Here is a 144,179-nt window from a genome sequence, read left to right as displayed (position 1 = left end):
TCCCTCTGCTCCAGAACATCTTGCCACCTTCCCTGGGGAAGCCTATTAATTTTCCAAAGGAGGGTGCCAAAAGGTGCCTTCACTGCAGCCTCCCTGGGGAGCGAGCACTGCCTGCTCAAAGGCTCTTTAGTCTGCCAGGGAAGCACGCGAAAACAAGCAGTGGGAGAAGAAAACCCAGATTAATTCAAAGTAGGAATAAGGCATAGTTACCCCAGGAGGGTGTTCTAGCCCACTGTTTGTCTCTGGCTGCTTGGGAAAGCCTTGTCAACTAGGATAAATATCCAACTTTTAAGCAGCTGATGTTTGGGATTCCATTAAATAGGGAGTGAGAAGATGCCGAAACAAAGCCCAGGGTCACAGTCTGGTGGGGGAATCCTTTGGCTAGTGCTGTGCTGGAGAGCAGTCTAAATGTTTGTTACAGCCCCTCAGTCCTTCTCTGAACTGCAGTTTCCTTTCTCTTACCCATCACTGCACCCTGAGCCTTCCTCTGTACCTATGACCGGCAAAATAAATCAATGCAAAGCAAGAATTGGTATGTGCCCAGTATGGTCTGATCTTGTATAAGGGGATCAGGGCCACTGAAATAGGAATAAAATCAGAGCTGGGTATTTCAGCCTTAGCACTGACTTCTGCACCTTTCCAATGGGAGAAGCAGGTCTCCATCCCAGCAAAACTGTGATCTGTCCCAATGGTTGGGCAGTGTTCTGTGGTGGGATCATTGCTTCTAGCAGGTTGGCTGAAATGTTTTTTTCTTGGTGGTGGGAACTCAAAACTTGGAAGTCAGGTATGTGAACTTCTGCTCAAAAGCTTAAACCCCACCAGAGCGAGATGGTGGCCAACAGCTGGAATGGCTTTGCTAACAGCCTCATGGACACATCTGATTTTTCCTGTACCAGTTTTCTGGAGGACAAGTAAACTCTTGCAAAACAGCTGTCTGATCACTACTCCTGCACAGCAGGGATTTCCAAGGGAAGACTTTTCCTAACTTAATGCTGACTTTTGCCCTTTTAACAGCAGGTTACAATTCATACTGGGGATTTCAAGCTGGAACAAGAGGTTAGATTAAACCTTCCCAGCAGCTCCAGCCAAAAAAGTTTTTTTTTTAAAAGCGTACATCTACATGGTGATGGAATTCCCTTGGCTTTTTGATAAATGCTTTGAACTTCCAGCTGTTCTTGGGAAGAGAAGGAACATCAAAGACATGTCTACAAAGTCTGTGTACCTGAGTGGATCAGAGCTCTGTTCTTCTCCTGGGGTGTCTTTATGAGACTCTGTAGGGGGACCGTAAAGGGCAAGAGTTTGTTAATGAGATATAAAAATCAATCACAGGGAACCCTACCAAAAAAGCCAGATACACCCAAGCAGCTTCATATAATGAAATACCAGTTTACATATTAAGAAGGCAATGTTGTTTCTGGGATTGCACAAAGCTACCTAGGAGCTCTTAACCCCCTTGGAACTGGGGTGCCAGTTTCATCCTAGAATTTATAGATTTTTGTTTGAAGCAATCATTTAGGCTAATAGGGAAAACCACGATCTCTCCTGAACTTTTCTTGTGGTAGATGGTGTGTTTTGGCCTTCCTGTGTTTGGTTGAAATCCAGTGTGCAGGGCATCACACAAGGAAACCTCATGGTCTTTTTTTGGTTTTGAATTCCTGTACATTTATGAAGTGCTAAAGAAAATTAATATCCTTGCTTGTAAGTGCTTGCATATAAGACACTTCTTTGGGCCAATTTGGATCCTAATTGTCCTAACAGGGCTGAATTATACATTTGTAAGTAAGTGCTTTTTAAGGATTTTTAGAAATGTGAGCAATTATCTGATTTACGTGGTGAATACATGGTGAAACAAGTGAATAGGGAATATTGGTTTGGGCCCCTAAGTTGTGTCTTTCTTGTGGGCATCAAGGTTGGCCATTAGCTGTTGGAAAAGAAAGGAAGGGAGAAAAAGAGAGAGAGAGAAGAAGAAAGCAAGAAGTCAAGACAGAAGAAGAAAAAACTAAGATGACACCTGGCAAAGCGACACAAGGAGCATTGGGCTTTGCAAACAGCTGCAAGTATTAGGAGATGCTCAGAAAACCCCAAGGGATAGCAATATGGTAGAAATCCAGCTGCAGGATGGAACAGGGCTGGTGTGGCTTCTCTTGGGAATTCAGAGGTTGCTGTTCTTCAAGGTCCCACATCATCTCAGTACTGGTTGCCTCCCAGCCATATGCAGGGACATTTCACTGTGCAAGGTCTTTTGCTATGTCCTTCCACAAGTGCTTGAACAGTCTTACTACAATTAATGTTTCAAAATATCAAACAGCAACCATTTAATTGCTGAGAAAGATAAGCAAAGGATGGCTCTGAGGTTGGGGAGCTACCTGTGGGTGCGAGAGATTGGTGAAGAGACTCTCATGCCACTGATTTCTTGGTTGACCTTGGGTGACCCACTTACCCTCAGTTGGCATCTTGGTTTTAAAAATAGAGCTAGTATTGCTTCCTCACCTTAGAAAGATTGAATGAAGATGACCAGATGAGCCAGTAAGGCTCAGAGAGGGAGGGTGGAAGGGCTGTGCAGGGACTTGGTGCCAGCAAGAAGCCACCTCACCTGGTGGGTCGCTGAGTGAAGACAGTGTTCCCCCTGCAGGGAGCTTGCTGCAGCTCCAGAGCCTTCAGTGCCTGTGGTTTTGGGGAGAGGCAAAATTGTTTAGGCAGCCAGGAAAGCAGAAGTGTGTGATTTATCACGCAGAATATGCACAACTTCTCCTGTTGTTCCTTAAATAATTGCTAAGGCTGTTGTGGCATAAGGTAGGAATGACTTAGAAAGCAGCACCTATTTCTTTTGAAATCAGAGCTTCAGTAAAAACTTCCTGCATGTTGGGACTGGGGAAATGAGCTGCTCTTTTGCATTTTTGGTTGTTTTTGTTTCCTCGTTGTTTTTTTTTTTCTCATCTTGGTTTCCTGAGAAGAAAGTCTTGCTTGCAAACAATCAATAGAAACAAAACCAAGGGATTTGAAAGTTAGAGGATCTGATTGTGCAGACTGATTGCTTTCCAGTTCCAGACCTGAAGTGATTGGGGAAGGGGAAAGGAGGAGCAAACATGTGGGGCTTATTGAGGGAGGGAGGATGTTCATTTCAGAACCATTTTAATGTCTCCTGCCTCTCTTTCTGTGCTTTTGTGTCCAATTTTAGGGAGGGGAGCACTCAGTGGAGCTGGGTAAAAGCACAGCCTGGAACCAGGGTCTTGAGGAAAGCTTGGGATGTGCTGAATTATTTTGCCCCTTTTCATAGGAAATAGGAGACAGAATAATTGCAAATGAGGATGGAAGAACAGCAACCATCGTGTGAATATTGGAAAAGGCTCAAAGACCAAAAAAAACGGAAAACTAAAAACCAAACCAGAAAAACCCCACATTAAATACTTTGACCTGAGAAGGGTTTGAGGACAGGAACAGAGAGGAAAGGACGAGTGAGAGGCTGGTGAACCAGGCACTTGGCAGGCCTTTCCAAAGCCCCAGTGACTTCTAGGATGTGGGAAGGATCTGCAGATCATGAAGGACGACCTTGACTTTTCCCTGGAAGACAAACCAGGGGTACATTTTGTGTACTTAGGACCTGCAAGTACATCTTATCATAGAATCACAGATGCTAGATTAGAATGGACCTTAAGGATCATCTGGTCCAATCTTTCTAGGCACCGCAGCATGACCTGGACTAGGTATCCCAACACATTGTCCAGCTGAAAGAGCATTATTTTCTTTACATGCTCTTTATGCTCTCTATATATGCTAAAGAGCATTCAGTTTTGAATCAAAGTTCAAGGTTCAGCCTAAATCTACAGTACAGTGGATGGGGAAGGACATGGAAGAAGGGATATCTAAATTACTTAAGATGCCTAGATCTTCTTACTGAACACAGGGAGGGCCTAGGCGGATCCAGGAGTCTGGATCTTAGATGATAGATGCTGGTTAGACTCTGTGCAAGAGCAAGCAAACCAGTTGGAAACTTGATGCGTTAAGGTGAAACATAGAGAATTTTCTTCATGTAGCAAATGTCCACCCCCAAAATAAATGAAAGAACATAAAAAGGGCTGTGGCACTGTGAAAATAAAAAATTACGTTCTTAATCAACTAAATGAGTGGAAAGAAAATGTCTCTGAACTGATGAAGATGAATTTGGTTCAATTTTTTCATTAATTTTGAATCTTCATTAAAAAAAAACTTTAAACCTGTTAAAAAGATTTTTAGTAACAAAACTGGCATTGACATGTTGAAGACCAGAAACCATACCTCTTCCTTTAGAAATGCTGAAATGAAACATTTCCATTTCCCTATGATTGTCCACAGACAGACTTTTTTACCTGCAAAACAAAATGAAAGAAAACCAAACCCACCAGTTAAACCACCCAATCTTGCAATGCATTTTAGAACCAGGGATACAGGGCAAAAGAAAGATGACGGCTAAAAAAAAGTAACTTTGCCAGGCTCTTGTTTTAACTGCAAGAATTCCCCAACCTGAGCTTTTCTGCGGGAAAGCAAGAGGAATTTTACTACAAAACTTGTGCGTTTGGGTTTGCTTTATCTGGGACCATACATCTGGGATGCCGCAGCCAGCTGCTGCCCACAGCCTCTACACGATGTTGCGATGCTCACCAACATCAAAGGCCAAATTATTCAACCTGGAGTGTGACACATCCCCAGCTTGGGAAAACAGCTCTAATAGCCCTGACCGCAGTGGCAGGGAAGTATAGATATGCAGGAACGCCATCCCTCTGGCTGTTTGCCTTGGCAGGGGGAGAGCAGCGTTATGGCCATGGGGTTTTGTGCACGGGATGCGTCGAAGGGAGCTGATTGCTCTGAAAGCCACCCCCAATCCTTTTATATGGTCATTAGGGGATCTGAATGGGGGAGGACTTCTCACGCCTCCAGCCCAATCCAGCCAGCAGCCCCTCTCTCAAGTACCTGCTAACAGGTCGACTTGCCTTTGGTCTCAGTCAGGTCTCAGTGGAGACCGAGCACCATTTCCTAAGCTAATAGGTGTGAGGGGAGCCAAGAATTTCACTCTTTTTTTTAGGTCTTTTCAAGGCAGGCTATAAACCTCTTGTTTTCCTCCTCCTTCTCTGGGTTTGTTGCTCTCCTTCCTTCCCCCCTCCCCAGCCCCAGGTGGTGTTAAAAGTCAACAAGCCCCTTTATCTCAGGGCTGGCCTTTTTCCTGGGGGTGCTGGATCAAATCCACATTGCTGAGGAGGTGGCAGTCCCACATCCTTTCAGTCTTTTCAGGTCCTCATGGGGACTTTCCCCACCTTTTGCTGTGGCAGATGATATCCAGGCTTGGAGCAGGGTCCTCATTAAGCAGATTTCAGCTAGACAGGGCTGGTAATCCTCATCTTCTTTCGGTTTGCATTGGTGTAGCTCAAGAAATACTGCATAAGGAGCTGCAGCACTGCTGACCTGAGGACAACCTCTCTGTGAGCACTCAGGGGCCAGCAGCTGGGTCTCCCTCTCCTGACCTGACTTACTATTGGACCATTGGAGGTACAACTGAAGGGATCCCAGTTTTCCTTGTAGCTCCTGAATCACCATAGAATCCAGTGCACTAGGATCTTGGTCAACAGCCTGGCACAGGGCTGATTCCGCTCTTCGTCTCCTTGTTCCTACTGGAGCAAAGTGGCTGTGAGCTGCTTTCCCAGTGCAGCAGGAGCAATTGAGGGATCAGGCCCAAATGTGAGGCTGATTCAGTGTTTTTGGCTCAGATCATGGGTATGGCTCCCGCCACCAACATTTTCTTTTTTTTTTTAATTTGAATAGCCCAGATCTGGAACATGTTTTCCTTCCCTCTCAGAGTGTTGACATTGGAGCGCATATCCTTTATTGTTACTTTTTCCCTATTGGAATTGTTCAATGGTGTTGAGAAAAAGTAGTTGGTATTTCCTAACCAGCTTTGCAAAGACCTTCTTCTTTAAAGAAGGTCATCTGGGCTGTGCTCTCTAAAGACCTGATTTCAACGCTATGGCTGCTAGAAAGCAGTAGGGCTGCTCTGCCTCTTTGCTCTTCTCCAGACAATGGAGAGATATAGCTCTGATGTCCTACTGAGTCCTTACCCCTGGCCTTCATGGGAAGGAAGGATTTGATGGTCCACATACTGGGATAAATGCCTTGATTTCTCCAACCACAACAGTACAAAAGATATTTAGCAGCAGCTCCTCAAGTCACCAGGTGGAGGGTGATTTAGAAGAGTATATGTGAGCCATCAGATCTGTGTGCCATGCAGTTCATCCAGTGTTTTCCTCTAGCAAGTCTCCCTGCCTCAGTTTCTCCACTGGCAAAACAGGGATGGTGAGGCACAGCTCTGAGTTGAGCTTTGTGAGCTGCAATGCAGCTTTGTTTGAAAGGGCTTTAAGTTCTCTCCCCTCCTGCATTACACTGTCTTTTTTTACCCTACTGCAGGAGAGGAATCAGGCCTCAAGACATTTTCTATTTCATTGTGGTTTTTTTTCATTGCAGACTTGACTTTTAACTCTTCCATATGCTGTTTTTAATACTGGGAGGGGGAATGACAGGATGGCATCCAGAGGTCTCTTCCAACCACTATCTCCAGGGCTCTTTCTGGTTCTCACCTTTTCCCTTCTTGACAGCACCATTCACCCTCCTGACCCTCGTGCAGATTGAAACACTGAAGCCCCTTGCAGTGGTTGACAGGGAAAAAAAAATCCCCTGTGATGCTTAGAAAACTCCCATCAAAATGTCCTCCACCTGGAGACCATTTAGGCTGGAAAACCCTCCAGATAGCTTAGATGCTTCCTATTGAGTGCCATGCAAGATAATCGTAGAATCACAGAATGGTTTGGGTTGGAAAGGACCTTGAAGCTCATCCAGTTCCAACCCCCTGCCACAGGCAGGGGCACCTTCCACTAGACCAGGTTGCTCAAAGCCCTGTCCAACCCAGCCTTGAACACTTACTGGGATGTGGTATTAATACCTTTGTGGACATGAAGCCAGGGACGCTGTCACTTAAAAGCCTTGAAAAAATGAGGATGAACTCCTAATGGGATCTCTAAATTTCCATGTCCAGCAGAGATGAATGGTCTTTCTTGACTGTTGCCTGGAGTGCAGCAGATCTCTAATGCATTTTTTGGCCTGTGGGCTGGATTTTGGTCACCACTGTGGAGTTGGTGGGAATGGATGGGGACTTGGGGTTTTTTTGGGAAGTACAGCCCAGAGCGCAGCATGCGGAGGGTTAATTGTATTAGAGCAAATACCTGGGGAATTAATAATGATTTGCTGCTCATCAGGCAGCCTTCCTTGAGAAATGTAACGCAAGAAAAAACACGTTAGGAAATGCCAGAAAAATGCAGCAAAAAAAAAGAAATTGTGGGTGTGTGGGGGTGGTGGTGTGAAGAAGCAGTCTGGGACCTCAGCTGGGCTCAGGCCAGGAGTCACTTAAGACATTTGACTACCTTTTGGACAGGGCCATCCAGCAGCCCCGGGGCCAATTCTACCAGCTTCCTGGAAACTAAAGGGTTGGGGGGGCTTCCAGAAAGGGCATGACCTGGCTTGCTGCAGTGCTGCAGCTCTGTAAAAGGAGCTTGTAGAAAGCATCTCTCTGCGCTGGGAAGGAGAAGTGCAACTGACAAGCATTCATGCCAAGGATGGATCACCTGGATTCTCATCAGAGTGAAAGCAAGGGATACAAGCCCAAAGCAAGCCATGCACAGCCATCATGTAGTGTGCCCATCTGGAGAACTCCTTGCTGTAGAACACTACTGTGCTATCATAAAGAAGAAAGGAAAAAAAAAAAAAGAAGAAAAAGAAAGAGAAGTAAAGTGATTTAGAGGAGTTATAAAAGCATCTGAAGGTCTGTTTGGACCTCTGAGGGCTTAAAAATGCTCCTCTTTCAGGGTATAGGGAGGTGAAGTAGGAGAGTTTAACAACTAACCCTGATTTTGCACATCAAGGAAAATGTAGACAGCCACCTTGGCATGGGAGTGTCCCTGAAGCTTGAATGTCCCTACCACCATAGGGATGTCCTTGGAGTGATGGCAGTGTTGTCAACCCTATTGCATGGAGAGGGGAGCCGAGGTGCAGGGAGATGGCTGAGTGATTTGGCATGACACATGCAGATAGTCTGCATCCACTCCAGGCCTGAACCACATCTACACAATAGCCCCTTTATTCCCTCTCCAGGCACTTTTCCAATTTGCCACAATGATGCCCTGCCAGTGAAGTTGGGTGTCAGAGGGTGGTGGGGACTGGGCAACATGAAACATTCCTGCTTGGTGTCTCATCCCCTGTAGGGGCTGTCCAGAGTCCCCCGTTGCTTCTCTTTGCAGAGTGAAACCCTTTAGTTTACATCAGTCCCACACTGTCCTCCTTGTTCTCATTGGTCCCCACTGCTGGCTTTCCCTAAGGTGGGGCTGGTGTTAGCTTGGGGTCTGCTTGCTGATGGATATTTTGGCAGCAAAAGACAAGAGACTTGTCATGTATTTCCCAATGGGCAGCAGGTAATGGGGGGGACATCCAGAAATCATTAGGTCCGAGGATTTTTTCCTCCCTTATTAGAGTCTTTTGGGGTACTTACCCTAATTATTCGGAAAGCCAACAATGTCAACACAATCTGCTGCCTGTGTCCTGCTTTCTCTCCCATCCTCTTCCCCCTGAAGTGCAAGATCTGTCCTTGGCGGATTGGAAACAGCCCTGGCTATATGTCAGGTCTGCTATCAGAGAACTGACACAGCCATTTTCAGTGTTGTGTTTTTTTAATAGCCAAGGTGCTGCTTCCAACTTCCTCATCTGTCACTCACTTGGAGGAGGAAGCCACCTTGTGTGTTCGATTTGGAGCCATGCAGTTGATGGAGCGATGCTGTTTTCGTGTCGAGCTGGAAGCTTGTGCCTCTGCCAAACAGCTGATGAGCCTCTTCACAGCCATCTCTTTCTATGTCTTTTGCTAGGCATGGTTTTTGTCTTGATACTGGAGAGACATTGGAGTGCGGGGGATGCCTGATTTTGAAAAGAAATTTGCAATTGTCCTGTGTCCAAAAAACATGCAATATAAAGAAAATATCTGGTTACTTCCCAGACATCTATTTCATCGATATTGGTGAATATCAGAATCAACTTAATTAACGTCCAAGAACCTGCATTGGCCTTAGAATGCAAAGATTGGACCCTGGCCCTCAGATTTGCAGGGCTGATAAAATCCTTCCTATATGACTTTTTCTGAAACTACCATCCCTGTGAAGACAGTAGGAGAAAAACATCAGGACAATTTGTGGCCATTTACAGATCTGTGTTTGAACACCCCAGCTCATTTTCTCCTTTCTAATTGCTGCTTTCTTCTCTTCTCAGGCTCCTTTGTTTCTCTCTGCAAGCAGCCACATCTTTCAGATGTTTTAGGGTCATTCCTCCATGTGCTGCAATGCTAATTATTTCTTCTGCCCTAATTCAGTTTTACATATCACTCCCAGCCACAGCAGTCACATAGCACACACAAGCATGCTCTCTGCATTCACATAATAAAACCTCCCTGCAGACACACAAAGCCATAGGATCCCGACACTGGAGAGCAAACCACAGTTTCTGTTGTGCTGCCGTCACTTCGTAATCATGCCATCTCAATTAGAGGGTTTCCGAAGCTAGAAATCTGGTGCAGCCGTGTACCAAATTTGCTCCACTAATACTTTGAAGCTGTGAAAATAGCATTGATAATAATTGCCAAGATTCCCTTTCTTTATGTTTATTACAGCCTATCCACAGCATCCAAAATATGTTAAGTGGAAACTACTCAAAAAACTTTCCAGTTAATGAATGATTTGTGAAAAGCTCTGTCTTCCAGAAATGACCAATATTAGAATGGGTGCTGATGTCATGTAACAGCTCCCATTCAGAAAAGCAACTGAAAACAGTCCAAATTCCTCAGAACTGTTAAATCTCTTTCAATTTTTCCTCTTTGTGTACTTATAAAGCTGTGGGGGTTTTGTTTGTTTGTTTATTTCCTTCTTGTGAAGAGTAAGTTTTAATTTAATTTGCATGTTGGGTTTGTGTTGCATTTAATATATTCAGAGTATTTGGGGAGCCTGAGGTCTGGAGGCAGTGGAAAGTGAGATTGTTTCTATTGATGAATGTGGCTTTCAGAAAAGAAACTTAAAAGTTGGGGAAAATAAAATCCATGAGTGGCAGCATGGGCAAGGAAATGGAGGATTTTTTCCCTTGCAATTTTCCAAGGCGAAATTAGCAAAAAGCCTGTCCTTCCTCCTTTTGTTTTTTAATGGTATCTGCTTTAACAGAAATAATTGCAGTGATGGCAACCCAAAAAACAACCCTAGGCAGGGATTGAGGTAGGTAGGTCCAAGGGAAAGATTAATCAGAAGAATGCATGGAGACAGGCAGCTCCCATCCAAAAATGTACTGCAAAATTAATATAGAGAAGCTACTGCAGAAGTCTCCATGCACAGCGTTGGGTCTTGCATGTTTGCACAGTGTTTTGCAACCTGAGGGCTGTTTCTGGGGATGAGGGTGCCTGGGATGAGGATGCATTGACGTAGCATGTTTTCTGGTGTAGCCACTCTTCCTTCCAGATCACCTCTTCCCTCTCCCCTCCCCTCCTCAAACTGGCTTATTTTCAAAATGGCATTTCTAATTTCATGTTTTAAAGCCTGAAATGAGCAATGTGTTACAAGGAGGAGGTTTCCTCCAGGCTAAAGATGGAGGTGATAATGCTGAGGACTCCTTGCTCAGGACACTTGTCTCTCCTAAAGGAAGATTTAGTATTTTTCAACGGGAAAAAAGAAGCAGCTGTAGGAAGGCTTGTCCATAGGCAGGAAAGGACTATGTGACCTAATCAGATTTTGGCATCCTGAGCTGCTGAGGTTTTATGTGTTCAAAAGACATACCATGCACCCAGAATCAACCTTGCAGATGTGCTCTTGGGAGCCTTTGAAATGGTCTTTGGGGTTGTGTGGCCAAATTCAGACTTGCCTTTCAAAACCAAAGATGAAGGTCCCTAAAAGGCGAAAATGTTTCTTCTTCTCTTCCCTCCCCCAGAATTTAGAAAGTGTATCTGTCACCTGCCCAGGGGATGCATCTGGGGAATGTGAAGAGCAGGGAGAAGTGATGCTCGGCGATGCCCAGATGAGGGTCAAATGTCTGCATTTCCCACTTAATGCCGGAGACTCGTCACTATTCCAACATGAATTCCTGGAGACAATGTGAGCTGCCCCCAGCCGATGAAAGGCTCCCGTCCTACTGGGTCTTCAGGGAGATAACCCCGACAAAACCCCTGCAAGCCTCTGCTGAGCGCCTCCAACCCTTCCCCCTGGGGAACCCGGAGGATTGTATCCCCCGTGTTTGCAATTTGTGTGTGTGGCACCATTAAGAATTGATATGCTCGATATGAATGGCGATACTTCAAAACGCCTGAATAGACCTCAAGCTCCCTCCCATCCCCCCAAAAAAACCCAACATTGTTGAAAAAGTCCCCTACTCAGCCTGGGAGGGAAAGTTTGTGTATCAATCTAGTTTTATAATAGTGTAATTTAGTGTCTAGGCCTGGGCTCTGGTGGTGATATTGTACTGCAATGAATGAAACAGAGGACTCCAGGCTGAGCAAGAGCTCGAGGACCCGGCTGGCTCTATTCAGGCCAAACTAATCGGCTTCAGCTCAGCTCTCCGCCAAAGCTCCCCTCTCAGTAGTGGGTTTTTCTCTGGGTTTTTGTTACTGTTTCTTAAAGAGCTCAGCTGGCTGCTGAGGCTGAAAAGAATCAAATTATTAAAGATTTTGTGGAAAATCCAGTGAGAATGGGCCCATGCAAGAATAATAGCATTGTGCCACCGTGGGCCATTCCCAGCTTCCAGTCGGGAGAAATTGTCAACTCTGTCTTTGTTTTCTTAACCCTTTCAATGGAAACAAAATAATATTTAGCTCAGCACAAAATACCTTCTTTTTAATTTCTAATCCTTTCAGGTTCTATTTTTTTTTTTTTTTTTTACCCCTTCTCCTCCTCCTCTTCTTCCCTCTCTCTCTCTTTCTCTCTCCCCCTCTCCCTTTTTTTGTTGGCTGTCCTCTGAAATACATTTATATACCTCATACATTCCCTTTTTCCTTGCCAGTTGGCCAGAGGGGCATCTGTTATCAGGAAAGCCCCTTCTTTTTTAAACAGGATGTAAAATGGGTGATTAAATCCTTTATTAACAATCATCACCAGAAAAGGGAAGAGGAAAAAGAAATGTTTTCTTTCAAGCTTCTATTTTATTAACATATAACATTATATTAACATTATAACATTTATTATCAGCTAATAAATCATTAGCATGTTGTTCAATGGGCTGGCTATATAATGTGTCATGTTTTTAAATGTTTGCAATTTTAAATTTAATAAAGTATTTAATTGGTGCATTGTAATGTCATTAAAGAACAAAAAGGAAATGTCTGCCTGTCTGTCCATCCTTAATGCATCAGGGTAGATACAGACAATCACTTTCCTCCTCTTTTATTTAGGGACTAAGTAGCTTTCCGTTTGTGAGCTGTATCTTTTCTCAGCTCTTTCTCTGCTGCATGCACCAATCCTCAACGCATTGAGGAGCAGCATTGTCTCGGTGGTGGGAGGAAAATGCCCCTAGTCACAGTGTGGACCTTGAGCCTAGCTGGGCTGCAGGTCTTTCCAGGTTGCAGAGCAATTAGGTATGGAGAGCTTGGCTGCACCTCATCATTTCAGGGGGGCTGAAAATTCATGGCCATGGCTCCTTTGTGTGGCGAAGGCAAAGCTGCTGCCACCTTTTTGGGGATTTCTCTGGAATGGATGAGAAAAAGAAGAAGGGATAAAATAAAAAATAAAAAATTTGCCATAACAATCCCCTCTCCATACCAACTGACCAGGTCCAGGGATGGGGTGACAAAGTGTGATACCAGATCTGCTCCTGGTGTAAACTTGATGCCAGAAGAAATAGGCAGACGTAAACCTGATGAGCCTGTAACTCGCCAAGTTATAATGTTGATAGCAAGCCTGGTATTAGGGTATGGGGGTGAAAATTATGGGACAAAAGGCTACTCACTGTCCCATTGTGGGAGATCCCTCTAATCAGGATATTCTCCCTCAACTTTGCTCCGCTCTAACCTATTGACAACAGAACTAGGTCATCTTGGTGAATAGAGTAGATTTTCTGCCGCCTCAGTGTCTTTGAGGCTGGAAGGGATTGTGTGTTCAGTGTTACAAACAGACCTTCTGTCTTTATTTCCCAACCAGCAGCGCGCCGCTTAACAAGGAGAACTGGACCAGCCATTTTTCCCGTAACAAATGGAGGGTCTCATCCAAGCCGTCCTTGCCAGTTGGCTTTCAGACAGGGGAAGCTTATTCATGTTTTTAGACCTCAGCCAAATTCAGTCAGGAAGCCTGAGATGTTTTAAACTGGGGGGAAGGCGCGGGTATGCAGGGCTGCCTTGCCGGCTAGGAGGAGGGAGGTGTTGCGTTATTTCGGTATTTTCTTGAGTTGTGTCTTTTTTTTTTTGTGCACTCCCAAAGATAGAGTTGTCTCTCTATATCCCTGGCATAATGCTGGCTCGAGAGGGAGGTGTGCAAGGACTTAATTTGTTCTCCTGGTACTCCTCAAGAGGACAAGTCCACCTCTGCTTGCTTGGATCACCTACAATGGTGGGAGAAGAACAGAGGATGATGTGCGCTGAGGTTACTAGTGGTGAGGGATCTCACAGGTGAGTCACTGGCAGTGTAGGTGGATATTACACTACAACCCAAGACAACAAAATGTCTTGTGATGAGCCAGACACAGAGAAACTGTTGATTATCTTCCTTTGGGGAGGATGTTTATTCCCCATCCCACCTTAGGATGTTTTCTCTTCAGCTGTCTGCTTTGGGGAAGGACAGAGCATCATCATGGTTTCTATCTGAGATCATGGTGCAATGTCCCAGAAAAACACTTGCACCACCTTTGTGTAATGTTGCTCCTGGCCCTTTTCAGGTGTAAAAACATCCTCGTATCTTTCAAGGTAGATGATAAGAATATTCCCTTCTAAGGGATAGCATTACCCTGTCCTAGAGATCACATAGACATTAGCTCATGACCTTACACTCATTTTCCTAGTTAGCCAAACCTCATGTCAATTACTATGAATGAGTGGCTGGTGTCCTGGATCCTTCTTTGCCCATTTTAAGGCATCATACAGAGATGCCACCTATACCTCGCTGAACAGCCACGTCCTGTGAATGTGTGGGAGAGAGCGCCATGCCCTGTTCATCAGGTGCTCCGTGACTTTCCCACTGTGATCCCAACTCCAGACTCCACAGCTACTCCTCAACATCCCATTTTGGGACATGTGAGATCAGAATGAAGGTGGAATATCTGGATGGCACTAAGCAGGGGTGACTGACCTGTGTTTGGTGGAGCAAAACCTTCTCAAGGACATGCCTCATCCTCTTCACAAGCTTGGAGATTAGACAAGGAGGGTCAGCAAGAGAGGAGATCCTTCTCAAACTGTCCTGTTTCTTGTGGTCATCTCTGACTGTCCTCTTTTGTCTGGTCTTGCAGACAAGTTTTGGGGCTCAGGGGACTTTTTGGTCAAATCCATTAGAGCTGTTCTCGAGCTGTACGATGCTGCTATAACTGTTACAGCCAGTGCTGAAGATATTGTAATACAGGAGACAATGTGTCCTAAACTTGGCTATATGCCTGGATTAGAAATTAAAGGCAAATAAGGCAACTGAAGCTCTGGAACTGCATCAAAGGCAAATCCAGGCTAAATGGGAAGGATCCAATTTCACAGTTAAGTTTGTTAAATAGGTGGGTGGTGGTTGCTGGTGGTGTACACGTCCCTTTATTAACAATTTAAAAATGAAAGGTCCCTGCCTGGAGATGATAGCTGGAGGATCAGACCTTTTTCTGGCTGTCTTGACACAAGTAATCCTTACTTGTGCTAGGTTCCTGCTAGAATTGACACAGCTACTCGCATACACAAGGACCGTCCTGGATAAACAGAATATAATGACAAAGACAATGTGAAAGTTGTGAGGACAGTAAGACATGTTTGGCAGATTCAGCACAGCAGAAAACAATCCAACAAATCTATCTTTTTGTTTTTCACTTGTGAGCAGTCTGCAAGCAAGTAATTCCCAGCCAGAAATTACTCAGCTGTTCATTCATGCAAACATGTTTTTCATTTTGGATGGCTTCTGAATTTTTCTGTAATAAATTACACTTCATCATGTGCCCTTTGCACAGAGCCTCTGACTGCTCTCCCTGAAGTACTCACTGGTTAAGTATGACAATTTGCAGAAGAGAATTTGACAGATGGTGGGGTTTTTTGCACAAATCATAATGGCATCATAATGGGTAATCATTAAAGTGAGAGTTTGTAGAGCTTTCACTGGCACTGTTATGATGCATATTTCATTTACAGATTGCTCTTTGCAATGTAAAAAAAAGGCTCTGTATAACCTTAGACAAAGTTTGATAGTTTAATTCAAAGACTTTGGCATATATTTGTTTGCAGTGTTCACTGGACATGACTTACAAAAGGTGCCTCCTCTACCTACATCAACATCAGGATGGACAAATATGATTATGAATAAGTCACTTTTGCCACCTTTTCTATGTATATCTTTGTTGTTTCTATATGTCTTCTATATATGATGTTGAATTATTACTACCTTTTGGCTGATTATTATTATTTTTTTGTTGCTTATGGTAATTTATGATTATACTGCAGACCTTTTATATCTGGACTTTTCCTGGTGTTTTCATGCTCAGTCATGTGATAAATGAGTTGAAAAGAAACAAAACCTCTTCTCTGGATTTTTAGTACTCAGAACAAAGTTTGAGAAAAATCCCCAAAAGGACTCAGGAATCAGAAAATATATGACGCAAATCCAGCATGAATCATTTCTAAGATGACATGATTTTTAAACAGATCTCATAATTTTAGCGGGAAATGACTGGAGAGGTTGGGCTGCTTTGCAAGGGCAGTGCTGTGGTATGCTATATGAAATGGCCCTGTAAACAGAAGGAGGTAATTAAAATATACTTGCCAGAAAAAAGCCCAGATTTCCCATGCAATATGCACTACTATCTACACAGCAGAGCTTTTCCTTTCTGCGCTCCCCTCAGCTCCTTGGTTTTATCATCTCTCAGTCACAGGCAAGCAAGACAATAGACATTCTTTGAGAAATTCACTACAGGGGATACGAAGCTAAGATCTGAGGTGCCAGTTTTACATCTCCTTAGGACTTGCCTTCATGGCAAATGTGACCAGAATAGCTATTTTAGAATTAGCTTTCTATGACGCCACTGTTCCAGAGGAAAGAGATTTTATTCCAGATGAATTACCCTGTTTAGAGAAGCACTTGCTATTTTGCAACTAAAACACATGTGTGTAGAACAGCACATGATGATAATGTACAGAGATACCTGATTGATATAAGGAGAGTCAGAAGCAATGTGGCCACATTAATGCCATGCTCAGATCACGCTTTTATCTGCAGCATTGTGTAGTTACATGTACCCAACAAAAATAGGGTATTCCTCATTAAACTGTAGTTGCCTAAAATATGTTGTCCAGTGTGAGCTGGCCACCTTGTCTCTCTCTACAGTTAATGGGGTGAGAGGATCCTCTGGAAGCCTCTTGGTCTCAGCTGTCTTAGGTATGTTTGGGCAAACTGCTTTGTGTAAACATTTGCTGATTAGAAATGAAGCCAAAATTCAGTTTAATCTAGATTTGCAGGAGCAGTGATGAAACAAACCCTTCTTCAGGTGACTTCTGTTCTCAGGTGGTGGGACTCATCCTACCGGTTCAGATCAGAATACACATTTGCTTTTTCAGGGGTGAACACACCTAACATAAAAGTTGTGCTGTCTCCATGATAAAGGTTTAAGATGCCAGTGGGTCATCTGTAGCCAAAACCTTTGCATCTGAGTTCATTTGTACATCTGGGCTTCTTAGAAGTTACCACCTTCTCAAGAATTTCCCCACACCATTATCTCTTGCCAAACAATATCTTTTGTGTGGCTCAGCTCCCACCACCTGCATATTCTGTCCTGTTTTTAAAGTGTTTTAGTGAATCGATTGGGCCTTGGCTTCAGCTGGGAAACTGGCTTCTACTACCAGGTAGTGATCTGCCTGCAGAGGCATCCCTGTTGGCCATGGTGGAAGTGATGCTTCTGTTTTGTTAACCATGTAATACTATGGGGAATGATAAAATAAAATAACATGTCATGTTCAGGCAGCATCAGAAAGCATCTCTGAGTCACACGGTTCCCAGGCTAGCTACCCCAGGGGAGATGCCTGCATGGATTCTACCACTCTGATGATAGAAAATGAATAATCTTAGCAGCTTTTGGAGTAAAGAATAGTATCAGGATGTTCTCCTCTAGTCAAGTTTTGCTGGGGAAATCAGTCAGGCCCTCAATCTTGTGGTGACAGATGCTCTATAAATGCTGGGAAAATCAATGCTAAAATGGATATAGGCCACTCAGAGTTTGTGGAGAGAGGGAATATCTTTCATAAGGCCATCTGATACAGCTGGAGCAGAGATACATGCTTCCAGGTGCACAAGATCTTCTTCTCATCTAGATTAGTCAAAATTAGGAGAGATCAGACAAATGAAGTAGGTAGATTAGATTGTGCCCTGTGGTGGTAAAGGGTTTTCAGCATCTTAGCTGTGACGTAGGCTGAGTCTTATCTCATCAAGCTATGCTCAGAATTAACCTCAAGGGCCTTTTCCAGCTACAATCATTTGCACAGATTGGCCTTATGTGAGAGACAGTTCCTAAGTATGTCAGTGGACAGCTCTGGAGAGCATGGGCTGCAAGGTCAGTGTGTTGCAAGACTGATTCCCTACTCAATATATGAATCAAATACTTTTTCTTGTTGCCAAAAGGCATCTTACAATGGTTAGGTTGAAAGACTGGCCCTTGGGATGAACGGATTCAAGCTCTGTGGTGCAAGTGCAACACCAGGGAAGTTGTTTGATGTGGGACCCATCTAACATGATCTATCAAAAGTTAATGTCTAATAGAAGCTAGACTTTCACCTTCTACAGTTAATTAAAGAGATCTGGTTGTCTAGAAAGTGGTTTATCCCATCCATGTCAGGGGCAGAGCAAGACTGAAAGCTCAAGGCGTGGCAAATCAAAGTCTTATTTCAGCAGGCTTTGCAGAATGAGACATGCCCATCTGTCTCTCCTGAGGGCAGCAGGAGACTTGACACCTAAATTTGAGAAGACCAAAGTCAGGTGAAATGACTCCTCTTTTGGTTTCCGTGTGCTTCTGCTCCTCATTTGTAAAACAAAGATAAGTGCACTCTACTTCATCACAGAGAAGGTGCAGACAGAAGTACATTAAAGACCATGAGGTGTTTGTATGTTGTGGTCCCAAAGCTGGATGTGGGAGTGTAGGTTAATTATCCTGATATCTGCTATCTTCTGTTTTGATGGACAGTGGGTGAAGGCATGCAGTTCAGAAAAGGCAACCTACACAGTAAACTTCATTCGTATTTCTGTATGCTCAGTAACTGAAATCAAATGCCACCACTGGGAGGCATCACTGGCAGGAAGTTCAGTTACACTCCTGAGTTTGGACTACACTTAGTGAAGAAACAGCCTGGTCCTGGCATGAGGAAGTGATCCAACTTGCCTTAAGCAAAATTGACTCAGGGAATTTTTGTAGGTGTTGATTCACTATCAAAAGAAATAGTGGTGGAAAACCATAGAAAACTGTTGTCATGGTTTTACTGTTGATGCCTAGTGTGACCTCATGAGTAGGTTGGTCCATCATTGTGCTGTCACTTTTGGCCTCCTGAACTTGACTGAAGTGCTGATCTAAAAAGCTTGTGCAATACAGATGAGCAAAGAGAATATGTCACTATAGGAACACTTTAGGTGATGGGTACTTTACAGCTTACAACAGCTATTACAGTTCCATGCACCTTAGCGAATCCCATAGCAAAATAGGGATAGTGATAGTCAACCAGCTCTGTGCTATACTTCAGTTCTTAGGGTGCCAAGAACCATGAGAAAACTATGTGAGTGAAGCTCATTTTGGTCATTTTTAGCTTGCCTTTTATTTCATCCCATGAGTAGAAAATTCCAGAATAAATTCCTATACTGGTGACTCTCCAGGTTTAGTCTGGAGAGATTAACAACCACTGAAGGTATGTCCTCTCCATCAGTGCCTCAGGTCTAACACCTAAAGATCTTGAGAAGGTTTCTACGCTAGTCATGAAGTTGAGGATTAGGAGGAATTATTGACAGTGCCTCTATACGATTACTTTCCAGCTGCTGGTTTAAATGCTGTAACTGTTCGCTCTAGTCAGATTTTGCTTTGGAGGACTGCAGTGATTAACAAGCCCTCTGCTCAACCTGAACCTCTGCTGCCAAATGAAGAAGAGCTTCTTATGAAGCCTGGTGGGAGAAAAATGTCTTTCTGCCAATGTTTTGTTGGAGAAAAGGAGAAATCAAGACCTGTTTGATCACTACCCTTTGGATGTCCTCTGAGGTGAAATAAGAGAGGGCTGGGATAAGTAAGGGATTGAAGCCAGGAGTGGAATTAATAAGATCTTGTTTGGATTGACAGTTTCTTTGCAACCCCCCTCTGAGATATTTTTATTTTTCTGTAAATAGGTTTCACATTATTTATCCTTACTATCTATTTTTAACATCTATGGGGCACAGAATGCTTGTCATGATGTACATGCACAGGAGCCAACCTTTGGCTGTGCCATAATAGAAATAAAAAAAAAAGAGTTTTCTTGTGAGCATTCTGGCAGAAAGATTCCTTAGCACCAACTACATTGAACACCTTTGCTGTGCTAAGACTGTGCAACATACCTCTGAGGTCTGAATCTTTTTGTGTTTGTATAGCCCCTAGCACAATGGAGACAATATAATTGTGGCATTCAGGCTCTCTTTGGACATAATAGCTGAACACTGTGACTGTGGAATTGCAGTGCAGGAGACAATATGCACCTGCTGGCCATCGTCCTCTACCAGGACAATGATCATGTAACTGCTCATGTACATTCCACAGGGTATTGACTGTTGAGTTAAAATGGTAGGCAATAGAATTTTTAAAGCAAAATGAATTTCATATGTCGGTTACCAGAGGCTGCTTATACAAATGTTAGAGACCTAGACTTGCCCCGTTCAAATCTGCAGCCATTCTCAATATTAGTGTCTCAGTTGAGTAAGAGGTGAGAACTATAAGAACTATGACCAGTTCATTTCTCTTCTGTCAGCAGCTTCCATGAAATGTTTTGGCATCAAGACTTGTTGTCTCAGCAGACATATTGTTGGCACATTTTTTGCCCCAATGAGCAGATGGCAGATTTGTTATTGAAGTGGGAGATACAGTGGTGCTTCAAGTGAACGGAACAGCATGGTGTCTCTGAAGATAAGAAATTTTTCTTGAGACATCCCCTAGCAAAGATACATCCAGTAATGTGTTTGCTTGCAGGGAATTATTTTAGCCACCAGATGTCTCTCCATGCTCCCCTGGCGAATGAGGAAGACAATTCTGGAACAAAAGTCATAAGGAAAGATGCTCATTTACAGTTTGTAACTCTTGTCTTTATTAATCTTCTACCTGGAGTTCGCTTTACACCATGTCAAGAGATACTCTGCCTCAGGGATGGCTTTTGATGCATCTCCTTGGGTTGAGTAGGTTGGAATAAATATTCTCTGGAGCTTTGTAAATCAAATGTTTTTGTCTGCCGATGGCTATAGATGACAGCACTGTTGACAGGTTAGTACTCTGAAGGTCACTTAGGAGGTCAGAAGCGCTTTATGGCAGAGACGGCCTTTAATAAAGGGGTTTCAAAATGGAGAGTAGGAGTGGAGTGGAGTGGAGTGGATGGAGAGGAGTAGTCAAAGAAGAACATTGAACCATTCTGTTTTAGAGTCTTTAGAACAAGTCTATAGAGGACTCATTTCCAATACGCATTGTTTCTCCACACTGCTGATTCTCAAGCTTTTCATCTTTCAGATTCTCTATATTCAAGCAATCTGGAGTCTGAAGCAACTTTTGCTTCCTACTTGTTTTGAGAAGTTTACAATTAGAGACCATTGTGTCAGCCTGACATTTTAGAGTATACCAATCAAAAGGGGAAATTGCACATTTCTGACACCAAGAGATCATGGACCTGGAATAGGTAAGCGCACCTTCCTCTGTATTCACAAATTGTGATTGTCTTTGGTTCCCAGTGGGATGGATCATGCTATTCTCCTTCCTATTCAGTCTACAGCAGTTTAGAAATTAAATATCCCAAAGCATTTTCTCTCTTTTCCCACAGGACATTTTCCTTTAAAAACTGCAGTATTAATCAAGCATGTGGCACTTGTGGAGTTACGGCCCCTTAAATTTACTCTTCAAAGACACCCCCAGTTTGGATTTACAACCAGCTCCTGAACCTGACAGGAAGCCCATCTTTTGTGGAAGTGAAAAGATAGCAGCTATTATGACTTTGGATCTCAAAGAAGAGTCCATTCACCACTGCTGGCATACCCTGAAAGACTTCTTGCTAAGGAAGGCTTAGGAAGATGAGAGCTAGGTTTGAACTACCTAGATTCATTGCAACCACAGAGTCAAAATCCGGCTGACTCAACTCAAACCTTTTGCTTCTTCAGCATCCAGGTGGAGTTTGTTAAGATTAATCTCATTAAGGATATACTGTTTCATGGCCTGGACATGCATTAAGGCCATTTTTTGGTCAGAAATTAAATTTACTTTGGTGTCTTCAGCTACAAGTTTCTCCCTAGTTAGTAGTGGCCTTCGCTTTTCAGGTCCTGTGATTATCGTGAGCTTTTTCTTCTTATGAAAAGCATTGCAAACTCATCCTTGGCAGTGTTCAAGGCCAGGCTGGATGAGGCTCTGGGCAGCATGGTCTAGTGGAAGGTGTCCCTCCCATGGCAGGGAGTTGGAACTAGATGGTCTTTAAGGTCCCTTCCAACCCAAACCAGCCTGTGACTCTATGATTCTAGGAACTTTTTTTTGGGCCAGGAGCTGGCATATAAACCTGAGGGGTTCAAAGGAGATTTTAGTGCCAAAATTTAGTTAGCCCATACAAAACAAATTTGAAATATATGTGCATTTTCTTTAGTGCTTAATACTTTTTTCTTAGTACTTTTTCTATGTTTTATCTCACAGTTGTAATTCCTGCAAATTTGTAGTGAGGCTTGCAATTTTGGGAGGGTTTCATCAGCCCTAATTTACAACTCTAAAGGTTAGATGCTCAGGTCCAAGTTAGTCAGCCCAGGCTTGCTTTGTAGTCAAGGGAGAGGAGAGTCATCCCTAGGGGGAGGTTCATCTTTTAAAACAGACAACCAAGGTTGGTCATGCAAATCACTTGCTGGACATGTCCCATTCTCTTTCTTGGCTGTAAAGATGTCAGACTTTTAACCTTTTTAAAGTTAGGTGAAATGACCGTTGTCTTCAGGGATTTTTTAGCCAAACTGAAAGAATAAATCACCTTTTTCCTGAAAGTGATTCTCCCTGAAGTATAGAAAGAATATTAGTCTCTCCCAAGTTTGTTTCATGGGCATTTACATGTCGATGAATATACGATCAGCTGTGCTGGATCAGAAAGTAGGTTGTCTTGGCCCTGTCTCCTGTCTCTGTCAGAGGCCAAAAGTATGTGCCTGGGAAAGAGCAGAACAGGACAAACACAGGGTGATACTTCCACTGGCGTATGCCCAACTCCCAGCCACCGCTGTCTGGGATTTCTGATTGAGGATTTGAATCTTTGAGTGTAAAAACTTCTTGTGCATTTTGCTTCACTGAGTGTGGTCTAGTTGCCTTTTAAACTTGGGTAAATTTAAATACTGTGGCAGAGATTTTTACTGCCAAACCATGTCTCATGCGAAGACACACTGTCCGCTGTTTTCAACCTGCTAATTACAGTGGATGTCTCCTAGATTCAATACTCTGAGAAATGGTGGATATTTGTTCTGCTCACCTCTCAGCCCTCTTGTCTCCCCAGGCCTGACAGCTCCAAGGTTTTCTTTTGCAGATCATGCCAGCTTCCACCCTATGGCCTCTGCTTACAGAGCAGTTCCCACCTGCTTTATGCCAGCAAGGTATAACCACATGCTTGGTGAGCTAGCAGAATTGTAACTTTTTAATTGGCTTGTACTAATTGCAAGCCACAAGTGAAAAAAGTAATTTCCTTCGCATGACACGTTTGATAAATGATGCTAAAAGGTGGACTTCACTTTTTGTTAGTTAAGCCGGACATTGTTACTAACTTGATGTTATATTTGTGTTCATATGACTTGCAAGACATCTGTGTGATACGTACAACTTTATGGCCTCTTTGAGTGTGGTTGTTGTGTCTACAGGCAAACTGGCTGTACAACAATGGCTATGAGCTATTTTTATTTATCAGCACCACTGATGGATGTAAACAGAGTTAGGTAAAACCAGATCACTTGGACTGGAATTTCTTTAGGACAGGATCTGCTACCTTGTTCTGTATTTGTGCATCACCTAGTATTAGGGATGGTCTTCAGCTGTGATGAGCCCAGAGACACTGTCGCAAGACAAGGAGTCCTTAATTGAGACTATCATAATAACAATGACACCTGGGTCTCATTGTATTCTTCAGATATTGAAACATCCCAGTTTCAAAGAAAAAATTCAACCAAGTCGTGCAGCCAGCCTTTTGGTTGCATTTTATTCCATTAGAATTTGGAGTGTCTGCTGCCTTTTAATGTGTAACCTTTCTCTCCCCTGCAGGAACATCTGCTGCTAAGGCGAGGTGTGTTGAGCGGTCCCTGCCAGCCTGTAATAGCAGCTGGGCAGCCGGGTAACTTATTCAGAGCTCTTGAGGACCACTCAATTATCATTCATTAACAAGTCTAAAGGATAGCTCCTTGACTGCCCTCCATGTGCCAAACTCCTGTGTGACTGCTGTGCTTGGGGGATGGTGTTCCCACTTCATGGTTGAGCCAGTAACAAGTGTGCTTATTGATTTAGCTGTTAATGTCAGCCTAAGTCCTTCCCTTACCCACTTCGGGACTATTTACTTTTCCTGCCCTCTCCACTGCATTGAGACACTCTACTGTCCCAACTGACACTGTGGAAATCTTGCCTGAGAGAAATCTCTTGCAAAGTCTGGTCTGCTATTCTGGCCCAGGTTAGCAATGTGGAAGATAAGTCTTCATAGCCAGGCTGGATGGGGCTTTGAAAAACCTGGTCTAGTGGAAGGTGTCCCTGCCCATGGCAGGGGGTTGGAACTAGATGAGCTTTAAGGTCCCTTCCAACCCAAACCGTTCTATGATTCTACGATTCTGTGATTCTATGATAAAACCAGCTGTTAAATGTTTGGAGGGGCTGTCTCTCATCACAGTCTATGTGCAAAGGGGTAAGTTTTTGTCAAAAAAACCTCATTCATCTTCATTAATATTGAACAACCAAATGCTACTGTGTAGTCTCCACAGTGAATGTGGATCTAAAGAGTGGGTGGGACCCAAGTTACTTCTTTATATATGAGAGCACTTGGAATTTGGGTGTATTGCTTGTGAGAGACCAGTATGAGGAAAAGAGAGGGAGCAGCAATTTCAGAGGAAGCATTTTGACCTCTGGAAAGCAGCACTTTGTTGAAACCAGAATTCCAGTGAGGTTGCTCAAGACTAGGCTGGAGCTATCAGTCATTCAGAAAGGGCTGGTGACTCAGCGAAGGTATTGGCTGTAGGTTCAAGTCTCTGTCTGATAGGAAGGGGAGGCTTGCACTTGGATTTCCATATGCTTCCAGTTGTCCTTGCTGTGTGGCTGCTCTGGGATACTTTTCTCACTGAAGCTATCCTGTTTTGCATAAAGACCTTGATATTCCTGGGATGAAAGACACTGCCTGCATAAACCAGCTGCATTGATTAGGACAGAAAAAACAGGTTCAAGACTCCCTTTGGATGCCTGCATGAAAGAAATTCTCACTATAACAAGTTGGCACCCCACCATTGGCACCACTGTTTCACACACACACCAATGCTGCAAGAATTGAGAATGACCACGGCCTCACATATCCCAGGAAAATATATCACGGAGATGCTTTATTTCTCAGAGCATGAGTGCTTGGTGAGACATACACAACACAGCCTTGCTGTACGTCCTCTTCGACAAATGAGCAGATAAAATTTAAAGTGTTGGGATGTGCACAAACCAGGGAGAATGGAACAAGGTTTCAAAGGGTCAGGTCCAGAGCACAGATCTGTTTTAGATCACTGTTAAAGTCTGTTTAACCTTGCTGTCCTTGCACAAAACCAACTTGCAGAGAAACTGAGCTGACCTCACCTTAACACTACCATCAAGTTCATTAGTGAACACTTCACCTGTTGACACTCGCAGGCAAATCCCAGACCGGATTGTAGCCCTGTGGAATGCAAACCTGGCTATGTGCCTCCAAATGACTGTATGATGGGGAAAAAAAAATCCACACCTGCAAATAAAAGAGATCATTAAGCAAATTCCAAAGACAGGCTGGGTAGCAATGAGATGGCAAATCTTTCAAAGTATATTGGGTCACAGCTTACTTCTTTATGGCCTGGTTAGCTGCTGGTCAGGAATTGCTTTCAGCTGGTTTTTGAAGCTTCAAAAGGTGGTGTATTGGACTGATTGCTCAAGATGGATTCAACTTGCAGATTAAGAGATCCAAATTTAGGCAGCAATATGTAGTGTGCTCCTACATGTGATCTGAGAGTCCAAGCTTCCACTATAGCCAGTGGAGATTGAATTTTCAATGTGCTTGCCTAAACACAGGAGTCCAGCACTATCTATGGTATCTTAGGGTAATTAGTCATCAGCGTAATTAGTGTAATTCCTCTGTGTATCCCCCTGCCAATCCAGATGAACATGGGTCTCCTAAAGCATCTGTAGCATTATATGTACTAAGCCCATATGATATTGCAGATGTTCAATGTGATATAAGGCAGCACTCAGACTGTATGGTGAAGTGAATCCCTCGTTAGACTTCACTAACAATAACGGGAATTTGAAAGTCAGACCTCAATTTCAAGCAAATTGGGCTCAATTCATTTGACTAAAGCATCTAGTGCCTTTTGACATGTCTTGGGGTATCTGAGACATCTTTTTGAAGCTGCCAGACATGACACAGACCTGCAGAAGACCCATGGTGGTTCTGGAACAGCACCTGAGGACAGGCAGAATACTCCAGATCAAAATGCCTTGAGGACACCAATATGCCTATTTGTGGTTCTGTGTGTTTCAATTTGTGTGTTTCAATCTATGAGCTGAATCCCACTCTTTGTAATCAGTGAAGCCTGTGTGGCAAGTCTGCAAGTTTGTGGAGGCTTCGGATGCCTTGTTCACATGCAGATTTGTCTGACTATGGGTGGTTTGTTTCCACCAGACTGGTGCACAAGGGCTCTGGGGGCTCTCAGAAGCCTTGGGCTCACCAATCTGCACATCTACTATGAATGTGACACATCCCAGACTGCTTTGAGTTACTGTTCATATGTGTCTGGGAAACCTGTGCATGAAAAACAGTCAGAAGAGATGATGTAGTACTACCAGCAATGTGGCCAAGTGAACTTGGCTATGATTTTGCTTAGGAGTAATGCAGTTAGTACTGGTTTTTTGCTGGGAACCAAACCTTCGGCCAAGTTCACTGCATTTTTTCTCAAAGAAACATGGAGCTCTCAACTCTACTGATTACATGGAAGTTAGGTGTCTAATTATGTCTCTACATCAAGGTATGTGTGCACATCAATCCTTAAACTGTGCTTGGCAATTAGGTTAGACCCTTGGCTCTGTGTATCACATAGCTGCTGCTTGGTAGTGGAACAGTTTTAGGTGACTTTATGACCTAGGTTGTCATGTCATGTATGAATGTGACCATAGTTAGGCTGTGCTGCTCACCCACAGAGAGGGAAAGAAATGTGCTGCAAAAGAGAGGACTTAAACAGTTTCCCTCATCATGAGAAGTCCAGGTCATGAGGCAGAAATGAGTTGTCAACACCAGATTTTCTTTATTTATGTGGGTTAATAGCATGTATAAGGTAAAAGTGACTAAGATGTCTGCTCATTTCTTAGTTTTTCCTATTTAAGTGAGAAAATAAAGTCTCTTGCTCAAAGCTGGTGAACCAGGCAACACAGCTTAACAAATAAGTTTATCTCAAGTGCTCTCTAATAAGAATGTTTATAATTTGTTTCTGGAAAGTATGCTGGGTCCGGTATGCTGAAAGCTCTCTGTGGTGTTTGACCTGTGTTCAAATCAAGGCATGGTTGTGTGTTGGGAGGGGTTGGGGGATATTTTGTCTGGGGCATCGCAGTATGCTACTTGCTTCCCAGTCCTTTCTCATAGGATAGGTGCTTTTTTTTTTGTTTATTGATATGTTCATTTATAGTCTGTGTAGGAAAACAGATGTCTCTGGAGAGTGATTTATACCAGTTAAGGTCCATGTTTTAAGTAAGTGGGATAAATCTCTAGATTGCTAAAATCCCTCTACTGGCTAAAGGAGCCACCAAGGATGAGTTTAGAGGAGATACCTGGTCTATGAAGGATAACTCTGGGTGGCTTGAATCTCTCCTAAGTGAATGGTGAAGGCCACAAGAAGACCTGTGGGATCCGAGCTGTCTCTGTATGAATGAGGTGGGAGGTGAACAGGCAGAGTCCCTGGAAATGCTGCCTGGTCTGCAGCTGCTCCTTTTGCAGCAAACCCATCACATCTGCAGCAAACCCATCACCTCTGCAACCAACCCATCACCTCTGCAGCCAACCCAGTCAAGTGAAAGTGTCGAAGGGTAGCTGTGCTGCTTTCTGAACCAAGTGAGCCCATTTCATGAGGATGCCTTTCCTCACTAAGGACAGAGGAATAGGAAAGACTGTTACAGGGCTTCTTTTGGGAGCAGATTTCTCTGTACACAGTCCATGCTAGCCACGGTAGGTGCAATAGAAGGCCAGACATAGTAGGTTTCAACATGGGTTCCCTCATCTCACCTGTCAGCAGTGTCTGCCACTAATTGCATCCTAATGCTCAGTCCCTGCAATCTATTCACTTTTGCAGCACGATTGCAGCCTTGGTTGTTGCATGACTATGTGTAGCAGGCTCCCAACCTAATGTACTAACAGAGGAAGAAAATGTCAGGAAATGGCAAAACCAACACAGAATTTCTTAGCATCTTCTAGGGACATTGTTCAAAGTGATGTGTCACTTGCCTGTATCAGGCTTTTCTTACTCTGGAGAAAGTATACTTATAGCAGTCACAGGCCAAGGTGGTAGTGGCTCACCATGTACCAGCTCTAGGCCACGAGTAGCTGTGTGATTGGTCTTTGTCCTCCCCATGTTTGAAGCAAGATGCATGTCTTCTGGCTACCTTTCTTCACATTGCAGCTAGGCTCTTGGAGGAAAATTGGGTCCCTGTCCTGGTGATGCTCAGCCAAGAAATGGGCTTGTGGCACTTTAAGTGCCCATGTTTTACTCATAATTGGATGTCACATACCAGCTGGCATAGGTTAAATGGTGCCAACTCTGGTGGCATCTCTTCTTCCAAAGCACACAACTTCTGTCCTACAAGAGGAAGACATATTTGTTCCCTCCTTCTCCCCAGCTGTATTTCAGCCCATGATATGAAATACCATCCCATCAAACTGTGAGATGGTCAGAAAAAATATCCAAACACAGGTTAAAATTAATGCTTTTTTTTTTTTTTAATTTTCATTATAAAGTTAACACATCTATCAAACTTAACTGGTAACAAAAAACAGTTACAAGACATCGCTAGTGTGCTGTCAGTAGAAAATAAGGTAAAAGCCAATGAGGTCACAAGCACAACAGCAAAGCAACAACACTGTCCCGATGAGTTATTTCTGCAAATATATACTCTTACTAATATATACATTTATTCATAAAATAAATAATCATAAAAAATCATCAGACTTAACAAAATACTGAGGGGGAAAAAAGGTGACAATCCTACTTTGTACAATAGCTTTGGAATTTCAGGCTGTATCATACATGCAATCTGTATAAAGAGGTGCTCAGGTCGGGTGAGGGCAGGGGCAGGCTGGGGAAGGGTAAGAGACAGTGATGTAGCTTTGAAGAAGGTGATGCAATCAGGCAGACAATCTGTGGGAAGGGAAAGCAATAGTGAAAAAAACCACCCAGAAGCAGATACTTGTCCTTCACTGCTGGACAAGCATGTTTTGTATCATGGGGAATCCCCAGGATGCTACAGGCTTGTGTTTTATGTCTTCCACGCTGCTCGTGGGCTCACCAGATAATCCAAAGATACGATAGGTCTTGTTTGGGCAGGTTTTGTCCTGCAAGTGACAGAAAGTGTTGCCGAAGGAGATGATAGATTGAGTGGGTATTCACCGAGATTAAGAGGCATAAGGCTGAGCTGCAGTCAGTCAGGGACTGGTGGGCAGTGGGGTAACCAGGTCTGGAGGAATGTACACCAGTAGGAACCTGGGTTTCAGTGGGAAGGATTTCATCACACATGGGAGGATTTTTGAGATTTTGGGAGCCTGCCTTGGAAAGACTCAGGCCTCTTGTGCTTTCCAAGTGGTAGCAGCGGGTGGCAAGTACATGTTGGGAAAGAGCTCTGACAAGATGGTGCCGTTCCTTGAAAACATGGGTGATACTTGCCTGCTTGCCAGCCTATGTCTGTAGCAGGCATGCCTTCAGGACTTTTGGTGGAGTGGAATGCATGGTGAGAAATAAATAAATACTAATAAATAATAATAAGAAACTTGGAAAAGAAAGGAAAATGAGGAAAGCATGTCCTCACACCTTCCCCACTCTCCACTTCCATGAAGGGCTGTCCAAGACCTCCCATTGGTCCACAGAACATATGTAAGAAAAGAAAAGTCTATAGAGACAGAGGAGGAGACCAAGTCATGTAGGGAAGACCCTTGTGACCGTTGTGCTTCAGGAGCTTTCTCTATCTTTATGGTATTCATATAACAGTAGGATTTTTGCCTGTAGCTGACTTGGTAGGACTTGTCCATTTTCATTACGTGCTCACCAACAGGAAGGGGAGAGATGCTCCAACCCATTACATACCGGTCAACAAACTGGATTCAAATAATTATTCTTACATAACAGGTCCACCCTCTGCTTCCTTTGGTAATCTTGTAATCTGTGAATTATAGAAATGATGCCTCCTGATTTATACTAGTTCAAGTGAGAGCAGAATTGAGCTCATACACAGTTTTACACCTTAAAGTCTCTAAAGACATGAGAGTTAGGAATCTAGAGTGGGATTGACTAGGAGTTCGAATGAGTTGCTCATGCACAGGCATCTATTGCTAACTGAGATGCCCTGGGGTTTCTGAATCATCTTCATGGAGCCAGCAGATATGCTGTGGGACTTAAGAGAAGCCCACACTTTTCCACAGTAGCTTCTAGAAGCCAGTGGGGTACCCTGGGGCATCCCAAATGGCTCTAGACACCTATTTTCAATAATTCAGTTCAGCCCTAGATGCTACATTTAGGCAAATGGAACCCATAATTGGGATTGTATGGGAGTTTAAGCATCTAGCTTGCATGTAGATACCTGCATTTAAACATCTCACTTTGTATCCTGAATCCCACCCTAGGTTCCACTGCCTGGGATTTGACTCCTGGCTTCTCATTTGTGCTTGAGAAAATCTCCTCCTCAAAGGTAGCACCAAAGATACCTCTGGAAAGTGCAGCAAAGTGGGAGCAGAATGACTTCGCAAATCCATAAAAACGCTGGTGTTCAGGTTTTTGAGAAAGTGGCCTTTCTCAAAATGAAGGCCACAGGAGCCTGTTTCCCACCAAATGGAAATATCTGCAACCTGCAGCTGTTAACTGCTGAGGCGGGAGGGTCCTGTCCCCTTGCTGAGTAGTGATGAACTGCAGATCAGTAGCTGCTATTGGAGCACACAAGAGATGGCAGGAAACATGAGTGCGGGGAGCTAAGCCATGAAGAAAAGAATTCAGAAAAAAGAAAGCCAAATCCCGCTGCTGTGGCCCAGCCAAGATTGAGTTTGGAGGGAGGTAGAAAATAGGATACATAGCTAAGAAGAAGAGACAAGATCTCCTCCTGCCCAGTCCACCTTCTTTCCCGTTGTTTAACACTCTCTCTAGATCTCTCATCCAAGCAGCTTCTTGGGCACATGACTGACAGATCTGAACAAACATTCCATTCACTCACTATGCCACAAACAGCAGAGTGTTGCCTTCACAGCAACCTCAGCTCTGGAGCAGGTCTCTGGAAGAGCCAGGAGTCATTTTCCTATGGGTAGCCTATTTAACCATGTGCAATGGCTGGTGTCTGGAGGGCAGTTTGATTCAGCATCTTTTCATGGCCCTGTCTTATCTTTCCAAAGTAATATCATTAAGGCATCAAGGGAACCCTGGAGTAATTTCCATACTGCAGAACCTAAGACTGGATTCACAACTCCTAGCTCCTGCAGAGTGCTCATGCTGTAACCCTGAATATCTCCAAGAACACCTAGACCCAGATTTTCAGCACTGAAACCTCTCTTTGAAGCTAAAAAAGTAACCCAAAGCTCAGGGTTTCTCCAAAGCTCATAATATTACTCTTGTATTTGAATTTAAGGATAGGGGCATGACAAGCATACGGACACACGTGACAAATGTATTATAATCCGTGGACATCTCTGAGGCAATAGATATGAATGCACTGAAAACTCTAAAAACATTTTAGATGGAGTGGCAGAAGAAATCTGTTCTCTCAGGTTTGCTAATACGGAAATCCTGCAGCACTCCGTCAAGACTACAGCACTTCTGTCTGCAGGGCTGATGTGCTTGGTGCTGACTCGGAGGTTTCTGCATCATGCTGCATTTTGAGGTGTGGTTATTTCTGCAGTCCCCTCCCAAGATTAAATCCTGACGGCTTTAGTTCTGTACACAAAGCCCCTCGTAAGGAACGGAAAAAATCTGAAGACTTCAAAATGCTTTGGAGAAAATTGTCAGTGATGAGTATGACACTTAGCCAAAAGAAATACATTGGGGGTCAAGTAATAGAAAATATCATGCATTTCCCTCCCCATGTTTTACTTTTCTCTGAGAAAGAGAAGCCCCCTAGTTCTAAAACTAAACCAAAGCAAGAAAAAAAAAAATCCTAAGCTTTCCATTTCTTTCATAGAAAGAAAAGAGATGAGGCCAAATTCACCCCTTGCAGGTAACTCCACTGTCTTTCATGAGGTTGGATGTGGAACTGATGGGCCCTGTCAAACCCATCTGTTCAGCTAAAGGAAAAGTTGGATAGCAGCATGTAAGAGGATGGAGTTATTTTTCTTTTTTATTTGTATTTTTTCATCTGTGTTACTTGGTTGGATGATATCTTCTCCCTTTTCCCTGGTACTACAGACACATCCCTGATACAAACCATCTGCCTGAAGACAAACCTCACCAGAAGTGAAGACTGAAGAGAAGGGCACCATGGATCATGGAGGTTGAGTTGGTCAGCTCCAATTTGTTGGATATTAATGTTCTTTTCCTTTTGACTATAGACTGGTGAGTTACCCAGCTCAGCTGAGGTGGAAGGGAAGTTTTGACTGAACACCATTTCCAGACAAATGCACAATTCAACCATCTACACTTAAGCATCTCATGTCATTTTGCACACCCTACAGTCTTTGACATATCTGTCCAGATTTAAGACTTGTGGGAGTCCTATGCCATTGAAACAAAGACTGGATCCCAATGGGATATTGTAGGGCACTTAAAATGCCACAGATGCTTATATTATTGAATGAAACCCTAAGATCCCTCCTTAAGGAAGTTCCTACCATTTTCACAGAATGGAAGAACCTGAGGCAGAAGGCAGCTCTGGGTTTAATTTAAACCATCTCCTGAATGAGACCCAGTGCAGGCATGATGATGTGTAGGGAAGAATGGCATCTCACTCGTCACAGACTCAGTCTTTCATACCAGTACAGTGGCAACCCTGACTTGAGACATTTAGTGTAAGCAGTGGAATGGCATCTTACTTTTCCAAAGACACTTCCTGAATTCACGGGTACTAAGGAGTGATGGCCCAAGACCATTCTCCAAAGCCATGGGGTCAGACGCAAGCCTAGCATGTGCACTCAGCATGCTCCCAGACCCCTAGCAGGCTCTTCCTCTTCTCTCCTCATAGGTGGGCAGAGCCAGATCAAGGACTAGGAGCCTCAGATGCACTTGGGATGATAAACCAAATTCACGCAGGCATTTTTCATTGACTTTAGTAGCAGCTGCTCAACCCCTTACATTATATCATCACAGTGGATAACTAAGTACATAATAAAACCTAATAATTATGCATAGGCTTCATTAAAAATCCCTTGAATGGGGTGGAAGTCCCCAACCATTGAGCTGTTTTGAGCCTGACCCCAGCTTTGAATGAAGGAGTACAACTTCCAGCCCACCTCAGCTGATGATCAGATTGTAGCTTCACCTCCTTGACTCATGGTGGACTTCACATCATCAGACTGTACCCATCTAAGAGCTCATCATCTAGTATGAGCTCATCAGCTAAAGTCAGAGGAAAGACAGAAGTACACCCAGTGGGCAATTTACCACACATAGCTTAGATACCATCCTAGGCTATAATGAATCAACTTCTGGACTTGTTTGTTTCTTGCCATTTATCCTAGCAGAAAACTAGATAAATAGCTTAGACTAGATGACATAGTCAGATGAGATAAATTCCAGTGCTGCAGTCAAAATCTGTTTAACTTAAAAGGCAATTGCTCAGCAAATGCCTAGTCCATTTTTGTTGGGTTTTTTCCTCCCCATGCTTCCCAAAGAGCTTCACCTGCTAGTGATGTTGGGCTTGGTTCTGGTGCAAAAGCAGAAACAGTGGATGTTAGCATGCTGTGGATGGGCTGTGGTCAGGGTCCAGCTCTCATGTGCGGAAGCCAAATCCTTCAACCTGTTTCTTCACTGGTCTGGTATAAAAGAAAGAGTTTGAAACCACCTTGCTTAAAAACATTAGGGTAAATTAGTTGTGGGTGTGACCCTTCTGAAGCCAATCAATTGTCAGGGACCATGACCTGCAATGATTTGCATCTTCACTGTTGGGGCACCATTCACTGACAGAAGTACCTGGTGGGACATGTCTAACATCTCTCGCTGTGACTGCTAGCACTGCAGCACATTAAGTAAATGAGATGAATCTTTCCTTGTCCCATCTTTTCCAATTCATCAATGTCTTCTATTGCATATATGGTTTTCTTCAGCGTTTGCTTTCTTGACAGCTTGTGTTTGAATACTGGTTATTGTGGCAATTTCCCGCTCCAGCGGCTTTGCTCTCTGTTTGCCTTAATTATCAGGTTTTCCTTTTCTCACAGTCTATATTACAAAAATCAGTCATACATCCACTAGTTGGTCCATCTTTCTCCCAGTTTTTAGTGTTTTATTACTTTCTACCAGTTGGCGTGTACCATCCATTGGGTGCGACGTTTCCATATACAAATATGATTGATTTTCTCCCCATTTTTTTCTTGCCTCTCTTGATCTCTTTCATCCTCCTTCCTTCCTTTCTGTATCTCTGCTCTCATTTCATTCCATCTTTTTTTGCAGAGCATTGGTAGAAGTGCCTCCATCAATAAGCAAAGCTGGCTTGTGCCCTTGGGCACAGCCCTGAGACAAATGGGTAATGCATAAACTACACCAGCCTAGGAGTAGTCCCAGGAGACGCTGTGACTCAGAGTCAGCCCTTGGAGGCATAATTTGTTCCTGTTTTCTCTCTGATGGGATTAAGCTCTGTTTGTTCCCTGCCTCTTCTGCATAATCCCTTCTTTGATTCCCTGGAATAAGCTGGCATGCAGGAAGAGAAGAACTCTCTGATTTTATTACATAGATGTGCAGGTGTGAACTAAACAACAGCCATTACAATATCGTGATGTAAAGACTCTTATGGGTCACTGGCTGTTAGTTCATGCCCCATTTCCTTTCCTGTACGAAGAGGAAGAAAAAATGCCAATCCATTGTCCTTTTCCCAAGGTAGGAACCCAAAGGTATGGGTAAGGCAAAGAGAATGCAGGACAAGTGCATCTGAGGCTAAACAGGCAACGACTTTTTGTTTGATTCACGATGATTCATTTATGCCAGTATTGACCAGGAATAACTCCAGGAGAGTTACAGTGCTGTAAATGCCAAGGTGGTGGGATGACATTCATGCCTGATACCCACGTGGCTGAAGGAAACCCTGATGCCCATGGAGGAGGCGAGAGCTGTTTCTGTAAACTGGCAATCCTGATATGAAATCAGAAGTAGAGCAGCATTTAAAGGCAGGCAGGCAGAGGTGAACAGCAGAGATAGGCCAGAGCTGCAAAGCTGGGATTTGTGTCTGTATCCAAACTCACCCGAACTCCAGGCTGCTTCAGAGTCTGGGGTTTGTGCGTTTTAGTCTGTGCCACTTTTAGAGATGTGAATGGCTGTAGAAATTATGTGTGGAACAAAATCTGGCTCAAGTCTGAACCTGTTCCAGCTGGTGGGGTGTGGTGGTGGTGGGTGGGTTCACCATCATGTAAATTAGCAGGTGACAAGCAGTCCTTCAGAGTCTTGTTCCCGACAGATTTGTGGTCTAAGGCTTTTTCTAAGTGCCCAAAGGGAAGTCTTCATGAGGTGCAGAGAGAGGATGGACTAAGTGCACTTTCCACTATTGGTGGCAGCATTCTCTAATGAGGTGGGAGGGGTCAACACTTTCCCTTTCCTCCTCTACAGAAACAAGCTGGGATGCTGAGGAGCTGGATATCCTATGCCCAGCAGCGAGTGTCCAACCCCGGGAGTCTTGCTCTGCACTGCATGTTTCCAAGGAAGACTCATTGACTGAGCCACATACCAGGCCACAGCTGGATCAACATCTCTGTTTGTGGGGCTGTCTCCTTCTCAATACACATAGTGAGTCCTTTTCACTTCACAAGTCAGGCAATGAACTTTTCCGTACCGTACACATTACCTGTGTGCCAGCAGGGCATTTGAAGGAAACCATCAGCAGTTCTCTCTCTTTCTTTCCTTCTCCTTCTTCCTCTCCTTCTCTTTACAGGTGTCACTGAATCCTATGTCAAATCTGACAGAAACTACTATGCTAAAAAGTTCACGTGAAAAGCCTGTCCACTCTACAGCTCTAATGTATTTGTAGACTTTTCTGGTTCCAGGGCAAAGGAGTATTTGCCTTTTTTTTTTTTTTTTAAATAATGAATTTATCTGCTTTTAGTTCTTTTGCTGCTGTTGTTGTCGCTCATATTGTACACAGAGTCTATGTAGATAGATCTCAGAAAGCTTAGAGCTGCTGTCCAACACAGCCTCTGTCTGGCTGAGGGAAAAGGAGATACTTTGGAAGATGCAAGCCTTTCAAAGGACACTTAATCACACGAGTCACTTCAGGTGGGTGAGAGCAGAGCAAATCCATACCTTTGCTAATGCTCTTCTTTCCAGCTCTGTGTTGTCGACTGGTTGAAAAACCACTGTCTCCTACAGGAGGCATTGTTGGGGCGTAACTTGTGTGACTGCCAGATGTACCTCAGGATAGACCAGAAGTCATTAGACCTATTCTATCCAACCAGTTTTAGCCTTTTTAAAAGTTTTTATTCTTTTAATATCAAAAAAGTAGACTTCTCTCATGTATGCAACCTCAGAGGATGTAAGCTCAAATCCGTTTCTCCACTTGGAGCCCAGCAAAGGGTTTTGCCTGCTTTATTTGCAGGTGTGGACATCATAGACTCGTATGCACTCCTGGCAGCGTACGTAGCAGCACCAGTGGAAGATACAGTGGCACTTCTCTTTCCGTTTCTCAGTCCTTGTGTTGTGCCCACGGCCGCAGCACAAAAGGTCACAACCATCAATCCCATGGGAAGTGACATTACAGATCCTGTCACGGGTCCCAAAGGAGCCTGTCTCAGGGTTGGGCTCACAAAAGTTTGGTGAGTTCTCGTAGTAAACCAGGTCCTTCTCAGTTGGAGCCTTGAAGAAGTTGTATTTGGGTCTGAGTGTCTCGACCCAGCCACGGGATTCTCGATGTTTTTCCACCACCATTTCAGAAGCGCTGTCGTACTTGTCCTTGAGGTAGTCACCGATGACCCTGAAGTCTGGCTGAGACCACCAGCAGGTCTTCACTTCGCAGCTGCCTGAGAGGCCATGACATTTGCACTTAAGATGCATGAGTTCAATAATAGACTGAAAAAGAGGAGAGGAAAAACAAAGAAGAAGTAAAACATTAGCCCGTAATCAAAACATATATTACATTCTGTTATTTAGCCAGGATTTCCCAAAGAATTGCAGTGTTTTCTTAGATATATTTACACACTTGTGAACAAAAATCACTGTATCCTCCTGTCAATGCCCTGCACAGATGCTGGCTCGAAGGCAGGTAAAACCTCTGCAACTTTATTTTTCTCACTGACTATCTCTGATTCCCATCCCAAATTTAAGCATCTACCAAGTGCTTTCACTAAGGGCTGAAGAGATTTCTCTGCATACTAACTTCTATCTTATCAATATTCATGTGTGATATTGCAGCACAGTCACCCAAGAACACAACTTAGACAATCTACCAGAGAAGCGGAGAACACACAAACTTACTAAAACAATGTCTTCATAAATGAAATATACAGCTATTCCACTGGAAATTAAAGAAATATGAAATGTCCTAACCATCTAGCACAGAATTCCATCTTTTACATGTGTTTGATGTTTTCTTAAGCAAACATGATTCTAGCTTTGTTGCAGCTATGCTCAGAAACCTGAAAAGTAATGTATTTTTATTTTTAAGCCATGCTTATGATTTTTCTAAAACCATATTAAAGGAAAAAAAAAGAAATAGAAGCCCAACTTTTGGTTTTGAAGGGCTCAGACTTCAACATAAAACATTGTCCTGGAATAAATGGGAAGGTGACTATTGATCCCAGAAGTTTGCTATTACCTCTTATGAAATTAGTCTGAAGGTTTCTAGAGGTGTTGCCCTACAGTATTCTGAGGTGGGAGACAGCCTTATGCAACTTACTTGATAATCTGAATTTTCAGACTGATCAGCAAATTTCCAGGTACATGAACAGACTAGTGCCAGCCTGAGTCCAAAAGATTTGCCATGAATCAGCACCTTGGTGTTCACCAGGTGCTTTCCTGTGTTATTTACGGAGTATCACCCGCCGCAAAGGAGGTTGTAATTAGTGATGAGAGAGAACCACAAAATGTTTGGTTCATACAATCATGCCGAACTTAATCAAAGCTTCTGGCATAGTGGTAGGGTTTGCGTTTATATGGGAACTAATATGAAACACTGCCTATGGCTCAGTTTTAGCTGGAAACACTTGAGTATGGAGGCCTAGAAAAGCTACCCCGTGAGAGCTACCATGGTGAGAATGGAAAACACTGTTGCTTTATAAAACAATAGGATTTCAGATAATGATGTGACATCTCTCTAACCTTTGACATCTGTAAAATGTTCCAAAATAACTCAGTGTTGAGTAACAAGACTTACAGTAAGAAAGACCTTTACAGGTATGTGTTCACATGGATGTTTACTTAAAGCTCAGATTTTCCAAGGCCTCTCATTTTAAGGCAAATCCATCCTTTCCACTCTATCCACCTTCTCCACAGTCCTATTTGTCTCATTATCTATTCCAGCAACGCACGATACCTTGGGCTACCTGGGATAATTTGGGCCAGTGCTGGAGGAAACCACTCATTGCTGGTAGTTACCTACATTGCAGACAATTTTTGTTTCTGGTGGTATTTAATTTTGAAATTAAATTTGAAATGTATTTCTTATTTCAGACCAGCTCTCCTGTGGCGTGAGGTGGGGTAACTCCACCAGGGTTTGACAGTGCCCACTTGAGGAGCTCACACCAAAGCCCTAGCCTGCCTGAGAACAGTTGTTCACATGCATCTATTGCCATTTGTGAGCTGCAGGCATGTCTAAGGTATCTGTCCTGAGATGGCAGAGGCCCTGCAGGACACACATAGTCTTTCCTGTAACAGCCCAAGGAAACGCTGGATACTTCAGGATATCTCAGTTTATACTAAAATGCATTTACTTAAGCACCTGAATCCTCCCCATAAACCTCAGTCCATCATATTTAACTTGAGATGTCTACAGAACAGACATCTCTGGCTGTACAGCTCACCTTCCTACAGCCAGTGGAGGAGAACAGGCACAGTTTGGGCATCATTAACTAATCTATTTCAACTGTCTTCTTCAAGTTGGGATGAAATCACATCCTATACCTGTTTGTCTTCAACCATTCTCTGTAAAAGAGGTCTGGACAACTGACTCCAAGGTAGACATTTACATCTGGGTGGGTGAATTTACTTATGGCTTTCATAGACCAGGGACATCGGTCACCTCCCTCGCAAGAACTATCATAGGGCAGGTGTCATAGAATCATAGAGTGGTTTGGGTTGGAAGGGACCTTAAAGCTCATCCAACCCCTTGCCATGGGCAGGGACACTTTCCACTAGATCAGCTTGCTCAAAGCCCCGTCCAACCTGGCCTTGAACACCGCCAGGGACGGGGCAGCCACAGCTTCTCTGGGCAACCTGTGCCAGTGCCTCACCACCCTCGCAGGGAAGAACTTCTTCTTTGTATCTCATCTAAATCTCCCTTCTTTCAGTTTAAAGCCTTTCCCTCTTGTTCTATCACTACATCATCATTTCATGGTGTAAAACTGCTCAGATTTATGTCTGGTTATTCCCCTCAATTCCCTCCCCATGTTCATTATGGCAGGTAAGAAAAGATTAATGGGAGATTGAGAAAGGTGAAACTAAATATCCTTACGGTCCTTCCAGCTTCATTGTTGTGCCTGTTCATGGCTGACCGAGCGTCTGGTCTGTTTTCTCGGGCATCCGCAAACTCCCGTGACACCATGCTCCCAAACTCCACGTCCTCGCTGCAGCCCCCCCATTTCCAGCCTTCCCCTGGAGAGCCCTTGTGGCGGGTGTCACAGCCGCAGATGGTGGCCGAGCCCTCAGCGCAGGATCTGGTCACCGCAAAAGCCACTCCAGCAGAGGCAATGGCATGGACAAAGGCTGATTCCCTGGTAGCTGTGAAAGAGAGAAATCAATGAATAGTGGCCATTGAAGGGACCACGCATGGCTTTGATCAGCCCTATGAACTCCTTCCCTTGAGGGCATGGCAGAAGGCCAGGAAACTCACCTTTTTCCTGTGGTCCGGCTTGGACCTACTCCAAATACTCCAAACACGTTTTCGTATACTAGGAAATAAGCTCCTGTGTACACAAGACCAGGCTTGATTCAAGGCCACTGAGGTCAGCCAAGAAGTTTTGACCAAAGTCATCCTAAGGTCTTAGGATAGGGCCATGGCAAAAGAAAAACCAGTGCAAACCTGAATCTCAGGGGCATGTAGAATATGCTATATTGTACTTTGCAGGCAATGCATCATGTAGCCGTATCCTGAGCTGTAGTCTTGGCTTCAGATACACAGATTCTGGGCTATGTTCCTGTAACATGGAAAATGCAGGTCTGCACTTATTTACAGTCTTCATTGTTAGTGGTGGGATCTGAAACAGGTAAAGCACCTTCTCCTCCCCAACTAAGAGAGATGCTGATGGCTGGAAGGTAGGAAAATGCCAGGATGGCCAGATACTCCCCAATTCTTACTATGTAAACTAAACATTGTCCCCACGCTCCATCCTGAGGACACCTTCTTTTTCCTAGGCTGTCTAGCTCACTTACAAACAGTGTTTAATATGTGGCATCTTGCATCTATCTAAAGTTTTGGTCACTTGCCTAATTAAGGCCCCTACCAAGGGGACTGGAAATGAGCTTTCCTTTTCTGCCCATTGCCTCGGGATGGTGGGTGGGATCAGCTAAAAGATGTTCTGTTAGGGAATGAGGAGCCTTAATGTCTGTGGAGACTTTCCTTCACAGCCTTTCATCCTACCTGGAGCTGGGTCAGGAAGGACAGCTCAGCATTAGCCTGGCTTTCCTGGATACCAGCGCCTTTTCTACACTGTGCCAAAATGAAAACCAAACATTTTGAACTGCTTTGTAAGTAGGGAATATACCAAAATATCAGGTTTATTCCCCTTCAGTTTTGGTCTCAGTATGTTTCTTCACTCACTAGAAATGACAGTTCCACACCATGCCTCAGAAAACACCACTGTAATGCTTCCTGGGTTCAGCAAAATGGCTGAACAGGGCTATTCTCAAACCCTTGAGGCAATTCTAAGAGGACACAATGATTCTGGTAACTGACCTCCCTTAACCTCCTATACGGTTTCCCACATGAGCTCACCTTGCACCTATAGACTAGTTAGCAAGAAAGCATGTTGTCAGTGACACCTTTCAGATGATTGATCTAGGACAGTGCTGAAATATGAATGGATCCATAAAGGGAAAATGTCAGATTTTCAGTTGATGCAGCTTCACCAGCTTCTACTGAGCTTTGCATCAGCTGACAAGGTGCCTACTCAAAACCACTCAAACCTTCTCTGCTCTATATTTTGCTGATCTGAACTTTCTCTGGACATTTTGCCTTAATCTTTACCATCTAGATGCTTCCAGGCTTTACTAACGTGAAGACAATTTAATACGCCAAGCCTAAAAGCCAACATGTTCTTGGGGAGAAATCAAAACTGCATGCTTGCAGAGCAGCCCCGGCTGGATTGAAGGCTTGAGCAAGAACTTGCGTGGCACCGCTTAGCTTTGGGAAGAGAACCAAATACAACAATATGCAAATCAAATAATGTGCATGAACATACAAGCCAAAGGTATGAGCAATGTCCTGGAACATGTTGCCAATGCACATCATGAGGTTAGTAAGACACTGAGGGCTAGAACCAAAAAAGGAAAATGCAGGAACCCTCAATTCCAAAACGTGATTTTGAAAAGCCCTTGTTCAGCACCTGTCCAGCCTGAAGGATCCCAGCTTCCTGCAAATGGTGATGCAGTTCATGAGCTGTGTGAAAGCTCAGCTTTTGAGCATGAATAGATGAGTCCAGTTTTAACAGGACTGGCATCTTGCACTTACCTAAGCACAGCTGGGATGCAGAAACCAAATCTTGGGGGTGGGGAGTTTTGTATGATGTCTCCAAGGACATTGATGACCAGCCCTAGGGTCTGTGAAGGCAAAGGCTTCTTGTAGAAGCCAGTCAGATAAGCTAGTGGGATGAATGCCATGACCCACTGGTAGGTAGGTAGAGGGTATAGTGCCTGATGAGAGAATAGCTGACATGCCTTCCACCTCCTTTCTTAAATAATCTTGAAACCTTTTAATAGAATCACAGAATGGTTTGAGTTGGAAGATACCTTAAAGATCAACTAGTTCAATCCCAGCTCTAGGACAGGGACACCTTCCACTAGACCAGGTTGCTCCAAGCCCCATCCAACATGGCTTTGAACACTGCCAGGGATGGGGAAGCCACAGCTTCTCTGGGCAACCTGTGCCAGGGCCTCACCACCCTCACAGAGAAGAACTTCTTCCTCAGATCTCATCTAAATGTCCCCTCTGACAGTTTAAAGCCATTCCTGCTTGTCCTGTCCCAACCTGCCCTTGTCAAAAGCCCCTCTCCAGCTCTCTTGTCGGCCGCTTTAGACACTTGAAGCTGCTCTAAGGTCTCCCTGAAGCCTTCTCCATGCTGCACAAGCCCAGCTCTCTCAGCCTGTCTCCATAGCAGAGGTGCTCCAGCCCTCAGAGCATCTTCATGGCCTCCTCTGGACTTGCTCCAACAGCTCCAACTCCACATCAACCAACCCCCCAAGTCCTTCTCCTCAGGGCTGTTCTCAATCCAGTCTCCCCCAGCCTATGTTTGTGCTTGGGATTGCCCTGACCCAGGTGCAGGACCTTGCACTTGACCTTCTTGAACTTCATGATGTTGGCACTGTCACCCCTCTCCAGACTGTCCAGGCCCTTCTGGGTGACATCCATTCCCTCCAGTGTGCTGACTGCACCACACAGCTCTGTGTCATTAGAAATTTGCTGAGGGTGCTCAATCCCATTGTGCATGTCACTGACAAAGATGTTGAACAGTGCCAGTCCCAATACTGACCCCTGGGGAATGCCCCTTGACACTGGTCTCTACTTGAACATTGCGCCAACAGCAACAGCAACAGCCAACGTTCACAGCAACTCTTTGAGAGAGACCATCCAGCCAGTGTCCACTGAGTGGTCTGTCTGTCAAATCTACGTATCTCCAATTTACAGACAAGGATGTCTTGCAGGACATTGTCAAATGCTTTGCACAAGTCCAAGTAGATGATTTCACTTGCTTTTATATATTCTTCTTTTTATAGAATCTTTTCCCATTGCCCTTGATGTCCCTGGACAGATTTAATTCTATCTTGTCTTCAGCTTTCCTAACCTGTTCCCTGGCTGCTCATATAATTTTTCTGTATTCCTCTCAGGCTACCTGTCCTTGCTTCCACCCTCTGTAGGCTTCCTTTTTTTACTGGAGTTTGTCCAGGAGCTCCTCGTTCATTAATGCAGGATATCCTGACTCATAAGCTGTCTGTTGGCTCCTCATCCATCCCCAGGCAAAGCTCCATGCACTCCAGCTGGTCAATGACATAGAGGTAGACACCCCCTTCTTGTCTCCCCTGCCTGTCCTTCCTGAAGAGCCTGTACCCTTCCATTCCAACACTCCAGTCACAGGAGCCATCCCACCACTTTTCCATGATGCAAATAAAATCACAGCAGGCGTTGCACATTTCTGTCTCCTCTTGTTTATTCCCCATGCTATGTGTGTTTGCATAAAGACATTTAATTTGGGTCCTGGTGAAATTGAGTTACTGAAGCTGATTTTTGATACCCTTTTATACCATGGACAGGAGAAGAAGATGATAATTCTTCTTCTTACTGTGAGAATGGGGAGGCCCTGGCACAGGTTGCCTAAGGAAATTGTGAATGCTCCATCCCTAAGGTGTTCAAGGCCAGGTTGGATGGCGCCTTGAGCAACCTGGTCTAATGGAAAGTGTCCCTGCCCATGGCAGGGGGGTTGGAACTGTATGGTCTAAAGGTCCTTTCCAACCCAAACCATTCTATGATTCTATGATTCTGTGATTCTATTATTCTATGACTCTTTTTCTCCCTTCTATCTGACAGGCGTAGTGGCTAAAGCACATTGCCTGGGTAGGTTAGCTCTCATCTCTTGGGAATCACCCCTTCCTCTGCTCAGGAGGAGACACCTTTGGCTCTTTGGGAAGGTGCTGTAGGTGCTGAATAGATGTTTACAAGTGCCATGGAGAGCCCCTGTGCCTTGCCATGCTAGGACTGAAAAGACAGCATCTACAGGCACGGTGTTTGTGCAGAAAACCTTCTCCTGTTTAGGTATGAAATGGGTAGCCTTGGCTTAGAAGTCCACAGGTCACGGATTACACCTGGGCTTCAGCAGGAGCCATTAGCTCAGAACAAGGTGGTTTTCTGTGCATACAGGTGCAGAGCTCTCCGAAGACCAGGGAGCTTCAGACAACACAGCCAAAGGGTCTGCAGAATTTCTGCATTTGCCAGGACTTGGAAGCTGAACAAGAAGTTCTTGGAGGACAGCTTCGGTTGTAGACACCCAATCCTAAACCCCAAGTTCGTTATTTAAACTCTCCAATGTTGCTAGCCGGTCCTGAGAGTCTACAGCTCCAGGTGGGTATTGATAGGATTTACCTTAAGAAGCACCAATTATACTCAGTTCTTCTCTTCCCAGAAAGAACCCAATGCCTTTTACAGCCTGTATATGCTGTAATCATTCCCCTGCTTTTGAAATGCAGCCACCGCTGGGGTGGAGTGCAGCCACCACTTAACAGCACACAACAGGAAGCAAATAGCATTGTATCTGATCGTAACTACCTGGGGAATGTAGGCAGGCAGAGCAAAGAAACTGAGATCTGGCCTCGGGCACTGAGGTTAGGAGTTTGTCTCTTGAGAAAGTTGCAGCCGATCTCTTAATGACTCCACGAAATTAGGACACTAGATTTACATCTCCTACCCCTAACTTAAGGCACTGAGTTCAATATTGACACAGATGGAAGAGCGCCATCGCGTGAATCATGTCCTGCCACCTCCTAAGTTATAGGACTGTCCTCCGATTACTAAGCAGACCTGACCCTGCTGAGCTCCGAAGAGCTCCCCAGGTTGTAGCCGGAGGCGGTGTGGCTGCAGGAATGGAGGAGAGTATAGAGATACAGATAAGCAGAAGGAAAGCATGCACTTGTAATGGAAATGAGGGGTTATTAAGGTGCCATATAAAAATGCAAGAGACTTAGCAAAGATAACAAGAAAGTGCAGTATATTTGTCAGGTCACTTCATTCCTCTCTGGGTGGTTCTGGTAGCAGGAGACAAGCAGCTGTTATGACTTGAAGAGAGCTTCTGGAAAGTCATCTGGCAAGAGGAGGTTAATAGGGACTAATACCTCATGGGGATGTTGACTTAAGAGCATATTAACCACTTTGTTGTCAGTGCAACACAAGGTCACCAAAGCTCTAGCTTCAGCTTGTTTAATTTCTGCCTAGTCCCAAGTTTCCTTGCAGGGCTCAGAGGCTTGGATGGCTGGTGCTTCAAGGTACCCTTTTCTGGACCTTTTTGAGGAGGTTGGCTATTAGTGGAAAAGGTGCTGAGACATACAGAGGACCTCTAAGAATGCTTTGTAGCCACCTCCTAATGCAGAGGTCTTCAAGTCACTGGTCACTTCTGGAAACTGTTTCTTAAGGAGCCTGGTCTGTGAAGCTGAGCGCCTGAATCATAGAATCCTAGAAGAATTTGAGTTGGAAGGGACCTTCAAAGGTCATCTGTCCAACCCCCCTGCCATGAGCAGGGACATCTTCAACAAGATCAGGTTGCCCAGGACAACATCCAGCCCGGCCTTGAATTTCTCCAGGGATGTCCTGTGCAGAACATCTCTGACCACCTTGCCCCAGCAGCAGAAAGATCTTGGAATGCAAAAACACGTGGCCGAGCAGTATTGATATGAGAATTCAAAAGGCTGAGGATGAGGTGACCTAAGATTTGATTTCCTGCTTTCACAGAGATTTTTTACGTGACTTTGGTCAAATCTGTCTGTCTGCGCTTCTGCTTCCTTTTCCATACACCTGAGGGCAATCCTGCTTATCTCCTCAGGAGCCTGCAATGTTGAATCTGCAATTCAGTGATGTCTTCAGAATTGTGGGCAGAAGTTGCTGGAGATGAACAGACGGTTATCAAGTTGTGGGAAGAGGAAGGCAAATGAATAACCACATAAATATCTCAACTGTCTAGTATATGAAACCTGCTCTCATGTGTTTTTCTGCCCAGACAGTGACTTATTTTCCCCGAATCTTTCTCTGAGTGACTAAATGATTAACCCCAGGCCAGGTAGATGTCCCAGGTATGTGGGAGGAAGGACTACGGTGATGTAGAAGGATGAACAGAATGGTTTATATTGGTCTTAAAAAGCTACAGTCCCTTTTTACCACCTTTGTGCCATAGTACTGAGTCCTGTTGTCCCTGTTCTTGACACCCTAAATCTTCCCTTCCTCCCTGCACAGTGGCCTGGTGGTAACAGCAGGCTCCTGGAGCATGGCAACACAACTCACCTTCAGGTGTGTTGGGAGTTGAAGCTGCAAGTCCTGTGTCCTGGACTACAGCTCGAAGAACTACGTGGTATTTTAGAAAGGGAGAATCACTGTTTCCACTGACTGCTCTTTAAAAGAAAGCTCTAAGGGGTTTCCTTAAACATGCCATTTTCCTAGATGGTCCTCCTGAAGGTGCAGAAGCTCCTTTGCAAAGGGAACCTTAATGTTTCCAGGACATATCTGACCTTGTTCTGTGGAGACAAGCTTCCCTTGCCAACAACCCTTTACTGCCCCGGAACTTGTTACCATTCTTTTTGAAACATAACCCTTGGAGTGAAACACTGGAGATGTATGACAGTGAAGGAAAGAGTTCCCATGTCTTTGCCACTCCTCCCAGCCATCATTAGCATGTCTGCTCTTGAATAGAGGATCCTACTCCCTGTTCCACACTAGGAAAGGCACAGCAATAGTGCGGCTGCAAGCCTTGGATTTCTGGCACCACAGACTTCTTGAGGGCTGTTGGAAGAGTCACTTGGCAAGTGAGGCAAAACAAGGAAAATATATCTGCTTGTCAGGACTGCAGGAAGCAGACATGCTGTTTTCTTTGAGGTTCGTTTTTTAAAGCTAAAAGAGAAGAGAAAGCTACCTCTTGTGTCAGCTACTTCGGACACCCAGACATCCATCTTTGCGAGGTGGAAAGTCTTTCCAACATTTGTCTGGTAGGGCATGTACCCAGGGATTGTCAGGAATGGTTTCGATTCCCTGCTTGGCTCAAGGGGATACAAACCCATAGCTGTCATGTTAGAATTTGAACAACAGTTGACACCACATTGAATCTAGATTAAAAAAAAAAAAATCTAAATAAACCCCAAGAACCAAGAAACTGGAAATAAAACTGAGGGCACAGTAGCGCTGCTGGTATTTGGAGCCAGCACAGCCCTGCCTCTTAACACTGGGGGGCTGTCCTAACAGCTCAGTTCCCCTCTAATTACTGTGGTAGGAGTTCTATTTATAGGTTAGACATCATGGAGGTTGCAAGGGAGGAAGGCGTTGTTCAATGAAGGAAGGTGATGAGGAGTTAGTGAAATGAGCTTTGAGAGTTTTGGAAGCTCAGTCTTTGTCTCAAGTGAGGTTGAATTTTGTTTTCAACTGTAGTATGAAACTCAGCTGCTACCAGCTCGCTCATTCAAGGTTTCCTCCTTGAATCCATTAGGAGACCCACTTTACCGAGATGTGGGAGGAAAGCTTCTCTTTGTGGAGAAGGCCACCCATAAACACCTTCATGGTGAAAGCTAAACCAGAAGGTCTTTGAATGAAATGCCGTGTTGTACCAGTTTGAATGAAAAAGATGGGTGCCATATAAAATTAATGTCCAATGCTCCTCATCATGGATGCAGAAGCTGAAGCACTGATGGTATGAAAGTCAGTGATTGTGTAAGTCAGTGCCTGTCCTTATTTGCAACTGCACTGAAGCGGAGGCTGGAGGAAGGTCTCAGTTCTGAAGTGTACCTTTCGGAGTGAACTTGAGCCAAAGCCTCAACAGTTGTTAAGAAGATGGTGACCCCCAGGAGAAATGGGTTTCTTTAGGCTCACACTGACAGCCTTGCAGGCACAGCTACTTTCTGAATAGCAGAAGTGAAATCCAATGGGACTGATAAGTCAGAGCTCACAGGAGCTGTAAAAACATATGCAGACATCACTATTGGATTACACTAACGTGAACGGCATTGCCTGCTGGCCCTGAAATCTGCATGCAGGAGAAGTAAGGACCACCTGGAGCAACATAGCCTTCCTTGTCCCAGATACCAGCAGAAGATACTCCAGTCCATCAGCCCAGCTGGCCTCTGCACTAAACTTGCTGACCAGCAGATACCTCAGAGCCAAGAAACGAGAGTTCAGGACATGGAGATGATGTCCTCCACCTTACAATGCAATTTGCACTAAAGGGGGCTTATTAGAAAGATGGGGACAGACCTTTTAGTGGTACCTGTACTGATAGGACAAGGAGTAACGGTTTTAAACTAAAAGAGGTTAGATTTAGACTAGATATAATGACGAAATTTTTTACAGTGAGGGTAGTGAGGCACTAGCACAGGTTGCTCAGAGAGGTGGTAGATGCCCCATCCCTGGCGGTGTTCAAGGCCAGGTTGGACAGTGCTCTGACCAACTTGGTCTAGTTGAAGATGTCCCTGCTCATTGCGGGGGAGTTGGACTAGAGGACCTTCCAACCCAAACCATTCTATGGTTTTATGAAATGACGGGTCACATCTCAGAACATGGGACATATTTCTCTGCAGGGGGAAGGCGGGGAAAAACATTAAAAAGGCTTTTTTTTTTTTTTTTTAATCACAAAGAAGCAAATCGTTTGCCAATCAGAACTATTAAATATTGGCACGGCACCAGGTGAAGACAGAGAACAGGGAACCCCTTGGCATATACCAGTTGACAGATCTATCATGCTGCAGAGACATTGCCCATGTGCTGGAGAGGAACAAGTGTTGTTCCCATCATAGAGGAGGACGAAAAGGAGGATCACAGAGGTGTCACCGCTGCTATGAGGCTGACATTGCTTCTGGGGAAAATACTGGGAACATTGGAAGCCAAATATTGGCTCTGGCGGCCTCGGAGGCAGGCGAGCTTCAGTTTCACCACATTCCTCTTGATTGTAGCAACAGAGGATCCCATATCAGATAAACCAACTGAAAGGGTTTTACATAAGCTCTCTGGCTCAGCCTCAAGCTTCTTTCAGCTCCTCTAAGGAGAGGACCCTGTCTCCATTGTTCATATTTCCCCTGACTCATCCTCACCAACCTCAACATGTTAGTCACCTGCAGCATCTCCTGGCCTGGCATCAAAGATTCCTTAATTTCTCCCTTACCCCTTTTAAAGGGGGATCGTTGTACCACACTTGCTGTTTTTTCAGTGGTGTAACTTCTATTCATTAGGAAAGGTGGAGAGGTGCAAGTTGTGGCACTGAGTCCATTCCTTAAAGATTTCTCTGTAAGACCACAAGTCTCAGTGTAGATTTACACACTGTTCCGAATTATCTGGAGCCATATAAGTGTGAAACCCAAATGCCTGCTCCTGTTGTTTGGTGTGTAGGCTTGTCTCAGGTCCCCTAGTTTTTAGCAGCATTTTCCAAGTGAGTTAATCTGTAAGTCTGGGGAAGCCTGCTTTGCAAAAACAGCTGTCCTTGGGGACTGCAGGTAATCAAGGCTTTCAGGTCTAACCCTGAAATGGAGAGGGGGTGGCTCCAAGAGCAAGCTTCGGAGCACCCACACTGCAGCAAGTGATGTTAGCCAGGAGCTGCTCTGTGGATCCATGCCAGGCTCTGTGTGACGCCTCAGCCTGTGTCCTTCTTCACAGAAAGCCATGCCAACTCCATGCCCAGCTGATTCTGCACTGTTTCTCACCAAAATCCAGCTCCAGGGTTTGTTTGACTTTTTTATCCTTTTAAAAATCAGGCCCCTAAATGCAAAGACTTATGCAAATGCAAAGCATAATAACAAGAAGCTAACCACACTTTTGCATATCTTAAAGGAAAGGTTAGGTTTGGGTCCCATCTGTGTTTTGAACGAAGTTCTGATTGAGTTCTTGTTTCCTCTGAACCAGCATGCTAGTGTCAACACATTCCTGGGAAGATGAAAGGCCCTAAAAAGACATTTGATCAGATTAGCTGTGATTCAGATCATTGGAGGGAAATTATTAAATGGGCAATTCCTGCCAGAGAACATGAAGGTGATACAGATAAGAGGGAATGTTGGATTGAAGGAGGTTGGATTAATACAGCTTGTAAAATCCTGAAGGCCAAGTTTCCCCGAAACATGTGAATGATGTTTTTTTAATTTTTCTTTTCCCCCACTTTTTTTCTGCTGGTTGCTTATGGTTATTGTTACACCCACAGAGCTGCAACAGAGCTGTAACCTGCAGAACTGCAACCTCCAGAGCTGCAACCTCCAGAGTGGTGCTTGCAATTCCAAACCTTTCAGGCTCTACCTGTTTCAGGTAGAGCCAGATTGTCAGACACTGGAGCAGCCCGGGAGCCTTGTGCATGGTGCTGGGAGTGGGGCCTGTGCTCCCTGCTGCCCTCCAAGCCCTCCTGTGAGCTGAGGGTGGGTCAAGGGCTGGAATGCTCTTGCTAATTACCTACTTTCAAAATAACCCCAGGTGATCGCAGGTAACCAGACCCCCAGGATAGGCAAATCAGCAGGACGGTCTGGTATCAGTAACCCAAGTCTGATACCTGCAAAGCAAACATCCCTCTATCTCTCTCTATCCCTCTATCTCTCTGTCTATCTAATCATTACCATGTATGTCTCCCTACCTACCCTGCTTAATGCAAGCACGTTTTATCAGTCTTTCTGTTGGCTTGGTCATGTGTGAAACACTGGGCATCGGATCCCCCCGCCCACCCTCCTGTAAATGCCTTCTTCTGAATATTTCATAGCTGTCTTGGGTCCTGAAACAGCATGGTCCTCTCAGCCCTTCGAACCACCCCAAATTACCCCCAACCTCTCGTCTCCCCAATGGCCTGATATCCCTGGGAGGCTCTAGACAAAAGGAAGCTGTGTGCCAATTGGGGGTTATTAGCAGAGATACAGCATGCTCATTGTGGCAGGACCAAGTCCTTAATGAAAGGGGAAGGTAGAAAAGGAGGGGGAAGGGCTGGGATGAAATTCTCCGGGGCGCATTCCAGGTTAAAGGATCAATGGGGTCCCTTCTGTCCTTGAAAAAAAAAAGCAAGCTAAAAAAAAAGGCAAACCCCAAAGACTGCTATGCAAAATAGCCCCACTGGTCAATAAGATACAGGGAAGGGAAAAAAAAAGAATATAATTGTATTCTGTTATCAGAAGCAACATGGTCTAACAAAAGGATCGCCTTCGCCCACCTGAGAATGGAATGCGAGGCTCCATTTCGCTGCTCTGATCGTATTTGACAGCCCCCCTCGAGACTGCCTGGTTGGTATGGCAAATCGTCCTTATTACCTGCTGGGGTGAATGAATCCCCCTTTGTGCTGGCACTGTCACGCTGCATTAGGTTGACAATGGCCCAAGATATTTTATATGAAATTTGCCCTCACTTGTGATTAGCCAGCACCAACTAAGTCATAGCAACCTAGAACTATGCATTGGCCGGGCCCCGTTGTCGGCCGAAAGGGAAATCCCTATTCAAATGGTTTAATAAAACAATCTAAAGGGCGTGTGAATCCTGAAAAGCATTTTCACTTTTCTCTTTAGCTTAATCTCATGGTCGCTGGGATATTGTGCTCTGAGCAGACCCCAGCAGGGTGTGGGCTAAGGTCCCCCATCAACTTCTTTTACAGCCTCTTTTTCTGTGAGTTAATGATATACCGGTGTGATTGCCTCCCGCAGCAAGAAGAAACACGCATTTGATGAAAAGGATGGACCTCCTAACACATCCTAAATGGCAACAATTTCTCATCCAAAGGTCACAGGTCATAACCTGGATTTTGAGTCACCACCCAGATCTTATTCAAAGCCCTGCTAAAGCTGGGGGATTCTGCAAGGCCGTTTTACGCAGAGACACACACACACACAGACACAGACACTGCGTTATCTCCAGAGGTTCTTGCTCTGCTTGAGTCCTGAGTTTAGTGTTTGGAAACAATTGGATTTTCCCCTGGTTTTGGGATACAGTTTGCTGCCTTTCACATCCTCTCAACCCTGGGCTGCAACGCAGGGAAATGCACAAGACAGAGGTGGGCAATGTAGAGATGCGTAGAGTCTCTCCAAGGCACCTCCTGAGTATCCTCAGAGCGTCACCCAGAGCTCAGCAGCACCCGGGCTAGAAGCAATACCCTTAGTTGAATCAGCAGCTGGCCACTCATCCATGATCCCCGCCCTGAGCATCACCTCCAGCAAGGCTTTGAGGTCTCAAAACTCTCCCCTCTCACTTGCAGGTGTGGAAAAGCTCTCCCAGTGTTGACCCCTTGATAAACAAGATCTCCCATGCATGGGTGAGATGCAGCCGCAGAGATTCAGCTGTGGAGTGGAGTGGAAAGAAGAAGTGCAGGGCTCCCCTTTCGCATTTTTGCTCCTCTTCCTCACACAGGCTGGGAAGTAAGGAAGACAGCAGCAGCAGGTCTGGAGTCTCTGCAAGAGTATCTGAAAGCTGTGTGCTCATCTTAACATTTACCCAGAGGAACACTTTACATCTGAAAAATGAGGCTGGAAATCCCCAGGGAAGAAAGCTCCCTCATGAACCTCCTGCAGCTGAGCTTCCAAGTGCAAATGAAAGATGCAGGGGAAAGCAGCACGGGAAACAGTTTTCTTTTCCCCACTTTTCTTCCCTCTTCTCTATTCCCCCCCACCTTTCCAATTCTGAACCCTTGGGCTAGCTGGGGGTTCCTCTGTTGTTTGTATGTCAGTATTCTCCCTTGACTTTTTCCCACCAGAGCCCAGCAAGAAGAGCAGGGCTGCAGGGAGCACACACAATGAAAGCAGCCCAAGGTCTCACTAGGGACCCTTTGAGCTTTGAAAATCCATGTTAGCCTCTCTTAAAAGGTGTTCACATGAGCTGTGGTATGTTTCCACTGCACCTCTCCACGTAATTGTAAGCTATCTGGGGCAAGGAGTGATTTTGTTATTATGTGCTTGTACAGTATTTAGCACAATGGGGCCCTGATCTCTGCTTGGGGCCTCCGAGTCTACTGTAATACAAATAATTAACCATAATAGAGCTGGGAAAATATCTTAATAAAACCATGGAATCAATTTGAGGCAATTAAGCAATTTTTTGGCTTGCAGAAGTTTTTGCTTTACAGGCTCAATTTGGAGAAGGGAGGGGGTTTTGGGTGCTGGGGGAGCTGCAGGTAGCTGCTCACCCCCCTGCAGCAGGCTTTGGCAATCTTTTTTCTTTCCTATGGGTTTCAGTTTCACCAGTTGAGGATGCAGAAAAGTTCTATGCTGTTCTCAAAGCACCAAAGCCACTTTTTATAAATAGCTACAAATAGCATGGTTTGGAGGCTGGATCTGTGGTTCCCGAGGGAGAAGGGGCTCAGTCCTAACCAGCATGACTTTCAAGCAGCTCATCTGCTCTACCTCTGCCCCAGTTGCCCACCTGTGAAATTGAGAGCAATCATTATCTTCCTGTTTTCTAATCCCAAGCACTTGAGGACGCAGTTATCTGCGAAAGCATTGGGGATTGCAGATCTGTTTAGACAGAGAGGAATAAGAAAACTGCAAAGCCCTGGACACAGACTGAATGATTTACAAGCAATTATAAGTCAGCAGATAAGCTCTGGATGACAGATATTCTGATTATAGTTCAAGCTCTTGTATAATTTGCAAGTGGAAAAGGGAGCTAAATATATTGAACACTTGTCTAAAGTTGTATTCAGTTCTGTACTTGTCCAAAACGGAGGGAGTGCATGTGAGGACACTACAGCAAGGAGCGCATCTAAGGTTGGGCAAACTAATAAATTTACTGGCTCATCCACCCAAAATAGTTGACCTCGAGGACTGAACTACACCACCCTTTTCTGAAGGAAATAGCTATACCCTCCATCAACTCGTCTGCTGGCCAAGTGGATGGAGACCCCAAACTTTGTTATGAATAGATCTTTTTTTGCCAAGCCTTTGCAGCAGTTCTTATGATCAACAGTCATGTCTTAAGAGGCCTTCCCTTCAATCTTTCAGTCCTAGGAAAACACAATCAGAATGGTCATAACAGAAAAAGTGAAAAAAATACAGATATCCCTCCATACACCGTGTACTGACAGTATGGCTAAGACAAGTCTGTGAACTGGTGATCAGCCTGATGTTGGTCCCAGATATGGAGAAAATTAGTCCTAGTACTTAAAAAACAGAGAAATGGATCTGCACCACAATTCTTTCACAGTAGACCTCATCCTCTACTGCATGTATGTCCTAATAACGGCTCATTTAGCTGCCATGAAGAGCTAGCCTGTCATCCTGCTAGACTGAAAATGTTATCAGTTTGATTTGGGAAGCGGAGCAAAAACATGCAAGGTGAATATTTGGCTAGAAGACCACCTGGCAATCTGTCACACCCAGAATAAGACAAAGAGCTTGAGTTCTTGATGAATATAAGACCACAGAAATGAGATAGATGGAAGTTGTCCATCGGCTTCACTGTGAAATGATAGATGGGATAAAAAGTAATATCAACATTGAAATAGCCATAACTTTCGTCTACTTGTGATTTAAAACAGTGAAGCTCTCACACACAGTGTTTACCTTACTCCTACCAAAGTGAATGGGCTACTTGCCATGGACAACTGTCCACCCACGTGCCTATGTCCATGCTGGTGAAGCGGGTGACAAGCAGGTCTCATCCTGTGCTGTGGTCAAGTGCCACATGCTCTTACTGCAAGCACGAGGAGCCAGCTCAAGGAGTGAGCTGTCTTCGACTGGAACATCCAACCTGAGTTTGGAGAATGGTCTGGGGTTTCCAGTGCCCATCAGGAAGCTCCCAGACATGACAATTTCTGCTCCTCACTGAGTCCCACAGATTTTTGACCCAGTGACCCCAAAACAATTTCAAAATTGTGGAGAGATGCTGGCAAGACTCGGTTGTCCTGCTTGGTCCCTCCCATAATCACAACTGCAGCACAGCTGTTAAGCATGAGATAGCTACTTGACCTCAAAAATAAAAAATCCTGCTGTAGAAGGAAAGGGTACCAAACACCTCCAGACAACTTTCTCAACTGGTCATCATTTGTATTCATAAGCCAATTTCATCAATCTTATGCTTACCTTATTTTGCCTAGTTTTCTTTAGCTCAAATAATACCTAATCACAGAGATGCAGTTTTCTCTCCCAGCCCCATGCCATACACTCATCAGGCCTCATGGCAAGCGGAGCTGGAGGTGTGCAGAGACTCTCTCTCATGTGGAGATGATCTCTTCCAGCCTGAACTGCACATGGGTTTTGCCCTCCCAGGAAAGCAAAATGGTGGGCACCCAGAATGTGAATAACCTTCAGATAGGAATTGGAGTCTTTCTGAGGAGAGACAGGGGCTGTAAGCGAGTGGGAAGAAGAGGCAGGTACTGTGGGTTTTGATCTAGCTTCCATCTCTCTCTCTGGGTTCACCCATTTTAAGCCAAGTGATAACATTTCCTTTGATGAAGCATTCCCTTCCTCTATGTCTACCCTAATGACTATCTGTCATTACGGTATTTTTGCTTCTTCTCTTTCACATTATGAGGCTTTTCCAGAGCTTGAACAACCTGATTGCAAGAAAACTTGCAATCCCAGCTTGTACTTCTCAATTTTGCTGCTTTTAATTCACCAAATGCCTGTTTGCTCTTATGTCAGTCCTGCCTGTGTATTTGACAACTGGACATGATGTTATTCCTGATTTTGCATCTGTTGTTCTGCTACAGGTTCTTAAAGAGCATCTACACCCCATGGCTATGGGTGTGTGCACTCCAGAGTTGGTGGGAACAACTCACGGCTCCTTATCCAGTGTATTAACTGGGAGAGAAGGAAAGGTGATGACCCGTTCTGCCTACACTCTTTGGTGACTTTAGTAGGAGTGGAAAGCATTTGCCAAGCTGCTGGAGGAACTCAATACCTTAAGGGTTTACTGACAGTGCACATTGCTTTCATCCTTGCCTATCTTACAGCAACAAAATCAAAGCTACACATCCTGCAGTCTCTTGAGATGGGAGCTGCTAAAGATTCCTCTCTTGCTGTTAAATGTAAGCTCCCTTGGTGGCAAAACTGCTGCTGCCCTGTGTTATGAGTGGAGATAGATGATATGTGAAGTGCAGAAAAAAATAAAAAGAGAACAAACAAGAACCCTTAGGAAATGTCTTTGAAAATCAGTTACTGAATAAATCGGGTAAAATAAGAAATATATTTTGGCTATTAGCAGAACAACAGGGGGTTTGATTCTCCTCTTCATCTGGTGTAAATCAGAATAACTGTTATCTAATTCAGTGGAAGTGGCATAGAAGTGAACCCAGCATAATTAGGGGTGCATCTTGGTATAGGAGTATTTTTTTTTCTTACAAAAAGCTTACTTTTTCTAATGAGTCATCTTCCTTTTTGTTATTTTGCATGAAACTGGTGTTTAGATGAACTGGCAGGCTCAGCCCCTGCTCCAGAAAACCTTAAAACCATAGATATCAGACTTGGACCTCACACCCTTCTGCCCAAAGGCAGGATCCACTCTGCTTAAACTATCCCTGACAGATGTTTGTCTAACCTGTTCTTGAAAACCTCCCAGGTCGGAGCTTCCACCCCTTCCGCAGGCAATCTATCCTCATGCTTCAGTACCTTTACCGTTAGACTGCTCTTCCTAAAATCTAGCCCCAGTTCCCCGGCTGTGATTGAAGTGGATGTGCAGAACTTGACAAATTAACCTGGGCAAACCAAAGGAGGATGTGCAAGGAAGAGAGGAAAATGAAGTAATGCTGTGAAGTTGCATAGCAGAGCAGTGGCAGAGCTGGGAATAGAGCTCTGGTCCCTTCACTCCATCTGCGTAAGCAAGGAAGTCCTTACCTTATTAATCCCACAGGGTACCTCACCTTTCTCCTGGCCTTTTTTAATATGCTCCACCTTCTCACTTGCTTCCACCTCTTGTTTTAATTTCCTTTGCCTTTCAGCATCTCACATGTGCCCTCAGAGGGTGAGGCTGTTGTAACATACACAGTCTTTGACTGATTCATCCCTTTGCTTATACATGACTAACACTCATACTATTTGTCCAACTATTTCGATTGATGTACGTTTAATATGTAAAAATTTAATTAAAGGGTTATTCATAAAAAAATATCTGGGCCAATTTAATATTTTTTTAAAATACCCTAAGGGAATATTACAATTAAGTGCTAAATGCCAGAAAACATTGTCAGATTCTTCCCCCCCCCCCCCCGCCCCTTTCTAATCAAAGCAGCAGGTTTTGATATTGTAAAGAAAAAGCCACCAAAACCACAACAATATTTACAGGAATTCTCTCTGCAGGTGCAGAAATCAATCCTGAGAGAAGTTGTGAACTTCCAGCTCTCAGTGGAAACCAGTGGAAGTTACTCTGAGCCAAACTGCGTACCCAGAGCCAGCTCCTTACCTAATGGATCTGTGCTAATGCTCTGATTGGAGAATTTGCTGAATCTTTCTAATCAGCTTAGTCCTGCAACCATTATCATGCAAACAGCTCACGTCTTCAGTGCAGTTCCAGACTTGCCATCAAATGGCTTGCAGGATGGAGTACGGCAAGGGGAACTGGGATTTGTGCTGGCACAACAAAGTTTCTGATGGTTACGAGCCTGAAAATGCATCTCTCCAAATAGATGCTTCTCTCAGGTTAGCTGGGAGGAGTAAAAACTCTTGGGCTTGCATATTAGATGGCCCAACAAGTCTCTAGTGGACAACGTCATTCAGGAGTTTAGTGGATATATTAGTATTTCCTGCTTCCAGATAGGCAGGGACTACCAAAATGAAGGAGTTAGTTGGAAATCATGGCCCAAAACCCCACAACTACTATCTGAAATTGTTTATCCTAAAGGACCAACTTGGCTTGTGCCTTGGGAAAAGGCTGAGATCATATTACCTAGTCTTCAGTTCAGCATCATCCAGACCTGATTCACAACCGTGGTCAGAAAGTCCAGTCTCCAGCAATTTCAGGTAACTGTGTAACAGTGGTTCAGTACAAAAGTCTGCCTAGGACAACTCCTCACAACAAGGCTGGGTGTGTTACATGCAGTGCACAGTGGATGGTATAACAGTGAGGACACAAAAGTCTTGCGTGACTAAGAACAGGGTGCCACACCAGTCAGTGCTGATGGTGGCCCTTGGCCTCCCTACTCTTTCCCAGCCTCCTGGTGTCCACCACAAGCCATGAAAACTTGTGCTCACTAACAACCCCAGTGCTTCCTATCAAGCTTAAGACTTTCAGCATGAAACAGCAAAGCCTCAAGAGCAGCAATGATGAAAATATTCTGTCACCCACATCCCAAGTGGACGCCTTCACCTCAAAACTAAAGCCGTTCCATGGCCGATATTTGCCTACAGGTTTTTGAAACCTTTCCAAAGCTTTTCAAGACTTGTGAGCATCTTGAAAGTCCTTACCGTCAGCCCAGTGCAAAGGAGCTGCAGAAATCCCAAAATTTTCCTCAAATTAGAGCGCCTATATCCTACCTACAACAAGGAAGTCACAGCTGCCATGCCAAAACTGAGTTCAATGGAAATGCTGTGCATCACATGTAAGGAGCCACCCCCAAACTCTCTAGCAGAAGGCTGTGTACGAGTCGTGAGATTCATTCTTCAGGAAGATCTCCAAGCCCATTTAACCCAAGTCTTCATTTCAGGTATTTTTGTGACGTCATTGCAAAGGCTCAGCCATTTATGTATTCAGAAGGAGATAGTAGGACACCTGAAGTATGTGCTGGTACGTGATTTACGTCCATGGAGCAGTAGCCTTGCAGTGCACACGTAGAAGCAGTTAGATATGCTAATATGTGAACGCAGGCCTCATCTTGAAATCTTAAGAGGGGATTAGAGCAGATGAGTCCTCATTGAGTTTTCCAGCACAGCAGCAGGGATAAATCTGGCTGCTCCTTTGCAGGGTGTTAAAGGGGGATTTCCTGGTGGGTGGGTCTCCTCAGTGGGGTATTATTGTATTGACAGTGGGGCGGGAAGGAATGGATTAAGCAACTGGCAATGGGATATGGAGCCTTTGCATGTGCTGACAATGGATATAAGCTGGGGAGGGTGTAAAACTGTCAGTGGGCTACAGGAAATCAGGTTTGGTTCCTGGCTTATTCCTGGAGACCATACTGTTGTTCTTGAGCTAAGCATTACTCTTCAGAAATTCATCTGTGGCTGCCACGCTGGGTAAGTCACTGGTGATCAGTGATAGGGCTCAGGTGTTGCGGACACTGCTGGACCTCCTGCTGTGGAAGGCAGTCAGCCACCTGGAGCTGTTGAAGTTGGGTCACCCATACACTGCCCAATCTTACACCCACAGTGGAGCAATGCCCATGCTGGGAAGAAATGTTATCTCCTGCCCATATATCACTCCCAGGTCACACCATCCTCTGGGCTTTCTTGAATATGTGCAATTTTTCTGCTATGTTTCTTGGCTATGGTGAAGATTTTGGCATGCTTTTGTTCTAATCTTCGTGTTCGGTCTTCTATTCTGGATAAGCATAGGCACTGTGGGCATCACCATCAACTTTGGTGCCAATTTTGGGGAGTGGTGGAAGCCTACAGACAGTTCAGGAACTACCCGAGAGCACAGCTGAGCAAAGCAAAGCTGAGAATGGGTTCTCACTTCACCCTGGAGATGTCATCTTGTTTAGAAGAGAGGTTTTGGTGAGGAACTGCAGGGATTCTTCAAATTTCAAGGTCTGTGTTTGCCTTTATTTTAATGTTAAATGTAACAGTCTCTGAAGCTCAAAGTCCTGTTGAGTAATACATTTAACTTAAGAAGCAAAATGCCCATGATCTGCAGATTCCCACAGTCTCACAGAGCTGCTTAGAGATCAAGCACAAAAATGAAGAGCTCCCAGTTGATAAGCCCTACACAAAGATGCATACTTCTCCTAGGCTGATTAACCTCAGTTGGCCAAGTTGGGTTAAAACAGTTTTTTTAAGGCAGGGCAGTTTGTGTATTAGTTCAGGTGAGTAGCTTAAGTTCAAGGTAGGTTTGGGTATTAACTCGGGTGAGTAGCTGAGTGGCTCTCCAGCAGCTCCTGAATCACATGCGGCTCTCCAGTGTTTTGCATATGGTTCTTTGGCATGTGGTTGGTTAGCAGTAGGGCTATGCTCTGTGGGGGCTACAATCCCAATATCACTGGCTTGAATTACTCTGGAATGTGGCTTTCTTGCCCAGGCCAGCTCCAGAGGAGCCACCATCATCATCTGAGGTAGGCCTGGTACACCGCTACCCCAAACTTTCTGATGTACATCACATGTGGCTTATAAAGTGAAGAAGATCCACCACACTGAGGTTCATCCCAAACTGTCTGATCCCAATCAGTACCCAGCTTAGATCTTCTGTCCTTTTAAGCCAGGTTAAGTGCTCAGATGCACAGTCTAAAATAAGAACCCCACTCGCCTTCTGGCAGGGTTGATGGAACCAAAGAAAAGTCTAAAACATCAGGAGGCACAAACCCCACAAAAGAAGGTGCAGCCCTGGATTACCAAACTAGCAGTCAGCCTCAAGCCTCTGAAATTTCAAAGCCACCTCTAGCAAGAAAAGCCCAATATACTCCCAGCTTTTGGTCAGCCACATTAGTGGTCAACTCCATAAAATAGGCAAATATGTGTAGTTAATAGTTCAGAGTGCTTGACGCAGTGACCTCACTGAGTTGCAACACCAGTGATTACAGCTTCTTTTCCAGTAAAGCTGTAATGCTGATACATATTTTTTTTTAATTGCACCTATCCTACTCTGCAGACTTGGAATAACTATTATTTTGTAGCCAGCATTGCTGTATGAGGCTTGTGCCAGAATTATAATGGTGAATACAGCTCTTAGAGAAGGCTATCATACATTTCTAAAATATTTACATGAAAAGTCAGGTTAAACATGGAGATATATTCGGAATCCTTAAAAAAAACCTAAACCAACAAACAAACCCACAAAACAAACACCTTTTTCACTTTTCCTTGTCTATTCTTTTTGAAAAAACACTGGCTTTATGGCAGGTTGATTTAAAGATTTCAGGGAAGTCACAGTAGCCTTAACATGAATAAGGCTATGAATATGAATAATGACTGTTGGGACAGGAATATTCTGGAGGTTAGTAGTTGGCTTTGGTAGGGAGAGTTTTTAACTCTTACGTTTGATTATTCTTACATATTGATTATTGATTGTTTGAAGTCCTGGGATAAACACTTGAGACATGGAACTGAAAACCAAGATGGTGATTTTTTTCCAGCTGAGAAGTTCAAAAGCTTCAGTGTCCATCCGGCCTCTTGAGAACCAACACAAGAAGCCAAGACTCCACTGTCTTTCTCAGTGGAAGTATAGAGTATTTTATGATATAACCTTTATATCCTCTTCAGCTCTTTCCTGGTCCACAGGGATCAATGACATCATATGGGGATATGCTTGGACCAGGGTTATAATTATAATAACACCATAAACAGAACTTTACAAAACCTATTATTTGCCAGTGTTTTGCCTTCAAAATCACTAAGTCATCTCTGATGTGTTGGGGTGCAAGTGATATGCACATTAACTTTTGATTGAGAAGACACTGTGCTCAGGTGAGCTAAATACAGAGAATATTCTTCATTTCAGATGCTGGGCACAAATGCTAATTCTATTACAAATCTGACCAGAGTACCACTGTGCTGGGCACAGACTGAACATCTAACACAGACTGGCTGTGCCCGACAGAGATCCTATCTGCTTCTCTAAAGACACATGTATGTCTTCTAATGTATCTGTCAAGGAATCTGTATCTGAAATGCAGTTAGGAAAGCAGACTGAAAATGTTGTATGAACAGAAACACCTTTTTCCACCAAACCCAACAGCACTAAAACAGTTTTTCGCATTTTGTTTATTCTCTGAGAAGAACCTGTGCAATTTCCTGTTGGAACATCTTCATGACGTGTTTGTAATGGGGGAGAATAAGTAACAGATTTAGGACCTATGTTACAGCTCTCATTTTAAAGAGCTTTAAGGCTGCTTTATGAATTTAGAAGGGTCCGTGGAAGACTTCTGCTAATACTTCACTCTCAGTTAATCTGGATTTAGGTAGCCTGTCAGAATGAAGGAGTTTGGAGATCACGTCATGCCTAAGGCTAGTAATGAAGGCCAAAAAAATTGAATTACCATATTATAGGAAGTTCCTTTTTGTTCTCTTTTTAGGAGCTGAAAATCAGATGGAAAACGTAAGAGTCTGAATTTTTCCATGTGATAAAAGACTAAGAAAAAATGATACTTTTGACTGCTGAAGTATGTTATCTTACTAATATCAGAATGTTTTGTTTGACACGATAAAACCATTCAGCTTCAATAATACAAAATATTCATCAATAATATAAATATTCTATAAAATATTGAAGGTACAGCAGTGTGCTACTTTGATAGTTTAATGACTTTCTATCTTGACATAAGACCATATTCAAAATAAAAAGAAGTAAAATGGCTTCAATTACTCAAATTAAACTATCAGAAATTTGCAAAACAAAATGAGAAAGCCAAAGCTGTGCATTTTTGTCTTGAAATTGAGGGGGTCCTGCAAAACACCTAGTTTTTGATACAGTTGCCTTTTCTGATGGAAGGCTGGCCTAGAAAATAAATAAATACATTTTTGACAAGGTATAATATCTCCTAGGCTGGATCTTGTGTGCCTAGCCTAAGGGGTCTCCAAGTTTTTTATGGCTCCGGGTGAACAGAAATATCTCCTTATGCCCTCCCCACCCATTCACACTCCCACAACAACCCTGTGGCAACAGCTTCCCTGGGAAAGTAGCATGATTAGGAAAGGATAAACCATAATTATTAGCTATCATTTAATGTGATTTAGCACCTGGAAATAATGGAGAGGAAATTGTGCCAGATGCTTAGTCAACAAACTGCAGCCTACCAGGAAGTGTTCCATGAAGCATTAGTGCCCTGTCGATCAAACTTGAGAGCAACAGTCATAAGTAGGCCAATAAAACTACCTAAATTATGTTGCAAGAGCTGCAGGGCCCTACATATGACCTACTTTGGTATCACTCTCTTTGAAATATCCAGCTGTTTCTGTGGTAAACTCCGTGGGAAACTGAAATGCAGAGGAAGCAGGACCTATTCCACTGTCTGCATCACAGCCAAAAGCAGAGTCAGAACCAGAACCTCTCTTTTCAGCCTTGCTCCTCATGACTGGTTCAGGATGGGCCTGGAGAAGCCAGCCAAATAACATGTATGCTTTGTAAACTGTTTCCCTCCCTTGGAAAGGTGAGATGAGTCAAGATGAAATAAAAAGTAAAAGACACTGTTTATCCCTCCACCCACAACCTGTACCCACTCTTGAGTTCCACCTCCAGCCATGTGGATGGTTTTGTGCTTCCCAGGATCTGGTGGACTCTCTGGCCTTCTGTCTGTGCTTTGCCATCAGATTTTAGGGTTACCTACAGCCAAAGCTCCCTGAGCCACCCTGAGGCTCACCATGCTTCTACTTCCTAAAAAAGCCCACCCAAACCAAACCAAAACGACAACAGTTTCCTTCAATGCATATCTATACCATGCCATATCTATAGCCCTCTTTTATAGGCCCATTTTACAGTGATCTGCTGCACCCTCCAGAAGCGTCTCAGTGCCCCATGGGAGTGTGTTGAAGGTGACCCCGGCTTAATGTCTTGGGGTCTACTCCATACAGTCCTCAGATGCCTCGACTTCACATATCTCATGCTGTTTTTCCAAAACATGTGCCTTCTGTGCAGCACCTTTACCTACCCTGGAGCAGTGGAAGTCCCTACCCACTTCAGCTAGGTGCTGCCTGACACAAAGCTCTGTGATTCTGTGACTTTGCATCTCGCAAGACTTTTCAGCCCCCAAAGCCTACTTTCCTCTTTTTCTGGCTTTGTCCTCACTGTTCAGTCTTAAGTCAGCTGTGTCCTCATCATTCCTATGAACACATCGTTCACATGCACAACAGATAGACACAGTCAAAACAATCCTTTTGAACTACTCCCTTCTCTGGAGGCTGATCCCTGACTGTTAATCCTGTGGCTCTTCCTGGATGACGAGTCCTTCCTTTGAAGAAGGTTCTCCCTGAAAGATGGGGATGAGGAAGCAAAGAATGGGAGAAATTGGTCCATCAAGGCGCATGCTTCCTCCTGCAGCAGATCTTGGCAAAGAGCATGATAACCTGTCTCCTGTCAAAAAGCGCCTCAACTGTCTGTTCTGCCTGCTTGGCAGGAGACAGCCCCGATCCCCTGCTGCGTAAGCCCATAGTGCAGAAAGAAGCATGCAGGGCATCTTTACATGCTCTGTTTTTTTCTCTTGCTGCCCTGTCATATCTGCTCAGGGAGGAAATTCTCTGCTTGTTATACAGGAATCCAACCAGATGATCCCACAGCCCCTTCTGGCCTTAAAATCCCCGCGTCTATTCAGCACTGCCAGCTCATAACACATCTCACAGGAAAGAAAAGCCACATTCACAGGCTTGGATCCCTCTTTGTCAGACGACTTTGCTTGTTTTGGCTGTTTGGTACATAGGAACACAGGCAGACACATGTCCAGCTCCTCCACTAGCAAAACCCACCCTTGTGGACCTGAGGATGGGGCACCTTGGCTCGGGACCAACCCATCCCATAGTGGTGTTTAGGGGTGAAACCCACCGTGTCCCCCTTCCCCCCAGCGCCTGGATGAAGGCAACCAAGCCTCTGCCGTCTCCGTTTCCCTCCCTGGCTCCCGGCCATGCGTGTGCGTGTTTGCGCCGTCGGTTGTGCGCCAAGGGCCCATTTGGGGCCGGGATTCTCCCGGGACAAAGGGATGCTAATCAGCTCCCTCTACTGTTCCTTTTGTCTAGGACTAGCTCCCACGCTTGGACTTGGCACTCTGGGATGCGGCAGAGGGAGCTCCTTGTTGCAACCAACCTGAGCCCAGTTGGAGAATGCAATGTACCCAGCAGGGAAACGGGAGGACACGGAGGGGGAAGGAAATAGATCTATCACTCGGCAGCCCGCTCCCTGCCAGCCCGTCACATTGTGCACGCTGCCTGAGGTAGAAGTTTCCAGTGCCTCCCACCGCCGGGAGAGACGCCACCGGTTTTGTAGCCACGGGCTGTCTTGTTCCTTCTCCCCTCCCTGATCCCTCGTCTAATGTTTCAGTCACCAGAAAAAAACTCCATGTCAGGGTTGACAGATGAGAGTTGGTGCAGTGGGAGGTAGAGGGAGCACAGAAAGCAAACAGGATCAGCTCCTGGCATTGCTACCATTTCCTTTTCACCATCACTGCTTGCCCAGGTTTGGAGCCTGCACCTGGGTGTTGGCTGTTTACAGCTGTTTACATGGGCTGTTTCATCTCCAGAGGACTGTACAGATGCACAACAGCCAGATATTTATCCTGGGATCACTCTGCAGGTGGAGAGGTGGTGAGGTCAGGGCCTCTCAATAAGAAACCTAGAAAATGCTTGAGCCCACCAAACCTAGGCCACGCGCAGCCTGCAGCTTCATTTGGGATGAAGAGGCAAATGTGATGTTAACTGTAGTCTTCTTGGTGCTGCCTGGTTCTTGCCCTTGAACACTTCTAAAGCCACAAAAGGATGAAGTGACTCCTTCTGATGTGGCCCCACCAGCAGCTCCAACAGTAAGAGCTGCTCCTCCACCACCTCACTGGTATCCTGATCCCAAAGGCTGAGGGGCGAACATATTTGCAAATTTGCTCAGCATGTCTCTTTGCTGCCGTTGCAACTTGCAGCTCCTGCCAAGGCTCAGTGGAAGCTGCTAATCTCCCAGTACTGATGTGGGCGACAAACCAGAGATGTGGCTACTGTTCATATACACATCCTCAAACTGCATTACCCCTGCCCCGCCAATGGTGCTGCCTATGGAGTTAGCTACATAAAAGCCAGTTCAGAAATGCTGCAAATGTCAATATGGGCTGTTCTGTACCTGTGGCCTGGAACGTGGATTCATGCAGTGCAGCGATAGGCACTTACAACTGTCTTACCTCTGCAGTAATCCCCAGCTCCAAACGCAGTTTATACTGACATGAAACACAGCTGAGGCTTCTGTCTTGAGCCAGGATCTGCCAGTCTCTTTCTCAGCAGCACTGGCAAATCCCTGGCCTACGGTATTTATGCATCTTGACGGCTGAGTGGAGCTTGCATAGTCACATTTTCAATCCTGATCCTTCCAGTTTCCTTCCCCATAGTTACAGGGTAGAGTTTGTAGATCTCCGTTGTTGATACTGGGGCAGCTGCCCAAATTGCCATTAGGGGAGAGGTAGACAGGGTGTGGTTGGAAATCAGATCCTCTTGGGAAGAGTTTCATGAGAGAGCAGAGTACCTCCTACATGTAACTAACCTCCTGGATGGATCCATATCTTGTGGCTTTCTGCTCATGCCTTACTTTATTGCAGAAGTGGAGAAGTCTGATCTAGAGCAGGGAAAGAGGGGGACGCATTTGGCACACAGACAACTGAGATGCCAGAATGCCATCAGGAAAATATGATGAGGTCTGCTAAACTTATTAATATTAAATCATGCAAGACATTACAAGATGGTTTTATACCTGAAATAGCAAAGGACTGCTTGTATTCAGTGGTCCAGGAGATACTTTCCAGAGCCATGTTCTTACATTAGTAAAATGGTCTCTCTAACAGAGGCTAGATGTAAGGACTGCTTTCTAACAGAAGAAAGATGGGGGGTGGGAACTATTTGCCCTCAAACTGGGCCTCTAAGAAGTACACATGGAAGTCTGAGCCTGTAGCCCTAGGCTCCCTCTATAGTCAATGGAGAGAAATAAACATCTTGGTATGATTCATGTTATCCTGAGATAGGTGTCTAAGATAGGTCAGATGAATTGCTCTCTGGAGATGCCGATTGCTTTCCACTGACTACAAAGGGAGCCTGGGGTGACTAGCTCAGGCTTTGACATCTAACTTTGGTAGATGAGATCAGGCCTATCAGAGAGCCTGTGGAATGATATTGTTTCAACACAGCAAGAAAAAAATATGGTGGAGACTTGTATCTCCCAGGTATTATAAATGAATATAAAGGTCTTGTTCTGTTCTTGCTAAACCTGGAGAAAAACTCGCATGGATTTCGCTAGACACAAGATGAGCTTTCTCGTCCACAGTAGTAACAGGGAAAAAAGAGTTAATGCATGTTAACTCTTTTAAGAGTTAACCCAGTTACATTTCGGCTTTCTTGAGAGAGGTAAGACATGGAACTTATCCCCAAAAGGTCTAGAGTCCAAAATAAGCCTAGTTGCAAAGATAACAGTGCCCACCATCCCATATGAAACTGGATGTGACCTGAATCCAACATCCCTCATGAGCCAGACAAATGCCTGCTTTGGCCTCCATGTGGTCCCTGGGAGCAGGAGTCTTCTCAAGAGCCAGTCTCCCTGGATTCCCTCAGTGATTGATGGGGAGGTGTAGAAACTTCAGGGTGTAAAAAATGTAATCCTAACTGTCTAGAATGCATCAGATGAATCATGCCCCAGAGGACCCCAGCATGAAATGGAGCTCCCTTGACCTGTCTTGCTGTCTGACATAAAGGACCCAAACTTCTGCTGCTTTTCTGCAGGCCTCAATTTTTACTTTTTGAAAAGTGTAAGTAGTGAAGAAAAAGCTCAGTTCTGGAAGAGCTATTCTGAATCTAGCAAAGGAAAATATAGTGGCTGGTTGTCAACACCAGAGTAATGTTGCATTAGATATGAGGAGACTTGTAGAAGGGAATGTAAGTATATTGTCTATCTCTTGGTGGTATGTCAAGGCAAGATGTCCTTTGGGAAGAGATATCATAGTCAAATCCAGATTTTGGTCTCATTCCAGAACTCTTGAGGGGAAATTCTCCAGGCTGCATCATGCAAGAAGTCTGCTTGGATAATCTGACAGTCCTGGCAGGCTGTAAACGTTCAGTGTATGCTCTACTGTGGGAAGGAAAGAGGCCTTTGAAACCTAGAGATCGCGTATCTCTACCAATAACACACTATCATTGCTGCCTCTTTCCATTGCCGAGTGGCCTTCAAGAAGATTATTTAGTATCATTTTCTGAAGGGCACTCTGCCCTGTCTGTAAGACAGTGTCATCTGTGGGAACATCATGAGTGAAGATAATAACAATTCTTTAGGTTTCATGGTCTCCTTGGAGAAGATGACAGGGAGATACCACCTGGAAGACATCTACTGAATTGAATAATGAAGAAATCAAGTGGTCTTGAATACTCCGTGTTTCTTCCATGTGCATTGTGGTAACTTCACAAACAGAAGCTGTATCAAAAAGGACATCTCTTTGCTGGACAGGAACAGGGTTAATCCAGGGGAGCAAGACACTACACCGCTTTTGTGGGTCTCATCATTTGCCTTCTAACAGGGTCGACGGCCAGCAATTATTTGCAGAATGAATTTATGCCTCCAAAACTCTGCATCACCCATTAGGCTCTCATTTGTCCAGTGGGGAATTTGATATATGTCCTCAAAGGGCACATCCGATGGGTCCAGACACTTGACAAAGCCGCAGGACGCGCGCCTACCCGCCCTGGCTGGTTCAAACCCCTCACACGCCAGCAAACGCCCCAATGTACAAAAAGGGACGGTGTGGCTTCCCAAGGTTGCATGAGTGTTAAACTCTAATAAACAAGCCCCGTCGGCAAAAGCTGAAAGAATCTGAGCCCTCCCCAACAAAGCATTTAATCCAGTTTGGCGTAACCTTTGACATTATTAGGGATCGCAGTGACCCTAATCCAATCAGATTGATTAACTAAAGTGGAGACCCCATAAGCTGACCCCCCTCTGGCCTCTGCTATTTAGTCCTGACCAAACAGTGGGAGAGACGTGCTGTATTTACACCACAATGGGTCTGCGCTGAGAACCTGTTTCATTACAGAGCGACTTAAACTCCCATTACTCCATCAATGTATCATTCTTCAATAGTTCATTAAAAGCTGCTCCTCCACAATAACTATTAACCATTTCTCAGTCCAGCTGGCAGGTTTAAAGCCCCAGCCAGTCTTTAGCAGAAGGAGGTGGGAGTGAGTGAAAGAAATAGATAGACAAGGGCTCCCTTTTTAAATTTAAACGAACTGGGGGCTTAAATAGTTTGAGGTAATTTACTTTTATTGAATGGGGGGAGGAGAGGGAGGAAACTTTTATTTTGACTTAATTATGTGCTGAGGTCCTTTAAAGAGACAGGGCCATGATCAGCTTTTATTGTATTACTTCTCTTGAGATTGGTTCATATTTCTACCCAGAGGAGTTTCAAAGAGAGCTTGCATGGCATTGAGAGATTATAAAACGCAGCACAACTTAAACATGAACAGCGCCTTCATCCACAATAGCTAAAAGCAGGGCAAAAGACATAATTCCCAATATATTGCACTTAAGTTTGAGATGGAAAACACCTGTGAGGTTGCACCATTGACTTTCTGTTGTCAGTGGTGGCATGTCCCTCTTACTATATCCTTCAGAGTTTTGTTTTGTCTATTTTCAAAGGCAACTCAAAAAAATCCCTTGTCTTTGGGAAACTGAAAGATACAGCAACTGCCTTACAAACTGCCAAACCTCTCAGGTAAGTGGGTGGGCATGGGCTGTGGTTAAGGTGAACACTCAATGTCCTGTGTCTATGGCCGATGCTTCACACCACTATGCTCCACTGCTTCACACAATACAGGTGAAGAAACAAATGAGAACATTTCTTTTCCCCCTAGAAATGACTCTGAAAAGTTCAAGTGAGGGGTCCTTTCATCTGTCCAGTAGTTGAGATTTGAACTTCTGGGAAACTAGAAATTATATGAACTGTAGCCTCTTATATATGACTGATAAACAGATAGGTAGGTTTAAGTAGAGGGAAAGAGAGCAGGCTCGCTTCTTTTCCTATATAGGCATTCTTGTTCTTTGTTTTCACAATAGCCTAGGGTACTGAGACACCTATTTCCTAGTGCGTTGCAAGAAAGACCCAATAGTGTCACTCATCTGAATGTTTCTCCGTGGAGCTGCACAGCTGCTCATATGTTCCTGAGAACACAAAGGAAGAGAAAACCCCTCTTCCAACAGCCCTGTAGCAATTTCACCTCCTGCTAATGCCTGAATCATTCCGCATCATAGTTAAGAAAGTGACTCTGTTCCCTGTGAATGGGGAATGTTTATTCCTCAGCCAGAGACCTGCAAAACAGAGTAATCAAATAGCTGGGTGGGATGGGGGAATTCTGTTCTTCATATGTCCTCAGTGATACATGAAGAACTAGAGGGACATAGGGCCAAGCCTGTCAAGTATTGCCTCCAAACAGCAGCAGATCTGGATCACCATTCCCTTGTTGCCGAGCTCATGAATACCATTGCAGTTTAATAGGATTCATTACGCCTGGCTATGGAAATGTAAAAAAAATACATACATAAATAGACTTGTAGCAAAAGCATGTGGGATTTCTCTCCATAAACAGGCTGATGGGAAAAAAGAGTCCAATTTTAAAACAAGATATCAGAACATGGCTCTTAACAGGACCAGAGTCTGGTGACAGTTTGGCACTGCTGAATCACAGCTCCAGCCTGGCCCTGAATTAGCAATGAGATACCAAAGCAGCAAGGGCAGCCCAGACAGTGAGGCAGCCTCAGTGAGATTTGGGCCTAGAAAGTGTTTCCTGAAGGCATTAAAATCAGGCCTTTTCAATGAAAGAATTGCAGATAGTCGTGTAAGGCACAAGGGAGTTGCTTTAGTGGCTACACTGGTTTGCGCTGAGGAAGGACAGGGTCCCTATTGACTCAAATGAGAAGCTGCAGTTAAGTCTCTTGGGTGACTTAAAATCCAAGCTGCAGAATAGAGTTTTTCTTGCTTGCTTCCTTTCCTTCCTTTTCTCCTTCTCCCTTTCTGGGTAGGAGCTCAAATATATTCCTACCCTGGGGGATCTGCCGCACAAGAATGTGACTGAGCTGTTTTTTTTTTCACCCCCCTCCTGCTGTAGGTGAAGCAAAACTGAAGGGTGGTTTGATTCTCCCTCAAGGAACAACATTCTTCAGTTATGAAATCGTCTCAGCCTTCTTTCCCTGCCCGAGCCTGGCTACCAAAAGCCTGCAGTCTCAAGCAGGGACAGACCATTCATGTCGACACCATTGTGAGATAAGAGCATTGGGCAGCTTGTGGGACTGGGGTTCCTTTGGTGGCCAAGGAGGTGAGGATTGCTTACCTTATGCGCAGGAGATATTCAGTGTCTAAACCAAGACCATCTGGGAGCATGAGGTGCTCCTTGTGTCCATGGGGACATCCAGCCTTGTGACGAGGCAAAGACATTGGGTTGTTACACTTACTTCCTGTGCCCAGTCAATGATCTTGTGCAAGTCATGCTGGGCTTATGTGTATGGGAAAAATATCAGTTTGTCTGTGCTGGCCTAATTCAACTGCTGTAGTCACCCAGGAGTGATGCACCCAGAATGGGTATTTTAATTGTGTGCAAAACATTGTGGTATGACTCTTTGAGATGGGCTTAAGTGCACCACACTGCAGATCTTACAGGCATAATTATTTTGGGATGACCTCTCACCACTAAGCCTGAATTGTGACGCCAGCATTAATATGGTGCCTCAGCACCACAGCTCTAACAGGGTAGCCCCATGAGCTGAAACCACCCCTTCTCCTGCTCGGTGCATGTGAAATGCCTCTTCTAGCTGGTGGAGGCCCTGCCATGATACATATAAAGGCTTTGCTCTCTCTTGGTTGCCCTATTTTTCAAAATTCATGCAAGATGAAATGCCCAAATCTCTTCTGAGTAAAGCAGCAGGGGAACAACAAAGAAAACCCTTATCTCCGGATGGTAAGCACTGGAAGAACATGCCCTAAGGTGGATGAGATCAGCTACATACACCAACTCAGGAGATTCCCTGAAACTATCCCAGATCATAGAATCACATAATAGAATCATAGAATGGTTTGGGTTGGAAGCAACCTTAAAGATCATCTAGGAGAAACCTTCAGATAGAGAGAGAAAGAGAGAAAGAAAGAGAGAAAGGGAGAAAGAAAGAGAGAAAGAGAGAAAGAGAGAAAGGCAAGCAGGCAGGCAGGCTGGACTTTAAAAGACATACTACAAGGGCAAAGAAGGATAAAACAGTTCTTATTGGCTAAAATAGGTTCCTGCCAACTTATAGGGGGAAAGACTCAGACTTAGTCAGGTTATATCAATGGGTGCTATGCCAGAATTAGTTGTCTGAAGCAGCACTCTGTCTTAATTTGCCATGTTCATAACTAATGAAAGAAGAATCATTAATTGATGGTGATTTCCTCAGGCCTTTGATTTCACTGTATCCCATTATGGTATCAAAACTGATGTTATCTGATAAGTCCAGCTCCTAGGAACCGTCCCCAACAGCCCATCATTTCCCCTCCATAATCATTGAGAGAGCTGAAAATGCAGCATGAAATGCCATGGGGTCAGAAAAGGAGCCAGACGTTCAGCTTGACCACTGAAAACACAATAAAACTTTGTGTTCCTTCCAAGGGGCATAGGAGCATAGGATAATTCATGTTGAAAGGGACCCTGGGAGGTCTCTAGTCCAACCTCCTGCTCCAAGCAGGGTCAGAGATGACCCCACTCTCTGTGCAGTGCCAAATGGGCACTTCCCAGTTCTCTGGGTTACCTATACAATCCCAGTAGGGATTGAGGTAGAATAGTGGTTACCTGTGACTGGGTGTTTGCTGTACAATGGATTTGGTGGGTAACCACCCTTGTTACATTTGGGAGGCACATGTGTACTTTCTATCCCTGTTAGAAAGTTAGAAAGTCCTATCTCTTACAGCACATTTTACATGACACTATGAGAAGCAATTCTGTTCACTGTAGGTTTCTCAAGATCTCTGCTGCTACTCCACCATGGATGTTGCTGTCACCAAACCAATAGCATTGCACTCACCTTTATCTAGCACAGGCCCAAAGATGGCTAAGCTGTCATTGACGGTTGTGCAGTTCCACCTCCTCCCTCGAAATTGGTGTTGGCATTCCTGGATCCCAATCTTTACCCCTTCTGCTACACTGGGCATGATCTCCACATAGTTCCGACAGAAGCGTAGCTGCTTGGGTACGAGTCCTGGGATGCTCCCGCAGAGAATGGGCTGAGTCCCTAGGGAGGAATACTGGTGACCAATTGCCAAGGACCTGAAAAAAACCCAAGGAAGAAGAGATGCTGTCACGCTGGCTTTCACCTTTGTGCTTGGTTCACAAGAATGGGGACAGAAAATCAACATCTTCAGTTCCTCTGCATTTCCCTCTCCAGAAAACATCCTTTCCACTGTCATCCCTCCCCAAAACAACCTCATCTCTCTCCTGAAGTTCCCTACAGGCCTAACAAGGCAAGAAACTCTACCTTTAATATCTTCCTTCCCTTTTCTTCATCCTCTTAATGCCTTAATCCATCATTGTGCTGCTTCTGCCCAAAGATGCTCAGTTCATACAGCTCAGCTCATTCCTTTGCAACCAGAGGGTCAAATCCATATTTCTTTTTTTGACAGCCAAGTGCACCTTCACAAGAGCAGGTAGGTTTTACAGCAAATTTGGCAGCTGAGGAAGCCCAAAGATTAGACAGTCAAAAGCGCTTTCAGAGCTACACAAAGTAGTAACACCAACAGTAGAAGACACCATGCTTCAAGTCTTTGGAAAGGGAACACCACAAATTGACCAACCATCATACAATTCAGCAGTGTGCTCTATGTATTTGAACCTTACCAGGTAACTTCTGTGCACCGAAACTGACCCTAAAGACTCAAGCAATTTGGACCTTGAGAATTTAAAAAACCCAACTCCGAGCTAGATGCTGCAGGAGTGCCATGTATACTCACTACCATAAGCAGTTAAATTTTGCGTGCGATAGAGGAAAAGGGATGGAAATGTAGCTGTGCTAGAATAGAAACTACTTGGGGTAAAACCTCTCCTATGGATCCAATATCAATGCTATTCTCACATGTAAGGAACAGTACTCATGGTACCAGAAACATTCATTCATAAATGCGTGTCACTTGGGACCCATGCTGGGCATTTTGGTAACATCCTGAAAGTATGGCCTAGAAAAGATTTTCTACTATTTAGCAAAGCATTTCCACACCTGCTTAATCCAGCTATGTGCTTTGCAAAGCTTAATACTGGGGCTTTCTGATCAGGTTGAAGTGTAGGACTGTATTTTCACAGAATAATGCCAGCTTTGCTGTACTGTCACAAGGACATGGAGAGCCTGCTTTGTCCATCAGTCTGAATTGCTTTGGTTAAAGTGAGAAAAGTGAAATAGAACAACAAAAAAAAAAAAAAACCCAAACCAAAACAAACAAGGTAAACACCAAAAAAACCCTAACAAAACTTGAGTGCAAATTCTGTGCTCAGACAAATGGAAGCCTGCTGAAAGGAGTGTCCATGAACCATTATGTTGGTTGAAGCTTTAGAGACAAACAAGTCAGCTATGAAGAGAGATATGTGGCTAATTAGATAGATTTTTTTAAAGTGTTTTTACTGGTGCTTCTAATAATAACCTTGATTACTAAAACTAAAGGGATTTTTAAAGTATAATTTCCTTTTCTTCTAATTAAATCTCTTGATTGACTTTTCTACTCAGAGTTAATGACAAACAGAAACCTGCCTAGGCAGTGTGTATTTCTGTTTACATTAATTTTTGCTGTGTGGTTTTCATTTGGGAACAGCCTGCTATGTTTGAATTATCAACAAGGCAGTCAGGGATTATGCTTCGTTCTCCTCTCTGACCAAAAAGAAGTATAAGAATCCTGTCATTGCTAGAGTTAAGAAGAAATTAGCTTGACTTTAGCGCTTCTGTAGGCTATGATAAAAAGTGGTTTAAGATGTCTGTCTTTTTTATGGGACAAGGGTCCTTGCAACCAGTTGGCTCCCTTCCTGATGGGTACCTGGTCAAGAGAGTACAGAAGTGAAAAGGAAAGGGACATTCAGATGGCCCGGTACCACATCTCGGTGGCTTTGCTAACTGTGCATAGACTAGGCTTCACATATGAGTCCTTTCCAGGCAAGTAAGACCCAGGGTCATCCATTTTTGGATCCCAGATGGTTCTAGGTAGGAGTCTAGAACCAAGATAATCAGCTCAGCCAAGAATGTGCCCTCCAGTAAATGGACTTTAGGTAGAGAAGGTAAGAGGTGCCTGGGAAAGCGAAGGATATTCAGCTGATTTCCAAAACTTAGATGCCTCTTTTCACCCCAGCTGCACTTCTGGGAGAAGATTAACTTCACTTAACATTAGAGGACAATTTGTCTTACCCCAGGGAGGGAAGATGAGACAAACAGCATGAACTCCACCTTCAGAAGTGCCTCTCTCTTTCCACCACATTAAAAGAGGGAGGAAGGCAGCTCACATTGACCAGGAACTGTGTTCATGTCAGCTGCCTTCTGATGTCTGCAACATGGACATCTCCAGCTGATCTACTCACTGCAGTCTGCTTTTGCAATCAGTCAGTGGAGAGAAACAGGCACTTGTAGAGCACGATTTGTCTGCCCGTTTTAGATGTGTGCTTTGGAATGAAGTGAATCATGGCCTTGCCTCCATTGACTGTATTGGCTAGACTATCACGACAGCCTGGGTGACTGGATGAGTGGGGTATGTCTACATTGTAAAAGTCTCCAGATGAATCATGCCATGATACCTAACAATTAGGATGGCTAAGTTCCTTGGAAAAGTCCCACCCAGGAAAGCTAAGAGCTGTGTGGAAGCCCATGCAAAGAACTCAGCCGTAGGAAGGAGGCAAGTTCCTGCAGGAGCCTGCAGGAACCCACAGGAGAAGACCAAGGGAAGGACCTAGTTAACTTGTTTTCCCTATCTAAGTAGCTTGATGTGGGTTTTTCTTGAGCTTTAGATTAATTTAGGGAACAACTAGTGGCAGAAAAGCACCTGTGAAATGAAGCCCATGCCAAGCAAAAGGGTGTTTTCACTTTGCCTGCACTGCGTGCATTTTTGGTTTTTTGTTGTTATACACAGAACACTAGATTACAGTTTCTGGACTAAGGACACCTTCTAAAACACTGTTACAGGCTTCAGAGGGTTTGTTGAGTGTTTGTTGCCTCTGTGGCCTTGTTGGGAATGTGGAGTCTTAGGGTACCACATCTCCAAATCTTGACCCATTCAAACCCGTGAGTACTGGGAGTTAGGAGGTATTCACAAATGCCAGCTTTAGGCTCGAGGAGGTAGATGGTCCTGTCTCTGTAAACAATGGGGAGAGATAGATGCCTTCATTGAAACCTTCAGAGAAAAACACTAGCTTAGTTGCTCTGACTCGTCCTGCAGAGAATAGTTCAGCCACTGACAGGAAGTCCAGAATGTGGACATTTTCCAGTGTCTAAAGTTAACTTTGTTGGAAACATCTGTATAGTTTGTTCCCACATCAACTAGAATCACCAGCATTCTTCCCAAAGCTTTTGAAAGTGCCCCATCCAGTTCCCACCGAAGATAAAGTATCCACTGAGATATAGAAACAACCCACTGTAGACTCCATCCATCATGTTATGAAGGCAGGAGGACTTTCTTAAACTATTTCAATAGGACCTGGATGAAGTTTTAGGATTCCCATCTCATAAACTTAATTATGTGAACAGCCAATCTCATGCCTGTCTCTATATTTTTTTGGTGGTTACTGCAGTGGTAGAGTGAAAATACCAGTCATAGGAAGAGGAGTTTATAGGTTGGTGCCCTCAACCATTTGTTTCCGTTGCTGGGAAGATCATCTAAGATAAAAAAAAAACCAACATGTAGAAATACTTTTAATAGCTTTTCACACTACTCCCTTCTCAATACAGTAAGGAAACAGTCACACCTTGCTTTGATCTATGATACAGTCTGGAAAGTTTTTAATCTGCAAAAGACAATCTTCAGTAAGAGTCTTGTTCTCAAGGTGTCATCAGGCACTGAGACAGTGTAATGCAAATTTGGCATTTCATGGAGGAGTGTGTAGTCACTTGACTTTCAGCTGACGATACAGGGTGGAATCTCAAAACATCTCTCCATGAACAGTGCCTCTGCTGTTAAACATAGCTAAGCACAGTCTTTTTCCTAGCTCACCGGAAGACTCTGGAGTGTGATAATATCTATCAGAGCACCCTCTTTTGGTCTCTACTTTGCTTCCAGCTTCCAAGTGTAAACATTTTCTCCCTTTCTCTAAAGTCAATTTATCTATAGGAGAACCAAGTTCTTTCAGCTTCTTGCCATTTTTATTGATCATGAGATATGAGCCTTGTGAACCTTCCAACCATACCTCTCCCCAAAAAGACAACAACTCAACAAACAAAACCTTTAGGAAAGGTTGGGAAAGTCTATAAAGATCAGAATCTCATTTCAGTGTTACTCAACTCCCTAGTAGGTCCCATCATTCATTTTTCTCACTGTTTCCAATAGTTAAATCTGTCTTCTGCATTTTTCCACTCTCCTGCGGTCTGCTTCTAAACTGTCTTCTCTATGGGGGTAATATTGAAAATGTGGTGTCGAGAAATGGCCCAAGTGTCATCTATTGTGGTCTGACCAGGCATCATCTTCAAATTTTTTAAGCACCAACGCTTCCTGGATGCATTACACCAACCTCTTATTTTCTACTGGAGAATGCATGAAACACTCAAGTTTACAAACACACCCCCAGAACAGATACTGCTCCAGTTTGATCCAAGGGAAAAGGTCAAAGAGTTGTTCTTCTTAAACTAATTAGCCTTTTCTTCCCATTAGCTCAGGAGGAGCCATGAAAACACTATTCTGTATGTCCACAGCCAAAGTTCTTGGCTTATCTTTAAGCCTTGTATGCCCTGAAGTGTTTAATTCAGCCTTCAGTGAGCATTTTTCTTTGCCAACACACCTAGAGAGCTCTTCATTTCCCTTATCTCAATCTATCTGCTCCTTCAGCAGAGCTATTGTAAATAAGTACCTGGCCACCTTCTTAATAAATTACATGTACCCTCCCTCTTGGAATGGACACCCCAGCCAATTTATGAGGAAGAAATATGGAGGAAATTTATGCTCATAGCTTTTTCAGAAAAAGAGAAGGCTTCAGTTCTAGATGACCTTGCTCTATAGGACCACTCTACTGGTTACTCTGAGCAGGTTAAAAGAAACGTCACAAGGTCACTACCTTCTCATTATGGCTGTCAAAAGTCCTTGACATCATCAGTAGCAGCATGTAGAGACACATATACCTACTTGCTTCTTCCTGAATTCTGTTATTCTTGAACTCTGTAGGAGCTCTATTTTGCTATTCATCTTGGAGAGGCCTTTAGCTGGCTCCAAGTGCTGCTGAGAGCTTCCTCAGTGAATGTCCTCTTGGGGTTCCCGACTCAGGTAAAATAGCTGCATTTATTAATGTTGTACAGCAAGAGTTTAACTTGTCTAATGACCCAGGATAAGACCCAGCAAGCACTGAAGTCCCCAGTGAATATTGAGAACTCAGGAATAGCAGTGAGTCAGCTCCTTTTGTCTTACACAGATGCAAGGTGGCAGCCAGTCCTGCTGAAGAAGTTAAGTCAAAGGATGTCCACCTGCTTATAATAGAGGGGATTTATGTTCATTTTCAGGTGCTCTTCTTCCATGCTTCTCCCTTTGCATGGAATCCCCTAACAAGATGTCACACCTCCTCCAAATCGTTTCTTTTAACCTGCTCAGATTTCCAGAGGTTCACCTCACTCTTTTCCTTTCACACTCATTTTAGCTGCCTCTTTATGGTGCCACATCTAGCTTTGAAGATGAATCTCAGCCAGACTATGATGGAGGGGGCAAGACGTGCAGAGCGATCTATCTAAAAAGATGCATGCTCACAAGATGTCCTTGGTATTATGACACTAAAATATTGAAATGAAGAAGGTGGCTGGAGAAGTCTTCATAAGTTCTGTCAAGCTATAAGGAAAACCCATCAAGGGTTGTCTCACATCTCCTGATACTGGGCCAGAAAGGTTCACAGGGAAGCCGCTAACAAGGGATGAGCAGGCAGCCCTTGCCCTTACTCCATCTTACAGTATTCCAATTAAGCCCTACGAGGTGCCCTAACCATAATCCCCATGCATTGCTAAGGTTGACCATCACGAACTTCATGTATCTGAGGCTGCCTAAAAACCCATTTAGGGAGAAATGAGTAACTAGGAGACTGTGAAATTTCAAAACACTGGAGGCTGCCGTGAACAGCCAATGGCATCTGAATCTTCAAGAGGCTCATGGGATAGGATCTGTAAGTCAGCCTTCATTCAGTTCCCAGAGACCCTCACCACACAGGGTTGGCATACATGACAGAAGAACTATGATGCCCATCTAACATGGACAGCTAGAAGCTGGGAAGGATACCCCAGAGCTAGGAACCAGGCACAGAAGGTGTAGTTAAGCCTTCTGTGTCTTTTACAGTCTGACAGCATATATCAGTTCCCAGTCTCTGCAAGACTCTTCTGTAGAGACTTGAACCACCAGCCCAGAGGCCAAGTGGGTAGACAGGCAGAAAAAATAATAAACCTACGTTCATTTAATAGCATTCTTTTCACAGGAAAACATCAGTATTCTAGCATATGTTGTGATTATTTTTCTGTTTTCCTAAGAAAATGAAAATAAAACCTGGAGAAATTTTAGAATGGAAAGAGAAGAAATGGAACTTGCCAAACTGCATCATTCTAAAAGGGAAAGGAAATAATTATGCTAACTAATGTCCCTCCTGAATGGAATTGTTTTCTTCTATGACATTAAAACTATCCGAAACCCAAGCAATTACGAAATGTGGACAATGATGAAATTTTTAATTGATGTTTTAGTTGAAAATTTGAAACCCACCTTAACATAGATCAACAAAGTGCTAGATTTAGCTCTAGAAGACATGAATCAAGTAACTGATTACCATGAAAAATATTTTTTCAGCTTGAGGGGGTATTTTTGGTTGTGTATTACTCAGTAATAAACCCAGGCCTAAGCAGTCTAACACAGGAGAAGTGACACATGTTAATTTAGAAATTATGAGTATCTGTAACATTGATTGCAGTGAGGTCTTCAACTTCTGGTCTCTGATCATCTGGCTAGCAACAGACTATTCCTAAGATGTTCACTAACTAAGAACTAAGAAATCTAAAATCTGTTATTAGATCAAATTCACTGTGCAGGTGTTTGTCCTTCCAGAATTTTTTTCTTCCAGTATGGAAAAAAAAAAAGGAAAGACTGAAACCTGCTGGATTAACTGTTCTTTCCACTTCTCTTGTTAGATATTTCTTCTCTCATCATGAAGTAGAACACAAGAGTTATATTTAATTATTTTTTCTTTTACCCCAGAAAGTATGTATATAATTTTGCTGCTGGGTCCTATCCTGCAAACACGCAGGCACAGAGGTAACTTTCCTCCCATGAATAATTCCCTCACCCTTACCCTGCATTAATAATAATGATGGTGATGATGATGCAGCATTGTATTTCTCTAGCACCTTTCATCAGAGGATCTCTAAGCGTGGGACTCATCTCACCTGACTTTGACCATTTGAAAATTAGGCATCTCGGCCAAGTTAGCTGTCTGCTAGAGTCCATGGAGCAAGATCAGCATCTCCAGAGGCCAATTCAGCCCGTCCTAAGATAGGTACCTCAGATAGGTGGGCTGAATCACTGGAGATGCCTGGGAGGCGGCACTGGCTGTGGAAAAGTGATGAGCGTAAACTAGACACCTTGTTTTTAGCAAGCCAAAGGTAGGGACCAGGAATCACACCCTTTTTTGCTGAATCTCAGAAATCCCTGGGTGGCTGGTAAGAGGACACCAAGTAAAGTCTTTGCTGAGAGATAGATGGCAGCTATCGCTAATATGGGTCATGCAGCTTGTTTATGACACCCAATAGTAGTTTGGGTCTGGATTTGGAAAATAACATACTCAATGGCATCTTCAAGTGGATGCTAAGAAAGCAAAGTATAATTATCCGAGTTGAGGTTTGGCCAGGACAGTGAATTCCCACAGGAACCAAGGCACACCGCAACACTCAGCACCTTCCACTCAGTGCAAGAGATGTTTCTTTGACTTTGTCTTCCCTTAGGATCTACAGAACAGAATAGAAGAGGAGAGAATACGAATATTAATGATCCAGTTCCTTGCAAAAAGTCTCAGGAACTCTTTAATTACCTAGGTAATTAACTCCTCTGTTATACAACTCATCTGAAAAACAACCCATCCAGCAGAATAATCACCCCTCAAACCATGTTTTCAAGCCTGGATCCAGGACACAGTGACCTCTGATACTGTATCCGTACCACATCCTACATCTGGGGCTTCTTCCTGGAGGTCTCTCTGCTGAGATCTGCCTCCATCCAGCTCCATTTATCTTACAAGATTTGCCAGGATTGCAGTGCAGGGTATTAGAGATGTATAAGCCTTAACATTTTAATCTGCCACCTACACTGCAGTTTATGAGAGCTGTAAATCTCGTGGTTACAATGAACTCATCTAATGATATTGCTGATGGATAAATTTACCTGGGATGAAGAACAACAGTTACTTGCAAATGAAAGAAGAGTAATTTAAAGTTTCATGTAAACACCTTCGCTGCCTTGCTTCTGACTTCTCCCAGCCTAACCCGTACCAGGATTTCACGACAAGTGGAAAATATGTATATGTGTGCTCACGACGCAATGACTGGCTGGCCTGCTAGAGAACCTGCCTCTTTCTACCCAGTATAATCCTTATATATCTTGGGTATTGGAACCAAGTTTTAGATTAAAATGGATCAAATTTTCTGGGTCAGGTGCACTAAATTAGGGGAATGGAGGGAATAGAGAAGGCAGCATATTAGGCAATGAAAAATACCTACAGTATTTAAAGATATTTAGACTCCTACTATGAATTTCAATAATAATTAGAAGTGTGGCTAGTCTTAACCCTCCTAGTTCCCCCTCACCCCTAAAGCATTCCAACGTCAACCTTTTTTAAATGATCAGCAATATAAATTACATAATGTGGTTTCAAATCTCTCATTAATGCTCACCCCCTGAATTGAGGTCTGTTCTGTGCTATGTCAGTGCTAAATACCTTGGAGGACTGGGCTCAAAGACCTCAGATCCTTGCAAAGATTGGATTTGGACTTCTAAATTGCTTAAGTGCTTAAATGCTTGGGGGAATTTTATCCTGAAACTCGTTAGTGATGAAGCCAGTTCTGAAATGAGAACCATGGATGGAAAGCTCTGTCATTGTGGTGTTCAGGAAATGCTATAAGAATATGCTTTTCACTGACCGCTGTTCTAATACAGCAAATTACTTGTATGTCTCACCCTTTTCTCCAAGAATGTATTTCAAATATGCATTTGGTCATGCTAAACACACGTACCCTCACTCAGTTATGCACACACACACAACGTCTACGAGTTCCTTCTTTGGCTTTCACTGAGTCATCAGGCTCACCAAATGTGTGAACTCACGCTATAATGTTCTCCCAGAAAAATAACAAATTGATTTCATTTTTACAGGCTACAGCATGCTATATAATTGGAGACACTGCCTTGTCAACTCAGACCGGTCTGACCCGACCAGAGACATTGCTTACAGCTGTTTACGGAGCCATAAAGTTTCCTCCTTTTTGTTTTTCCTTCCTTCTGCTCTCTCTCTCTCTCTTTTTTTTCTTTTTCCTTCTCCCTCTAATGAATCCTACAGCTACTTTTTGTTCTGGTCGTAAAGTACTGTTAAGGAAAATGCAGGAAGCCTTGATTTAGAAAAGCGCTTCAGTCTGTAGTTCAAGCTAACACTGTAATCAATAGAACTTAAACACATACTAAAACTAAGCATGTGTTTAAGGACTTTTATTGCACCAAGCTGTCGGTAAAGAACTTTCTGTTACATTTGTGTGTGCTTTTTTTTAATTATTGATACCAAATTAGAGGGTTTGATTGAGCAATCTCAGGGACTGTTTCCTTCTTAGACTGAGAGCACAACTCCAGTTGCATCAGGAATTTTCCCATTTCTCAGTCACTGTGTCCAAACCCTGCTCATCTGAGGAACAGCTACTTTATCTACTCTACTGAAACTGCCCATTAGGACTGGGCACTTTTTTTTTTTACAAGAATCTGTTTCCCATCAAAAAAAAAACCAAACCCCAGCCTGAAATCTTCTGGGTATTTTTCACATATCTATGTGCTTTGCAACATTTGCCAAGCGCTCAGAATAAGTTTAATTCTTCTGACCATTGTAAAAATACAGTTTTGTGGAGGGTCGTTTTGCATACAATTTTACTTTGTGTGAAAATCTGCTTATCTTGAAATACTCAGAACCTCAAAACTTGAGTGAGATATTTTGATTTCTGTGTAAAAAGAATTTCTGCTTGATTTTCCAACCAAGGAAAAAATGCTTCCATTTTGAACTACTGAACTGGAAAAAAAAAGATCCCAAACCCAAAAGAGCTTTTAATCTAATTGCATTACCCATCAAAATGCCAGTTAAGTACTTTGCAATAAATTATGGTTGTGCTTCCTTTCATATTACTGATTCATCACAGAATCTGCTCCTTTGGTCTGAAGTGTCACTAGACTCACCTCATTCAATCCCTCTGAAAGGCTCAAGGACTGATCAATACTAAATCAGTGGTTCCAAAGTCATACCTAGATATGAATACATCTTACACCCTCTTTGAGGACCATTTCTGGACGCAGGACGGAGTTAGGACTAAGGAGAATATTTATGTGAATCTTGGTCCAAATATGTGTGAGAAAGGAACATGAGAGCTGGTCAGGAAAGAAAAACTTTCCTCCAAAAATACACTGAAGCTTTTCAGGTCTACATTTTTCTTTTTAGGAAAAAAAAATGGAAAGCAGCAGAAGGCTGCTTAATTTCTCCTTCCCTCTCTTTTGGGAAGGCTGCAGCAAAAGATGACCTGCTATTAAACAACAGAGAATCCACATGGAGAAAGGCTGTCAGGAACGCCCTAACTCCGAGGGAAGTCAACTCTTATTTAGAGCTAAGTCTTGCAAGACTGCCATGAGACGAAAGCTCAGGCATTTTTTGCTGCTGTAGAAACTCTACAGAACTATTTCTTTTTAAATGAAGCAGCAATTTCTGCTGCAACAGAACAACTGGATTTTTTTTTTTTTTTCTTTTGCAAAGAAACTACTTTGCATGGGAAAAAATCCTCATGGCTCCTTGACATGTTTCAGCTAGATCTCAGTAAAATTAAGGAGGTACAGACTGATGAGTCGCTCAAAGGTACAGGAAAAATGCCAGTGTATGTCCTGGCATATGTATACACTTTGGGAGAGAGAAAAATCCTTTCTCAAAGATCATCTCTCACAACAAAAATAACAGCAATAAAACCTAATGCAGAGAAAGAAGAGAAAGATTTAATTTGCTTTACAACCATTGTTTGTGGACACATCCTGTCTCCTGGAATGGATGTACTGGGTCTCTTTCAACCCAAAATTTATTCTGGTGCGAATGGAACAGGCAGGGATGTTTCAGCCATAAGGCAGCTTAATTTTTTTGGGCTGCCAAGCAAAACCCCTCAAATTCCTACATCTGTGGCAATGACACAATGTTAAGTCAAGTTTTATAATCTGGTTTTGAGATAGGAAGCCCTATATGTATGTAATGTGAATCTATTCACAACCACTGTCCTTTCCTTAGGCGTCTTCTGTGGATTTCAAAGTAACAGGCCACCCACTCCAAAGGTCTCCACATCTCTTGGTCAAAAAAAGGTGATTTGGGTGAAGAACTCTTCCAGTCTCCTGAGTGATAAAGTGACAGACCTGGTCTGATATTCTGCAACACAGCTAGAGAATTATGGCACCATATGTACCTCACCAGACAACACAGAGAAGGACCAAGCTCCTCCAGGCTCCTCTCCCTAAACTTTCTGGAGTTTGGTGTTCACACACCAGGAGCTGCGCCTCGAAGGTCTTGCAGTGATTCAGGAGATGTGGCTTGACATTCCCTCAGAAAAACATAACTGTTCTCCAGCCTAGTAACTTCTCCATGCAATTGGTGACTCAGTGCCTGGCTGAAAAAAGGCTGGCAGTGGTCAGTCTGGTGAATGGGGAAGAAACTCGGATGAAAGAGGAAGCGTGTAGGAGGGTAGGATTTGGACTAAAGAAGGTGGGGAGGGAGTTGTCCATGCAGCAGGAGAAACTAACCCTCTCTACTTTGAGGACAAAATAAGATGCTGGGTGAAGAGCAAATAACCATAGCAATGGGCTCATTTTCCCTGGTTGGTGAGGGTCAATGACCCCTCAGTGCTCAGAACAAGGAGCCTCCAGCAGAAGGACTCTCAGAGGGTGGCAGCAGTCAGAAGCCGCACCTGCAGACTTCTCTGTGTAGCATCAGAGCCTTAATGATTTCTTTCTGAAAGTGGCTGGGGAAATGCAGACAGGCTGCCAGATAGTGATCAGCTCGTGGAGGGGTGATCACTATTAGGCAAAGATACCAGCTTTGACATGCAGTGAGGGAAGCGGCCAAGAATTTGGGAAAGCAATCCCAGCTTTCTGCTGCATGTTCCTCTGCCAAGATACCTCCTGTGTTTACTTTAGAAACCAGAGATGAGCCCTCCTCTTCATAATAATAATAATAAAGCTGCAGGGTCACTCAGTTTAGCAGATGGATTCCTTCCAGCTTGGATTTCTCTTCGTTACCTGCAGAACTGATGCACTGATGTATCTGGGAGATTATGCAATATTAATAATTAGGTTTCACAGGAGATCTGAGCAGTGACAATGCAAGGCTGTGGGAAGGAAGCTTCAAGGGAGAAAATCAAATTGACCCACGGACCTCATGTGGACTACAGGGGGTACCTCAGAGATGCCTTCCAGTACCTCAAGGGGCCAACAAGAAAGCTGGAGAGGTCTTTTTACAAGGTCATGTAGTGACAGGGCAAGGCAGCATGAGGAACAGGTTGCCCAGAGAAGCTGTGGCTGCCCCATGCCTGACAGTGTTCAAGGCCAGATTGGACAGGGCTTTGAGCAACCTGGTCTAGTGGAAGGTGTCCCTGCCCATGGCAGGGGCGTTGGAACTGGGTAAGCTTTAAGGTCCCTTCCAACACAAACCATTCTGTGATTCTATGGTTCTATGACTTTGCTTGGGTCTAAGGGGCCTGAGTAGCCACAGGGACCATGTAGCCCTCTGCAGCAAGCTGCTTTCATTCATGTGGCAGAAGCAGCTCTGTCTCACCAAAAAGCTACAGGAGCAATCAACCAGGCTGGTCACTCTCTAGTTTTCAGGTTTCTTATGCTTGTAGATCCTAAATATCTAGTGGTGCCTACCATAGCAGGGTCAGATACAAAAATCTGTGAATCTGCAGGAATATTCCCTTCCATTTATTTTCTAATCAAAACTTTAAGCTTTGAATGTGATTGTGCAGAAATCCTCAAAAGCCTAAGACTCCCTAGAACTCTTTGTGTGTTTTTGCAATTTTCTTCCATGATGCACAGGTTGTATACAAACGCTAAGCCTGCACTATTGTTGGGTTTAACCTGCTAAGGTTTCATTTTTTACTGTAAAATAAAAAATAGGTTTTGTTGCAGTACAAGTAGCTTATTTTCCAAATTGAAACTACTTCTAGCATTATAATTTTTCACTCTAGTCCTGCATGAACATTAAAAAGTAGAAATCTAAAGATGATACTTTGACTGGCCAGAAATATTTAACTGAACAAATAATTCAAAATTTTAACAACTTCTTTTGATTAAGAAATGAAGAAATTTTCAGCCGTATTGCCTGGAAAAGAGAAAGTTCAATTTTTAAAGATTTCTGCAGGAACAACATATTAAGTGGTATATGGATGTTATAGCTATTATCTTAGAAGGCCCTGCACAACTCTGGGTTTTACTACAGTGCTCAGCTAATTAATTAACAGAACTTAGTTTCACAAATAATCATTGAGGCTCAGAGCTTAGAATGAATAAGAAGGGATCAGCTATTTTACACAAAGCAGGAACACCTGGAGATTTGACAGAACAAAGATGCCAAGGCTTTTAGGATTTCTAAGCACTTCATCTACAGGACATTAGCCCATTTATAACCCACTAGGAGGGCAAAGAGGAAGCTTTCTTTGGAAAGAACTGTCTGTTCCTTAACTGAAAAGATGAAAATGGCAATGAAAGCAAAACCATGAACACAATAACATATTTACCCTGGATGCCACCATCAGATGTTTTCTGCCTTCTGTTCCCTTCCCTTCCTGCGTGTACCCATGCAGAGACACACCTATTGATACATGCCTTTCAGTGGAGGCACGATTTAAAATTTCTCTGCTCTAGTGCACTCAAGCATCGACCAGAAACATCAAGTGCCCTCAAGGAACTCTTTCTTACATCTTTTTTATGCTACTAATACTGACTAATAATATTTGGAAGTCAGAAGCTCAGAACTAGGTGGGTCAAATTTCCAAAGCCTGGGGAGGTATTTCAAGACACGGGAGGGTCAGTTTGGTTGACTGCACATGGGCATCTCACACCCTTCTAGCTACACTTGGAAATCCTACCTAGCTCCCAGCTGCCACACCACAAGGGCACAGGTCTTCTTCTGTAGGACCTGTGTGGTAGCTGCCAGCCCCACATGGGTGTCTTGGGTACCACCAGGGATCTACAGCAGACCTGGGTGCCTTGATGTGGCCCAATCAGCTGGGCAGGATCCAGCTCACTGCAGAAAGCTATAGAATAGACCTGAGCTACATTTCCCATGTGTCCAATGGAAAGAAAAGGGCTCAATTAAGACACAAGTAATTTAGTCTACTTTAGGTATCTGTTTCAATATGAATCATAGAATCATAGAACAGTTAGAGCAGGAAAGGACTGAGGGATGGAGCATATCTCCTATGAAGACTGGCTGAGAGAGCTGGGCTTATTCAGCATGGAGAAGAGAAGGCTCCAGGGACACCTTCGAGCAGCTTCCAGTGCCTGAAGGGGCCAACAAGAAAGCTGGAGAGGGGCTTTTGGCAAGGGCAGGTAGGGACAGGACAAGCAGGAATGGCTTTAAACTGTCAGAGGGGACATTTAGATGAGATCTGAGGAAGAAGTTCTTCCCTGTGAGGGTGCTGAGGCCCTGGCACAGGTTGCCCAGAGAAGCTGACAGTGTTCAAGGCCATGTTGGATGGGGCTTGGAGCAACCTGGTCTAGTGGAAGGTGTCCCTGCCCATGGCAGGGGGTTGGAACTGGATGAGCTTTAAGATGCATTTATGTCATGTGCTGGACTCCACTGGCTATAAAAGAGTTATAACTCAGGTGTGCGCTACTGACGCTGTAAGTGTTTAGTGAGACAAATCCCACCTTGAACTAAGGATCATGTGGTCAGGTGAGAAACAGGTTTGTATTCACCTATACCAAATCTTTTGGCCAGTCAAAGACCTGGTTCTGGAGGAGCTCCAGAGAGACTTGCTGAGAGGAGAAGGAAGGTTGTGGTGGAGTAGGAACCCCCTCCATTGTTATAGTTCCTATAACAAATACAGGAACAGAGACACAAACCCATCTATTTCCATCTATAGCCCAAGCCAGAACCTGGGAACTCTCACTGGGACACAAAATTCTGAACTGAAGGCTCAGTACCATTCTCTTCACTTGCCTCCTTGTGAGATAGCTTTCCTCAGCTGGGTCAGGGGAGCTGGTGAGAGGCAATGACAAAAGTCTAGGAATTCTGCCTAGTTTCTCTTCAAGAGCACTGTAATTTTATTGATTCATCAATATATATACTTTCTGAGCTAGGCCACTCATTAGCTCATCTCCTTTATACCACTGGTCATTGCTGAATCAACTTTTTCAGAAAGGTACCCACTCTTGATTCAAAGATATCCAGAGGTGGGGAATCTACCAGTTCCCCTGGGGAAGTGCTGACCACCTTCCCTGGCAAAAGCCCTGCTGAAACCAGTCACTTGTGGTGGTAATGACAGCCCACAATGCAGAGACTTGTGCAAAAGGAATATGGCTTTCCAGGTGGGCCTTGCAGGTGCTAATTTTGACTCCACTGAAATCAGTGAGACCTGAATCCTTTCTAGAATAGGAAGCAAGAAGAGGAAGACAGTCAGTCCTCCATAATTTTTAATCTGGTTTTGGTTTACTTCCTCAAAAGAAATAGAGGCTTTACTCACTCCTTACAAAAGATCATATATTCTTTCTGCTGAAAAATGTGTTTGTAAGCAAATAAGTTGGACCTCTCCTGGAAATGCTTATGCTGGGTATTCACTTTAATGAGGGTGATCTCACCACCAGCTCCTTCTGGTGAGGGAGCTGGTGGTGGGGAGGAGGGGAAGGTTTGCAGTGTTTAAGGAGGCTCGTGAGGGAGGATAGGGACCTACCTCTTCTCCGCTTCATGCTGCTTTCCCCTCAGCTCCCCACCAAGCTAACCTCCTTTTACTTTTTGAGCAGCAAGCTGCTGCTGCTGGTGTTATTGACACATATTTCAAACAAGCCCGTGCAAGGGACTCGAGACACATTACATTGCACATGGTGCCCCGGGCCACAGATTCGCCTCCTTACACCGACAGCACGTTTTGCTTCATAAAGAATGTGCAGGCCTTCACCTCGAGCTATTTATCTGGTGTGCTCAGAAGAAATAAGAGAGGGAGAAAGCCCTACATGCCCATGTTGGCTGTTAACCCCATACTACATACCACTGGCCAAACGCTGACCTCTGTTTGCATGAGGTCTGGGCCACTGTCTGCTGACGAACCTGGATGGATGCCTGCAGTCCATTCCCCATCTTTCTGTGCACCTGTATTTAGGAAAACAGCTTCTTGCACCTTTTTGTAACTTCACTGACCCATTCATACAGTTCCTAGCACATGCTGTATCACAGAGCACAACCAGAGCTCCCAAACTTTAGTATCATCCCACACTGGAAGAGGAAGACTATCTAGTGATTAAAAGTTGCTGATACACACCTCTTTCCAGGATCAGGATAATCTTCCCTTGCTGTTAGCAACATTTTTTTTTCCAGCTTTCTCTAAATCTTTCCATCATTGTTATTATAATGATAATAACAATAATTATTACTATTATGCCTTGAACTTGTGTCTAAGATTAGGGCTCCTATTGTGTTAAGAGCTTCATGGAGAAATGTCAAGGAGACAATTCCTGCTGTAGAAAGCTCATTGTCTGCATTCAGGCAGGACATGAAGGGGTGAACAAGACAGACAAAAGGGGCCAGGAATGAGGTAGGATGAGAAGCAGCAGTAAGTAGAAAATGAAGAGCAGTTAGCAGAATAGCAGGAGTCAGCACTGGTGCCTTGCCTAAGCAAACCCCACTCCTTGTCTGTGTCCACACATGTCAAATCTCGGCAGGGAGAAGGGGAATGCTCCTTTGAATTTCCCAGCTGCAGAAATGTGGATTTTTTTGAGTGGGAGAGCCTTTAGCAGCCTCACAGGAGTCAGATGGCTGCCATTGCCTCTTCACTGATAGAACTCTGCTCAAACTATATCTAATGCCCAGAAAAACCTTCCCCTGTGGAAAAATCAGGGTCGAAAACTTTCCATCACAAAGCCCCTACTTTACTCTTACCTTGAGAAGACATCTCTGCAGTCATGTCCCTTTTGGGAGCTGGAAAGCTGCCGGGGATCTGGAATAAGGAGTTGCTAACATTGTACCATACTAATAATTCTTCATTTCACCCACCTTTTTTTCTGTCTCTTTAGATTAGATTTGAAGTGCTTTAGGGCAGGGACTGTCTCTCGCTATGTGCACATATAGTACTTAGGACAAGGAGCCTTTCAACTTCGTTGGAACTGGCAACTGCTAATGTGTTGCGATTAATAAATAATTTGAAAGATCTTGAAAGGTAGGATGTGAAATTACAACAGACTGACTGAGAGGGGCTGGGAGGGTTCTAAAATTTTTTTGAAAACTTTTGGGTTTGGTAAATGGTATAAAAATGCACACATTTCCTGGCTGTATATAGGAAAAATAAATTAATGCCTCTACTTGGACTGTGACACATGAGCACTGAACTACAGTCTAGGTAAGAAAGGGTAAAATAAATGACATTTAGGTAGAATGACATGAGAAGTTTAGATAAAGTGAATGTTTGCTCTCACAGAAAATTGACAATGTAAGTGAAATCCCATGGGATAGCTTAAAAATCATCCATCAGCTCATAGCACTGCCCATGCATCTCAAACTCGCTTCATTGCTACTCAAAAACAATGGAAAAGAGTGGGGAGATTGTAGACATAGTGAATATAAATTAGGACTAAGTAAGGCAGATAAGTGATAAGGGAAGCCCAAACCATCAGTGAATAATCCATGACTAGTTGGAACATCTAGTTGGAACTAGATGATCTTTAAGCTCCCTTCCAGTCCAAACCATTCTATGATTCTATGAATGCTAAGAACATGAGAATGAAAAATAAATAATTGTTTAATACATTGTTAGAGAATATACAGGGATATTCACACACATTCATACACAAACATGCATTTATAGTGCCTAATAATATATTAACCATATGTAGATAAACAAGGAGATAAAAATGAAGGGAATCTAGGATATTTCTGGATAACTGCTGGTAACATTTGTAATAAATCTCAAAGTGATGATGGAAAACAAGAGAATGCCAAATAGGTTAGGAATCTACTGTTTTGTTAAAGAGCAAATGGATAATTGTAAATCTGTTATCTGGCCCAAAACGGAAATGGATGACACAAGACTGAACCCATAGAGAATGAAAGAGTTGTAATATAATTAGTGCTAGTAACCACAGTTATATGGAAAATTAATTTTATGGAATTTTTAAATGAGATTGTTAGTTTAACAAGGCGATATAAGTAGTTCTGTTGATATAGCATTCTTGTCAGAATATAAAGAAAAAGAGTGAATAAAGAATTTAAAGTGGTAATATATAGGATCAATACAGTATGCAATAAATAGATGCACAGCTGACAGCTCTCCAGTATCATTCTGCTAAGCAAACATCATCAGATGGAGCTGTTTCTAACTGAAACTCTCCAAGATCATCTCAGTGCTATTTAACTTTCTTACCAACAGTCAAAATAACCTCCACCACACCATTATTGACAAAGTCTGTAGTATATCAAAGCACCAGAGGAGTGAGAGTGAAGGATACGGACAGGGAAGCAGGGTGAGAGATCAGGATGTGTCCGCCTAAAGACACCTTCAAGTCCCAGATGCCATGTCAGGCTTGTAGGATTGATGTAAGCCATGTTAAGGCTCCAAAGGGATGCAGGGATCTGGGGACTGACACCCATGATGAGAATGCTGAGCACAGCAGGGTTGGCTAGAACAGTGAAGGTAGAGGAGGAGAGTATAAACTCTGCATGCAGCAGTGGTGAGGACACTACCAAAATACCGCATCCAGATGTACTGAAAAGCTGGAGATGGCCCAGAGAAGCACGAAGACATCTAAATTTGAGAGGAACGGCTGTTTCATACAATCTACAGTCCATAGGTGCTACATCATTCCTCCTTTTACAGATAACAAAGAAAGCAGATACAGGATTGAGGCCAGTCGCATGCAGGAGAGGCTTTAATATTACCAAAGCTTCTTTCTGGTGACTGAGAGAGAGCTAGAGTTTTGACCTGAGTTATTCATTACTTTCTTGATTTCTGAAGCCATAGTATGATTCAGTGTAGATCCTCTAAGGTCTAAGAACAGTAGTTCTAAGAACAGTAGTCCGAATGAGAACTATGGGAATTTGAGGTAATGCCACCTTGAACAGCATTCTAAGTGTTCTAGCTCAAACACAAGTTACTAGACCCACAAAGGAGTGACCAGGTGTAGCTCTCAGACATCATGGTCATAATGGTCCTGAAAAGACAGAATCATACTAAGATTTCCTTAAAGACTTCCCCCCCCAAGTAGTGACTCAGCCTTCTTATTGTTTTAGGTAAGGAATCTGACACAATCAGGCCCAAGATGGTCCATGTCTTCAGGCCATAAAGTCCCCTATCTCCAAGTGCTATAAAATTCTCTGATCAGAGGAACATTCACCACAAGGCCTCAAAGGGCTGAGTACCAAGATCTGCCTTAGACAATGGGATGTAATATATCTACAACCATATAAATAGCTAGTTGGATGAGAGTTGGATAAGATCATGGCTTTACAATGCTGCCCCTCCTGCTTTTAACCCATCCCAGCATTGGCTGAAACCAGGATGTGGCAAGCCTCAAAGGGATTTATGCCTTGAAATTACCAGCCTTCTTCAGCCTTACAGGAATAAGGATGTTGATTGTCACCAGCAAATTACTCCCACTCAGCACTGACTTTCCTTGCTGATCCTTTTAGCACCATCTTTTTGTTTAGAGCATCTAATCACTTATCAGCTAAGGTCTTAAGTTAAAAACTGTTTGAAAACATCTCACTTGTGGCCCTTTCATTCCATTGTCCTGCAGCATCCTGCTCAAGAAAGGCTTTTGCACCCCAGACTTTCCCTATAAGTGATACTCTACTCAGTTTGGGTCATCATTGTGAAAGACACCCTGTGCTAGCAGAAGAAAAGGAATTGCCTTGCTGCAATTTCTTTGCTGCTTGCTGTGACAGGACAGAAGTGTCTCTTCGGTACCCAGAATTTGGTTGGCGCCAGTGCTCTGGGAACAGACTGAAAGGCGTGGGTTGTTTTTGGATGAATCATGTTTTTAATCATCAAACACTGCCAATCAGAACTGCAGCAAATTTTTCCCAGTTTTTTTGTTTTACTTTAAGAATGAGAATTTCAGACACACAAATCTGGATTAAGCACAGATAGGAGCTTCACAAGCACTGAACAACAAAGTCTCACAGCCCTCTTGTTGAAAATGGAGAACCTTCAATACCAAAAGATTATGTGATTTATGAAACTGTCCTTAATGGAGCTGACATTAGATTTGAGATAATAATCCTTCCAGAGTGCACATGGATCAATTATATCAGTGACTAACTTTAATTAGGAGAGAACATGGCGTAGTTGATAAGGCATGAGTATATGACTGTGTGTTCAATACCTCACAAAAGATCCCCTGCGGACTTGAAGGCAAACCAGGCATTTTGGTCTCAGCTTCCCGTATGTGAAGTGGGAATAATATTACCATACACATTCATGAAAATAACCATTTATTTAAAGAATTAAAGACAAAGGCCATTAACACTTAGATGATAGATTATTAACAAATGAGCCATATTGCAGTGGTAAACTGATGCTCATGTCAACCACAGAAACACATGAACAAAAGGTAGCTGATAGATCACTGAATGTATTTCCTTCTAGAAGGGCTCCAAAGATCATAGAATCACAGAATGGTTTGTGCTGGAAGAGACTTTAAAGCTCATCCAGTTCCAACCCCCTGCCATGGGCAGGGACACCTTCCACTAGACCAGGTTGCTCCAAGCCCCATCCAACATGGCCTTGAACACTGCCAGGGATGGGGCAGCCACAGCTTCTCTGGGCAACCTGTGCCAGGGCCTCAGCACCCTCACAGGGAAGAACTTCTTCCTCAGATCTCATCTAAATGTCCCCTCTGACAGTTTAAAGCCATTCCTGCTTGTCCTGTCCCTACCTGCCCTTGCCAAAAGCCCCTCTCCAGCTTTCTTGTTGGCCCCTTCAGGCACTGGAAGCTGCTCGAAGGTGTCCCTGGAGCCTTCTCTTCTCCATGCTGAATAAGCCCAGCTCTCTCAGCCTGTCTCCATAGCAGAGGTGCTCCAGCCCTCAGAGCATCTTTGTGGCTTCCTCTGGACTTGCTCCAACAGGTCCACATCCTTCTCCTGTTGGGGTCCCCAGAGCTGGATGCAGGACTGCAGGAGGGGTCTCACCAGAGCAGAATAGGGGGACAGAATCCCCTCCTTTGGCCTGCTGGTCACACTGCTGGTGATGCAGCCCAGGACATGGTTGATGCACATCATGTCTCTGCCTATAACCAGCTGTTTAACAGTAAGTATGATAGAGTATGCAAACCTGATTTCCAAATCACTGAGCACTGTTTTGTGTGGGGGAGGCTTCACTTCAATTTCTATGTAGGAGTCCCCTCCACCTCATCCATAAAGTTTTCTCCTTGCACTCCTTGGAGTAACACCAAATGCAGTTGTTTTCTGTGGTTCTAGTAAAACTTTGTCTGATAACTGGTGGATTTTTGTTTTCAACCTTTCAACCCACTTTACTAGATATGTCAGATGGTGGGAAGCTGTAAATTTCTTTTTCTTACTCTTAGATCACATTTGTTCCCAATTTACTCAGTGCCCCCAGTAAGCTATGGATCAATGAGGCATAAGCAAGTGTATAAGAGCAGGATGTCCTAGGTGCTTAAACATGTGGTTAAGTGTTTGGCTGAACCGAAGATTTCATTAGGTTTAGATTTAATGCAACAAAAGTGAGTAATCCTACGCATGACCCAGGTTTTCCTCTGCTAGATAGTGTAGTATTGGATCCTACTCTGAAGAAATTCCTGTTTCACTTTAAATGTTTAAAGACTTCCACAATTTAAAAACATGAAAATCTCCAAGGCTTAAAAAACAACAATAAAACCCCAACCAACCAAACAAATAACAAAACCTCTTTCAGGTAAAACTTCCAATAAATCTATGTTCAGCTCTACTTTACCAACTGTAAGGATCTACTTATGGATTTTATGCAAAATTTGTTTACTGAGGGTACTATTTCTTCATATCGGTTGCTAAACTGGCAAAGACCTTTAGGGATGCTTTAGCAGTCTTAGACGAAAGTGAGCACCTAATGCACTTACATCTTAGATGGAAGGCTTGATCCATTGCCTGATCCATGTAGTCCAAAGACTACACCTGAGTAGAAATTGCCAATAAAGAGACATTTAGGAAACCTCTGCCTCTGCAGCTGATGGAAGCTGGCTTGAAGGGGATCCTAATCACAAGCATGATACAATATCCTGAATTAGGAAGTAAGAGTACCAAGGTGGCATGTTTGTGTCTTTGCAGAATGTGTATTTTTGACTGCTTTTACCTTTTATTCTTTCTATTGCAGCATGTTCTTTAATGATGGCCCACAGACTAAATTCAGCCTGCAAAGCACAAGCAGACAGGAAGCTCAGATGAACCCAGAAAAGCAGCAGACCGCGGTTGTCTAAGATCTGATACTCATAGAGCTGAAGGCAGAAGTCCTGAGCAGACCTTGACCTTCAAGACAATCACACAAATATGACTCAGATAAGAGTCCTGAGCTCTCATATTCACTTCACCTCTCTTTAAACACCGTTGCATTTGATCTGTATGCTTTTAGTGTCTTCTTGAATCAGCTTTCCTTTAAAAACAGTTGGGAGCTTCTGTTTGTATTTATTTTAAAAGATACTTGAAAAGAAATCACTGGGGCAGTCAAATCAAGCACCCTAATTTCTGAGAATGTCACCCTTCAGGTTGCTTTTTCTGCTATTTCTCATCTTTTTCACAGAGACAGGTAAGGAATCATGTGGTCAGGCTGTCCCATGGTAGAAAGTCTGGATTAAGGCGGCCACAACTCTCACATACACTGTCCCAGGAGAAACAAGTCCAGAACAGGCTATCCTCATCTGACACAGGAGCTTAGCTCCAGAAGGAATGAAAATCAAAAGGCATTTTGCATGTTCCCTTCATTTTATGCACATCACTTCAGTCTGCTTTGAGTGAAAGAAGAATTGCTAGGCAAGAGTTTCCTTCAGAGTTTACCAGGGCTTTGGATAAAATAAAACAAAATGCTGATCATCTTTTTACACCCAAATCCCATGCATAGCTTCTGCCAGCTAACTGCTCTTAAGGGTACCCATACAGTGCAAATGAGATCAATTTAGCGCACAATTGAGATTTGGGGATTTGATCAAAGTGGTGAGATAAGAATCACAAAGACCAACTTTATGACTCTGTTACTGATAAGGTGACAGAGCAGGGACTAATCTAGATACTAGCATAATTGATAATAACCTTGGAGCTTCTCGGAGCTGTTTAATGACCCAGGAATCTGGGGAATGCTGTTGCATGGCAGAATTCCTGCCATGTGCCTAACACAATCTCTACCTCCGGCTGTGAGAGGAGGCATTAGGTCAGTTAGATTGGATTGATATCGCAATACTGAGCAAAAGGATTACTTCAGACCCAAATCTTGAGTGCCTGAGATCTTGGATCCTAGTGCACCCCAGATCCTGGAATACAGCATCACAAAAGTAAAATAAAAAAACCATATCTCTCTTAGATAATTCAGCAACTGAAAGGCAATCCAAATTCACTAGGCAAATTTGGTTATATGAGCTAGGAACCTGCATGTCACGCCTCAGCCTGGAATCAATCATATTTCAGTAGCTATGGTAAAATATGCAAACAGTGACTTCCAGCTGAGACAAGTTCAGCACAGCTCGGCCAACGGGGTGGAGGCTTCATTTTTGACTCACCTAATAGGGTTACTGCCTAAGGACCATGAGGGTCTCTGCTCAATGTGCACATGAGCCATGAAGTCCAGCCAATGCTGGGAGAAGGGGTGGGGAGGATCTGCTTATGCATTTGGCCGCCAGCTGGATAGGAAGTGTGAGATTCTGCTCCTGAGCTTGTCTCAGCTGGAAGGAACTCACCACAGACATAATTCATCCAGACTCTATCCTCTGCAGCTTTCTGTATAAATCTCATCCCAAGGCATTTCGGAGCAGTACATAATGAAACATGACAACACTGCTGAAATCCAGTGATCTCTATCAGCTCTGAGGGAAGACAGAGCCCCAGCCTGCAGGTTTGTGTCAAACAGCAGCACTCCTGGGCTCAGAAAACCAGGACTCAGGTCCTTAAAGGCATTTAGCAGCCAGTCTGTCTCTAAAGATCCTTACACCACTTTGTGATGACAAAACCCTTTCTCCTTCCTATCAGCTGCATACCTGTGCTTTTACACAGTGATGTGAGCATTGATGGCAACTCCACAGCTAACAGTATACTGGAACTTCAGCACAGTCTCGAGGACCCCAAAGATGAGTTTGTAAATTACATATTCTCATCTTCTATCTGTATCTTTGCAAGTTAATCAATAAACTCTGACTCTTTGCCCCATATATAAGCATTTCTTTGGCCATTTTACATGTCCTGTGAGGAACCTCCTCTTTAACACCAACTCTTTGATTGCATGGGCATGCTGGTTGCTCAACTTTTCAGCAGGGTGCTAAAGAGTACCACACTGCTTATATAGTGTTGATCCTGAAAGACTTTTTACAGCTGCTATAGGTACAGCCCTTTCACACTCTGTAAGTCTGGAAAGTTGAGAAAATTACCATCTCATGCTGAGGGTGTGTTCAAAAGAGGGAAATACCTAGATTTTACTCTCACAAGCGGCAGGAGATCACTTCATCCTCACTTACGAAAATCTGAAGTAAAGCATTGACCTTAGCTTAGGGTCCCTGACAAATTATTATCTGTTCTCCAGAGCTTCTTAAGTGCTCATTTGCAGCTCAGGTAGGACCCATCTCACCTAACATAAGCCATCTAAAATGTAGGTTTCCAGTCTCACCTACTCATCTAGTTCCTACTGGATTTAACAGAAGGAAAGGCAGTTTCAGGGGACAATTCAACCTACCACATCTCAGTTATGATGACCTAAGGGAGAAAAATCCCATTTCTGGAATCACAGAATAGTTTGGGTTGGAAGGACTATGAAAGCTCATATAGTCCACCCCCCCTGCAATAAGCAGGGACATCTTCAACTAGACAAGGTTGCTCAGAGCCACATCCAACCTGGCCTTGAATGTTTCCAGATATGGGGCATCTACCATCTCTCTGGGAAACCTGTTCTAGTGTTTCACCACTCACAATGAAAAAAATGTCTTCCTTATATCTAGTCTAAATCTAACCTACTTTAGTTTAAAACCGTTACTCCTTGTCCTGTTGCAACAGGCCCTGTTAAAAAGTTTGTCACTATCTTTCTTATAGGCCCCCTGAAAGACTGCCTTATGGTCTCTCTAGACCCTTCTCTACTCCAGGCTGAACAACCCCAGATCCTTCAGCCTTTTCTCATAGAAAAGGTGTTTCATCCCTCTGATCACTTTTGTGTCCCTCTCCTAGACCCTCTCCAACAGGTCCATGCCCTTCCTGTGCTGAGGACTCCAGAGCTGGACACAGCACTCCAGGTGGGGTCTCACAAGAGAGGAGGAGAGGGGGAGAATCCCCTCCCTCAACCTGCTGGTCACGCTGCTGGTGATGCAGCCCAGGACACGGTTGGTTTCTGGGCTGCAAGCACACACTGAAAGGTCATGTTCAGCTTTTCATCCACCAGTACCCCCAGATACTTCACAGGGCTGCTCTCAATCCCCTCATCCCAAGCCTGTATTGATACCAGGGGTTGCCCTGACCCAGTGCAGAACCTTGCATCTGGCCCTGTTGAACTTCATAAAGTTCACGTGGTGCCACTGCTTGAGCTTGTCCAGGTCCCTCTGGATGGCATCTTGTACCTTGGATGTGTCAACTGCACCACTCAGCTCAGTGTCATTGGCAAACTTGCTGAGGGTGCACTCAATCCCACTGTCTAGGTCATTGTTGAAGACATTAAACAGCTCTGTTGAAGCGCATTAAACATCACTTGTCACTGATCTCCATCTGGATATTGAGCCACTGCCCACTACTCTCTGGATGTGACCATCCAATTAATTCCTCGTCCACTGAACAGTCCACCCATCAAACGCATATCTCTCCAATTTAGAGAGAAAAATATTTTGGCGGGCTGAATACAGTTGCTTACTGGGATAGAAAATATGTTTCATAATTAACACTGTGAAGGCACACAAACCTGGTCACAGCAAATTATTGAAGTCAATACAAAATTATGAGTTTATACACTTTCTTATATCTGGTACACAAAATCACAAATTAGAAATTTCACAATTTTATATCTGAATAAGTGAATGTCCAAGTCCTCAGGCTGAATGCATGGATTAATGCCTTGGGAGTCCATACATAAATGAAGAGCTGAATTCCAGCTCTTCAGTTGCCTCTTCTATGTCTTTGGGTATCTAACAGCTTCACCGAAGTTGAGGGAGCTATGGTGATTCACAGCAGCTGAAGATAAGCCCTCACTGAATTCCATTAAAAAATTACTGATTTACCTTGGTTCCACCCAGCCATAGAATAGAAGCCTCCATCACAAATTTCCTATGGTTTGCCTGGGATCATGCCAAATAAGTTAAATGATGATATTTGCACTATTGTAAAACACTCCTCTACACTCTGACATTCTAGGGTATCAGACAAGTTACTTTCCCTGGTATCTAATGTTTCCCCCTTTCTTCTGTTACCCTAGTTATGCCCACTGGTACCCTGTGAAATGATTCCACCTTGCTTTCCTTTACTATATACACCTGACAAAAGTTTGAGAGCTATTGTCATATCACTACTTGGCCCAGATTAGTACTTGCTAATCTTTGCTCATAAGCATCGGTCCTTTCAGCCCTCTAGCTCTTTGAATACCCTCCAGATTTTCAATAACTTCCTGGCATGAGCATGGGATGGAATACAGTAGTCCAGGTGCACTCACTCTGGAGCCATATCATCATATCAACTCAATTGAAGGGTTCAGTGCACTGGATCATGTGGGTTCTTCTTTTCTATCACCTTGCATTTCACAGTTAGACTGAAGGATGCATGCCTGTGCATAGCCTGTCTGCTCACTTGTATCTGTGTGAAGTTGTGCTTGTCGACATGGCAACACTTTTCATAAATGTAGAGGTAGGGGCTTTACCTCCCTCTGTTTACTCACCAAGGTGACGAGAAGCAAGGTATTGGCACACAATGAATGAGACAAAGTAATTGACAAGTTCCTGCCTGCCAGCAGAGCTGCTTCAACTGTCCACGCGAGTGCTCTTAGCCTGCACCAACTGGGAGACATATAGGCTTAAGTCTCTTCCTTTTGCTTTGACCTTAGATTAAGTTGAGGTCATATACAAGTGTTGCAGTGTTGTTGATGGCTGGTAACATGTCAAGCCACAGAAACTGCATTGCAATGAGTCATCTGAAGATGGTGCATTGTTTTATCACAAAAGAAGTTAAACACTTTGATAACCCACCTGTCTTTAGCTTTCATTCAGCTCCTGTGCCAGTAAATTTAGGATTATCCTATGCAACATCACAGTTTACTCTTCTAGGTAAGACTGACATCTTAATTTTCTTCTTCAACAGTAATCAGACACAGATCTAAATCAGCAGTACTGGATTACTCTTGAAAGTGACAAGTATTTAAAGTCAATTTAAAATTGGCGACTGGTGCTAGACTTCTAGTTCCTGGAAACTGTGGTCTTCCTTCACCTCCACACATCCACTGGCAAAGTGAGCTTCCATCTCCCTGAACGTAGGCTAAACCTGGTCCAAATTAACTGAACCAAAACACAGGAGGATGGTTAATTCTTTCATATTTCATCCCATTGGCTTCATGATTGATGACTCCCAATATGTCCTGTTACAGTCAAGAGCTTCATGGCCAGGCCATAGACCTCTCAACTGTCATTACCAACACCAGGATAAATGTTCATTGCTGTGGATAATTTAGATAATGTTACTTTACATAATACCACTTTTAGTCAGGAAACAGACATTCAGAAGCAAGCCTGATAACAACTAATTTGGGGAGAAATTGTATGTGCCTGCTTGAAATTATCTTGATTTTTTTTTTCCCTTAGTTTATCATACGTTGAAGTCTCAGGGAGTAATTCAATTGCTTAAAGATAAGTGTGTTGAGTACTGTTTGAGGTGCTTTACAGAATCCACCTGGCTCCATCCTGTCTTTCTAAAGCATGCGGATACCTCAGATGACATAACTATATAGAAGATACATAACTATAATAAACCTTAAATCTCCATGGACTGTAGCAGGACTCAGATAACTAGTTAGGCATTGATGTCTATACTGTAGAAAACCAAATGAAAATATCTGAATCTGAAGTGCAGGAAAAAATTTAATTGCCTAAATATTTCCACATGAAAGATCCTATACATGATACTTACACAAAGTTTGCAAATATGACGTGGGACCTATGGGAGACCTGTACCCTCCTGAAGCAGCACACGGACTCCAGGAAAATCTCAAATTACTTTAAAGACCTATGTTTAGCCAAGTATATCAAACTCTCAGTAGGTCTACTACTATTCAGTTTGAAAATTCACTGTGTGCAGCATAGGACTAAAGTCCTTCTTCTTTGCTCAGGACAAAGAATTACTAAAGTGAGATTACAGAAAGGGCTATCTGTGTTAGGGAAAGGAAACTGTCTATTGAAAGATACTGATTTAAAAATAAATAATTAAAAATAATTGCTTGTTCGGGTCATTTCTACAACTCTCAGACTCTCCATTCATCTCCTGTGGGCTCAGGCTTGGAACTTGACCAGTTCTATTATTTTGGCTTACATGAAGGCGGGAATTGCATGTTGCAGAGAATCTCCTGTTCTCTGAGTCATCATATACACCTATAGAACATGTATATAAATCACTAATGATTTACCTACATGGAACATCATCTCATAGCAACCTGGATTGTAAACATATTAAGTGCTACCTATTCCTCACAAACCCTGAAATACAAGTAGTCAACAGTACATGCATTGGAATAGTCTGCAGTGGAGTATCTCAAAGGTAAACCCTTCTTTGAAATGAGGTAAGTCACATTTAGGGCACAGTTTCTGAGATATGCTTGTGGGTTTGGCAGATATAAGAACTTTGGAAGACCCGAGCTCCTTTGAAGAGGCATGTGGAGGCCCCTTATCCATTTCTGCTCTATCAACTGTAAAGGAGATGGAAAAAGATGTCTCTTTTGCAGATATCTGAGCGTGGATGTCCTAGAGTACATCCTGAAGGAATCACTACACAGACATGATAAATTCAGATCTCCACTTAAGGCTCAATCTCATGGTCAACCAAGTGGGGTTCAAATTACTACTTGCTAGTTGACCCACAGCAATTCTACATATGTGGATTCCTAGCCTACAGCAAATGCTAGTGAATGTGATTTAAATTAACCCTTTTTTATTGTGGGTAAGCAAAGTCTAATTACTTCACTTGCTGCAGGCTAGCAGTGAGCACACAGACAGTTACCAAGGGTCAGCTGATGTGTGGTAACTTGTTGCACCGCAGAAACTCGATCATGAGTTTAATTTGCTGTAACTTCCACACACAGGCAAACCCTTAGACCTTGATTCTAAATCCTCCTAAAGCCTCAGGCAGTACAAAATTGACTAAAAGTTGTATTAAAGAGAGGGAGCAGTCACGCCAATATCCCTCTCTGCTGAGAGGTGCTATGACATGATGGGCATCAACCCATATTCCTCCAGAAACTTCCATTTTGCACAAATGAAGTATCTAACAGTGGTAACAGTTAAAAAAAAAAAAAAAAATCTAAATTCCTCAATCTTTTTTCAGCTTAAAACATTAAGGACTACTTGTATGAAATAGCAACAAATCTGTTTCACTAGACACAGCCAGAATCCCTTGTAACAGAGTTCAGCCTATAGAAAACAATAAAAGGAATTTGTCTCTTAAAAATAAATTAAGTTATAAATAAGTTAATAGCCCTCTTGCTTCTGAGACAAAAAAACAACAAATAAAGCTCACCAAAGGTCCTTTGTAATAAGTACTGTGACTCTAAATCAGAAACACACCTCATTGCTGTTAGAACAGATATCTTTCAAAAGACACATTGACAGTTTTTTTTCCCCCATCCCATCTATGTTTTCTGCTGCCCAGGTAGAAGATAGACATGATCAGCAGTGATCTCAACATAAGAGTAGTCCTGCTCACATCACCAAGCCCAGGACAGAATACAGAAATACTTGTTTCCCAGACCTTCAGTGGTCCACAGGGCTCTCTTGAAATTACATACTCAGCAGGGGACAAAATCCCAACCATATACATGGATTATATGAGGGCTTTTTTCTAGCATTGAAATGGGAACCAGTGACGGTTCACCGACACCAGCCAAATTCAGCTGAGGGGTAGACCTGAAGTACAATGAAGTTGATGAATCCTCAACTGGCCAAGTCCATCAAGAGAAAGGATGGGCTCTCCCTCCCTTTCAAGACCACAACTGAAAGCTCTTCCCAAAAATGCATTTCAGTCCAATACAAGTTGTTTGAATGAAATGGGAAAAATGTGTTGAAATCCTCCTTGTCATCTTAAGAAATGAGCCCATAGAGCCTTACATCCCAGACCCACTTTTAAATGGATCAAACTATCAATCACCTAATGCTGAGGTTTCTCAGGACAGGACTCAGTTCACAAACTAAGACATATACACATAGATGTTTGCATACAAAAAATGTCCAATAGGAATAATTCTGGCTTTACTAAATCCAACACATGCAGAGTATTTTGCAATTAAACCGTATCAATCCTTTACTGCTGGGGTCCCCAGTCACCTCTGGGACCAAGTTCTCAGTATTTATAAGAAAGCCCAGGAGACATGGACCAGTGTTATGCTAAAGAGCTGAGCTTGCTACTCCCACCATTCCCTCTGACTTTCCAAATATTGCATCAAATGAGTTTCTTAAAACCTAGGTGAAACATAATGTGAAGAGCAGAAAAGTTCAGGCTTTGTGGAGTTACAGGAAAAGAGATGAATATTTCAACTAGAGAAAAATACAATCAAATTTGTTTAAATTTTTGCAAAAACTGAAACTTTGCCTTTACTTAGAAATTCAATTATTATCACTTTTGCTATAACAGTAAGAATGGGATAATCATCATGAAAAAAAATTGCCATGGAATTTTGAAGGTCAGACCTCTACTCTGAAAAGCCACGCTAGTTGCAATGACATCTCTCATTTGCTCAGCTTCTTCTGAGGAAATCTCTCTATTTCCAGGTTGTGTCATCTGAGCACGCATCCACAAAAGCCTACTGAAACTATGAGGTTTGTGCTTATGAAATCAGTCTGGAGACAGAGATTTTCTCACTGTAGAGGTCTGAAGCAAAGCAAGAAGGAAGCTTCCAGAGATTCATAGCTTGGTTAAAAACTTCCCTGGAGTCAGGATTGCTATAGTGTTAGCACAATTAAGCTTTAAAAAGACATGTAGGTACTAGTAAACTTCTCAAGCCGTAACACTGTGCAAGCATCTTCCGTAGCTTCCTCAGCCACAATGACCTCATATTTCATTTCTACACTGTAATACTGTTGGTGTGATATTTGTCAGCTGCGGTCCCCATTCTCTAGGCTATAGACCTGTGCCAGTTCACACCATTTCAGCTTTAAACAGGTTCTCAAGGCTGAAGGACTTCAACAGATTTGCAAAACACCTGTCTTGATTCATCAGGACTGAAATCTCACACGTGCTCATGGCAGAAGCCAGTGCTCACGCCAAAGCTGGTTGCCTGGAATAGAGTTCATCTCACCTCTCTGTAGCAACCTAGAAGTTAGGAATCTGGTTAATGATGTTGCCTTTCCCCCTTTTGTCCTCCTAACAGAGAGATAAGGGCCTCAGAAGAGCGTATTGCTCTGTCCTAGGATAGGTGTCTAGGTGGGATGATTTGCCTTCTGGGGGAATTAGTCCCTACAAAAGGGGTCTACATGTAAGCTATAAACTAGCCATTGGCCAGTCACAAACCATCAGCTGCCCTCTGAAGGGTGCAGTGATGAAAAATTGCTTCTATTTTCTCTACAGAGATCATGGTGTCCCCATTGCAGCCATAAATGGATTAACACTTTGCACACCAGGCTTGTAAAAATGCTCCAGTTCTATTGAAAAATGTGAATTAACAGACCTGAGGCCAGTAACCCCTTCTTAGAGTGGCCAGAAGCAGCTGCTTCAGAAAAAAACTTAAGTACGTTGCACAGGACATTTGTGAACATTGTTTCCTTGCATAAATCTTATTCTGGTCTTCAATAGCCAGGTATCACCTTAAGCCCAAAAATAAAAGCCCCACAATACTTTGTGTCATTAACTACTACAATCCTGAATATTTGTACTATCTCTGTAAATATTGCCTCGAAAAATTCTATTGAAAATCTTCTTGAACCCTGTTAAGTTTTTGGCCTGATTAACATCCTGTTGTTCACCCCAAAGCTAAAAACTGGCAGGTTCTACTTCTACCTGATGACAGAGTATAAGACTTACTTTCCATGGGAAGGGTGGTAATTTTCATTTCGTTCTGAGGCCTTTTTGGTATTTGGAGTAGACCTGCCTTCCCATTCAATTTTCATTTTAAAATGCATTTTAATGGCAAGCTTTTTCTTTCTCCTGAAGTAACTCTGCAAAGCAGTATCTACTTCAGTTTGTTAATGTGCCTCAATTGGAAGAGTTGAGCTATTTGCGCCGGAGAGGATTTGGGTCTTTTACCTCTTATCTCCAGGCAAAATCACCAAGGAAGGTCAAGGACTTGACAAACACTGAAGGCTTCCATCAGCCACTCTTAAAATAGTGATAAAAGCCTTCCAGACACCAACTGGCATCACATCAATGACATTTGTTGGGTGTTTAGGCACTCAGTCATACCTACCAACTTTAGCTGTCTAAAAGGTAGGTGTTTAAGCTGTTTCTAGAGTGGATAGAGAAAGATAGGCAACTCCAGACAGTGATTCATCACATCCACTGAAAAGATACCTATCTCAGGAAGGATGAATCGCCTTCTGAAGATGCCCATCTTTCTATGGGGAGGTAAGATGATTGGCTCCGATAGTTAAGCATTACATGGCTAAAATTAAGTGAGTGAATTCCATCCAGAGATCTGTTAGGGGAGTATGCTGTCACCCAATAGAGTACAAATACAAATCCTTGTAGGCTTAGCAACAGAATATGTCCTTAAACTTTCTGAGAAAGCCTTGTGTTCAGAACAGATTTGTCCCAGGTTGGTGGAATGCTTCCTTAAGGATGAATTGAATCTTCTCAATCTAACTTGAAAGGAGGTGCCTCAAGATAACTTGAGTCAGCCAGCCTTTGGGATAACCAAGAGACAAGGTCCCACCCCTTTAGCAAGTGGTTGGTTTTTGGTTTGATTTGGTGATTTGGTTTGGGATTTTTTTTTACTGGAACATTGAGTCCAGTTCCTGGAACATTTTAAAGGTATTTTCCCTTGTTCAGTCACTTGGGCTCATGCAGTTATGCTCAGCCTGCTTCTAGGCAAAGTTGTCCATCTCTGCAACCCTGGAAGGCTCCCAGATCAGTACGCCAAGAAATGAAATCAAGCTCTTCTCTCCAGAGCTGCTGCCTTCCTTCGTGGCCATTTCCCAGGCCTATGGGAAGTGCATTAAAAAAGTGGTGAACACCCAGTGACCTCAAGGCAACCTGCAAGCACTGCTCATCTCCCAACCACACCACCTCTTCTTCTGCAATGGCTAAATAGTGTTTTATATGACTAACTTCATACCTCCACATGTTTAAACCTCTTCAGGACTCAGAGGCTGGCTGTGAGAAATGGGAATATTAACATTATGTCAATGCCCAGAAGGTCTCTGACTACAAGGCAGTCAAAGCTTGTGAGGTATCAGTAGACTACCTGTGCATGTTGGCTAAGGCTGGCCACAGGGATCTCAAGTGCAAATGTTCTCTGCCAAAACAGTTTAGTGGAGTCAAGCTCAGCAAAGAATTTCTGGCAAACCAAAATTGCACTAAAATAATTATAATTGTAAATATATAAATGGCAGGTTTAGGTTTTTTGTAAAAAGGAAGAGCTTGATGTTTTTTTTCAAGATGGATTCTCAAGGGTACTAAGGTTAGAGGCGCAGACCCAAGTTACTAGCAGTCAAACCGGGATGTGAGCCATGTAACACTCATGTGAATGTTCTTACCCCCTGGTATATGAACCATCTTGTATTTATTGCAGGGTAAGAGCATTCACACGGGCAGTTACCACAGAAAAACTGGCATCTTCTTAGTTCACACCCTAACTTACCTTGTGGTAATTTGTTCATGTGCCCATACCCTAAGGTGCCATTCCAAAAGTGAAGTTAGAGGACGCAATGTCCCCTTTATACTCATAATCAGCAACCTAGTGGTTAGGGCACTTAACCATGGTGTGGGAAAATGAGCTTCATAAGTTTCCTCTGCTTGATTTGAAGCAGGGTTTTGAACCCAAGTTTCTCAAATCTCGGTAACACAACCTAGCCAACATTATTTTGTTCCACAGAAATACTCAATCAATTATTCACATTGATTGAGTCTTTGCCAACACTGGGGATTCAGCCAGAAACCTCTGGAGCTCAGAGCAGAAACTCTCAACTTAACACCTATTGTACCCACAACCTGGGTGCGGATCAGGATAGGTAGTATTTGGATGGATTTTGTAAGCGCTGAAGCCCATTAGGATACACACAAAGGTTCTGCAATTCTGCCTTTGCATGCCCCAAAACCCCATCCAGCTCCTAGCCAAGTTTTGCTGCATGTTGTCAGATATATACAAGCCTTAACTGGGTTCCTTCTCTCTCCTGTAATGGGATTGGAGATGGGACTGAGATATGCCTGTAATTTGCATACATTATTACTGTATGTCCCTGATAGCACATATAATAATGTGCTATGTATCAGCCCAGCACAGGAGAGACTCCCTGCTCTCAGGCTTGATCTCAACCTGTGTGACCCAGCTTGGTGCCTGTGCATAGAAAATGAACAGAACTGCCCAGATATTTAAGGATAAGCACAAAGCTAAGCAGCACTTTCCTGGCCCAGAATCAAAGTATGAAGCAACTTGCAGGATCAAGACCTAAAGGAGCTCAGAGTCTAAGACATGAGATAAAGAAATTGCTCCAAAGTCTGTTAAAGTCAAGGGAAGATTTCCCTCGAGTTTGACTTGTCTTTGGAGTAGAAGCTAAAGCTAAGGAGAGGCACATATGCATGTACCTATCTATGCATATACATACGTATACACAGGCATATACATTATATATGTATATAACTATCATCCTTCATAATGAGTATTCCTTCTCTCGAGAGAATCCTTAAAGTAGTTTTTAACTGGACTTTTCTCGGTGTTGTCACTGGGAGCTACCAACACCAATCCACCAGGGAGTTTCTGCAGGTGTAATACTTCTCTGCTCCCAAAACACAAGCTGGCTGTTCTCACAAAGCCTTCGTCACTCTTATTCACTCTATCTTGTGACCTTCCATCAAAATGCCTGCAATGCACAGCTGTGCTGTCAGGTGCCTACCAGAGGGGGAACACAATGGTATATGTCCTGGTATGGAGACCAGTCTGGGCTGTGAAGGAGCCCTCATCCTTCTTAAACCTAATAAGAAGGTTCATTTGCTTCATCAGTTCTTCAGTCATACGATGCAATATGTCTATCAAGAGGTTCATGGCATGGCCCACTCCCTTCATTTTCTCCTTCCTCCCACAAATCACATAGCCAGAATGAGAAAGAAGGGTGAAGAAACAGATGAATGGATTGGAAAAAAAAAAAAAAAAAAAGAAATAGAAAAGATAGAGCAATGAATTATTCTGTGGGCACTGCAACTTGTGAGCATTGACTTCTCTTTCCTTCTGTCTGGATTTATGATGTCCAGGGAACACCGAACACACACGTGTATGCAGGCACACATGTGCATGCTTACTAACATGCACACATGGCATGCACACAGATGCACAAACATTGTGGCCTCTCCCTCTGGGAAGGCACCCGTCACATCTCCCTGCTACTTAACCGCCCGTTTTTGTGAGACTTGTGGGTATCCAGTATCTTTGAGAACCTCTGTCAGATGAATTCATTGGGACTATAAGTTAAAATGTCATTACGGGGACAAACCGACAGGCAGCAGGATTACTTAAGCCTTGGCTTGTGCAGAAACCAACTGTAAGAGATGGAGTAGAGGAGCAATGTGTCTGAGAGCCCTTCCATGAGCCTGTCCCTGACCTGCCTCTAGCTTGCCAGCTTCTCTGTGTCTGTGAAGCACATGCCCTGAAGGACACCAGTCCTTTTGCACAAGCTCTCCCCTTACAATGACAAGTCTGCATTTTAAACACACTTTGGAAGGACCTGAATTTCACATAGAAGACGGCCAACAATGCCTGAAAATTACACAAATTACACCTGAGGTGTCTTCATCTATTCTTTCCTTATATTAATAATAAAGTCTAACTTACATCGCAGTGCCTAAAGCTAAGTTCATGCCTACTTTAGCATGAACAATAGCAAAACCTATGTAGAGACCTGAAATTTAGGCAGTGTAGAGGGATATTCACATCAGTTCTTTCACTCTTCCATTATATTGATGCTGGCATTTTCTTCTGTCATCAAAGAAAATCCCAGTCATCTTTCTTGACATCTTTAAGATCAAGGAAATATAAGATAAGCGAAACTCTTCCTCATTCACATTAACAGAAACAGTCTGGGAATTTGAAGACTAGACAGCACAAGTGTGTGAATAGATTTGCACAGATCTTATCACCAAGGTCAGCAGAGCCATAAAAATCTCAACCTCAGGAGAAGACAATATGAGTTGGTGACTCTTGAAACAGTGATTTCAAAATCATGATTGGCCTTGAGGGTGGTCTCTGTCACTGCCTCCACTTGGCAGCTCATCACTGGCTACAAAAATCAGTCCAACTGACTATTTCTTTGATGAATCATGCTTCTGCAAGAGCACTTTTCTTGAATCAGCCTTTGCACTGTAGGCTAGCACCATAGAAAACCAGGAATGATTGACTGTTGCAGAAATAGAGATTCCTTGTCCATGGGGTCCCACCGCCATGGGCAGGATGAACATAAGGATTTGGGCATGGTGGAGTTAGAGCATTTGACCTAACCTTGTTCATCCAGAAGTCAGGCACCCAACTAGTCATCTTTGTTCTCTTGATCACTGGCATAGAGAGACTGGCTGCTACAGAGAGAGTCATTGCATCCAAAGATTGACATCAAAGATAGGTCTGATGAATCACAGTGAGGAAGTGGTCAGCCTTCATTCATTGACTAGAAGGGGAGTTTAGATGACTACCTCAGATGAGATGTTCAGCTCTTGAGACAGAGTATGATGACAAATCCTGCTCACCACGGCTGCAATGCGTAAGCACTATGCGCATCTCTGCATCAGAGTGAACAAACCTAAACACTTCACTCGTGGTCTCTGTCATACTGACTCGTGTGTCCAGCTGCCCTTTATGTTATCCTCACCCTAGTGGGTAATTTTTTTGCAGCAGTGAGTCAAAGTAACTCCAGCACAGCTCTTGCTCCTGTACCTCAGGCTCTGCTCAATGACTCCACACTGTACATTGAAATGGGATGTGCACAGCCTGCTTCTGCCAGAGATTGTAGGAAACAGTCTTGTTTCCCAGGTTTCTGATTCTCCTCTGTCCAGGCCACCAATTTATTTGTTTAGGCTTGTGAAAGGCAAAGGAGTGATATGACCAAAAGTCCCATGTCCTAATGATGTGCTTTAGCCCCTGAGTTGCCTTTTCCCCCTAGTTTATCACACCAATTCATTAGATAGCCAAGATCTTGCATGTTGCCCTACCTTGCTTGTACTAGAGATGGACAAAACTAGGCTCTTGCATGCAAGAATCTAAATAAGAGCCTGTATTGCTCGGTTCCTGGAGCCTGTGTGTGGGAAAGAATTTCTCAGTTTATTTTGTCTGAGTGCCAGTGTCAGAGGCAACAGGAGCTACCACCAGCATCACTGTTGGTGGCAGGTACCACCACTGTATCTGTGGTTGCAAATATATAATAGACTATTTAACCCTTGAATTAGTTTCTGTAATACAGTTGGAAAGACTTCTGGTAAACGTGACAGTTTATATGTAATTCATTTAATGGAGCTGTTAGAAAGCTGTACTGACAACACACTGCCTTGTAGTATGACTAAGCTTGAACCTTTCGTTCACCAGGAGACTGAGACTACACATTGTGTCAGCAGGACAGATGGATTCAATGTTGGTTTCTATCACACACTTCCCATATGCCTGTGGGCAAGTTGCACGAAGGATTTCAGTGGCCACTGAATTAGCATTTCCCTGTCTGATTCCCAATCTTCTGCTAATGTGCCTTATCTATTCTCTTTCAACTCAGTTGTTTGCTCCATCTGTCTGAACCATATACTTTTTCAGGCAACTAGCTCCAACTATGCCCTTAGTCTTCTGCATTAAGTGACTTTTAGGTTTTGTAATCAATCCATTAATATCCATGACCCGTCCTGTTAAAAAAAGGCTGTGATCCAGTAAGTTACTTCCTTACCCAGATGATATACTTGTTAGTAATGACTCAGTGCTAACTACCTCTTCTATCCATTACTTTTTCACAATTCTGATTCAGGTCTATGTAATCCAGCCTGGGGCATATGAGGATGGATAAGATGATTTCTGGATTGAATGATTTAATGATGTTAGAAGCTGTTATACCTATAATTGCAAACCCAAAGTGGGATGCATCTCAACTAACTTAAGGTGTCTTACAGTTAGGCAGCTAAATCTGTGCTGCTTAACTTCTGTTCTCTCTATGGCATGCAAGGAGAAATAAGCACTTCAATAAAAGCAACAGAGCTAATCCACTTTTCCTCACATTCAGAATGAGCTAAGAGTATTCATGGACCACTCACTGCAATCCACTGACAAGGGGCAGCTCAATAAAATCAGTTAATTGATCAGATTAGCAATGCAGTCAATAAGTCTAAGGCGTAAAGCAAGAATTATGTTTCTTATGAAGTGCCTTGTACTTCACTTTTCTGTCCTTTTCCACTTAGTCTGTTGTTGTTTTGTCGGAGCACTTACTGTAGCATATCTTTCCATTCGATGGCCAAACCACACCTCTGCTCATGCTGCAGCAAAACAGCTTTCAGGCCCTGGAGATGAGGCTGCCACTTTCTTTCTCTGTAGATTTACACTATTTGTAAATGAAAGTGTATACAGGCCTTGAAAAAAATCAGCAAGCTGATGAATGGACTAGCCTGGCGGTGTGCAGGATCAAATGAGGTACCCAGTTCTCCTGTTCTGAATTGGTAAGACAATTTATTTCACAACAAATGCAACTGGACTGTTCTTCCCATGGAAGAACATGCAAGAAACTGAATTCCTGTCAAACATCCTTCTGAAATACGGGATTTTTGCTCTGCTCTGTTATACATATGTGGAATGCAACACCAAGACTTCAAGTGATGGTTGTCTAAAGGTAATTTGGCCACTAAAGATATAAAGCACCGCCCACCAGGATTTTCAAAAGAGTCTTCCAGTGGAGGTATCGTCTTTCAGTATCCTACATGACTAGATAGATCATAAAATGCCCACATGCTTATAGACTTTAGGAATGTACTTAAAGAAAAAAAAAAAAAGGCAGATGGATTCATCTGTCTGAAAGGAGATATCTTTGTCTGACCTAGTCATCCAGGATCCTCTGGCGAGAAAACTGGTACAGCTGGGATGTGATTCATCTCATCTGAAAGTAGATATCTAACATACATCGCATGAGTTGCATCTTATTTCTCACCAATAACTCTAAAGGAAACTTGGCTACAGACTGCTAAAGCTGCAAGATCATTCTCCCTCCAGAAGGGATAGGATTCAAGTCTGGATCTCCCCAAACCCAGCATTAACCAGATTTTTATGTCTCTAAAGGAACTGTGGGTCTCCCAGTAAATTCTACAAATCTTATCTGATGCCCATTGGGATTTCTCCAGTCTTCACTGGGATTTGGATGTGGTCCTACCTGTCCAGAAAGAGCTTGGACTGTCCCATTTCTTCCCAGCTACTATAAGTTCATAAAAAAATGGAAAGGCTCCCTTAAGTGTGTCCCTCAGCCTGCAAAGGATTTAGAGTTGCTTTCTGTCATGCCACACAACACTGTCTAGCAACAGGCTCTATTGTTGTTCTTCTGGGGGCACAGGGACAAACTGAATGGTAGGCTTGGCAACTGTTCAAGGAGTTTCATTCCTGCCTTCCCACCCCTTAGTAAATATCTCTATTAGACAAGGTGCACCCTTTTGGAAGCAGAAGAAACTCCTGCTCTGCTCTTGGCTGGTTTGGCTTCATTTCTCAGGCTTGGCTATAGCAGAGATGGACTCTGCCTTTTCTTGCTGTTCTGCCCCACAGTGTAAATTCTGTTGAATAGCAGCAAATCCCTTGGAAACCTGAATGTGCATAACTTTATGTGCCATAAAATTGCATCTTCCAACAGAGATGTAGAGGAAATAGCAACCTGGAAAGTGAAATGAAGAGCTACAGACTGGGCAAAGAGAAAAGCTTTTGATTTCAGAGAACTGAAACAATAACAAAGTGAGAGGAATTATCTGAAATGAAGATACAACACTTGCATTAGTAAGAGTTGCCATGTCCTCTGCAGAGATAACTGTCATGATAGGGAAGCAAGAAAGCCATTTTGCACCTCTTCTTAAGATAAAGTTATATTACAAGCTTGTGTCAATGACTCGTGTATGTGTTCGGAGGATGGTGGGAGACTGGATGCGTTTGATTGTGCTGGATTAGAGGCAGGATTAAATACGTTACAGAGAAAGCTGCAAAACACTTAAGCTGCTTAGGCTATGCTGAGACATGAGAAAATATAAGATGGTGTGAATTTGCTGAGGAGAGGGGTGGCCTAGAAGTTTTTAGTACCAGCCTGGATGGCATGCACATTCCTGCAATAGCATACCATAGCTGCACCCATTCCAATACACCAATGAGCACTGTGCACTAAAGAGCTTATTTAAACATAGGAAAATGATGGAGAAAAAGTCCATGACTTGATTTTAGCCATGTGAAATTATGCCAGGCAATGGGAATTAGAGTTTATATTTTAACAGCTAGGAAATAGGTAAATGAGCAAACTCTCAAAGAGGATTCCTTGTCTTCGATATAATCGGACTTAAACCTGAATGACAGTGGTGGAGATATCTTTGAGCTGGTTGCCTCAACTTCTTCATAGCTGCAGAGGTTTTAACCAGTCAAGCTCAGTCTAATGATTGAGACATTGAAATTGCACCATAAGAAAGTGCCCACTTCCCATCAATGAAAGGAACCAAGAGCACCTAGCTTGGATGGAGACATCGAAATTGCAGACATGTAATGGGTAAAATGAATTCTACCACAAGGCTTTGCTCAGTCTCCCGCAGAGAGGCACCAAGTGCCACTGAGATGCTGTAAGGTTTTCTTGACTGGCCTCCATTTGCTGCTGAGAAAGGAATGTGTCATCAGTGGATTGTATACAATCCCTGCCTCTGAGACCTCTGAGGACAACCAGGATCCTATCAAGCATCTTAACTGGAAGTAGAACTTCTGCACAGGCTCCCAGTGGGAACCTGAGCATCTTCATTTTTGGACTAGATGTCTTTCCTGGAAGACACACTTAAGCTAAACACTAGGATTGATGCTTGGCACCTGGGACAATTTTCAAACCTGTGACAGACATAAGGCCAGGCCAGAAATGTGAAGGTCTACCATGATCTGAGCTTGAAGAACGAGGCAAACCTGCTCCAACACACTTTGAGCCTCCACAGAAGGGGAGAACCAACCATCCCAGACACCCGGGATGCCTTGTGAGGCCTGTGATGTGAAAACAGAACCAGCCTACATGCTATGATATGACCTTGTTGGTGAATCCTTAGAGCAAAGATGCAATAAGAGAAAAGCATTTCACACCAACAGAATGTGGAGAAATATCCCTACTGGAAAAGAGCAACAGCATTCCTGATAAGAATTATCACTAAACCAATTTAAAGCGTAACTGACTATTATACCAGAGCAGAAACAGTGATGAGAAGACCAAAGGCACCTTGAACTCCTTTGATGGCCCAGGCTTTACAAATGCAAAGCTCTCTCTGGGTGTCAGCAACATCCAAGTAGGAAGGGGACTGTGAATATGCAGGTGATAAACAAGGAAAAGAGACAAACACCTTTGTGATGCGTAATGTTCTCCCCTGGTTTACAGGCTGTTTTTAAAAGCAGTGTCCTATGTTAGGAGTTCAGAACAAGGGATGTATTGGTTCTTCTTCCCTCCCCTCATTTTTTGCAAGCATCAGCAGAATTTGGAGTGAACTGATGAATTTTTACATGTTGTGCTAAGATGATAACAGGATTTAAAGCAAACCTTGCCACTTTTAAAGGGACAAAAGGGGAGAAAATCATTATGAATGACCTGGGCTGGGTGGAAGCAATTGGTTTAGACAGTTTCAGGAGTGGCTTTTCTGCAAGACCAAGCCTGGGCCTGATTCAACAAAGCTCATCTTGGGAGGGCTCCTGTCATCAAAGTCTTCCCTGAGTATTCCTCTCCTTTCAATATTAAGCCCCAATGGACTGTCTTGGCATTTATGGACCCTGGGCCTTCATTTGGCTCTTAATGGTGTCAGCAAAGCGGAGATGAGTTAGTGAGACAGGATGGGAACAGTTCTTGCTGCAGCCTTGAGGCTGTGCCCCATCCAGCCTTAGCTGGACAAGACATATGTACTCTAGCCAATACTTCTCCCACTATTTCCACTTCCTTTCTGCTACATTTCAGTGGTTTTAACTAGTGCTATCACATCAGCACCTGCCACCACCTGACTGGGCAGAAAGCACCAAGCTCCATGATACCAGAAGATAGTGGGTGCCTAATTTAAGCCTAAGAAACTCTTTCTGGTCTAGTCTCCAGACCTCCTGCATGCTCCAACCTCTCCTCTTCCCAGCTGCAGTCTTTGGCGCTGCAGCATTTCTTTTCAGATCCAGAGCGAGATCGTGAGTCCAGTACTGCTCCGGGAAGGAAATTTCAACATAGATGTTGATGGGAGTAGGACCAGTCCATCCCTACTCACAGGAGGCCCTGGGGATGAGACTGCATGCTCGGTGCACAGACAGCTGCATTCACCACGCTGTGTACAGCTCAGCTGTCCACATAGAGCATCTGTGACTCAGAGCCTGGAGGATTCCCCCTTTGTGCAATGCTTGCTAAGTGCTGTCATTATGCCCAGTAAAGCCACCTGAAATGTGGCTGGGCTATTTGAACCGTGCACTCGAGGAACGCAAGCACTAATGCTGAGCAAGGGAGAAGCGGGCACATCAGCCTGTGGTTGTCCCATTGGGCTTTCCTTGCCCTCCCAAACATATAAAGCAAAAACGTTTGTTCCCTGTGGGGTCTAGCACAGAACAGCCACCTTCACCTGCTGCTTTGCACAAATGCAAAGCACTAGTGATGTGGGAAGAGGTGCAGAGACTGGCAGTCTGTCTGGAAAAGCAGCAGCAGTGCTGTGGGGCTGGAGCTAAGTTGGCTCGTTGTGGGATGCAAGCAGGACAGGGATCCCATAGGTTTGGGATGGAGACACCAGTGAGAGTGCCTTGTTTACCCTGGCACAGTCAGCAATCCTTGACTTTTCTTTCCTAGGAGAGACCCCAGACTCACAAAAGTCCAGGCTCCTCTAGCATGACCTTTCAGAGGGAACAGTCAAAAGTCCTTTTTGGCCAACAGAAAGCAGGGGTATGGCCATCCCTCTGTACAAACTACTTACAGCAGGTCTAGCTGTAAGTAGTAACTAGAGCTGAATCTGGAAAAAGAAATGCTGTGTGCACAAGTGAAATGGTTCATCATGCTGGCGCAGGAGCTCAGAGAGGAGAACAGGACCCACCTATTTCATAAATATCTTCTGCCCCTGCTGCAGTCCTATCTTTACCCAACCCTGGTGTTGTGCACTGCAACAGCACCCAAGGACATGGAGGTCTGTGCAGAGAAATCTTTAGAGAGAGAAAGAAAAGACTAGCCTACCCTCAGTAGATCTTAGTGCTACACCCAGCCCTACTGCAGGCTCATTGAAATGGCTAGGACAGGGCCTTTAAATTCTTCTGCCTCTGCTTACCTGCAAAATTGGAATAAAAAACATCCTCTCCCTTCCTGAGCACATACCAGAGCTTAAGCCATGTTAGTAAGTGCTCAAAAGTTTTCAGGTGAGAAGTCTTAGAGGCGTTCAAATATCTGTAAAGGACATGTTTTGCCTCTGGGGCCACCTGAAAAGGGCTGGGGAGGAAAATGACTTTTCCTTATCTTAGTTAGGAAAGGCTTGCTTGTTTGATGTAATGCTTTCGTCCAATGCTTTGAATATCAAGTTGCTGGTTTTCAGGTTAACTTATCTAATAAAGTGCTCTTAAAATTGAAGCGAAAAAAAAGTCCATGAATACATAGCAGAAAACACAATATAATAAAATGAGACTAAAATCTGAGTAGATGAGGGCTCTGCTTTAGCACACACTGTGCTCTCTGGGAGAGTCCCAGCCCTCCCCGTGTTTTGAAACAGGGGCTTCTAGCTAAGACCTTGCAAAATTTTCAGCTCCTGCCATGAGAAAAGCTTATTTGTGGTCTTGGTCCAGTCGTTTAATTTCACTGGCACAGCAGCTCCATGCCTTGCCTATGCCAGGAGCAACATAAGTACCGTGAAAGTCTGTTCCTCCAGTCCCACCATGAAAAAATGGAGATGGGAAAATAATTCCTCTACACTTTGCACACTATATCCTGTGCATGGATGAGGCATGAGCTGTTTCTCACCACTTACATATACACAGCAAGATCCCCTCGTCCCAGTGACCCTCTATCCCCATTGCTGCTTTGGTGCAAAACACCCATGCTGTGCTCAGGGAAATTTAAGCTGGTGGGTGAGTTGTTATCTGTGAATAGGCTAAAACATCCTTCCAGGATTATACACTACCTGGCAAAACAGGGCCATGTAAGATGCTGTTGTAACACAGATACACGTGTATAAAGCCAATTCCCAAGCCTTGGGGCAAGGGTGGGAGAGGGCTGCATGTACAGGGATTGCACCGCATACAGCTGAAATGCAGCCACCTCTGCAGAGGAACACGACAGCTCCTTAATACTGCTCCTCAATCCACTGCAGTACAGAGGAAATGAAGATGAATGCCATCACCTCGGAAATGTCAAAATCCTCGACTCCAGCTAATCGAGTGGAGGAGAAGTGGGTAGATGCAATTCATATTTCCGAGCTCTAGAGATTGTTTTAGGAGCTCTGGTGCCAACACACATGGTTCGCGCTGTCCCTTGGGTGACCTTCCACTGCTCTGCTTCCCTCCTGGCTAACGAGGGATGATCATCTCTCATTTAACACAGTTGCTGTCTGCCAAATCTAAGCTTTGCTTTCTGAAGTGCGGAGCCTGCCAAGACTCCGCACTTGCTTCTCCAGGGTTTGCAAAAAATGGAGAAGCAGGTTTCTTGGGATCTAGAATACAGCCTGGCTTTCACCCACCGTGGCATAAATCAGGGGCTGTTCCAACCACCTGGAGGGGGACAGATCCCAAGAGAGACCTGAACCAGAGCACAGGCCATGACTTCATCCACCACTGCTCCTACTGTGGTGATACCATCAAATTCTGACAGGGACACGTTCAGGTGTTACACCTGCTTATTGCTTCAGTAATGCCACTGGGTTACTTGTCTTTCTGCTGGCAACACTCCCTCCCACCATGCTCCCATGCACTTATATTTTGTGAACTGCAAAACAATAGATACAGAAAGATCTGTTGGATCATTTTCTCCAACCCTCATGGGCTATAAAGTGGCTATTGCAGGACACCACAGGCTTTGGCCAACATCATCCTACATGGGTGAGTAAACCAGTAGAGCTTCTGTGACCAGTCTGGGGGAATAAGCAATAAGAAGCCAAAAGGAAACACAAGTCACAGCCATGAAAATATTCCCAACACACATCCTTCACATCCACAAATACCAGCTTGGCATCTCCATTAGCTCCGCATTCACTCATCCTAGCAGTTATGGCTCACCTCCTTGCCCAGTTTGTTATGGAGCCAATCTTCTCCCACCCCACTTAGGATGTGGTACAGGTGCTACAGGGAGCAGCAGAGGAGACAGGAGCTCCATCACCACCAGCGGAACAGAGGAAGGAATAGACATTGCCGCCTAAAGTGATGCCACCACACCAGTTCCCAGCCAGAGCCTGTCTCCTCCTGTGAGACATCCTCTTCCAGTCCCTTTCCAGGCACATGCTTTAACCACCCGCATCCCTCAGCACGCAGCACGCTGCCTCGCACCCCAGGAAGAATGATATTTGAGATGCCAGCTGGCATCTCCATGGTGAAGAGGTCTGCCTGTACTTCTAATTCAGCCCAGAGATCCTCTCCCATGATCATCTCCCCTAGTACCAGCCTTCTGGGCTACTGGAGGTTAAGATTCCTAGTGCTGAAGCTCTGTGCTTATTTTTATTGCTGCTTTTTTTTTTCCTCCTGAACCAAAGCCTCTTTGCTCCTGAATCATTTCTGCACTCTGACTGTCCTCAGAACAAGTCAGGCTCCATGCCTCTGATTAAAAAATAATCTAAAATAAAACAAAACGCTGCTTCTGTTCCATGTGCAGTCAGCTGGTCACCCAAGTTAGCTGGAAAAAGTTTTATCTTTGTGCTGCTCCTGTGACACTGTGTGGACCCCAGTAACCCCACGGGACAGGGGACAGGTTACATCTTATCCTCCCCCACCCATGAATTCTGCTTCTGCATTTCCTAAGCCTTCCTTCAGTCACTGCGCTCTCTCTTCTTTCTTTAAAAACAAACAAAAAATGGAACAGCACTAACATTTGGGGGAAAAAAGCCCAAACAAAACAAAACAACAAAACCCAATGTCTTTTTGCTCTTAATCTGCCCACCCTGGGTATGGAAGAGCCTGTTGCTGCTACCAGTAGCTACTTTAGGATGAACAGCGCTGGACAAGGTCCCATGGGGTTGCTGTGCCACAATAAATCATGCCAGTACATCCCTAAAAACTTGCCACTTTAGTCCCTATGGGAAACAGTGCCCTCTCCTTTTATTATTTTTTAATAATTATTTTTAAGCCTATTTCATCCTTCTTTGTACATACATTATTCTGGAATATTCTGTTTTTAAGAAGCTCCTCCCCGCCCCCATCATTGCTGAAAGGACGTGGACAGAGCAGGAGAGCATTGCTGCTCTGGGGAATCTTTCCCCTTTTAAACCACTGAACTTTTTCCAAAGGTACCACTCATCCGCATCCGTGCGGAGGCCACTGGTGCTGCATGGCCTGATTTTAAACAGGTGCCCCCATGCCATGGTGGGAACAGCAATTTAAACAGCTCAGCCACATAAGGAGCTCTGTTTAGAGGTAGACAGAAACTATGGTAACTCATGCCCACTTGATCCCCCTGACAAATACACACTTGATGTTTCCCCTAATTTCTTTCCTTTGGGAGAATAATTAACCAAAACCTACTGGAGAATATAATTTCTCATTCCCTGCTTTTGCTCAAACTGTCTTGAAGCTGCAAGCAGTGTAAGTATCCATAGCTCTGTGTGCTTTGGGGTGAGTTTACGCTTTAATTAGAAACTACTGTTTGGAGAGGGGGAGGCACAAACTGGGGAGGGTAAATTACAGATTTTCTGCTGTAAGCAGTCAAGTCGCTATGAGCTAATACAGGGGAGGCTTTAAACAGGGATGGCTGGGATGTTTATTGCTTGTGCGACCAGACTAAAAAATGTCTGGCCCTCTCTGCAGCGCCTTAAAAAAACCACCACCAACAACAACAACAATCAAGCAGAAAGAAAAGACCAAAAGTAAATTAAAATAAAATAAAGCAGCACGATCAATCTGCTAAATCAGATGGTTTGGAAGAGGCTTTCCTTGACTAGGAGACTTCTGGAATGGATTTGGGGATGTACACGGGTGTATCCGGAGGACCCCTGTGCCACCTGCCATCCCCAGTCCCCAGGGCTGTTCCCCAGCTCCAGCCATGGGGTAGCTATGGGGTTATATCTTGCTTGAGGATAAAGAAAGAGGGAAAGGGGTGGGGGGGTGGAATTTAGGCAGCCAGTGCAACAGCACCCGGCCTCTCCTCCGACTCCCCCACCCCAATAAAACCTCCTTTGCATTTCCATGGCCTAAGGGGGGTTGTTCTCTCTGCAAAAGAAACGTCTAAAACCGCTGGTTGGCACAGGGGAAAGATTGGAAGAGGGGTAAAAACAATCCCCCAAACCCAAAGAGCCACCGCTGCTCTCCCCCCGCGCTGCACACACCTGATGCCTCAGCTTGGAAAGAGACCTCCTGCCCCTCTCTCCATCGCCTCCTTCCCGGCTTTTCCCTCCCGAGAGCCGCCTACTCCCGCACCTCCGGGAGCAGGACCAGGAGCCGGGGGGGCCCAGGGCCGCTCTGCCCTCCTCTCCCTTCGGTGGGTGACAAGGGAATATTTATGTTGGTATTAGAGGAATGCGTTTCCTTCTCCAATGAGGAATGCAACCAGAGTTTCTAATTATAAGTTAGATGGTGGCTGGGAATAAAAGATTGCTTTTTAATGACTCCCGTCCAGGTGCTCTTTCTGCCTGTCTTCCCAAGAACACATTTGCATTTTATTGCTTTTCTCCCATCCCAACGAATTCCCTGCTTTCAGACATACCTGAAATACTTTGGAGAGGCTGCCTTCAACACCCTCACCTCTGCACAGCCGGGCAACGCGGAGGTTCCGCGTCCGCGGCCCCCGCTCGCCTCCCGTCGCACCTGAACCCCGCTAACGCCCCTCGCCAGATGAAGGAGGGGAGGGAGGGAGATTAAGTGCACTTAAAACAATTAATTCTTGTTATTAGCAAAATCTTTTGGACGCTTCTGAGTTATTCACAGCACGGCCCCGCGTGCGGAGCAGCTCCCGGGGCCGAGCAGCCCGTCCTCCCCTCCGCGGAGCGCGGGGCTGGCCGCTCCGCACCCACGCAGCCCCGCTCGGCTCCGCGCAGCGCCTCGCTTCCTTCGCGCCGGTGCCGGCGGAGCAGGAGCCAGCCCGCGCTGGGGCTTCCCTGAGCCCAATTACCTCCGCGGGGTAATTAAAGCAGATCTTGCAGTTACATGCCTTGCCCAGCACCATTTGCTTTTTGTGGGGGAGAGAGAGAAAAGGCTCTTAAAGGCGTAGGGTGCAAAGCGCAGAAAGAAAAACCCCAAACCAGAAACAACAAACCGGGACAAAAAAGCTCGTTATCCCGGGGGAAGCGGGTGCGCAGGTCCCCGCCGATCTTACACGGGGCAGCGCCGGGCACATCTCCTCTAGCCCCGTCTCTGCTCCCTGCTCTGCCTTTCCACAGCCAGCTCAGGTTGTTCAGCCTCTTCTCATCTCCTTTCTCTTTCATTCCCCCCCCTCTTTTCCCTTTTTATTTTTTTTTTCCCCTTTCCCCCTAAATATTCCTTAAAGTGAAGGAAAAAAAAAAAAGTTTTCATCCTTTCTTCCCCTTCCTTCCACCTGACTTGCTCGAAATCACCTTGAAATGCTCATGTCAACTTGTATCATTATCTCTTTAATTCAGGCAGCGCCTTTTGTTCTTCACAGGAGAGGATCAAAGCACTGAAAAAAAAAATAACTTTCCGATCGCTCTCGCTCGCTCTCTCTCTTTTACAGTAGGAGAAGGAGAGATCAGGTATAACCCAGTCAAAATAAACAAAGTGAATGCATAAATAAAAGAGGTGAAATGCAGGTTCTAAGAACTTGCTGGCGCTGGAACAATCCCACCTCTTTAGCTGAGTGGCAACGAAAGGAGAATTTCAAGTCATCTTAAGCGCAGGGGTTGCAGAGAAAACAGAGGAGGGGAAAAAATAAATGAAAATGAGAGAAAAAAAAAAAAAAAAAAGAAGAAGAATAAAACTTACCACCAGATTGGGTAACTTGACAGAGCCTGACTCAACCCACAAAGAAACAGGAAATATCCAAAAGAGGCCATTGATGAAAAGTTGTCTTTCTTTTTTTTTTTTTTTTTAACCAGAGTTGCCAAAAACCTTCCTTTCTTCTGAGGCAGGATGATTATTTTAATAATAATAATAACAATAATTTTAAAAAAAAAGTCAAATGAAGTGAACTCAACCCGACCAGGTAAATCCTCTCTTGCTTCCTCTACTACTCTCAAGGAAAAAAAAAAATCTCAGAGAGGTAAAAAACTCTTCTCTCAGCCAAGACACTGAAGGCAAATATTAAAAAAAAAAAAAAAAAAAGTTTGAAGTAGCTCTCTTAAAAAGGACCCAATCAGCACTTATTGCCAAAGGGAGAATTCTGATGCTTTGGCTTGTTCTGTCAATCAGGAGCGTGAAGTCAGGAATGAGCTAATTGCAAGGAGATAGTGTTTTAATACTCATTAGGGGGCACGTTGGCCCACAATCCAAGGGATAAAATGTAGTTTTAAAAAGGGGAAGGAAGATTTAGGGGGTTTAAATAGACAGGGGGGACCCCTGTGGATTTGGGTAGCTATAACAACCTGCCCGGATTTCACTCCCTGGGTCGAAGCTACTAAAATGCAAAAAAAAAAAAAAAAAAAAAAAACAAAAATGGAAAATAAAGGGCGAAAAAAAGTGTGAAATTTTTTTTAGGGTTTTTTTCCTCCCTTTCTCCCCCCCCTCCCCTTTTTTAATTATAATTTTCTCTATTTGCTCTTCTTTGCCAATCTGTCTTCTTCTCAAACTCCCATTTCTTCACAGTGACAGTCAGGATGCATTTGAACTAACTTTCTAGAAACTTTTGGTTGGTTCTTTTTTTTTTTTTTTTTCCCCTCCTTTTTTCATTAAAAAAAGAAGAGGATTTGCACCCAGCCATGCACGCGCACACGGAGACACGCACCCCCGCGACACGCAACCCCCTTCCCCACCAGTCCAACCAGCCACATATCCAAGAGCTCCACTGAAGGCATCTGCTATGAAATCGACTTCTTCCATGCAAATCTCAGTAAGGCTCATCCAGATCATCACAATTTGCAGGAGCCCCAGCCCTGGACCTTGCGAAGGCGCTGCTGCAAAGGACTTCATCCACCAGATCCACCCCACCAGGCACTAGTAATTGATCTCTTTTTTAATTTCTTTTTCTAATGTATTGTAACCAATTTCTCTCCTTTCAGTGGTGGTGGTGGGGGGTGAGCTGGGGTGGATTGTGCCGTTCCAAAAATCCACAGGTTTTCAGCGGAGTTGAAATAAAAAATAACAATACAAAAAATCATGGTCAGTATTATTATAAAGATGTAGCTCCTCAAGACCGGGTATGCAGTTAGATTTGCTGCTCCTCCAGAACATATTGTTTAAAGCTTGATGGATCTGTGAGCAAGTGTCACCCAGATGACAGGCTTTCCCCTTACCCTGGGTCATTTGAAAGGGGGCTGGAGAGACAGAAACGAGGGGATGGAGGCACTGGTTGAGCTACGAGATATTTTGTCCGTGGAATAACAACGATGATTCTCTTTATTTTGTTGTTGTTTTGGTGGCTGCCTGTTGGGTTTTTTTGCTGGTTTTTGTTGCTTTTTTAATTTATTTTTTTTTTTAGGGGTGAGAGAGAACTGGATGAGATTTTACTTATTTATTTGACTTTATTTTATTTTATCTGTGAATCAGAAAATCTCTGTGGTTCACACGGAACAAAGAGAGGTACAATTTTTAATGACTTTTTGGAGGAAGGCTTGCAACCTTGCATGAGCTCAAATCAAAATGTGTTTTCTTTCTCATTAAGAATTGCATATATATTTTCCCTTAGTAGGGAATATTTCTATTTACACACACACTGCTTTATATGCATATATATAAAGATATGTTTGTGTTTAGCTAGATGGAGAGATATATTCATTCTAGTGAAATTATACTAGAAATGCAGTTCATTCGAGGATATTTAAATCATTGGGAATTTGGCAGGGGTCGGGCCCTGATTATTTTCTTTAGGGTTGGATGACAAGCGATTGCAAATGTGAGCTCTGGCAAGTGCCCCGAGATCTAATCACTCTGTGTAGCCAAGCTTGAGTTGATCTGAGCGGCTTCTTGCTTGCTTCCAGAGGAGGAACGGATGCGCTCTCTGGCTCTCCCAGCAAATCCTCATGGTGTCGGTACTGCAATTATGCTGAGAGTATTAAATCCATCCTCCCCACCTTCTTCAGCAGCTCCCCCCACCCCAGAGGAGCCAAAGAGGCTGGAGAGGGAGAAGGGAGTTTTATTGCACAAGGTAGGACGAGGAAAAGGAGGAGGGTGGTGGTGTGTGAAAAATCATCTTAAGGACTTTCCCTCTGTATTAGAGAAAATCCCATCCAATTATAGCATTACTGGAAAGAACCAAACACTGCGACTTTCAAAGGAGGGGATTTCTCTGTCTTTTCAAGTGAAATTGCTCACACTGCAGACTGGAACACACACACACATACACACACACATACAGGGACCCTCAGAGACACCAGTGCCCACCCAGGCATGGGGGTCCTGGCAAACTGGGGATGGAGGGGGAGGAAGGGGCAGGACACACATCCCTTCCAGGGGTCCAGCTAATCTCCCCTCCTTTTGTTCCTGGGGAGAAATTTAAACATCCCCCAAAGCCTCTGCCCCTCCCACCAGGAAGCACCAGGCAACTTTACCTGAAGGTACAAATTCAGCCACTCTCCCTTTTCCTCTTTGCTTTGCAGCTGCTATTTGGGGAGGATGGAGATAATCCACTTTGTCATAGGCACACACACACACAAGCAGGATCGTATTGATTTCTTCAGCAGGCAGCACTGCTACTTACTCTGACGCCAACTGCTTTTAATTACACTGATAAAAAGGTAGTCGGGTGTATAATAGCTATTCCCATCACCAGAAACACTACTGTAGATTAGTTATCTACTATCAATGTTATCTTTGAACCAGAGCCCTTTAAGGGCCAGATTTTGCAGTCCATTAGAGTCAGTAAAAAGGCTACCATAGGCCTTATGGATGTGGGATGCTGGCATCTGGCTGCCCGGATCTGCAGGGTTCTCTCCCAACAATTGGTTTTAGGGCCTGGTGTCAAAAGCTGGCTAAGATCATCCATGCTGGTCCATTGGTTTCCATCTCTCTCCCAAATATTTGGACACGCATTCAGATGCATGCTTTTCAGTGAGAAGGATCTGGTCCTCAGTGGGATGGTGCTTTGGCTTCTTTGCTCTTGGTGTTGCTCATTGGCGCCCAGGGAGAAATTCTGAGGGAAGTCTGGGTTTTAGGGTTGTGAATCCTCAGTGGCAGATACCAAGTCTCAGTCCTGGTGGAGCTGCAACCTGCGCTGCACTGATTTTCCACAGTGCCCATCCTCACACCAGCAAAGTAAGCACCAGGCTTGGCTCATGGCTTCCCCAGGACATGAAGGTCCATCACCCTGACTTGTCAAAAGGCAGGATAAACTCTTGGCTATGCTCACAGCCATAGGACCAATTCCTCAGCTCCCATCAGCCTGCTACAGAAATAGGTGTGTTAACTCAGTTGTCAAGTTGGCATGGGGAAAAGGGGGTGGGAGGACAGGGGGCAGGCCTCATCGTCATGGAGTTGGAATGCCTTATGAAGGCATTGCAGGCTGGTCCTTTCTTGCTTACTCACGCGGATGGCCCAGCTGGCATCTTCAGGGCCCAGTTGAGTGTGTAAAAAGAGCTGGATTTAGAAACATGACTGCTTTGCGGTGTGGTTAAGTCACAACAGGGAACAGCTGCACTAGCCCGTGCTCAACAAAGGGCATGTCCAGCATCCTTACACCCCAGAGAAGTCTATGTAAAGAGATCAGGGGCAAGGGGAGGAGGTCTGGAGGGATCCAGAGAGACAGAAAGGGGAGCAGAGCAGTGCAGTGCAGCCCGTCACACTTCTCAAATACTCTGTGTGTCACTTGTCTTGTTTTCCTTCCCCCTCTGCCCTACATGGAGAAGATTCATTATTGCTGCAGAATGAGAAGATCATCCTCACTGAGAGCACAGAGCCAGGGATGGTTCCTCACTGGGCAGAAGGTTTTGCTTATTTTTGGTGGAGGACAGAAGTGCGTTCTGCACTTCTCTCTTCAATATTTGAATTCCCACTAGTACCATCTGATTCATTATCTGCTTTTGAAAATTGTGGCTGGAAACCGTTTATGCTAGAAGATAGTCAATCTTCCCCATTTGCAATTTAGTCACTGCCTGTCCCACACATCTCTCTCTGAATACAGTGGTCACCATGGCTGTGTACAGCCACCATGGCAGCTTGAGAAAGCCACAGCCTATTTTTCCTCCAAAGAATCCTTCCTCCCTCCACGAAACCCACACTGTGGCACACTGTGATAGTGGGACCACCAGTAAATGCCCACCAGGCAGCTTTGTAACCCACCCTCCATAAAGCCAGCCCTAGTGAGGAACCCCAATAGCATGTAGGAGTTGCTACAGATGTCTGGAGACCCGGATACCAAAACATGCTGCAAGCACTAAACCTTGTATTATCATATTTATATGAAACCATGACATAAATGCCAGGGTCCTAGATATCTGAGCACTGGGTTGCCAGAGGGCAACCTGGGCACTTGCTTTGCCACTGGCCTTTTGACTTGTAGCATGTAATTCTGCTTCCCTCTTTCATTTTGCCTCTGTGCCTTTTAAGGTCGCTAAAGACTGAGATCCATGTCATCCATACATCTTGACCAGGAGTCACGGCACTACAAATAGCAACCAGGTAGGTTAATATTGATCTCATCAGATGTGGAGAACAAGGCAGAAGATGGGTAATGGATGGCTCATGATGTGATTCAGTGGCAGAACTGGTGAAAAGATGGATTTTGCTATTAAATTCATGTCCCGTCTTCAAGGCAGGTCTCTCTGTGACCATATGGTTTTGTCATAGAAAGGTCACTGCTGCCTAAAAGTGGAGCTTGGTCCAATGTTGAAAATGGAGGTGATTTGTTTTTTTTTTTTTTTAAATATGCCAAATATACCAATGGCATGGATTTCACTTTGCCTGACAACAGCTGTCCAAATCTACTTACTTAACTGGCTGCCTTCGTGGTGAATGGTGTGGTGGAGACCCAAGCGACTCATCCCACTGTAGATACTGGTCTATGGCAGGTGGGGTAAATTGCTTACGGAGTTGTATTTCTCTTTGGAACCTAGTTTAGACTTGGTGCCTAATCTTCAGATAGTTGAAGTTAGGTGAGATGCCTACAGGCCATTGTCTCTTCTCTGGGCTCTAAAGGGACGCTGATGACAATGAACAAATCAGAAGCGTATTTGGGGTGGGTTTCTCAGCTCTTTAGGCTGCAAGGAGATGTCCTCAACTGCAAGGGAACAGCATTCATTTGGCACTGCCTAAACCGCCTTTGGCTATGGCTGTGGTCTGCCTGTGTTATTCTATGCAATGGCGGACTGCGATTTTAGCTGCTTCTGGATTCTTACCAAAACATTTCTATATAAAGGTGTTATCCTCTGATCACAGTGCTCATAAGAGAAAAGGAGGATGGCTGAAAGCATAAGATCCAGTATTGTTGTGTCCCCAGGAAGACAGGAAGGATTAGATACATGGCATGGCTTTCAGTTTAATGGAGGCAGAGCACCCAAAGAGCTGCACTACAATGTGTCAGACCTTTTTCAGGGTGGAGCAGATCTGTCATGGGTGATGATGCTTTCCTTTAGACTTTTATATACAGGATCTTTTGTCACGTCACCTTGGGTGAAAAAAATGTTATTTTGAGGAGGCTTCCTCTCTCTTATTGTGCGTGCCTCGGGTTATTACCTGCAGGCACTGGTGCTGACTCTGTTTCTTCCATCACAGGCTCTGAAGAGCATGTCCTGGCCATCAATAAGCTGATTTAGCAAGGCAATAGGTGGTAAGGCCAGGCTTTGAACTGATGGTGGAGATTCTGCTCTTGCCTTTGCCACCAGCCCATGATATGACTTTGTGCAAGCAGCTTCTGTGGCATATGTCACACCCCAGCTGGAATGCTCTACCTGAGATGATCACTTCTTTAGGACAGGATGCCTTTTCTGCTAGGATTTGAATGACAGCAACACTCAAGGTGAAACCTGGGGCCCTTTGACACCCCTCCCTCCCCCTTCTCTCCATCTCCTGTCCCTCAGCCAGCTCTGCCCTGTCCATCAGGGATCAGGCAGGCACCTGCCTTCCTCGTCGTCTGCAGAAGAAGGACTCTCACTGGTGTAGCTTTGGCCCACCTAGTGGTACAGCAGGAGAACAAACTTGGGGAGAAATAAAGCAAAGACCAAAAATACAGCCAGTCCTCAGGGATCTGCAACACCAGGGTTCTGGTTTCCTTTCCCCGCTGCACAACAGAGCAGAGCTCAAGATGGAGAAGGCGCTTATGTCTGTGTCCGTAGTGGAGGCAGGGATATCAGAGAGGGTTGGTGAGCAGAACGATGGTTGGGTCTTGCTTTGGAAGGTGGAAGGATGAATTGTGAGTGCTACCTCTTCTCTTGCCTCCTCCATGCATGCTCAGGAGAAATCAGTGCTCTGTGATGGTGCCACTATGCAGTTATTTCCTTGTCACCTCCACTCTTTACAGCACAGGGTAGGCTGGGGACACCAGCACCCTCAGCCCTGGCCTCCTGCCCTGGTGAGGAGTAGGTACTCAGGCAGGCAAAATATCTTCTGAGAATGATGTTGGGAATGAGAAATAACATGGGCTTCACCCAAATCTACCCTAACAAATGACAAGAGAAAGGAACAAAACATGTGTATCCAGTTTTATTAGACAGCAGTAGCAGCCAAGGAGACAGTGTCATGTCTATGTTCAGATAAACATTTCCTTTCATTGTCCCTTTCTCCTAAACCCACGGAGTTGGTCACCTTCAACCCTCTTATCCATAGCCTATCACAGCCCCTCAGGGTTGTGGCAAAGTCACGTGGAGACCATCCTCTGACAAATGAGTGCTGTGAAAGATAAGTTGGGATCTTCCTATTGGGATAGGATTTGGGGAAACCCAATTTATTTTGAAGGTAAACTGACCATCTAAAGGCAAACATAACTCACTGAGTACCTAAGGAGGTCTTCTGCTTTTCTGACACATTGGGAACTCCAGATTCATGGAGGAAATAACCCAAAATAGGGACTGAAGAATCTGATGAGTGTAAGTTTTCCCCTAAGGACTCTAATTCAATAAATGTATAGATAACCTGAGCCCTGCATGTGTAATATGTGTTTGCTTTTGTGAAATTTCTCTAGGCCAGATTCAGCTAAAATCTATTAATCAGTAGTGGAAGCTGATAATGGTTAGTGGCACAACCCTGCTATCACGTGTACAAATAGGATGATGCAGGCTTAGGTGCTAATAACTGAGCACAATGAAATCTTTCCAAGAAAGTAATGACAATCACCTTTTCTTTAAGAGAAACATTTTAGGGTATGGTATTTTGGGTCCTGGGGGCAAACCCTGCATCCCTTTCTGAGACATCTATCTTGCCGAGTCTCAGCATCTGAAAGGGTGACAACAGTTTGTTAACGGTACACATTCGAAGGGAGCTCATGGCTTTGGATGTGAAGTGCCTTTGGTGGATGGAAAGAAATGTCCTTTGGGAGTTCTTGTTTTCTGCCCCCCTTTCACTAACCGCTGCCTAGACAACTACCTTCACCTATGTGCCCCAATCAAGAAAGGTGGTTCTCAGCATTAATAGTCGGTACTGCAGTGGGAGACTCTACAGATGTAATATTGCTGGTCTCAGAAGGAAGCCACAGGAGCAGAACAAGGCTTTTGGGGAAGATTCCCTCCCAACTCCCACTCAGAATAAGGACTGGCTTTTAAATCGTAATTTCTTCACTCTGCTCCATCCAATCTCTCTGTATAAAAATGTTTGTTTTGGGGGAGGGGGAAGGATATACATTGGGTTAAGTAAAAAACAAAACAGAGAGGAAAACCAACTGTTTGTGAAAGATCAATAACAGAAACAGTTATTTATTAAATCATCGATGCACTGATGTTGAAATTTTCTAATCGCATTCTAACACATAATTCAAATAACCCCATTTCAAAGGGCTAGCCACACGCTTACTGCAGGTGTGAACAAAAGGAAAAAATTAAAATTGAAACCAGAATTTCATCGCTTTGTGAATTCACTCATAACACCCCTCTTTGAAACCCGAGTGATACTATCGCTTGGGATGAATGTTGGGCTTCAGTCTTGTGCTTGCAAATCAATGTGCATTTTAAACAGGGATTACTCTACGTTGCTGACAAGCACTAGACTGAAAAACTACCCAGACTGGAGTGTCTTCTCTTCAGCCACAGCAAGCTAATTAAGATACATTAAAACCAGTAACTAGGAACCTAGGGTACAATTTGAAAGCATAGGAGCATCTGGTTGACTGACACTCCTGTTCCTGTCTAGCGTGGCAATAGTGCCCTGGACAAGGTCCTCAAAACCTTCAAAACATTTTAAAATGTGTTTTAAAAGTGCAAAAAATAAAGATTTTTTTTTTTTATTTTTAAATTACTCGGTTGTTTGATATTGGGTTTGCTTTAAAACATCTTAATATGAAATATCACAATGGCAAAGTTATGATGCTTTGCACTGGGTACCAACCCCCTGTAATATGCGAAAGGGGAGCATGGTTGGGCTGATGAGCTGGGTCAGAGCTTTGCTGTGTGATGTAAAATAATGAAATAAGCAACAGTATCTCTCATGCACACCTGAAAACATTCTCACTGTCAAGGGCTGGACAGGGATGGTTCAGGCTTGTCTGGTGTTTTGCTATAGGAGATTCTTAAACTGCATGCAGGGAAGGAAAAAGAATAGAGATTTGGCTGAGAGAGTTGGAAAAAAAAGCATCACCCTCCAAACCCCCCCTACCCCAAACCCCACCAAGGTGCTAAAACCTCAGTCAAGTGAGGTGTTGACAAGGGATCCAAGTTGATAAATAAACAGAAAGAAGCTCTCCCTTGCAAAGCCTGAATGACAAAGAGAGAAAGCCAGGCACTGGAGAGTGTCCCTTACCATTTTCATTTTCATCACAAAAGCTGATGGTGGGGGGTAGGTTTTAACACTGCAACAAGTCTGACTTTCTCTCCCTTTCTCCTTCTTCTTTTTTTTTGGTTTTTTTTTTAGTTCTTGGTTTTTTTTTTCTTCTTCCCCTCCCTCTTATAAACAGAGAGGACAAGAGGTCATATCCCCAGGGTTTAAAGAGACACTTCTCCCCTTTCCAGGGAGGGTGGATGTTCTTTCAGCCTGTTTACAAATTGGTCAAAGTTATGATGTCTTAATGCAGTTGCCGGGTGGCCACTTGCCCCGGACTTTCTTCTAGTGCTTTTACTTCATGGGCAGGAGTGAGACCTGCAGATGGTTTCTTGCCCAGCACCCAAGACTAAGTGTTAAAGTTGGAGAAAATGCCATAGGTCTGGCACATGCACCTGTTTTGCTCCAGTGCAAGCAATGGTGAAGATTGGTTCATAGGTCTACAAAGTCCAAGGGATGCTTTGAGGAAGGGCTGTGCTCCTGGAGGGGCTGGTGGATGTATGTTAGGTGCTGTATGCACCCAAGAGACACCCAAGGTAGGGATTTCTGCCAGGGGATTTGGAGCACGGTGATGCATGGGAGCAAAAGCAGGGGTTGCATCACTCTGGTTTGGTCACAACCTTGTGTTTGCAGGACCAAAATTAAGTTCAGATCTTCCCATTCTTCACACTGCTTTAGAAGATTGTTTCCAAGCCCTGGGCATGAAGCAAAGTGGCTTAAGCAGCAAGTAGTTCAGTGGGAAACAGTGCTAATGATGCTCGGTGTACCTTCCCCCTTCCTATGTGGGCTCCCTGGTGCTTAATAAAGGTTGAGCTCACATGGCAGTCCTTTTCTCCCAGGGGGAAAGGAGGGAACTGCAGTAATAAGGTTTTTCTTCCCTACCTGTACACTTATTTTCATACAACTTAATCTCTCTGAAACCTTTATCTTTCTGCCAAATTGGGCTGGGATTGGCCGAGGGGTTCCGAAGTTGGAGGGGAGGAAATGAGTGGATAGAGACACACAACATAATCAGCTAAACCAAGTTTCCCAAGGAAACCAGACTTCAAATGCATTACAGAGCTTTACAAGTCTTGCAGGAGCTGCTTACAAATCCCAGTCATGAGCCAGAACCCCCAGTGCCAGGCACTGTATGAACGTATTCCTCAACACAATCCTTTCCCCAGGCCAGTGCTCAGGAGTTTAAAACAAGAAGTTTAAGGCACGTAAGGTTGGCAAGCACTTGCTTTTCAATATAAATGTAGAGCAACTCCCTTAATGTGGGTTGTATTTGGCTGGATTCTGCAAGAGAGCAGAGCTGCACTCTGCTGGAGCTGTTTTTTTCATGGGAATGGCAACGAAATCACAGGGCTTGAAGAACTTTGCCTCCTAACAGCCTTACTTGGCTTCGATCCTACCCAGAAATCCCGTTGGCTCTGCAGAGTAAGAACGGAGTAAAATCTGCAGGGCTTGGCCCCTTTGGCAGCAGTGCAGTATTTTTTTTAATTTTTTCTTTTCCCCAAGAAGAAAGGTTTATACTCTTCAACCATATCAGGTAGAAGAAGTGCTTAGGTCTTCACAGGGCACTGGGTCACCTGTATGCCAATGCCCTGCTGGTGTCACATCAGGGATGAGCTGGTTCAGTGTCTGGAAAATGTCTTTATCTCCTAAAGTAGAGTCTTAAACCCTGGAGCCTGCAGTGGGGCCTACTACACAGATTGTTGATCTTTTTAGGCATTTGTTGAGCTCTGATCAGTTCCCCATGGCCCTGACTTACTGGCTTCAGGCAGGACTTCCCACGAACCAGTGGACTGGACACGAGAGGTACCTTGCAGCTATAGCCCTGAAATAGGTAAGGAATGCACAATGTTGAGGATGTTTGGGTCAGTTCAAAAGTCCTGGCTCTCCTGGAAGGATTTGGCCCATCATTTTTCAACCCTGCTTTTCCCCATCTACTCCCATCCCTGCGCCATGATGGCAATATTGCCTGCACTAGAGAAGAGTGAGATCTTCAGCCACCTGCTAGGAAACCTGTGCAGGTAGTTCAATGACTGCTGAGTCCTCTCTTGAGATGCTTCCTCATCCTCTCCTCACCTTCTTTCTCCTTCAGTGGACTCCTCGGAGCTAAAGCTGCACATGTCTGAACCTGAAAATTCAGAAGACATCGAGCAAGAAACTATTGGCACTCCAGACATCAGGAGTCAGCTCTTTCTGCCTCTGTTTCCTTCTCCCAGAACTTGTAAGGTTTTAAGAAATCAAATATATTTGGAGTCATGAGTTAGTTTCTAGTTTCTGAACTTAAATAGGTGGGGAGTATGTTTTTTGAAATATTTTGCACACCAAGAAACTTGATGTATGTTTGCACAAAATAACATGACTCCAGAAGCTCGTGTGCTGAAAACAAAAAAATACCAATCAAACACTGAGATATTTGGTAACTTAATTTGACAATATGGACATTTGGGGAAGTAGTGCATGAAATGGAGAAAGTGGCAGGTATATTCAGATAGGGTAGGCAAGGCTGGTCATAAGGAATGCATTTTTACTTTTAAAGAAAATTCTATTTTCATGCAGCTCCCATAATTTCTTTGCAATCCTAACCTCTCTCTGAGGCTCTTTTGGAAAGCTGGGGGCTAGGGACAATTTGAACATGCCCCCAACAGCTCAGTGTGGCCAGTTAAGGGAAGGTGTAGAGGAACTTTTGGTGGGAGATGACACAAAGCGGTGTTGTCCAAACTACCTTTTTTTGCCACACATCCCCATCTAAAGTCTGCCTGACACTTCCTGCACAGGTTTGAACATGGCAAGCTCAGGTGTTCCCTCAGTTACAAGGGACAGTGGGTTTTAGGAGAGTCGACAGAAGGAAGTTCTCATTCCAATTAAGCAGCTGAAAAATGCCCTAAAGCAAAGGCCCCAGTGACCTTGTTTAAAGCTGCTGAGCATATTTCCCAGTGTAAGGTTACAGGTGAAGAAAGGGCATTGGAGATTTTTCAAAGGAGAATTATATGACAAGGGAAGGTTAAAACCTTTCTCCTGTTTAGGGAGTATAGGGTTTGCAGGAACCCTATAGGTTCCCAGTACAGGGTTTGCAGGAAATGAGAGGTCTCTTGGACCTGTGTGTGTTGAGAAATGTAGTGTTGCCTTGGATGGTTGGAGGAAATATACTCTCATGAGCTTTGCAGCATCAAACACTACAGCACATTATTTGATCCTACTCTAACCTCAGCCTTTTAGGGTTTACCTGATAACCCTTCTCAATGCTGTTGTCCATCCTGGACAACATGATGAAGCAGAGCCAGTCCCTGCAGTTAATCACTGATGGCATCCCTAAACAGATATAACTCCACGGGACAATGGATTAACATCCAACAAAGGATAAAAAAGTCTTCTCAAGCATTTTCAAGCTATCTGCATCATCTTGGACAGAAAACTTCCTTTAGACTAAGGGTTACTGAGATACCATGGACTATGAAATATGGAAAAGATTTGTGAGGGTCCTGGGGGACCAGGGCTCATGGAAAAAACAGCAGTTATCCAGAAGGAAAATATAGTGAAGTCAGAACGAAAATGTTGAACCCTGCTAAGGGAGGTGGAAACATGAAGAGATGGGAAGAACAGGGAAAAGGAAAAGTAAATGCATGTAGACAAGAAGGAAAATGACAGTTAAAGAGATGGAGGAAGAAGGAGCCATCAAAACAAACATATTGGTTAAAAGGTAGATTATGGACATGGCAAAAAAATGGTAAAAAATCTAGTGATGGTTTGGGCTAATTGGGTTTGATAAGCATTGGGATTAGCTGATAGCATCCAGTAGAGGTAGCAGGTGATGCTGCCTTTGAAGAACGTAGATTAGTGGTCACCAAGCAGGGCTTCTGCACAGACTGCCACCACTCCAAAAAGAGCTGTTGTCCTCGATGGACAGCTCCCGGTTCAGAAGTGATCAAAAAAAAGAGAAAGAAAGGGAGTTAGAATGTATTTCCGAAGAAAGTGGGAATAATGCTGGGAATACCTCATGAGATTGCCTAAGTAATGAAAAATATAAATATAAAAGAGTCACCATCTGTCAAAATAGAAAATTAAAAAAAAAAAGAGAGAGAGAATTGGAGCAGATTAAAAATATGAGGCTTTCATTGCTGAGAGGCAGTGAGTAAGAGATGTACAACATAATGAACAGGATAGAAATCAGTCAAGAAGCTGTAATTTGTTCTGACTCATGATACCAGCCCGATGGAATTAAAAGCAACAAAATTAAAACTGGTGAAAACAGATGCTTTTATATACATAGCTAATGATTAAACTGAGGAACTCACTGCCACAAGACAGCACAAGCATTTAGAAGTATTCAAATAAAAACAATAAATCTCAGAAGAAATGAAAAAGCAGTTTAATGCTCTGATAAATCAAATATTTCCAGATTATGTTTTAGAGAAGTGTAGTAATAACATCTCCAGCATGGCTTGGAGTCTCTGCTTTGGACCTCTCTAGGGGTCCCTTGAGGATGTTCAACCTTGGCTTGCATTGGATCTGGTTTCTAGCATCTGTGACCCTGTTTTGCTGTCCACAAAGTGACGGTGCTTGATCAGAGATACAGAGTAAATGGAGGTGAGATTGCAAGTAATTTTCTCCTTGTCCCCCCACTCACTCCCACTCACCATACTGGTACATGAGCATTCACTGAGTACAAGGGATAAGTGTAGAGTATTAATGAATATTGCATTCAAAATAAAAAAATCCCCATCCCAGATGAACACCCACTGTCCTGTGTCCATCTAGCATGTACCAGCAGTGAGGTCTCCATCTCAGGTTTTTCAAGAAAAATTGGAGAATGAGATGTACGTTCTATAACTGCCAAAAAAGTGCCTATTTTTAGGAAATATTTTCCTTTCCCAAGTTTTCTGTACAGCATTGGGCAATGCTTATGTACTGCCCTTACAGAGGAGAGGGCAGTGCCCTTCCTTCCCCCACCTTCTCTCCCCCTCCAAGGGTGCTTCAAAAGCACAGTGGACACCACCTTCTGTTCTCCCAGCCCCTTGCACTGTCAGAGACACTGGGATGCTCATTTGACGTCACAGAGGAACCCCACCTCTTCTAGATCTGGAAAGACCTGTGCCAAACCAAGATGAGGATGAACTCGGGAGAGGACATGCCCAGGCTCCACTGGTGTTCAATCAAAAAGGCAAAGCATCGTGTTCGGATGTGACTTCAGCATCTCAGACTCAGCCCTTTGAAGATGTCAGAGTAGTGGTTAACCAAGGAGAGATAGGTTCCTCCGTGTCCTGAGGCCCAGATTCAAAAAGGTTTCCTTACATCACCTGGGGCTGTTCTACCTCAGAAGATAAATACACGTGGTGAGAATGCAACCATCGGGTCAACCATAATTGATCAGGATAGTTGTCTACCTCACCTAATAGCTGTCTACAAACTATGCCCAATTAAGTGCTCGCCTGGGGAAGGATCTTGTGGGAGACCACTCGCACAGAACAGTAAGAGCTTGCTTTCTGCCCTGGTTTGAGAATGCTTCTCGGATTGTCAAAAAGCTAATCCCTCCCTCCCCCCACCTGCTGTTATATCTTTAATGCTTTTATAATGAGGATAAATGAGGATAAATTTTGATATTGAAATAAATTATTGCCAGTAGTCTTGCATCGATATCTTGCAGCAGTGAGTTCTGCTGGTGAATGGTGTATTGCAGAACTTATCCTTACTTCAGTAGGTTTCAGAGGTGTGGGAGCGTCACACATGTAGTGTCCAGAACAACACTGAAATCTAGTGGTTCACAAACTGTTAGGCAGAAGCATGTCCTGAATATGACTACAAATGTGGGACTTACAGAGGGAAAAAGGATTCACCAGAAAAATAATCTACTCTATCCCTTGCTGTTAGTGTGAGACAATGATTGGGGGATTCCCACACGTTTTGAGCAGCACTATCCAAGCCAAACTTCATGGCTTTGCATGTGATTTCCTGCACTGGTGAGAGGCCAGCCAAGAGGTTAGCCCTGTGGGAAGAGAATGTGAATCCATGTGTCCCAAGGAAATAAGATTGTTCAGTGATGTGGTTGAGCTCTGTGTCTCCTGCACTGCAGACAGGCTGAATGAGCTCAGATCGCTCCATTTCATTCACTGTCACAGCCCTTGGAGCTTCTTATCTAAATATCTGGAAGGATCTCTTTGTCCTGTGTTGATGCAAAGCTACATCCATCCACACTACAGCACTAAGTAGCTACTGCTGCTACTGGTGATACCCATGGCCAGAGGCGGGGAACGAGTGCAGAGCCCCCAGCTCTGACCTGCAGCAACACATTGATCCAAAATTGCTCTTAACTGCTGAAAGAGCTTCTCTGTTTCAGTAGGTAGCTTATCCTGGTGGGCTACCTGTCAGTATCCATCCCCATAGACCACCAAAATGTCCCTGCTGAGAATCTTTGTTGCAAGTGACACTGATTTCTTCTCACCCTTAGCTCATCTGTCAAGTGCTGCCATGTGTAAACAGTCACTGCCATCTAGTGACCATGGAACAGCTCACCGCTCCAGAAATTCCTTTTCGGGCTTTCTGAGGGGCAATTGCAAGGGGACGTGAGAAAGGAGATAACCAGTTGGCCTCAGACAAAGACCCTGAGCCTGTGTGAAGGCATTCACGAAGCTAATTTGGGGTTGCACCTGGAGATGGCATTTCATCCTCCATTGGTTTGCCATTTCTTGAGCAGATGGGAGGGGAATATGCACTTCACTGATACGTCCTCAATAGATACTGTCTCTGGGGACTTCAACCAGGTGCTCACAGCCTCAGCAAAAGCTGTCCCGTCTATGGAGTGGATTATGTGGGGGATTTATGCACTTACTGTTTTTTCAGCTACTATAGTTTTCTCTTTGGCTCAATCTATAGCTGAGCGACAGAAGTGCATCCAACAGTTTCACTCAGCAGAGCATTAAATTGATCAATTGATTAAATTAATAAAATTAATGGATAGTTTTGTCTTTTGAAATGTAAGAAGAACCCACTTCTAGGAAGGACTGTGATTGAAGGCATCTGTTTCCCTTCTATTTATCCTCAGCTTCCCATGAGATGACTTGTTTCTGGATGGTCCCAAGCCATATCTCAGACCCCAGATTTCAGCCTCACTTGCAATGGATTAGCAAAATGGGACTGAAATTTCAATTAGTCCCTGGATCATTCCCGGTGAAAGTTGAAGTGAGGCTGTGTTATTGGTTTCCATCGCACTGAGAAGCCTGAAACTGAGCAAGCACATCATTGTAAAATCACATAACACTGCACAGACATGGAAAAGAGGTGGATTTCCAGTTCTTCCAGGCAGGGAAAATCTTTTATTCTACATCTGCACACAGCCTGGCAAAACACAGCTGCAATCTAGGGCTAGCTGTGGTGGTAATACAAACAAGGTTGGTGCATCTTCTGGAGACCTCCCTGTCCAAGTAGGCCCTAATGCAGTGGCTGGCCCTCTATCTCCAGCTCCTGTGCTGCCCGCCTGCTGGTTGCGAAAGGTCTCATTTCCCAGTAGATGGCACTGGTCCTCCGTGGAACCACGTGTGGGAACAGGTGCATCCTTACCCATCCCAGCTGCTTCTCCTCCTCTGCTTGCGTTAAGGCCTTTCCCCAAGACGCTCCTTCTAGGGCGTCCTGCAGGTTGCTGACTTATCAGGAACACAAAGGCAGCTTTATCCTCACCTGTCCAAGCCCGGGTCCCAGATATTCACATCTTTTTCTACATAACTACTGCAGACCATGCAGAGTGGATTCCTCACTTGTAAATACACAAAAAAGCCACCTCTTCCTTTCCTTCCTGTAGTATTTCACTCCATCATCTCAAATCCTTGCTTTCTTAAGGAGAAAAAGCACCTGAAATAAATGTATTCAACTTGGCAAGGACGAGGACTATTTTAGGTTGCTATCTATCTCTACGCTTGCAGCTAAGTGGCAGCTGCACTTATGTCCACAATGGACATCTGCTCATTCCAGCAGATGATGGGCCCATGCTTTCAGAAGTATACAGAGATCATGGGAGAAGTGGGAAACTAAGCGCTGTTACCTAGTGGTATGATTTCAGCATGATTTGAAGGTCACTGTGGCCTATAGATGGGGCCATTTCCACACTTACTATCTTCAGGTCCACCAGAGCAGGTTCTTCCAGTGCTCACAGGCAGGTGGTTCCTGTGTTCATGGGATGAAAGCTTGCTATGTATGTGGTTAGGAAATGCGGTCAGGAAGAAGGTCAGTGCTCAGTCTCTCCTTCTTTCCTTTGCGGAAGACCAGCAGACAGGCAGGAACAAGTCTCCTGTTGCTCCACTTCTTCCCCATGATAAAAATCTGCTGGTTGTCCCAGTAAAGCCTGGAGAAACTACCATGGGGCAGTGTTGGCTTCTCAGAGGAGAAGCAAGCCTTTCCTAGTTGGCTGAAACAGGGGACCACAAAAGAGAACAGCACTGAGCTTTGCTCGACGCTTTCCACACCCACTCTGCCCCCGAACTTTCCACATGTGGTGATATAGGACCTCTGTGAGCCTAGAGAAAACCAAGCTATGAATCATTTAGTGACTCATGGCACTTTGAAGATGTCAGATGCTCACCAGTGAAGCACAGGATTCCCAGACTGAGATCTGGGACCAGCAATGGACCCATCAGAATGTCAGAAAATACCAGTTACTCCACATCCAGAAAAGGAGGGAAAATGGAAAAACGTTGGTTGGAGAGGAAGATAGGAGCTCCTCTTTATTCCAGTTTCAACAGCCATTTTCAATGCCTTGTGCATTAAGACATCAACATGTGAAAAGCAGAAATAAAGGTGCCTACAGCAGATTTTTCGTGTTGATGTACTGCCCTTCGACATGGTGCTACAGCCAAGTGGAAGGGAGTAGTGCTCCGACTTGCTTTGGCCTCATAGCTACCGTTCTGTGCGTGGATTTAATTGTCTGGACCTTTAAATTATTACTTATGTCCCGTAGAATTAAAAAAGGCCCCAAAACAAATAACCTCCCCCCAACATCAAAGAACAGGTCAGCAAACTTCAGTTTTAATCCAGGGATGTCTGAGTCACCCGAGCATAACCCAGCAGCACAGGTGAGTACTAGTCCTCTATTTTTACACCTCTACTGCCAGTTACACTTGTGGAACTATTTCTGTTTCCAGCCTTGTGTCCCCTTACGGCGTCACCCTGGTTGCTCAGAAATCACAGCAAGACAGAGGAGCATGGCTCTGGTGTCCATCAGAAAAGAAACTTCAGCAGGAGAAGATGGTCTTGGACATGCAGCGCTTATGTACACATCTAAGCACCTATTAGACCAGGTGTCTCATCAATGCCATAAGTTTCTGTGAACATCTGCATACCACAGATTTGTGTAAATGTTCAGCTAAGGAAACCCTTCCTTCCTGGAGGAGTGAACTACATTCACTCCTCCAGAACAGGGAAAGGTGAAGTTTCAAATAAATCCTTCCAACTTCTGGACATAAGAATCTTCCTGGCTGCCAAAAATAAGACGAAATCTATTCCCACTCCCTCTCTGAAAATTCTTTAGCTTGTCAGGGACAAAATACCCAAACTTTACACCATAATGAATACTGTATTATCCTAGTTCTCTTCCGTCAGTCCCCACGTCCTTCATCTTCTCCAATCAGTTCACCCAAAAGCCTCTTCCCAGGCTCTAGGCTCCTACTGTTCCTTCTCGCCAAGACAAGAGAGGCACCTATTTTCAACATCAAGGGCACCTTCAGCAGTTAAACCTTCATTCATTATAAAAACATCTGCTGCTGTAGACTATTTCAGTGCTTTACAGCTTGGCCTGCCAGTCCCAGGCTTTGCTTCAACTTGCAATTGCATGAGCCCTTACAAATTTCAGAATAGTTTTTCTTCAAGACCGGACCTGAAAGAAGGATGGACTAGGTCCAGCCTGAATGAAAAGTGCCAACAAACCTAGGCCAACTCACGCATACTTTTAAGGATTTAAAGTGAGTGGTTAAAATAGATGAGAATTACTTTTATTTGCCCAACAGCAAAGGCCAGCAGAAACATGCACTTGGAAGTTGCACATGTCTTTTGGTTTTTTAACATGCCACAGTGGAGGGAACAAAAGGCACACAGACTCCTCTCTTCAGGAAACCTAACTGCTGCATCCTTCGCTGAACATGGGATCGCACAGACCTACCGAGACACCTACGTCAGCCCCTTCCTGCCACTATCGCGGTGTGTGGAAACCCTGTCACAACCCTGTCCTGACTGGGATGGAGTTAGGACTGCAATTCATGTTAACTGCAGAAAGATAGAATGATTCAGGTAGGTAGGGATCTCAGGAGGTACTTATTTGAGTGAGAGGGGAGGACAGAGGTCGTGGGGAGATGCTTGGCCTGGAGGTGGGATGCAGAGAGAATGTGGGAATGGAAAAAAGAGAAGACCTGGGCTGATAAAAAGGTTAAGGAAGGGTTTAAAAGAGGCTTATACAAGCTACCATGATGATCTTCATGTTTTCCTTCTGCACTGCTGTTTGCCTGGCTCCAGCTCATATTAACAATCAACATTGTACTTAAGAAGCATAAAATCTCTCAGGAGATGACCTGAAAGATATCCATGGCATACGCCAATGGACTGTGTTGTACATGCTTTGCTCATGCCTAACCCCCACAAATCACAAGTATGAGAGCGTGGTCATGAGGTGGTCAGGTGGTCAAGTGGGCTTACCTTTGCCAGATGATGTAGGTGTGTTCTATCAGTTCTTTGCTGGTGACACTAGCATTTGCCATGTGTGAGGCATCTGAATGTGACAAAGCTGCATCTCCTCTCACCCACAGGAGTGCCTGGAAATGTCTTGTGCTCCCCAGAGCCTGATACCCCTCTGAACTTGCACGAGGAACCATCTTGAGAGTGCTGTGCTGCAACTGCTCATAAGTCAGCAGTACGATGGCTTGTTTGAGAGTGGATGCTTCATTGGTTAGTCCCTGAACTATGGCCTAATATGTGTGAATGCTGACAATGATTTACAGGCCAGGAGTGTTTGCATGCCCACACACAAACACACCCTCAGAGGTGCCGAAATGACCTTGCGCACTGGCAACTATGCACTCTCCTCCATCCCCTGGGCTGCCCTGGCATGGGGCAGGTTCTGTGTCTCTGGTCCAGTGCCATCAGCTGTGCAAGGCGAGGGGGAATAGCAGATTGCTTCCCTATTGCTCTGCATTGAGGCTTAGCAACAAAGAAAACAGGGGAGGGCAGATGGGTGATGTGGAATCGGCTGCAGGAGGAACCTCAGGTGAACCCTGCACATCTCATGTGAACGCCTGCAGCAATTTTAAAATGCCATATTGCATTTTGAGCTCATGTTTGCCAGGCTGGCCACAGTGCTGCCCAGATGAGGGCCACAAAGATGCTCAGAGGGCTGGAGCACCTCTGCTATGGAGACAGGCTGAGAGAGCTAGGCTTGTTCAGCCTGGAGAAGACCTTAGAGCAGCCTTCCAGAGCCTAAAGGGGCCTACAAGAATCTCGGAGAAGGACTTTCTACAAGGGCATGTAGTGATAGGACAAGAGGGAATGGATTTAAGCTGAAAGAGGGTAGATTTAGATTACATATTAAGAAAACAATCTTCACTATGAGGGTGGTGAGGTCCTGGCATACGTTGCCCAGAGAAGCTGTGGTTGCCCCATCCCTGGCAGTGTTCAAGGGCAGATTGGATGGGAATTTGGTCTAGTGAAAAGCGTCCCTGCCCATGGCAGGGTGGTGGAACTAGGTGATCTTTAAGGTCAGTTCCAACCCAAACCATTCTATTATTCTATGATTCTATGAAAAACCTGAGGTCTAA

General features: G+C 44.1%; 1 protein-coding gene across 2 annotated transcripts; it reads right to left on the bottom strand.

The window, feature by feature from the left end:
- Positions 1 to 36,109: 36,109 nt before the first annotated feature.
- WNT3A (Wnt family member 3A) lies at positions 36,110 to 123,508 on the bottom strand. 2 transcript variants are annotated; one of them, XM_030486807.1, is made up of 4 exons: positions 123,334 to 123,508; positions 72,907 to 73,148; positions 39,691 to 39,956; positions 36,604 to 37,091 (listed from the first exon to the last, which is right to left on the bottom strand). In XM_030486807.1, exons 1-4 carry the CDS (start codon positions 123,402 to 123,404, stop codon positions 36,612 to 36,614), a joined length of 1,059 nt encoding a protein of 352 aa, XP_030342667.1. In that variant the 5' UTR covers positions 123,405 to 123,508; the 3' UTR covers positions 36,604 to 36,611. The 2 variants fall into 2 exon arrangements, with proteins under 2 accessions (XP_030342659.1, XP_030342667.1); XM_030486799.1 differs by lacking the exon at positions 123,334 to 123,508 and having other exon boundaries at positions 36,110 to 37,091; positions 72,907 to 73,371.
- Between the last annotated feature and the right edge of the window lie 20,671 nt (positions 123,509 to 144,179).

The sequence above is a fragment of the Strigops habroptila genome, chromosome 1 (genome assembly GCF_004027225.2).
Source record: "Strigops habroptila isolate Jane chromosome 1, bStrHab1.2.pri, whole genome shotgun sequence".
In the NCBI taxonomy this organism is placed as follows: domain Eukaryota; kingdom Metazoa; phylum Chordata; class Aves; order Psittaciformes; family Psittacidae; genus Strigops; species Strigops habroptila.
Note: the sequence above shows the minus strand (reverse complement) of the source record. Positions and strands in the feature narration are given on the sequence as shown.

Bases quoted from the DNA above. Each gene is read 5' to 3' on its own strand.
- WNT3A (XM_030486799.1), bottom strand. From the start codon at position 73,309: ATGAGGTTGTTTTGGGGAGGGATGACAGTGGAAAGGATGTTTTCTGGA. The intron at 39,957-72,906 runs GTGAGTGCAATG...TCTCTTTCACAG, and splicing joins TGGGCCTGTGCTAGATAAAG to CTACCAGGGAATCAGCCTTT. The intron at 37,092-39,690 runs GTAAGGATATTT...CCTCTTTTTCAG, and splicing joins ACAATGAAGCTGGAAGGACC to TCTATTATTGAACTCATGCA.